The sequence below is a fragment of the Carex rostrata genome, chromosome 19 (genome assembly GCF_964058835.1).
Source record: "Carex rostrata chromosome 19, lpCarRost1.2, whole genome shotgun sequence".
In the NCBI taxonomy this organism is placed as follows: domain Eukaryota; kingdom Viridiplantae; phylum Streptophyta; class Magnoliopsida; order Poales; family Cyperaceae; genus Carex; species Carex rostrata.
Window position 1 is genome coordinate 4,465,573 of NC_135936.1, and position 144,179 is coordinate 4,609,751.

At 34.5% G+C, this 144,179-nt stretch overlaps 9 protein-coding genes, 1 long non-coding RNA gene and 4 pseudogenes across 17 annotated transcripts; 13 read left to right on the forward strand and 1 right to left on the reverse strand.

Moving 5' to 3' along the window:
- Positions 1-2,272: 2,272 nt before the first annotated feature.
- On the forward strand, positions 2,273-7,133 carry LOC144571309 (BTB/POZ and MATH domain-containing protein 2-like). Of its 3 annotated transcripts, XM_078320555.1 has the most exons (3): positions 2,273-2,649; positions 3,580-4,228; positions 5,898-7,133. In XM_078320555.1, exons 2-3 carry the CDS (start codon positions 4,217-4,219, stop codon positions 6,939-6,941), a joined length of 1,056 nt encoding a protein of 351 aa, XP_078176681.1. In that variant the 5' UTR covers positions 2,273-2,649; positions 3,580-4,216; the 3' UTR covers positions 6,942-7,133. The 3 variants fall into 3 exon arrangements, with proteins under 3 accessions (XP_078176681.1, XP_078176684.1, XP_078176683.1); XM_078320558.1 differs by lacking the exon at positions 3,580-4,228 and having other exon boundaries at positions 2,273-2,532; XM_078320557.1 differs by lacking the exon at positions 3,580-4,228 and having other exon boundaries at positions 2,274-2,649.
- Positions 7,134-21,929: 14,796 nt separating this feature from the next.
- Positions 21,930-24,023, forward strand: LOC144571837 (uncharacterized). Of its 2 annotated transcripts, none has more exons than XR_013517590.1 (4): positions 21,930-22,127; positions 22,919-23,029; positions 23,252-23,327; positions 23,532-24,023. It is a non-coding gene; the product is annotated as an uncharacterized LOC144571837 (long non-coding RNA). The 2 variants fall into 2 exon arrangements; XR_013517591.1 differs by having other exon boundaries at positions 23,709-24,023.
- A 6,277-nt stretch (positions 24,024-30,300) lies between these two features.
- LOC144571991 (uncharacterized) lies at positions 30,301-31,394 on the forward strand. The gene has a single exon (XM_078321383.1). The coding sequence runs from the start codon at positions 30,463-30,465 to the stop codon at positions 31,141-31,143; it is 681 nt and encodes a 226-aa protein (XP_078177509.1). The 5' UTR covers positions 30,301-30,462; the 3' UTR covers positions 31,144-31,394.
- A 12,269-nt stretch (positions 31,395-43,663) lies between these two features.
- LOC144571427 (large ribosomal subunit protein uL5) lies at positions 43,664-45,938 on the forward strand. The gene is made up of 5 exons (XM_078320709.1): positions 43,664-43,795; positions 43,874-43,981; positions 44,922-44,964; positions 45,072-45,267; positions 45,593-45,938. The coding sequence occupies exons 1-5, from the start codon at positions 43,793-43,795 to the stop codon at positions 45,789-45,791; spliced, it is 549 nt and encodes a 182-aa protein (XP_078176835.1). The 5' UTR covers positions 43,664-43,792; the 3' UTR covers positions 45,792-45,938.
- Positions 45,939-46,268: 330 nt separating this feature from the next.
- On the forward strand, positions 46,269-47,869 carry LOC144571897 (berberine bridge enzyme-like Cyn d 4 pseudogene; annotated as a pseudogene). The gene has a single exon (XR_013517608.1). The product of XR_013517608.1 is annotated as a berberine bridge enzyme-like Cyn d 4 pseudogene (transcript).
- Positions 47,870-48,315: 446 nt separating this feature from the next.
- On the forward strand, positions 48,316-49,989 carry LOC144571428 (large ribosomal subunit protein uL5-like). The gene is made up of 3 exons (XM_078320711.1): positions 48,316-48,479; positions 48,587-48,782; positions 49,579-49,989. The coding sequence occupies exons 2-3, from the start codon at positions 48,667-48,669 to the stop codon at positions 49,775-49,777; spliced, it is 315 nt and encodes a 104-aa protein (XP_078176837.1). The 5' UTR covers positions 48,316-48,479; positions 48,587-48,666; the 3' UTR covers positions 49,778-49,989.
- Positions 49,990-51,111: 1,122 nt separating this feature from the next.
- On the forward strand, positions 51,112-52,847 carry LOC144571609 (berberine bridge enzyme-like Cyn d 4 pseudogene; annotated as a pseudogene). Its single transcript, XR_013517540.1, has one exon. The product of XR_013517540.1 is annotated as a berberine bridge enzyme-like Cyn d 4 pseudogene (transcript).
- Positions 52,848-56,970: 4,123 nt separating this feature from the next.
- Positions 56,971-57,984, forward strand: LOC144571768 (tetrahydroberberine oxidase-like). The gene is given in 2 exon segments (XM_078321142.1): positions 56,971-57,266; positions 57,268-57,984. Coding segments are annotated over 2 exon segments (738 nt in total). The 5' UTR covers positions 56,971-57,164; the 3' UTR covers positions 57,904-57,984.
- Positions 57,985-61,273: 3,289 nt separating this feature from the next.
- LOC144571966 (tetrahydroberberine oxidase pseudogene) lies at positions 61,274-62,976 on the forward strand (annotated as a pseudogene). The gene has a single exon (XR_013517617.1). The product of XR_013517617.1 is annotated as a tetrahydroberberine oxidase pseudogene (transcript).
- A 2,327-nt stretch (positions 62,977-65,303) lies between these two features.
- On the reverse strand, positions 65,304-66,921 carry LOC144571941 (berberine bridge enzyme-like Cyn d 4 pseudogene; annotated as a pseudogene).
- A 6,920-nt stretch (positions 66,922-73,841) lies between these two features.
- ASP1 (aspartate aminotransferase 1) lies at positions 73,842-81,403 on the forward strand. Its single transcript, XM_078320714.1, has 10 exons — positions 73,842-74,148; positions 76,661-76,746; positions 77,647-77,853; positions 78,189-78,294; positions 79,151-79,255; positions 79,350-79,522; positions 80,149-80,308; positions 80,555-80,650; positions 80,742-80,836; positions 81,054-81,403. Exons 1-10 carry the CDS (start codon positions 73,963-73,965, stop codon positions 81,118-81,120), a joined length of 1,281 nt encoding a protein of 426 aa, XP_078176840.1. The 5' UTR covers positions 73,842-73,962; the 3' UTR covers positions 81,121-81,403.
- Positions 81,404-107,794: 26,391 nt separating this feature from the next.
- LOC144571431 (shaggy-related protein kinase GSK2) lies at positions 107,795-112,848 on the forward strand. Its single transcript, XM_078320715.1, has 12 exons — positions 107,795-108,001; positions 108,597-108,683; positions 108,797-108,856; positions 109,152-109,424; positions 109,759-109,833; positions 109,921-109,977; positions 110,516-110,656; positions 110,748-110,798; positions 110,887-110,982; positions 111,313-111,396; positions 111,479-111,580; positions 112,456-112,848. Exons 1-12 carry the CDS (start codon positions 107,954-107,956, stop codon positions 112,543-112,545), a joined length of 1,164 nt encoding a protein of 387 aa, XP_078176841.1. The 5' UTR covers positions 107,795-107,953; the 3' UTR covers positions 112,546-112,848.
- Positions 112,849-114,691: 1,843 nt separating this feature from the next.
- LOC144571429 (Leucine-rich repeat protein kinase family protein) lies at positions 114,692-120,436 on the forward strand. Of its 2 annotated transcripts, XM_078320712.1 has the most exons (11): positions 114,692-114,946; positions 115,327-115,459; positions 116,098-116,169; positions 116,464-116,607; positions 116,701-116,772; positions 116,874-116,933; positions 117,396-117,472; positions 117,581-117,748; positions 118,157-118,492; positions 118,996-119,387; positions 119,807-120,436. In XM_078320712.1, exons 1-11 carry the CDS (start codon positions 114,835-114,837, stop codon positions 120,122-120,124), a joined length of 1,884 nt encoding a protein of 627 aa, XP_078176838.1. In that variant the 5' UTR covers positions 114,692-114,834; the 3' UTR covers positions 120,125-120,436. The 2 variants fall into 2 exon arrangements, with proteins under 2 accessions (XP_078176838.1, XP_078176839.1); XM_078320713.1 differs by lacking the exon at positions 114,692-114,946 and having other exon boundaries at positions 115,325-115,448.
- A 5,930-nt stretch (positions 120,437-126,366) lies between these two features.
- Positions 126,367-129,488, forward strand: LOC144571433 (peroxidase P7-like). Its single transcript, XM_078320717.1, has 3 exons — positions 126,367-126,681; positions 127,072-127,263; positions 128,786-129,488. Exons 1-3 carry the CDS (start codon positions 126,475-126,477, stop codon positions 129,335-129,337), a joined length of 951 nt encoding a protein of 316 aa, XP_078176843.1. The 5' UTR covers positions 126,367-126,474; the 3' UTR covers positions 129,338-129,488.
- Positions 129,489-144,179: the final 14,691 nt, after the last annotated feature.

The window sequence follows — 144,179 nt, forward strand, 5'->3', positions numbered from 1 at the left end:
AGTAGACAAAGAGAAGGGTATGGAATAAAAAGAGTATGTTTGTCCATTTAATTTTAAATAATTAAATAAAATGGGATAGAAGAAAAAATATTAAGTTTTTGTGGGGATATTTAATATTATGGTGTTTTCATAGATAAATTTAGCTATTTTGAAAGTTTGTATTGCACACTAAAAAAATCTCTATTTTATAAATCAAGCAAAAAAAAAAACATTTAAAAATATATATATAGAGAGATATTGTTGACATTATATATTGATTGATGTATCAATTTCATGCTATTAAAATACAATTTTAGTGTTATTTGAAATCCATCAATAACAATTACATTTTGGAACGTAGTAAGTTTCAAGTTGCTTGATTAAAATTAAATTCATATAAAATTTTATCATTCTTACTCGATACATACACTATAAATTGTATTTTAAATGTTGTAATTTAATAATTAAAAAATATTTTTAACGATTATTAAGATTGTAGAATCAATCCACTATTATAGATTCGCACTCGTTTCTACAGAGAATTTCTTAGTTGAAGGTCCATGACCTATATCTACAAAAATGTTCGTTTATAGGTCTAATTCCAAAGTAGTCGTTTTCAAAACGAGGAGCTATTTTGAGAACGAGATTTTGGTTATTGAATTTGAGATAATTTTTTAACATTATACCTAATTTGGCCTTAGTCCTTAGACTCTTTTTTATCTTTGCACAATCAATCAATACACGACATACTTGACAAATAAAGAAAGATAATAAGAGAAAATATTGTAATGAAATAAAAGATGCATTTTAAAAGAAAAGTCTAAAAGTTTTTTTTTTTTCTCTTACCCATCCTTCATTAAGAAGGCATATATATATTTTTTGCATTATTTGATCATCTTAGTTAATAAATACTTGGTGATTGTATTTATGTTAATAGGGTAAATATGTGAGTTATTGTCATTTAGAAGGGTAAATACATTATTATTGAATTTGGAAGGGGAAATACGTAATTTAACAGTTTTCGAAAGGTATACATGAAATTTCCCCTAAAAATTAAAAGGAAAAATTGGTTATTTGCCACTTCAAAATCTTCAAATTAGAAAAATGCCACTCCAAAATTAGAATTCATCAAAATGCCATTCAGAGTTTTGCCACTCTAAATTATTTATGATCAAATTACTCTCTCCATCTCTTCTTCTACTCCACCTCCCTGGTGGTTCTTCTCCTCCGCCTCCATTGAACACAGCATCAGCACATAACCAGCACAGCTACACACAACAGGCAAGCAACAAGTCAGAGGGCAACACACCCAGCCAAACAAAACAAGCAAAGCAATAGGTCAAGGCAAACAGAACTAGAACATAACAGAGATAACACAGCCACACGCAACAGACAAGTAACAAATTGGAGAGCAAAGAACACAGCCAAGGCATAGGTCAGAGAGCAGGGCAACACAGCCACGTGCATTGGCTTGTCGGGAAAACCAACAACCCGAGCAAGCCGCAAAAATTCACTCTTTCACAGCACCATTGCAGAAAAAGGTAAGGCGCTAAAGCTTACCCGATTAGAGCAATCACAGAGGGAGGATAGTAAAAACGGCCGGTTCCAAGGATATTGCCTCTCCTCACGGCTGTCAGAAAGGATCAATACACCACCAATTTTAAGTGTCTCCGAGCACCAATTTAGCACCGAGAGACACCAGAACTAATCACAAGCAAGCAAAGAGAACCACCAGGGAGGCGGAGGAGAAGAAGAAAACGGAGAAGAAGAGATGGGGAGGCTAATTTGATTATTAATAATTTAGAGTGGCAAAATTCTAAATTTTCTAAATTTAAAGTGACATTTTGATGAATTCTAATTTTGGAGTGGCATTTTTCTAATTTGAAAGTTTTGAAGTGACAAATAACCAATTTCCCCAAACTAAAATGGAATGCGCAGCAGAGATCTCTTTTCCTTCGCTTTTCTACTAGACTAGACTAGACTTCTCCTTGGAAATTTTTTATTCGTAGAAATTGAAAAAAAGATAGAGAGAGAAATAGAAAGAGTGCAGGTTTTGTAATATTGGTAGAAAGATCGGTACAGATTTTACCGATCCTAACAATCAAAACAGTTAGGATAGGCAGAATCTCTATCCATCCTAATATATTCTGGATTTTCTGTGACACCGTCTTCAAAACAGAAATAGCAACAGATCAATTCTTGATCTTCTCAAGCACCGTCTTCACAGAAGATCTAAAATAAGTTAGGATGGGTAGAAATGATTTTTCTATCAATATCACAAAACTTGCGCTCTTTCTATTTCTCTCTCTATCTTTTTTTTCAATTTCTATGAATAAAAAATTTCCCTTCTCCTCTTGTTTTATATTTTTTTCTTTAATTTTTTTGAATTATTTTTGTTGAAGCTATAAACTCTAATCGATTGTGTGATAAATTAAGAGAAGTAGCCACGAGAAGCGATTTCAGTCGACGGGATTTCAAGGAGGCCAAATCGCGTTAGAAAATCCTCTCCAGATAGATCGGATTTGGCGAGAATCGTACGGAACAAAATCGACGGTACCAAAAACTCCTTTTCGTTCTCTTCTTCTCTGCTAGGTTATTTTACATGTTTAGAGCTGTTCGTTCTTGGTAGAGAAGAACTAAAATGCCGATTGAACACTACTACTCTTCAAGGTGATCTTGATTTTATTTAAAAAAAAATTTCCTGTTATTTCTGCTCAAGGTATAAACCCTAGTTGATGGCATGAATTGTGTGACGACCTCAACTCAATCAATATAGAAGAACACAAATTGAATAGAAGAAAGGAACAAATTTTATTGATCTCTCAGTAGCGATACAAGAACAGCAAGGAAAAACAGTAACGAAGAAAGGAAGTAAAATTACAAATGATTGATAATTGTTTTCATTATATTTTTTTGAACTGTTACAAAACACAGCCTTATATAGGCAAAGTTGTTACAAAAGAATTAAACAGCGGGTCTCCTTGTCAGTACTAACGGATTCAATTAATTCCCTACCCGGGTCTCGCTTTCTTCCTTACCGAACTACCCAAATTCCCTTTCTTCCCCAACATGAGTCTGACTGAATCAAAATAAGAATTAGAACGGGTCACTCCTGACCCGGGACATGACAAATTGTAAATTACAAGAATAAGCTGGCTTTTTTTTAGTTTTACGGTTTTACCAAATGAATTCTTCACGGTGCAAACATTCTTTCCAATCAGAAAAATTCAATTCTAATTCGTTTCTATTGAAGTCATCTCTATTGAATTGAATTGAAATTTTGTGCTTCTTGGTTCCAATCACAGCATTATTATTTTCGGTGAATATATTATTTTCAATCTAAAAATCTAATTTGTTTCTATTGAAGTCATTTTTATTGAATTCAATTAAACTCTTGTACTTTTTGTTCTGATCAGAGCCAAAGTGAATTGCGCAAGCCTTTTTGTTCTGATCATATTCATCAGCGCAATCCATAATTATTTATTTTGAGCAATCCGTAAATAATAGATATTTCAGCGCAACCCATAATTATTTATTTTGAGCAATCCGTAAAGAATAGATATTTTTTATTTATTTTTTTCTGTTTTGCAATTTGTGCAGCCCTGTGCCCAGACTTGTGCCGATTTCTTTCTGGCCCCTCAGCGCGATTTGCGATTTCTTTCTTCGATTTCTCTTTCTTAGATTTGTACTGCTCAGACACAATTTGTGCAGTGCTCTTGTACTTTTTGTTCTGATCAGAGCCAAAGTGAATTGCGCAAGAGGGGATCTTGTAATTTCAATTCTTTTTGTCCTTTTTGTTCTGATCATATTCACCCAGCGCAACCCATAATTATTTATTTTGAGCAATCCGTAAAGAATAGATATTTTTTATTTATTTTTTCTGATTTGCAATTTGTGCAGCCCAGTGCCCAGACTTGTGCTGATTTCTTTCTGGCCCCTCAGCGCGATTTGCGATTTCTTTCTTCGATTTCTCTTTCTTAGATTTGTACAGCTCAGACACAATTTGTGCAGTGCTCTGCTTAGGCGCTCCTCGCCTCCTTCGCTCGAGACACTCAGACGTGCGACTCTCTTTCTTTGATTTGCCAGCCCTCCTCCTTCAATTTCTCTTTCTTTGAGCAGCTATACGTGCTCAGACGCAATTTGCGTAGCCCTCTGCTCAGGCACTCCTTGCCTCATCCGCTCGAGACACTTGTGTGCCTCTCCTCCACATCTTGGCTCAGCTCTCTTCCATTTTGCCATGGCTGGACTGGTAAGAGTTAATAAAGGAGTTATTCTAGAAACAATTACGCCATTGACAGACACCTTGTCAGCAGGAGGATCATCAGTGAGAAAGTGGAAAAGATCATGACCGTGTAGTGCTGGGGTTATCTGAGATTTCCATGCTAGAAAATTGCTTCGGTTGAGTTTTGTAGAAATAGGGATAGTCAGAACCACAATTGGATCAAGGGGAGTAGTGGTGCCCATGGCAGATGAAGAATTAGGAAGAATAGAATTAGAGAGAGACATGGCTCTGATACCATACAACGTGAGAGAGAGAGAATAGAAGAATAGAATCTTTCTTCATTTTCTTGATTGTATCTGTACAATGCTATGTGTTTATATAGACAACACATTCCAATTACATGAGCTATCTAGAATCTTCCTAAATTCTGTTACAACTAACTAATCAGCACTAACTAGCTTAACTGCCTAACTAACAGTAGTTTGAGCTGAGTCAATTGTTTCTAGAATAACTCCTTTAGTTAACCCTTTTTTTTTTATTCTGATCTACGAATTGAGAATTGGAAGTATACTAGATAGTCAGCTCTCTTCATCAACCTGGCTATTTTTGTTTTTAATACGTAAAAGAATACTATGTGTTTTTTTTTATTATGTAAAAAATATACTATTATTATTATTTTTTTATCATGTTGATTATTTTTTATCTAGTATCTAATTAGCTAATGAGTTTGAAGTTTTAATCCGATTAACTATTTTTCTAGCATTGGTACCAGTTGGTACCAGTGTTATTTAGTGTAATGGTGCACCGTACACATTACTATTTCCCTACCTTGACCCTTGACAAAATCCTAAATTCACCCATGTAAGTAGTCTTTAGTGTATTGGTGCACCATACACATTACTATTATCCTACCTTGACAAAAATCCTAAATTCACCCATGTAAGTGGATCGAGAATTTTTGCAAGAATGGAGCAAGATTGGATTAAAATTCATTAACTAATCAGATAATTCATTAATTATCTAGTACTAGATAAAAAATAATAGTCTTATATAATATAAAATAATAAAAATAATCTCTTACATAATAAAAAATAACAAAATAGTAGTCTTTTACATATTATATACAACAAAAATGACATAAATCTAAAATTATTTCCAAGAGGAGGCAAATTGAACCAAGCCTATTAAATAAAAATTACTTGTTAAAATCCAGAAGTAATGCCCCTCTTTAGTATACACTGCATCCGCCCCTACTTTGAGATCTCCTGTGAAAAAAAAGACCTAATGGCGTACCTCCGCATTGTTATTATTAACATCTAAAACCATTTTATCTCTTTTTTAATTTTGCGTACTGAAAATAGTTCAAGATTTCATGCCTTGATTAGTTTTTCATTTGTAATTTTCCGTATGACTAGATTCTACTTAAATTAATTGCAAAATTCACTCCTTGGATTGCTTTGTGCGCAATTTAAATTATGAGATTTATGATAATAGTACCCGCATTAAAATTATTCTTATCTTATATAAATTATTTCTTAAACTAACCTTTGATTATTTGTTTGAATGACATTACACCAGTAATCAACAAGGCCTTTACATGTATAACCTGTCAGTATATTGGTTTCATGCTTGGTTTATCAATGCTTAATAGAAATCTTAATTTACAATTATTTTCGTTTGTTCCTCTATATGAAAGGTTGACAACCAGATTATGGCATCATCCAGTTCCAAGAGTGCTGCTCCCATGAGCATCAGAGCAGGTCCAGCTGGATCTTTCCAAATTGAAATTAAGATCGCAGAATATCCACGCCTTCAAAGTTCACCAATTTTCAGTTTTGGGGGATATAGTTGGTGTTTGAAGTGCAACATCTCCCCAATAAAAGATGTCCTGCTCTCGCTGCAAATATCTGGAGACCATGCAGTAAAGGGCACTATTGGCTTTTGTTTGTTGGGTAAGGACGAAACCCTTTCTACAATGGCATTTCAAAAACTAGCATGCCCCTTCCCATCAGTGGAAAACCATAATGCTATGGTCATGCCCATAAAAAGAAATCACTTGGAGGACCATCTAACCGATGATTGGTTGACTGTCCATTGCTTCATTTTCCTTGCCGGCAAGAAGATAAAACCCTATCAGATCTCCAATAGCTTACAGCCTGATGGCTTGGTCAAGGATATTGGCAATCTGTTAAAAAACCAGGACAACTCAGATGTAACCCTTGAGGTGGATGGGCAATTTTTTCATGCTCACAAGTTGGTACTTGCGGCCAGATCATCGGTTTTTAAGGCCGAACTTTTTGGACCGATGGTAGAGGCAAACAAGGAGTGTATTAAAATTGAGGATATGAATTCTGAAGTTTTCAGAGTTCTACTCCATTATATATACACTGACTGCGTTGAAGCTGCTGACACCAATTTAACTCAGCATTTACTTGAAGCTGCAGATCGGTACGCACTTGATGCATTGAGGATAATTTGCGAAGAGAGATTGTGCGAAAATCTCACTCTAGACACAGTTTTGAGTTCCCTGGCTCTTGCTGATCAGCACAATTGTGAGAAACTACTAGATGCTTGTCTCGATTTTGCTGCTTCCCTAAATAATTTGGTGCAGCTGACAGTGACACAAGAGTATCTGGACTTCATGAAAAACTACCCAGATTTGTTTGCTAAGTTTAGGAAGAAAACAAGTAACTCTAATGCTATCCAAAACTTAATTTCCAAGAGGCAAAGAATAGAGTAGAAACAAGGTGTTAAATAATGATTTAGGTGTTGGTATTTTCGCAGAATAATGAAGTTGATCTTTGATGTCATACAGTCTTTGTTTTGTAGTTGATTTAGTTATTCTTCTAATTTAAGTTTTTGTAAATTAAATGCCTAATTTATATTCCTGCTAGATCGGTTGTAATAAGATATTGTTAAAAAAACTGCAGCATAACAATACAAAAATAATTTGTTCTCTTTCAAAAAAAAAAAAGAATAATTAGTTTGAATTGATAGTCATGTCATTAATTTCTAAACCAGAAGCAGTGGTATTCTTCAGTATAAAAATTCATCATTGGTACCAATAAGCTGAAAACATAAATATGTGGTGCTCAAATTTATTACCACTATAAGCGTAGAAATCAAAGACGTGAAAAACGGAGCAATAATTCAAGGTAAGTACCTGTGTTGAAACGACGCATATATTGTAGCTTCAACTTGGTTTCTAAGCTTTCATAAAAATAAAATACAAGAACTTGGTTTCTAAGCGACTAATCATTCGTATAATAAAATTTGCACATGCTTAGAAACCAAATCATTTGAAGCCACGTTTTGGTTTTGGATGATGCTTTGTTGCTTCTAATGAAACAGATTGTTGATGCTTTGCGGATTGAAAATGGCATGGATTTAATGAAATGTTTAAACTACTGTGGACCTTGCTCCAATACCTGTGTTCTGACAAATTAATTTGGAGATTAGTACGTTTCTTGGAGCTGTATTTCCCTGAAACTGAACGCAAAGATCAGATTTGAGATCAGATCCAGTACGGTACACTACTGTGTAGAATGAGATGTGCATGATCCTTTTAAACCTGACACAAATTTCAAAATTAATCTTCGTATAATTTAACTAGACACAAATATTATTTTGATTCGATTGAATGAAAGTTATTTTACACAGTAGAGTACTGCATAAGATGCACCCTTTCTAATGATGGTAACGCCCTGCAGACATGCTTTAGAAATAACACAACAACACAGAACAAGAGGTCAGTAGAGTACTAACCCAGTTTTTTCCAGAGTAGAGTACTGCATAAGATGCGCGTTGTTGTGTTATTTCTGCTAACGTCCTGCGGACATGCTTTGGAAATAACACAACAACACAGAACAACACAGCGGTTTCAAACGGTAAATCTAAGCGGTTGAAATTGATGTACTTCACAACTGATAAATTTACATACAAAGATTTTAAGCTTTTAAATTATTTTAGTATAAAGTAAAGCAATCAAAATAGAAAGTTTATAAATTAATTTTAGTGCATTCATTTTTTTAACGTTTTTTGACTACTTGACTTTATACAAAATTAATTAGAAATTCTAAAAACTTTGTATGTAGGATTAATTTTCTATATGCTCTCCAAGACTACTTCAATTTCTTATTTGTCCTCCAACTCTTTGATATATTGTATTTGCCTTTCAACTCTTCGTTCTCTTTTATATTTATCCTTACAACCAACAAATAAAAAATTAATATTAATTGAAATGCTCAAATTTACTGTTATTTCTGTAAATTGACAATAATATCCCTTGTTAACGATCTACATCTGTCGTCTGTTTCTTTTTTTTTTTGAAGTTTAGTGGGAAAGTCCCACTAAAAGATATATTTATAAAAAAGTCATTTACATATGACCGAACTACCCACAGTAGTCGCTTGTCCACTCTAAAATTAAATGTTATTTACACAGTAATCTCTCTAGCCTAACTCCCTACCCGATTCTCTTTTTTTCCAGTTCTAGAGAATGATGCCCTAACTAAATAGAAACTAGTTGTGTACATCGATAGCCGCTGCATTAATCAGAACGTGCTCCGATCTGTGTTGAGCCGTGAAGGTTCGGCGGTTCCTTTCTTTCCACAGCGCCCATGTTCCCGCCGCCCATGCCACGTCCCATCTCGACCTCTGCTCCTTTTCCATTGTCCGTCTCTGGTTCCACCAGATATCAATAGAATTTGTACCCGCGGCCCGCCTGATGTTTTATTGGGCCGTCAGGCCTCTCCAGAATCTTGTTGCGTACGGGCATTCCAGAAAATGTGGTCCCTGGTCTCCAGATCAGAGCTATTGCACAGCTTGCACCCACTCTGCACCTGACACCCTCTGATCGTGAGCACCTCCTAAGTGAGAATTTTATTGTCCATCATTAGCCATAGAAAAATTCTCACCTTTGGTGGGGTTTTTAGTTTCCACAGCACATTGTAGTATGTGGATCGTTCTCCTGTGTCATGCATCATTCTGTGTATGCTGAGGCACACGAGAATATACCTGGGGTCGTCCATCTCCAGTTTGCTCCTGTATCCGGTTGTCCCCAACTGATTGAGGAGTTATAGAAGGGCAGCAATTCTGAAATTTGTTTAATGAAAGGGGAGAGCGTATCCTGGTGTAGTTGTGATACATCCGAGATGTTGTACAATAGGCGCAGTGTAGATGCCCAAATACCCTCTCTTTCATGGCTTATCTTCCATATCCATTTCAGTAGTAATGCTTGGTTCTGTTGGTCCAGATCTATGATCCCCATACCACCATTATCCTTCAATGTGCATACCCGTTCCCAATTCACTAGGCAGTGAATGCCTTTACACGGGTTATTTCCTCTCCACAGGAAACTCCTCCTCATTCTATCTATGTGATTTGTGACCCCCTTCGGTAATCTAGTTGCCTCAAGCTATAGAATGTGTCAAAGGGCCAATAAAAATGAATGAGAAGAGGAATCCAAGTCAACCTACAGGGTTCCAATTCAGAGCAAATATCGTAATTAACCAATCGGACGATACTTATATCAATTCAAATAAAATCACGTCTTGATACTATGCATTAACCGGATTTTTTTATTTTTATCCAAAAATATAACTAAATTTCAAAAACTATCCGGCTTGTGTACGGTTCTCGAATTTTACCCAAACCGGTTAATGGTTAACCGGACCAAATTTCCGGTTAACCATTAATCGGACCCTAGGTTCGGTTAACCAATTAGCGAACCAATGGTTCGGTTAACCATTAACCGGACCAAGGGTGTTGGTTCGGTTAACAGTGTACCGGACCAATGGGTTCGGTTAGTGGTGCAGCGGAAAGTTTTGTTCGGTTAGTGGTGCAGCGGACATCTAATTTGGTTCGGTTTGTGGTATACCGGAAATATTTTATCACAGACTCTATAAGTATCAATCCGACGGAAAAATTTTTGCATCGGCCATTTTGAGAGACGAACGGAAGAAAAGAAGAGGAAAAAAGGTAAATTTTTTTTATAGTTAATTTGTAAATTATATAAGTTATTTTGTTAACTATCGATTTTTGAAATTTTTTTGTTGGAGAAGAAGAAATTAAAATATGATTTCTAACCAAAATACAACATATTATAACCGTAATATTTGTATATATTGCTGTTTTTCAATATGTACCATAATTTTTTTTTTTACCAACTTGTTATAAATAAAATAAATTGACAAATTGTTCATTATTGTTATAAAAAATATAAATCAAAAGTAATGGAGAAAGAATGTTACTTATTATTTAGTTTATTAGAAAAGAGTAGTTTAGAGTATTTTTTATTTTTATTTATTTTAATTGATAATATAATTAATTAGTTCATTTTAAACGGTTCAGAATATTGTCGAAATAATTTAGAATTTTTTAGAACATTCCAAAATGGTGTAGAATAATTTAGGAATATCCAAAATGGTCTAGAATAATTTAGAAAAATATAAAATGATATAGAATAATTTTTAGAGGTCCAGACAAGTTTTAATTACTTACATGTTGTTATTGTTTAAATTGTCAGACCAATCGAAACTAAAAATGACAACCATTTGTGCGAAAATTTTTATTGGAGGGGAAATCAAATACAATGATGACGGGGTCTTTTACAGTACCCGAGCTAAATACTCAATACTGCTAACCGTGAACCACAATTTTGATTATCTTCAGAATGAGATTTATAAATTTGTTGGGTACAATGCTAGTCAAGCAAATCTGGAAATTCAAGCCAGGTTTAATATGTCCACCGATGGACAACGTGACTATCAATTAGTTCCGGTAATGGACCAACCATCGTTCGAATTCATGTTAGGAGTTGTGTCGTCTTTTTCACAAAGGTTACCGATTCTTGAGTTATATGTAGAATTGGAACCGAACTGTACCAGTCAGATTCCTGAACCTCGATCCCGACCCAGTACAAGTCGAAATCCTGTGGATCCCGACCCAATACCAGTTAGATCCCGACCCAGTACCGGTCGGCACTCTGTGGATGTACCAATGAGACACCGACCCAGTATCGGTAGCAACTATGTGGATCAACCAGTTATACCCCGACTCAGTACCAGTCGAAACTCTGTGGATTTACCGGTTAGACCCCGACCCAGTACCAGTCGGGTCCGTAGACAGGTACGTGATTATTCGCATGTACCTGTGGATGCAATTGATTCTGACAGTTTGGAAAGTGGAGATGAGATGCTCTCAGATGAGTCATTGGGTTCCGACGATGATATTGAACCGCTTAGCCAGTCGCAATCAAAGTCTCGTCAAACACAATCCCGTCAATCACAGTACCCGATAACCGGTCGAGAAAATATGACACACCCGGTTGATAGTTTCAATGACATATCCGGTTTTCGGCCTGCGGATGTCGATTTTTTCGGCAGCTCAAAAAAAACATTCGATAATCCGTTGGCTAAGGGTGTTGTTTATGAGTCAAAAACGGCTCTAAGGATAGCAATCAATGAGTTCCATCTCGATAAGAACTGTGAGTGCAAGATTCTTAGAAGCGAACCCAAACGTTACGAGGTGGCGTGCAGAGATGTTTTTTGTAAATTTAAGTTATGCGCCAAGCAAAACGGTCTTTCAGAATCTTGGATTATTACCAAACAAGTGTATCCTCATACGTGCAGAGTATCAGCAACGCGTACTGATCATTGTCAGCTAACAGCAGAGATGGTTGCCCTTGCAATTGATAAGACTATTAGAAGGGATGTGTGCTCTCCTATAAATCATATCCGAGATATCGTCATGCAGAAGCATCACCGGACCATACATAGATCCTCTCCCGGGCTCGGTAGCGAGACATAGATGCCGATACAGATATGCAAGAACTGCTCCACCCCAATTGTACTGTACCGGCGTGTCCAAATCCACAATTAGATCGAGATACCACAATGGTATCCCATCCCCGCCACTGTCTGGGTACAAATTGGACGACATCAGGTCTAAGATATATGCACGGACATACCTAGCAAAATTCAAGACAAGGTGAGTACATTATTGATAGGCTAAAGAACGAATAAATTGATATATATATATATATATATACTTACCACTTCAGGATCTGCTCGTCGCGATCTTCCGGTAGCTTTCCAAATCGTTCACGAAACTTAGATTTCAGGAATGTCAACTCCATGCTTCTTTCATTTCTCTCAGACCCCCGTTTTTTGAAAAGTTCACTCTGCTCATGCTCTTTGATTCCTAACAATTCGAAGAGCCTGCCTTTTGCATTCCTCCCGTCTGTACTCCCCGTCACTGGGACTCCCGTAATGGGCAAACCCCATAAACAGCTCACATCCTCCAAAGTAACTGTAATTTATCAAATAAAAAAAATATAAATTTCTTCATTTGAATTGTCAGTAAATTAACACAAAGAACAGATTTATTTGAAATAGTTTCGAAGTTAATACCGGTCATCTCTCCGAAGGGAAGATGAAAGGTGTGTGTCTCAGGACGCCACCGCTCCACAAGTCCATGTATCAGCCCCGCATCGATTTTTCCTCCCGGCATGACTGCGATCTGGTATAAACCCAATCGAATCAAGAATGGCGCGTATGCAGCGTGGTACGCGGTCATGCAATGGTAGTTCTTCACGTTTATAACCTCCTTTTTCTACATTACCGAAAATAAAAATGAGAAATTAAAACAAGATGATATTTCTGAAAAAGTCAGAAAAAAAGAAATAAGTAATTGCTTACCTCCTCAGAAGCCTGACACACCCTGTGACTGCTATGCGGTATCCACAACAGATCACTAAAAGTATCCCGCGCCATAGGTACTTCATCATTGATTTCGTCTGCCATGCTACAAAATTAATTCAAAGTTAATCCATTGTTTTTGAAATTTATAAACTAATCTAAACCGTTTTGAATGTTTCAAATTATTTCCAAACCAATTTAGATTACCTAAATTTTGTAAACTATTTTATACTATTTTAAAATTTTCTGAATTATTCTAGATCATTTTTGAACTTTTCTAAATTATTATCGACTATTTTCGAACAAAAATAATTATTCGGGCACCATTTTAAAATTTTCTAAATTATTCTACACTATTTTAGAACTTCCTAATTTATTTTTCACTATTTTGGTATTTTACAAATTACTCTAAACTATTTTGGAACTTTTTTAAATTATTCTACACTATTTTGGAAGTTTCTAAATTATTTTTCACCATTTTGGAATTTTACAAATTACTCTAAACCATTTTGGAACTTTACTAAATTACACTATTTTGGAAGTTTCTAAATTATTTTTCACCATTTTGGAATTTTACAAATTACTCAAAACCATTTTGGAACTTTTCTAAATTATTCTAAACTATTTTGAACTTTCTAAATTATTTTTCACCATTTTGGAATTTTGCAAATTACTCTATTTTGGAACTTTCTCAAATATTTTTCACCATTTTGGTATTTTACATACTCTAAACTATTTTGGAACTTTTCTAAATTATTCTATACTATTTTCGAAGTTTCTAAATTATTTGGGCACCACTTTAAAATTTTCTAAATTAACCTCAACAATTTCAAAATAATCAAAACAATATTCCAAACAAATTGTAAACAATCTTTCAATATTCCAAATAATATTTCAAATAAATATTTGAAATATATTTCCAAATAATTTTCCAAACAATCTTAAACAATATCCGAAATAATTTTATGAATCTAAACAATCTAAACAATCCAAACAATATTCCATAATTCTAAACAATTTAATCAATATTCCATGATTCTAAACAATCTAATCAATATTCTAAACTATTCTAATTAATAGCAGAAACTATTTTAATATTTAAAAAAAAAAAAAAACCTGATTAATCTCTGATGCAAATCTTCTTCCCTGATGCAAATTCTTCTTCCCGCACTGATGCAAGTGAGAATGGCACACTCAATTTCGGATTAAATGCAGCAGCTCCACGGGTGTACAGTAACCGGTTAGCCACGTGTCGTCACCTCAGTATGCATGACCCCCACGTTTAAAAAAAAAAAAAAAAAAAAAAAGTGGGTTCGGTTAACCAATAACCGGACCAAGGCCACGTGTCAGAACCCCTGCATGACCCCCAGCCCCACGCGTCTAAAAAACAGCCCCACGCGTCTAAAAAAAAAAAAAAAAAAAAAAGGGCTGGGTTCGGTTAACCACTAACCGGACCATTCTTTCCGGTTGATAGCTCACCGAACCAAGCCGGTCCGCTTCACAGTTAACCGAACCTGTCTCCATCTTTCCGCTAAACAGATAACCGGGTTTTTTGCATTGATCCGGTTAACCGTTAACCGGAAATTTGGTCCGGTTAACGGTTAACCGGTTTGGGTAGAATTTGAAAATCACAGCCAAACCGGTTAATATTTGAAATTTAATTAAATTTTTGGATAAAAATAAAAAAATCGGCATTAACTCCCTTATATAACAATAAAAAGATCCCCAATAAAGCCTCACAATTGTTCGCTAGCTGTTTTTTTGTTTACACATTCCTGTCAGATAAAAAAAATGTCACATTATTTGTGATAACTACAAGAAAAGAATGGAGAGATATTTTGAAAAAAAGAAGACAAGAATTGAGAGGGAGGTATAAGTTCGTATGGAAGACGAAGAGCCTTTTGTTTGTAAACTGGTCCATAGAGGATGCACACAAGGCGTTTAATGAAATGTACGTATGATAAAGATTAGTGTGCATTTCGTATGGAAGACAGAACGGATAGGATTAGATTAGTGTGTATTTTGAAGGAAATACTTGCTGAAAAAAATGGAAAGAGGATTTGAAACGAAGACAAAGAGTCTTTTGTTTCTACCTTTGGACAAGATGAAAAAGAATATACGAACTGGGGAGGAGAGGGAGGGGTAAAATAGGTATTGCAAATTTTTTATGAATAAATTTTAAGACCGGAGAGTTATATGGGCAAATAAGAAACGTTTAAAAGATTTGAGAGATATATTTAATATTTTTAAAACTAGAAGGAGAAATAAGAAACTTCCAATGGTACATAAGAAATTAAGTCTTATATGTAAATTTATCACTTTTGAATTTATTATTTGAAGCTAATTTAATAGGTTTTGGAGTTAAGTGTTGGGTTTCGGGGTAACCAAAATCCGTTTAGGCTTAACCTGCGGAATGACCGTAGAACAAAAATTTCTACGGCCAACTTAAGCTCAGGATTAAACGGGGTATGTCAGGAAACTTTCAAAGGCGGTCCACCTTCAGTATTCCTTTGACATCAAAACCAAATTTAATCATTTTTACAGATCTACTCCATGATTGATTTCTAAAACTTTAATCTACTTACCAATTAAATAGATTAATATAACATATTTATACCTTGTTTCCAAATCACAGTTGGAATGCAGACTGAGCGAGTAGAGCTACATCACGGGAATGATTTTCCTCGGAGCATCAAACGTCTGATGCCTCTATCGGTTATTCACCAGGACTAACCAAAGAGCGGTTTATTTCTTTTGCCAGAAATACCGTAAACTGCGATTTTCTGTAGAAACACTATTCACCGATCTCGTGAATATTAAACAACAAACCGTAAACCGAGAAAGAGAGAAAATATAATTAAAGAACTGATCTGACAATCCGATAACACGTGAATTAGTAATTTTTCTCTTTCATCTCACCCCTCTATTTATAGGCATTTGAGGAGGTTCGTCAATGACCAAAATACCGCTCAAGTTCGGCCTATTTACCAAAATGTCATGCCACCTTTCATGCCACCTTTCATTCCATGGCACCTTGCATGACACCTTAGGGTGTAGAAGCATGTAGAAGAGTGTGGAAGGTGGTGTGTCATGATTAGTAAAAGACTTTATAAATTGGGCTTTACTTTGGGCTTTTAATTTTAATTAAGGCTTTGATTATTTTTGACTTTAAACCCATAATTCAAATCCATAATTAACAATTAAAATCCAAATCAAATATATATATAATTGTCATGTACAATTATATTTCTTTTCGGTTGTTGATCGGTAACTTTTATACAACGTAACGTGTACGTTTATAAATTAACATTTGTTTATGCTTGTCATCTTATATGACATTTATAATTTAATTATAACACGTATAATTAATTATAACCATCTTACTATTGATCACAACCAATTTATAATCAATCACAATAAGATTCTCCGATTAACTCCTATATGGTGTGACCCAATAGGATTTGTGTTATGTTGGTAAATAGAGTTAAAACTGTTTTAACTTCTATAATCATGAGCGGTATCTGGCAGTATACATCATGACCATCCAATTACACAGATGATGCTGTACTGTACAATATCACGATCCAGTAAACTATTTACTTGTGTCTGTTCTTCTGTCTCATAGCTATCAGATTAGTTTCAAGGTAGATGTGTGTCATCCTTTGTAACGCCACGCTATTTTAGGTATGATATTTAATAAAAACCTTATTTAAAAATTTCATGAACTAATTCTTTTGACAACCTTCCGAAATTAACTTCAATTGAAATTTTCAAATGAACAACCGTTAGTGTTATAATCACAGATCACTCATAATTATTAGGATTTGAATGAAATTTAATACCTAAAAAGATAACTTCATGATCTCCAACTTTCATGTAGAAGTCTACCAAAAATTCCGAACATAGGATTCTCAATAAAATTGTAAAGTCAGTAAACATTTCTGTCCGGAAACTGCAGACCTTCATCGACCATTTTTATCTTTTCTCATCACTGGAAATTTCGATTAAGGTGAAACTAATTGCGTTAGAACCATAACAAAAAAATCTACAACTCTTATGTGGAAACTAATTCCATATTCCGAATCCATAATTCCAGTATTGTCAATCTGTGAAGATGCAAATTTAAAGCAGCAGAAACAGATTTATGTTCTTAGTTCAAATTGACAAAATTAAATTGACTATGGCCCATAAAGGCCCATTTCAGCCAAACCCAAAAGTGGAAGGCAGCCCCAATCTCACATGTATATAAACCCCCCCCCCCCCCCCCCCCCCCCCCCACCCCTCAAACTCTCAAACCCTAGCCTCCACTGCCCCCTCCCCTCTCCCCCAAATCAGATCCGAATCCCTGGTGGATCCAAACCGTCCAGTCAGCTTCCGTGAAGAACTACCATCCGTACGTTCAGAATATGAGCTAGACTTCAACACGGGAATTGTACTGATCGAAGATACGGACGATTGAGCGCTAGATTCACCTCGATCCGAGCTTCCACCACCGAGATATGGCCAAAACCGTGGCTGCTGTTCATACTCAAACCAGAAAACGGAGCTGAACCAGTCAGCCGAGTTCCGCAGGGACCTGCACTCCATACGTCCGGAATCTCAAGGATCCTGCAAGACGGAAGTTGTAGTGCTCGCAGATACGGATCCGTTAGCGCTGGTCTCACCCCGATCGGAGTTTCCAACACCGAGAACCATCCAAAACAGTCACTGCTGCGCATATCTTCTCTAAACCGCAAACTCCAAGTAACAAAGTTTTGATTAAAAATCTGAATTTCTTTCTTACGGATAAATACCTAATTATTAAGTTGTTATCTTTCTATAATAGGCTAAAAAGATTATAGATACTCATTATCCTCTTAATAAATATTTAGTAGGTGTCGGATCCATGATACATTAAGAAAATAAAATATTGTATATATTTCTTTGATAAAGGATTTTGGATTTCTAACTAAACAAGTTTCAGATTCTCATTTAGTTTATTTATTTCTAATTATATTTATATATATATATATATATAATAAGTGAATCAAATAATATGTGACTTGATAATACCATGATATCAAGGATTAAATAGTTAAAGTTTAGAAATTAGAATTAATAAACTAGGGTTATAATGATAAATAGAAAACTTAGAAAATAAGAACACGTGAACTCAAACCTTATTAATTAGAGGTATGTTCATTTCTTAGGTTCGATTCTTGAGGAACTAAGAGACGTAGATAACGGTCAAGAAATTACTACGCAAACAGGTGCGGGCTTCCTAGACTTTATAAAACTATCTTACTTGTCTGTTGTCATTCAATTGTTTATTATTATGGTATTAGTTGGATTTATGCATACTGTTTTCGAACATTCGTATGATATGAGTAGAATATGAATTGCATGAAAGGATAGGATTCATACATTGAATTGCGTAAGTAGGATGTGTTGAGCATAGCATGAATTGCGTAAGTAGGATGTGTTGAGCATAACATGAATTGTATAAGTAGGATGTGTTGAGCATAGCATGAATTGTGTGATTAAATGATTGCGTGTGAAATGAACGGATAATGAAAGTGAACAGGGGCCAATATGCTTGCATATTGGGATGTATACATTGGGTCTGGTATTCGACTGGACCCCTCGTTAACGTGGCGTTGGATGGATTTCCCGTCACGGGTCAAGACCTAGCGTAGGGTGGATTCCCCGTCTAGTGAGACAACCTCCCACTGTTGGTTGGATTTCCCAGTGGATTGGCGACCTCCCACTGTTGGTTGGATTTCCCAGTGGTTTGGCGTTCCCGTCACAGGTCAAGACCTAGCGTAGGGTGGATTCCCCGTCTAGTGAGACAACCTCCCACTGTTGGTTGGATTTCCCAGTGGATTGGCGACCTCCCACTGTTGGTTGGATTTCCCAGTGGTTTGGCGGTCTCCCAATGTTGGACGGATTTCCCATTGGTTTGGCGGCCTCCCAATGTTGGATGGATTTCCCATTGGATAGGCAAGTTTGAATGTGAAAATATATGAAAGTAAAAGTAATGATAAATGATGCATTGCATTTAGAAAAGACATACGCATTATATTTCTTTTCATGTTTGTGAGAATAAAGTAAAAGTTTTATAAACTCTGGGCTGGAACTAAATCCCGCACTGAGAGAAAGTTCGATCTCTCACCCGTTCCATTTTATATGGGCTCCATGTAATGAAGAGGAGGCCTACGGACAAGTTCGTGAGTAAAAGAAAGCGGAAGGATCCATGTTTAGGATAAATGCGACTTAAGTTTATCTTGTTTTCGTTTGTTTATTTTCCAGTAAATTGGTACACTTCAACATGCATGGTTGTTATCGTATTTGTAACCATGTATGTCGTGACCACCATTGAACTATCTTAGCTATTGTTGTAAGACTTTTATTTGTGAGATTGATGTGACATTTATGAATTTTATTGATAATGTATGTGATGTGTGTACGCCTTACGTATAAATACGTGGCGGGTTGTCTCGGGGTGTGACATCCTTGCTAACTGAATCTTTTCTTGATCTTGAGCAGATTATCAAATATAATTAATCTTGTAATTATACCGCTAGCAGATAATCTTACTCTATCAAGGGGCCCAGTGATGATATAGCTCGTATAAAATACGAGGGACAAATAATATTCTTGGTAAACTATCACTTCCTCAGCTAAGCTATACATATGAAAAAACTACCGTTATGACTGCTTTTTACGGACAGCGTTAGATAACAATCACACATACATATTTCTCAGTGGGAACGATAAATACCTCATACTGTAGAACCTGACACTGAATGAAAACATAAATGACACGAACACAATTCTATTTAATGTTTCATTCGGGGTCTGTCAAATACCATGTTCCTAGAACATGTATCTATGTGATTAAAATGACATCTCGTGTCAGGTGGTTTGTAAAACTTAACCATCTTTTAATCCACATACTAACCTTATCGCGGTAATTAGTGTTTCTGCTAATTACCTTGGTCAGTGACTTTTTAAGAGTATATGTCATCTATATTATGGAGTTTCACAATTTCAGTCATGAACTCGAAATGATCCATAAATTCAATAATACTCAAGGCAACAAAATGATATATAAATAAACATTCAATTCATGAACAAAGTTTTATGATAATTTATCGTATTATTGACTTCTAAATTATTACAAACTAACATTAAGCTCATCAAACACCTTGTCCTTGATAAGTTTAAGAACACCCTAGTTCTACTCGAATATGGATATTATTTATATTTTAATGTGTTCGATTTCAAACTTTTATCCATATGTTTTTTTTAATTTTAAACTGAACTAGATTCAGAATATTTAAATTTAAACATTATTTCGCCGAGGTAACATATACATAGAACAAATGAATTAGAATTAGAGATTGAGTGTTCTTTTTAGAAAAAAAAATCTTATTGAGGATGCGAAAATGAAGAAATAATAAATACAAAATATCAAGGTTCTAAATAGCGATTATAGCGGCATAGCGGGGAGACAAAAAAAAAAGCTATTGCGAATAGCGTAGCTATAGCGGAAGCTATCACACATAGCGATTTTCCCTTTTCAAACTTTATATTCTATATTTATACTAATTATCAACATAATCAATATTAGAGAATTGATGAAACAACTAAATGACAACTAATCTATGTCTATACTTTTTATCAATTACACAAATAAGAATGAAAAAAAATCTAAAAAGTAACATTATTTAATAGTTTATACTTCATGGTATTACATATTATAATAGACAAAGAGCAATTAATTTTATAAGGTAAATGAAGTCAATATACATATTTAGACATTTTATAATTATAATAATAATCAAAAGCAGCTTTCAATTTAAACGAACGATAATAATTTTACAAATGAATACTATAAAAAGAGTAATCAAAATGAATAATTAGTATTTGAATATTTCTCGATATAGAATGATAGAATAAATCACAAATAAAAATAGAAGCATATAGTTTGGTTTAGTATACTTATCGTAGAAGACCATGTAGCATTAGAAATAAAAATAGAAGTACAGAAGTCCATATAAATTGCAAAAAAAAAAACCATGTAGCATAGCGGTAGCTATAGCGGGTCTCATATAGCGGTAATAGCGGTCAGCTATTATAGCTATAGCGGGCGTAGCTGAGTTAGCGCAATTTTATCTCATAGCTTAGCGTTTATGGTCCGGAAAAGCTATAGCGTAGCTATAGCGTAGCTATAGCGCCGCTATAGCTAGCTATTTAGAAGCCTGCAAAATATTGACAATTTTTTTTTAAATCATTCTAAGGTTGGAGGACGGAGCATTATTTATCATAACAAAGCTAGCATATGCCATGTCTATAAAGAGGACTTTGGTGAACATAATTTAAAAATATATCAGGCTTCAACCAACGAATTCAAATCGTTAAAATTAATATACTTCATAAGTGATGTGTATAGATGCAAAATTTTAAAATTTTCGAATTTATTTAGTATAAGTTATTCTAATGCATTCATTTTTCATAATCTTTTTACAACTTAATTTTTCTTCTAAATGAATTTCAAAATTTTAAAATTTTGCATGTACACATCACCTGTGAATAGATCGATTTCAACTGTTTGAATTTGTCGTTTGAAATCAATCCATTAAATTTTGAAAGTTATACTCACTGAACTTTCTTAATAAGCATGACACGCGCTAGCTTTACTCTACTTATCATATAAATAAATGTTCATTTCCTATCAAAATGATTAATAAATTAACATTGCATTGGGAACTTATATTGATATCTCAGATTGAGTCCGAATTTGGATCGGATAGGTAGATAAAACTATACCCTATCTACTATATTGTCGGATCCGGATATAATTCGGATCAAATATATAAATTTTGAGTGAGTCTATGGTAATACGCATATTACGGTCTTAGGTGTAATACGAAATCTGAGCTCTTGGATTTTCGTCAAAATTCGTGCTATGAACTTCGCTGGATTAAGCACTAACGGAGCGACTCCGTTGAATTTTGAAATTGTCCGTTTCTTATTTGTCTCTCCAGCACAAAAACCCTTCCTCTACCTTTCTCCCTCAGAAAGTCAGAATGAATCGCGTCATCACGCTCTCTCGTGCACGTTTCGCCGACGCTCCCTCACCGAATCTGTTCTGACAGCCGAGGTCCGCGATGGCTCCCTTTCTTTCCCACTCCCTCTGTCGAAAGGCTGCTCGACCCGCTACAGCCTCCTCATCTTTCCGATCTGGTAATTGCCATCGATCCCTCTTCACCTTTCTCTCTCTCACTCTATCTCTGAAAGCTATTAATTTTGGGGGAAAGTTTGATTTTTTCACAAAAATCTCAAATATGTAGAGATATAGCCCTAGATTCTATCGTTATTTCGTTTCAGTTTTTAACCATCCCTTTCTATAATTTATGTAAATATTTTCTATAATTTCATAACCAGTTGATTTATGAAGATACCCGGAGAATAATGTAATTAAGCATTTTATATCTTTCCACTAATTCTCTTGAAGTTTAGTGTTAATGTAGAATCTGGAATCTGAAATTGAGTAGTCATGGTGGGTACATCTAGGGTTAGTATAATTTAGAGTATGGTGTCATTTAATTTTTTTAAGGTTTAAGTCTTGAATTGTTGACGATGGTACTAGGAGGTAGTACAAGGCTACATTAATCAAATTGACGAGACATACAGGATTGAGCCTATACTCAAATTGACGAGGCATACACAGCTATATTCAAACATTGAGGTTGTTTCCGTCACATATGTATGATTGAGCCTAAATTGACAAGAATTAATGTTGGGAACTTGGCTTTTTGCAGTTATTTTGTTTAAAATAAAGAGAACAATAATTTCATGAAAACTTAATATAGTTTGATGGTTAGTTGAGAGAGAGTTTAGTCCAGTGTGATTTTACTTGTACAGTTAAGGGAGAATTGAACAAAAATGAGACATGCTAGATTACTGGCACAAATGAGTTATAGTAACCATTAATTTGTTTGGTTTTGTGCTTTGATTCTACAAACTACAAATAGCTGGTGCTTTTATCGTTACGAATGGAGTATGACAATGTAAGACATGAGTGCAATGTAGCTGATGGAAGGGCCAAGATACTGGCTTCAGAAGTCATTAGTTTAGAAGAGAAGGTACTAGTTTGAGCTTGGTTAACAGTTTAACTATAGATTTTTAAATTATCAATGGTTTGGGAATTCATAGTTTTTGTTCAGATGAAACCGAAACAAAATAACAATACCGACAAAGTGAAAGTTGAAACAAACTCAAAATTGCTGCACAGCTATATTACTTATTTACTTTTTTGATAATAAATTCTTGAATTTACTTAGTTTCCTTTTGTATTTCTTTTGAAGCTCTCAGATTAAGATCCAATGAGCTCCGGTTGGGTAAACAAGTTGAATATCTAAACTCAGAAGTTTCTTCTTTCAAGTACGTGTATTCACTTTCTTATTATTTCATATTGTTCTACAAGTAATTTTATGATCTAGATGATACTCCATACTTTCTACTGTCAATTTCTTTGACTTGCTAGTTAAATGCATTGCTGGCATAAATTGGCTAATAAGTGACACAACTGCAAAATTGAATTATACTGTTATTTTAATTAATTGTGCAAAATTTTATATTTTTCAGATATATTCAAAGATCAATCCAGTATTTGAGTTGGTGTACTTGACAATGCATTACTGGGGACATTTTGGTTAATGATTAGTGCACACTTAGATATAGTGTCATTTGGAATTTTTGTATTTTGTTTTTTATTTGCAACTTAATGTTAAAAGAATATCATTGTAAAGGCTTCCATCTTAGATTTTTATATGCAGTTCTATGGAGATGCCACGGGAAGGGCGATATCAAGACCGGCAGCTCAAGTTTCATTAGCTAGCAGTTTGCATAGGCGTTATTGTGATTTGTGAATGTGACACTGGATCAAACATTTTCTTCTTTTCTTATATGATAGGATATTGCTAGAGGTGTGATTAGTGTGGAAAAGCAACAGACTTAGCAGTCTTTCTCTTATTAACTTTTTAATTGTTAATTATGTAACATAATTTAAGAAGATTGTTCACATAGCCTTTATTTTTAATTTTTCTTTGTGTTCTTTTATATGTATGGAGAGAGAAAGAGAGAGCATTTTCAAAAAGAGAGGGAGATGGGGGTTTGTGTTGTTCATCATGGAGAGAAGTGAGAGATCTCACTGAATTGAAATTTCATGTATGTAGAGTCGGTGAAATTAAAATGAATTGAAATTGCAATTCATTGGTTTGCAATTGCAAAGCCTTTCACCAATAGAGAATATTAGAGATGCTCTTATACACTTACAGTGAATCAAACTACATGTGTTGAATCAAAACTATACATCAGACCAAACTATAGGATTCAATGTAAAATTTGATTCAAAACTATGAGTCTATGGTAATCAAATTGAGACAAGTGCCATTTGTAATCAAATAAAATTTGATTCCAATTAAATTATTTTTTGAATCTATTAACCAAGTAAAGTGCCATCTGTAATCAATTTAATCAAAAAAGCATGAGTGGGAACAATACTAAATCCAACCTCGTTGGGTGCCTTCATCAATCAAATAATCTAACAAAAAAAAATTAATCAAGCACTCAATCATAAACACAGAGAGAGAGAGAGAGAGAGAGAGTGGAGAAAATGGAGTTACGGAGGGGGAACTGGAGGAGGAAGCCGAATCGAAGAGGGTTCGAGTGAGAGAGGCGGAGGGGGTTGAGAGAGACGGAAGCGCCTAACTACAATGGAGATGTAGGAGAGGAAAGAAAACCTAGATGGTGCGATGACTGAAGTTGCGAAGGAGATGGTGCGATGACTGAAGTCGCGAGGGAGAGATTATTTTCAGTTTTCGCGCTGGTTGAGAGAGAGATGGTGCGACGATTGAAGCACGCGATTCATTCTGAGGGAGAAAGGTAGAGGAAGGATTTTTGTGCTGGAGAGAAGAAGACGGAACATTTCAAACTTCAACGGAGTCGCTCCGTTATTGCTTTATTCAGCGAAGTTTATAGCACGAATTTTGATGAAAATCCAAAAGCTCAGATTTCGTATTACATCTGAGACCGTAATATGCATATTACCATAGACTCACTCTATAAATTTTAGTTCGATGACCGTATCCATATTCCATATGTTATTGATCATTTTTTCTAAAATCATGTCCTGATCCGAGTAATCGGGTAAAGTAACACATATATGCTGAAAGTGGGACGCGGCTTTCTTGGTTTCGGCCTTTAATTTTCAACAATATGGACCAAATTGATCCATGATGCTGATGGCCCAAATCAGAAAAATTGGGCCCTATTTTTATGGTAATAGAATTGAAGAAACAAAGTGCTTCAGAACAATATATGTTTTTATGTTGTGGTTTACAAAAATTATTGAAGATAAATTTTTAAAGTAAATGAATAGATAAAATCAATCCCAATTTTAATTACAAATGATTTTGTAAGATTCATTGACGAAGAGAGTGCACAAGTAATAAGAATGCTAAAGGCTTGTGGAAAAGCTAAATGAAAAGTAAAAAACAGCAAAAAATCTCACTCTAGACACAATTATGAGTTCTTTTGCTCTTGCTGATCAGCACAGTTGTAATAAAAACTAGATGATTGTCTCAATTTTGTTGATTTTCCAAAAAAATTGTTGCAGCTGATATTGAGAAAAAAGTATTTGGACTTCATGAAAAACAACAAGAATGTATTTGAAAAGCATAGTAGAAGGTGAGTGACTCTTATGTTTTTCAAAATCTAAATTTCAAGAAGCAAAGAATAGTGTAGCAAAAATGTATTCTTTTTTGTTTCGGGCGTAAATATATATAATAAGAAGAACAATTTTTTTCTTATGTAATACTAAAGTTGAATGTTGATTTATATATTGGTATTTTTAATCGCTAATAAGTGCTAGATTAAGAAAAAATCAAATTGAAAAGTTGTTGATTTATTTGTTTTTTTAATTTATTTATTTTTGTAAATTAAATGTCCAATGTATATTTTTGACAGATCAGTTGTAATAAGATGTTAACAACCTATATTATTATAAATTAGTTTCCTCCAATAACTTATATTATAATTGATTTAGTCAAAGATGTAATAAAATATAAGATGTGCTCATTTTTTTGTTTGTTGATGAGATAAGAATAAGATGTAATAAAATATAATTTATTTAATCAAATAGCGCAATCTAACATTCTTATAGGAGGCTAAACGAAAATTACATAAAGCATTCATGCATGTTGTTTGGTCTCTCCATTTCTTTTGCATTTTTTTGTGAATATTATCATGTGAGATGAGTGAGGCCATGGCACTTTGCAATATACATATAGATTTGTGTTATGGATCAATATTTTTATTCTTTAAGTTCAAATAGTCGATATGAATCATTCAACATAATATTTATTAAAAAAAAATATTTGAAGATCAAATTTTATATTTGTTTAGAATTTCTTTTACTATTTTTATAGATACATACAAAATCACATGATCTATAAGGAAACAAGAAAGATCAGCAAAACAGAGCACCAATCGGAATCCAGGGATTATTTCCTATTCAGTTCACTCTTAGTCACTCCAAGCATGTTGCATTTGTGTTTATGATACTAATTCCGTTGGTTTTGGAAATTGATCTTGTTTATTAAAATAAAAGTAAATTGTACAAATGGCCTTAAAGTTATGTTGTATCGATACATCAATATGGTAATTTTCAAAGCAAAAATATGGTGATATGTGTATCGATGCGTCAATACAATATGTATCACATGGTGATATGTGTACAAATGGCCTTAAAATTATCATTTTGTTTCTTAATAATTATTAGTTATTTACCATTTAGGTCCTAAAAAATTCCAAATTATCATTTTTGTGCTTTGTGTTTCTAATTTGTATAAAATTAGTTATACGTTTAATATTCATTACAAAAATAATAATATTTTCATATATTTTAGAGTCATTTTAGCATTGAAAATAATAATAAATGATTTTGTAAGATTTACTGACGAAGAGAGTTCACAAGTAGTAAGAAAGCTAGCTAGAGAACTTGAGCCAAAGCTAAATATATGAAAAGTAAACAGCAGCACAATGCAATGATAATTTCAACTTAAGGGAGTAAATGGCATCTCCTACTATAATGAATTTGTGCAATATCTTAATAATGTATTTCCTCAAGCATACATAAAATCGATCTCTACTTGTAATCGATCTGTACGTACTAGTAGACCACCATTACCATAAGTTCAATTATTAATTACAGAAGGTTTGAGAAGAAAATTTCCTGAAGACTTATCATCAGTCCAGCGACTCTTTATGTACTGGAAAAATGAATATATTTTTGACACTATCTCCAAACACAGCAATATTAGCCAGTAGAACTTAATCCTTTTTTTCTTCTGAATACTGGTTTCTTAAATTTAATTTTTTTTATTATTATTGTTTGTTACATTAAGAACAATTAAATACTTTTAAACATTTAAAACGACAGGAAGTACTGATTTTAAAATTAAACAGTCAATTTTTTGTAAATAAATTATTTCAGCTTTTCCTTTCTCAAAAGATCAAAAAGTTGACAGCAGAGACCCCTGGACGACTCGAATGGCCACATATAGAGAGAAATCTACTTTTGTGACGTGCTTTACTGCTTTTATTATTCCTTCTCAAAAGAGCACAAATTAGCAAGTAAAACATTGTTCCTTAGCATTAGGGCCTGTTCGGATGTAATTCCGAAAATACTGTTCACGTGGGAAAAAAAAATTCACTCAGACTGAATTTTTTTTTTCCCACGTGAACAGTAAATTTTAGTTCAAACTTTTTCTATTCCCGTTCCTATTCTCATTCTCACTGTGCAGCCGAACAGGGCCGGATCAAAAGCACATGCTTGTATACTTGTAGTACCTTAAAAAGAAATTTTTTCTGTCAAATGCTATCAGGTTTGACCATGAAATAAAAGGAGCCTACTTATGCTTCTTTTCTGATTGTGGTAATGGCCCATAACACCAAAAAGGAATAACAAGAATAAGGCACAATTAATAATTCCATAGATATCCATGGAATATGTATGCTTGAAAGAGAATGTGCTTCTGGATATACCACTTCAAAATTGAGACCCGCTGATCTCTGCACTTATAAATTGTTGATTCCATCGTCTTTAGTTCTTCGTGTAGAAAACAATTTCCTTGAATGAAAATGAATCGATCAGAGATGAGATATCATTTATCATATGTACAGAAGCAATGTGCAGAAGCATTGCTGGGCAATTACTTCCTTGGCAGTCATTCACTCTGATATTTGGTGTGGCATCAATAGTTACAGTGACTTACTGCCAAAGGAGATTTGCCCTGCAATACATCTTTGTTGCACATCTTTTCAATTCTACTTCAGCTAATGAAAATAGGTTTGCATCAGACAAACCATCCTGGCGCATTCTGGATTCATCGTTTCCCACACTAGGTGTATTATTTATTTTGTACTTTAATTATATATTTTCTTAAAGAAAAGCTCAGTTAGGCTATATTGTACCATCACGGCCATGATGGTATAATTAAGTGTTGATCCACACGCTTACACTAATTCTATGTATGCTTACCAAGTTGTTTGTTTTACGAGTTTTATACTTGACACTAATTCTAGTATATATCTAATTTTTATGTACATCGAATTAATATTTTGAAAAGAAATTTGTGCTAGTTTAAAAACTAAAACGATAGACGCGAAATCATTTTAAATACTTAACAATAGAATTTTAATATTTTGATGATGAATGACTATTTAAATTCCTAATTAATTTGAATCTGATGCATTCTCTATCAAAATAATTAAGAACACGTCAATAATTTTAATTTTTTTTATATAAATTATATTTATAAAGTATCAAATAAGAGTGAGGCTATGGTACTTATGCATAGCGTGGATTGGTCCATACTATGGATCAATATTTTTGATTTCAAAATTCTAACGGCCGATTCGAACCATTCAACATGTTCGAATAGAAAATCATTGTTTTTAGATGGTCCAGAATTTTCACAAGAGTACAAAAACATAGTAAAAAAAGGTAAAATTTAGTTTACAAATACATATTCATATGAAGACCATGATGAACAGTTCGGATCAACCGTTAGAACTTTTAAACAGAAGATTTGAGTCTATAGCAGGGACCAATATGCAGTATGCATAGTAACATAGCCTCACTCATAAATAAATATACCTTAATATTATACATATTATCCTATACTTAATAGTTAATACTATAGAATTTTAGAGTCACTATAATTACGATATTACTAATAAGGAATATGATAACAATCACAACTCACAAGAGTACTTATTAGAGTTGCTAGCTGGATTAATGCATAATTGAATAAATTACTTGGTGCACAGAAGGGCTTCAATCCAAGAAAACACCTACTTGAAGGCCCATTATGAACACAATAAGCACCGAAATGCAATGATCAACATGAATTACTGATAACTCCCCGATAATCCACACCACACACGGAGGAACCCTATAAATGTAAATTTAGATCGGGCCACAATATATGTGACATTGAATGACCAATAAAAAGAGTATAACACAGAGACAAATTCTTTGTCACAATTTCTTCTTATTATTATTAGAGGGTTCAAATGCCTCCATGTTTTTGTGCCTCCATCATGCCTCCATCTCTCTCTATCATTTTCAAAGTTCAAACAGTCGATCCGAACCGCTCAACCTAACATCCATACTAAAATATGTTTGGAGACCAAATTTTATATTTTTAGGAATTTTTTTACTATTTTTAGAAATTTTTTTACTATTTTTTAGATAGGTACAAAAATACTGTTTTTAGATGGTTCAGATTTACTGATTTTGTACCTATCTAAAAAAATATTAAAAAATTTCTAAAAATATAAAATTTGGTCTCCAAACATATTTTAGTATGGAGATTAGGTTGAGCGGTTCGAATCGACTGTTTGAACTTTGAAAATAATAAAGAGAGATGGAGGCATGATAGAGACACAAAAACATGGAGGCATTTGAACCCTCCTCTTATTATTATGAACATTCGAAATGTAAATTTAAAAGACGAATTCGTTTATGCCTCAACAAGTCGCTACACGATGGGCCTTGTCAGTACTTGTTTCAGAGAATCTGAGTGCTAAAACATCTAAACAAGCAACGGAATTTTTACGAGTGCGTATCCTCTGAGATATCTCAACTTTTGCGTGACCGACGTGTCCGGTGCCTATTCGGAGGTGGTGTAGGGGTCAGTGTTATGTGTGCATTGAGATTCGTGCAGAACGTATTTAAACGGTTGAGATTTTCCATAAAGTCACGCAAAGTTTGAGATATCGATCTCAGAGTGTGTAATACTGAGGAGTGAAGAGTGACGAGTGTGTTGACTAGGCGAAGACTACTGCCTAGTGGGAACTCTCCTGGCGAATCTGGCACTTTCTCATTCCCCACCAATGAAGTAACCTCTTCTTTCCCGTCTTCCCAACTCAATCCACCAAATATAAAAACGATGTAGGCACCAATTCTACGAATTCCCTCTCTCTTGCATATTCCCTTTACATCCTTCCCATGGAAGAAGGAGAAGAAAATGCAGCACCAGCAATAACACGCAACAGATTTGACGAAATCCTGACCCTTCTTGATCTCTACTGGTTCCACCACCTAATTCTCTCGTACTCCCCTCCTCCCCCAATTCCACCACCACCGACTTTGTCGGGGCCACATGCAGAACCACCTTCACTGTCGTCAACACCAATCCGCCACCGTCGCACCCGGAGCAACGAATCCATCTCCACCTTCTTTCCCCGTCCAGTCAAACCGCCACGCCTCCAGACAATCCCATCTGGAAAGATATCACTAAATCCAATCCAATCAAGCCAATTACATGAAGCTGACATGGATGCCATGGAGAAAAAGAGACCGCCAAAAAATCGATTGAGCAGGAGCATGTCAGAGCTGGAGTTGGAGGAGTTGAAGGGACTAATGGACCTGGGGTTCAATTTCTCTGACACTGAAGTGGAGAGAGATCCAAAAATAGCAGATATTGTGCCAGGGCTGAGAAAGAGAAGAAGCGAGGGGGAGGTGAAGGTGGCGAGGCGGCCCTACTTGTCAGAGGCGTGGCGTTTCATAGACGAAGAGGAGAGGAGGAGGGTCCTGAGAGACTGGAGCGTTTTGACAAATGGAGATGAAAGACACGTCAAGGAACAGCTTCGGCGGTGGGCCCATGTGGTCGCATCGACCGTTCGGTGAAGGATAGATATTAGCTTAGGTGCGCCAAAAAAAAACTAAAATATTATTTTGTACTCGCGGGGAATTCTTGGAAATTTGTAGTTTAAGACTTAAGACTACTTTTATTCCTGTGAAGGTGTGGAAGGAGTTGAGATTTTTTTTTTTTCTTTATTGGTTATACTTTGTGTGTTTTTTTTTTTCCAAATTCCAATGGAAGCATAGCTCAAAGCATGGTCCACTTGGAACAGAGTTTTGTTTAGATTTATTATTGAGTAAAAGTTGGTAGATTTGCTGAAGTGTATGAAAAATGATATAAGCAAACATGTAAATAATGCGTATTAGTTGAGTATATATTAGCTACCAAGTAATGTTTTGTGCATGGTCCACTTGGAACAGAGTTTTGTTTAGATTTATTATTGAGTAAAAGTTGGTAGATTTGCTGAAGTGTATGAAAAATGATATAAGCAAACATGTAAATAATGCGTATTAGTTGAGTATATATTAGCTACCAAGTAATGTTTTGTTTTTTTTAACTTTGACAGTGGCTGTGAAGTGTAACGTTACCAAGTAATGATATGTATATATTTGAAAAAAAGGAGGCATCAAATGCCTCTATTTTTTCTCTTTATCATGCCTTCATATTTTAAAATTTAAATAATTCAAAATTTAAAACTTAAATATTAAAATAAAATCTTTAAATGTGATATATATTATTTTCTCTGTGCGCTTATGAAAAAAATATCACATTTTAATTTTTTTTTATGTGAATCAATAAGTTAAAAAATCAATATCTAAAAATTATCCATATTAGTGTACATTTTTACAAGCTCAAGATGACAATCAAAACAAAGTTAAAATGTCATGATTTTTTACATGTGCATAGATAAAATGATGTAGTTCATATCCAACGGTTTTATTTTGAATTTTAAGATATAAATTTTGAGTTATTAAAGGTTTTTTAAAAATAGAGGCATGATGGAGGCACAAAAAATGGAGGCATTTGAATCCTCCTCATTTGGAAATTGGTGCCATCTTGGGGTGTTCATCGGAACTGAACTAGGCAAACCGAAGTTATAATTCTGTTTTAAAAATAGAACCGAACCGAACCAAATTAGCATTGCAATCGAACCGAACCAAAGTTTTATTTCAGTTTGTTCGGTTCAAACCGAAATATATTAATTTGTTTATTTAAAATAATTGATTTATAATAAACCGAAGTATATTAAGAAATAAATCAGAGTATTAAGAAATACATGAAGATATTAAGAAATAAACCGAAGTATTTGAAGCAATTGATTAAGAAATAAACCGAGGTGGTCCGGATCAAATTCATAATATATGAAAGTTCGGTCGGTTCGGTTATTTAAGTTTTGAAAATTTTCAAACCGAACCGAACTGAAGTTATAATTCAGTTTTAAAAAGAAAACCGAACCGAACCATTAAACCAAAAAAACCGAACCGTTTGATCCGAACTAATTCAGTTTGGTTCAAAACCGAATAAACTGGACCCAATGAACATCCCTAGTGCCATCCAAACCCTATACTTTTAAAAATATCCTCAATCAAAAAATAATAAACTAAAAAACCACGTATTTATGAGAATTCGAGATTTACCCCAGACCACAATGTAAAATAGTGGCCCCATTTACGTTGCGATCCAACAAAAATCAAAATTTTCAACTGTTTTGGGTGAAAATTTATTGATTTGTTTAATAATTTTCAAAAATAGAAAGAACAATTAATAATTTGAATATGTTAGGAAGAACATCAAACAAAATAGATAAAATATTTTGTAATTTTTAGATATACTAGAAGAATTCCGAAACATTTTCAAACATGTTTTTTTTCAGCTATAAAAAAATTAAACTATTTATTAATGTGTTACTAGAAAAAAAATGTTTTGGATATGAATTTTGATCTCGGTTCAAAATCATATTTAGTAAATAATGAATTATCATGGTACTTCTAGTACATTCAAATTCTAAGGTACTCCATTTATTTTGAAAACTTTTTTTGCCATCATTATGAAATGCCAAATCAATTTTTTTTTTCAAATAGGTAGAATATCTTAAAATTTGATTGCACTACAAGGATCACGATAATTTATTTATTTACCTAGATGTGACTTTTGAACCTAGATCAATAATTCAAATCCAAAGCTTTTTTTATTTTTTTTCCAGTAACACATCAAGAAACAGTTAAATTTTTTTTTTTTACATCTGGGAAAATGATGCTTAAAAATATTTCGGAGTCCTTCTAGTACATCTAAATTATAAGATGTATTATCTATTTTGTTTGATGTTCTTTCTAACATATTTAAATTATTAGTTGTTGTTTCTATTTTTGAAAATTATTAAACAAATTAATATAATTGACTGAAACAATTGAATTTTTTGGTTTTTTAAGGGGCCGCAAGGGTAAATGTGAAGACTCGAATAAATCTGGAATTCCTTAAAAACAGTAATATTTTGGTTTATGTTTTGTTGTTGTTGAAGTATATTTAAAATTTCGGCATTCAAACTAAAAGATTATTAAAGTTGAATCATGCATTCATATACGAAATACCTTGAGCCATGGTCCATGGACATTATCTTGTTTTCAACCATGACTTGTTGGATTGCAGTTTGAATTGAAATTGCGCTTAGTTAAAGTTCAGATCGAATCCAGCAACGAGCCTAAAAACATATTGGAGTAATAAGAAAGCGTATTTTAATTTTAAAATGGAGGATAATATTATAATTTATTTTATATTACAACTATACTTTTGTTCTTACTGCAAAATATCATTAGCGAAATTAAAGGAATTAATTATTTCTTAACCCGTTCCGACACAACAAAACACTTTCCAGTTAGCGACCACCGACCACCTTAGCAGCTTAAGCGGTGAGAGGAAAAGGGATTCGCCCATGGGCGATTTTCTTATACCCGGAATTATCTCCCACCAACACCACCTCTCACATTTAAAGAACTTGATTTGGTCACCACTTTTCAGCAGGTGTCGGGCTTAAATCATCTCTAATTACCGCTATAAAAAATGAAATGGTTCCACCGTTTTTCTCAGCGGCAACAACTATGGCAACTTTCATGCGAAGAAAAAGAAAACGAAAAAAAAAACTCAGGGTTTGTAGGTCGTTCTGATCAATCGGCTCTCTCCTCTCCATCAACTAGTGATGGTAGAGCGAGGCACTTCCGTTTAGCGGATCTTGCTACCATTTTTCGGTGCTTCCGCCTAGTGGATCTGGTCACTGCGCTTTTCTTCGGCCTCCTGAAGTTTCTATTTAACAAGCAGTTCATTTTTTCTTCTCTTCTCTCAAACTCTTTTTGCCCTCTTTGACAATGGAAGAGTGGGTGGAACGAGCTTTACATATAGATATTTATTTTTTATGTTGTTATATGTTTTGGTTTGTGTTGGTGTTGTTGTGCGCTCTCTTTCTTCTACCCCTCTTCTTTTTAGCTCTCTTACTGGCAGCTTTTCATTGGGATCATTGTTCACTCCTATTTCGGTCCATTGCCTACCTCTGTCGCGATTTTCTTCTAGGTGTAGCTTGATTCGGTCTTTTTGTATCAATTTTGAATTTAACAAAAAGAAATTTTGTTGATTTGAAAAGAAAGTGAATGGAGACTCTTAGGAGAAGAAAGATTATTGGATACTTCTTTCTAAATAAACTTGATATATTAGTCCATTAAATATAAAAATAGAAATAATTATTGGTTCACATAGTACCAAAACTCCAAAAGCATTTAGAAATTATTTGAGCCTTTACATTCAATCTAGACCATTATGCCTTACTATTTGACGATTTTAACATACAATGAAAAATTATCACAAAGTATAGTAAAGAATTTCTTTTATTTTTAAACTATCACAAAAAAATTTCTTAATCACAAAGTATAGTAAAGAAAAATTAATTTTTAACCTGATTTCTTCTACCAAACTGTTTAGAAATTAAAAAAAAAAAACATTTTTAAGAAAGGGTGTGCTCACAATTTTATTTTTTTATTAAAAAATAATAGCTATTTTTTAGTAACTTATTTTTTGCCTACCCGTGATACAAATCTTGGCTACGCCACTGGTGATGACTGTTCCTGTCCGGTTGATTCGGTTCCTAGCCAGGTTTGATTCAGTGCCTCCATTAGGACTTTTTAGTGGTGATTGTCGCAGTCTGATTAATTCAGTTCCCAGTCTGGTTTGATTTAGTGTTTTTTACGATTAAAGTCTGCCAACCGGACAAACTCTGCACACACAGAAAACAATCAGTAGCTCCTATCATTTTCATCAAGCAAGGATAGTCAAATTTATGTCACAAGATGCATATACCTTTGTGCGTTCTTAGTTTGTTTACAGACGTATGATTTTTAAGACACTTGTTATCTCATCTTATATAACAGTTACTTTGTAACTCTTTATATAAATGAAATTACCTACAAGCTTTACACCCAAAAAAAAAAAAACACTTTCCAGTTTCCTCCCGTTTGATTGGGGCCCTTTGTGCCGAAATTTTTAAATATACCATGGTTCAAAAAAAGATAAACCCAAACACCCTTTTTTTGAAAAATTTCGAATTTTGACACGGCCGCATCCCGAGGGAGCGGCCACCTTATTTCGGGCCGCTTCTAGGCGATGTGGCCAGGGCCGCATCCCGAGGGAGCGGCCACCCTGTTTTCAGTTCAAAGTCACATGAGAAAAAGGCAAAAAAAAAAGCAAAGAAAAAAAAAAAAAAAAGGGGCCGCTGCCCCTAGATGCGGCCGACAGAAAAGTGGCTGCATCTAGGCGATGCGGTCATGTCAAAATTCGAAAATTTTTAAAACCGGGGTGTTTGGGTTTATCTTTTTTTGGATGATGGTATATTTAAAAATTTCGGCCCTTTGTGTTCGGCCTCATTGATTTATTTTTTTTGCTTTATTATTTTGATGAAGAGGAATGATAAGGATTAGCACTACATATGCACTTCTAGTTTATTAGCAAATCAACTAATAATAACATTAAACCATTTCTAATTAAGATACAACTTGCAAATAAAAAATTATATTGGTCAATCATTCACGCACCTTTAATTGGTGCTTAGTACCTGTCGTGATGTATTGCAGCGTTAATACTTATCTTAAGTTGAGTACTGATGGATTAAAACATATGATGTCCTTAGATATTAATATATCTGAGTATAATATTGAGGTGGGCAGGTGGGGTGGTGATTTTAACACCACTTTTTTTTTTTATTAAAACAATATTTTTAAATATTTAAGTTAATTGGACAATTTTGTTTCCTTATAAATATCACATATCTGTCGTATCTTTTTCTTTTCTAATGTAGTTATATGCTATGATTATTTATTACTTGATTGATTTCCAACATGTGGATGACACAGGAATAGCGCTAACTCAGGAATAGCTACTATTTTTAGCGAGCTATTCTCAACACGTTTGGGTGAAAAAAATGAAGGTGAAAATGTTATTCTAATACGTTTGGGTGTCAACACGTTTGGGGTGAAAAAAATGCTATTCTCAACACAAGGAATAGCTCGAGTTAGCTACTATTCCGCTATTCCTATGAAATGTTGGGTTAGCGGCTATTTCGAATTTGAAATTAGCGAGCTATTCTGAGCTATTCCTTGATTCATCCAAACGCACCGGAATTCTTATTTTCTAAACCTTTCAAAAGAGAAGAACAAATCTAAAAGACAATGAAGGTTAAAAAAATGGTTGGGATTACAAACAAAATAAAATTGTTTCATATTATAAATCAATCTATTATCTTGGTCTTTAATTTTTTTTTATATAAGTTCAATAAATAATATGGTATATGTATTTTATTGATCCAGAACATCACAATTATATTGCTTGAAGTTTTTTAAATTATTTTTTAGTTATGTATTTTTAAATCTATATGTGTATTTAAATATTGAAAGAAACATTATAATTTCTGTTTTGCAATAATTTGAATTAAACAGATGAAGAAGAAGATAATATGATCGATTGGATGGGATTGAAGTTCAGTAATTTATGAAGAACCAGAACAATTGCTTTTGAGAAAAGGAAATAAAATAGTCATATATGAAACATGAAATACTTATATTATTATTTTATTGTTTATTTTTTTTTCACTTTTGCTATAAGACCCTGTCATATATTATATGGTAATGTATCTATGATTTTGATTTTCGCAAAAGAAAAATAAACAGAGAAAGAAATCATGGTGGACATTAATACAAGAGAAAAATTTAGTTCTAGAAGAAAATAATTAATAAAGGGTAGATTTGTCTAAACAATTAAAATATTTAAACATGTTGTGTTAATAAAAGAATTGGTACTATTAATATCACTATCCGGCAGGTGGCAACCGGACAAGCTAAGGGCCGGTACTGAAGATTTTGGGGCCCGGGGCGGATGAAAATTTTGGACTCTTTATATATACCAGTGTTGTAAAAAATGGTCTTAACAGCCGATTATACGCATGTTTAATCCTTAACGACGGTTAAACTGCTATGAATACACTTATCGAAGGTCTATTAGTGAATTTTTCTGATTAATCGGCCAATTATTCTCGATTATTCTCAATTATTCTGTTTATTCTCGTTTGATCGCCCATTTATTTTCATTTATTCCAGTGATTATTTATTTTTACATTTTTTTCTGTTATTATGTGATAATAAATTTCATAAACATATATTGCAGTTTTATTTGTGCTTGGCTATACATCTAATTTTTTTATATATGTTTTTTCTTCTTACCTATTTTGAATTAATTGATTAATTCCTCTATTATTTATATACCATATATTTTTCTTACTTACTGATGTAATTTTTTCTTGTACATGTTCATATATTTAATTAAGTTGTTATTACAAACTAAATTTAGTGATTTTATGTGTGAATGTTTCATGTCTTTCAAATACTATATTATTAGTATTTGAAAACGCTTAATTCTCAAATTTATTTTTTCATTAAATAAATGTGTTACTTACACATGCAAAGTGCGCGTGTATTATTAAGCGTAGTGTCATGTTATAATAATAGAACTAAGTTAAATTAAGTTTATTTGATAAGTTTGATGAGTTAAATAAATTATTTTTAAAAAAATTAAGAATATATAAACATAATATGAAAATACAAAATTATCTGCATAATTATGGTTAATCGGCCGCATACCGATTAATCGCTTGACGATATCTCGTTCGTTCGACAAGCGCATACCATTATTTACAATACTTATAAGTATTGTTATTGATATGCCAATAAATCATAACAATTTATAAAAAAGTTTGAACCCTTTTATATATTCAAAGTTTGGGTTCTAATATTTTATTCATTTTTAATATATATAGATTAATTTTTTTTTTATATATACAAATTTTTTTTTTTCTTTTGGGGCCCTTGAATCTTGAAGCCCGGGGCAGTCGCCCTGGCTGCCCAGCCCCAGGGCCGGCCCTGAGGCTAATTAGACAGTTTCTTATTTGTAATAGTTTGATTTTGAATGATTATTGGATATCAAATTTAGTGGTCAGGCCGGATCAGATTTTGAATGTCTAATTTGAAATATTTTCTGGTTATACAACTTCATGTCATTTTTTGTGTCATGAAGAATGCTAATTCTGGTTGTGCCTTAATTATCTTACTCAAATCACATAACTGCACTAAGTTGGTTTTTGGGTTCGCTCCGAAAATGAAAATTCTACCAAGTAAAAAAGTTAAACGTATTAAATAAGACAATATCTAATTTTTTATTGTTTTTTGCACACTGGCAAAAGTTTGGAGACGTTCGGTGTTGATAGAGTTGTCAGTGTATTTTATTATATTTGAATTTATATCGAATTAGAATTTGACAATATAAATGTAAAAATTTGTCTCCGTCATCTTAGTGGATGTCGGTTTTGATTCGAAATAATTTTTGTATTCAATGTTTAAAATAACAAAATGCTTGTTTGACATGAATAAATGTGTCATGCATAATGAAACTCCGAAATAAATGAACCTGCATGACATAGAAAAATGAACGTTTGTAAAACTATAGCGACTTCATGATTATATAAAAGTATTTAGTATTCAGATATCATTCTAAAAATGATAGAATAAGGTAAACAAAATGGGAATGATTACAAGACTATATATCTATCGAGTAGAACTAGGGTGTTCCTAAGTTCACCAAGTCCTTTTGTGAACTCAACTCTAAATCTACTGAATTGGTTTTAAACGACGAATTCAAACCGTTGAAATTCTTCTACATGCAAAAAAAATTAAAATTTTAAAATAATTTTGTATAGAGTCAAGTGGTCAAAAGATATCAAAAAAATGAATGCATTAAAATTAATTTATAAACCTTCTATTTTGACAACTTTATTTTATACTAAATTAATTCAAAATTTTAAAATTTTCACATGTAAACGCAACACTCATAAGGTAGAAGGATTTCAACGGTTTAGATTCGTCGTTTGAAACTAATTTAATAAATTTTTTAGTTGAATTCACAAAAAGACTTGGTGAACTTAAAAACACCCTAGTTCTACTCATATCTATCAATGAAATGAGGACTAGACTCTTTTATTCTTTCTTTAAAGAAAAATTTCTAGATCTAACTAGATCACAATCAGAATTACTTATCACTACTATCTAATAAAAAAAAATGTATCATTACTATAATTATGTAAAACACTTTATTTTTATTTAAAATGCTAGAGGGTATTCATAATGAATAATAATCACAAATACATTTTTTACTATTGGAAGGGTTTAATTTTTTAATTGAATTCATAATGAATTGAGACCGAATAGATCGAAATGTTAATCCAATAAATTAGACAAATCGTCTTCCAACATCTCCATACATATTCCATAAATACGTTATCAGATATAATTTTGGGATCCACATGCAGATTTTGTAAGTTATTCATTCATTGACATTATGTGTTGGACATGTGTCATGTTGTGTCAAAAATTTATATGACGCATCACAACACGTTTTTTTTACATTGCACGTGGCACATCATATTTTACATGTATCAAGGAACTTGTTGTGTCCACAGTGACAAATGAATTATTCGGGTTCGGTTCGGCGAGATCAAAAATTCGTGATTCGGGAATAATTCGGATATAATTCGGGAATGATTCGGAATTATCCGAAGCAGAAATTTCAGTCTTGCAAGGGAGCAAAAAAATAATAATAATAATTGTTCTTGGAAACATTCGGAAAATTTGTAAAATTCGGGAAAAGTTCGTAAAATTCGGGAATTATTTGGGTTTAATTCGGTCAAAGTTCGATTAACTGAATAATTCAGCGTTCGGTTCGACATCACCAAAAAAAGAATTAAACGGGTATAATTCGGGTATCTTGTCACTATGGTTGTGTCATGACAAACACCGGTGACTGATGTCACGCTGTGTCCTCTTGTCTTTTACAAACTTTACATTGGATTTCAATGACTTCAGTGTGTTTTTGAGAGAGTTTTTCAGGTAGAACTATATTTTTTAGATTTTATCTCAGGGCGTGTTTGGATGGTTTATTTTCTTGGAAATTTGTGAGAATTTTGATGGAAAGAAATTTATATCAAGAAGGGTGTTAAGTGGTGTTTTGATAATGAAAAAAATTACCTACGGGAATATGTCTTAGAATCAAACCTGTATACAAATTCATGGGAAAAAAACACAAGGTGGAACTTAAATTTTTTTGCTCACATGCTATCGCTTGTTCATTCTCCCTTTGCATCTTATCGAGTTTATTTTTTATTTTCATGACAAGTGCATTATATGATTTCTTTATTTAGTTAATTATAAATTATTTTTTTACCATCACTTATATTTTTAGTTTTTACTATTGTTTTACGACAATTAACTTTTAGTTTTTATAATATTTTTCTCAATATTATTAAAAACTGTCAGAAATTTATCAATAATTATTAACAAAAAAAATATAATTGACAACAAGTCTTTAAAAAAAAAACATATATTTTTTCATGAATATCTTTTTCAAATTAGAATTTTCTGTAACTGTTTCAACAGACCGAACATTCATTTTAATATATTTCTATAATCACTTCCGAACATACCTAAACATATAGGTTTTGTACTAAAAATATTTCAACCCGCCCAATTACGTGAGAACCGAACTTGTTCCTCGTAGTGAGTTCTTTCCTGCGGAGAAAAATGAAGGAGTGGACCATGATGAAACCAAACTCGTCTATTATTATCAGTGTTTTAAAATGCGGCCGCATGGACCGCATATGCGTATATGGTCGGCAGCCGTATTCAGAATGTCCATTCGGTTTTGACCATGCGGCCGCATATGCTGTCCGAATATGCGGTCATACGGAATAAAAAAATGCATATGCGGATTAAAAATGCGGCCATGCAGTCCTTCCATGCGGTTTTGATAATTTGATTGTATTTTAATTAAAATTTATATGAAAAAAGTCAAAAAAACTATTGTTGGTTATGTCATTATGTGAAAATAAATTCAAATATATGAATATGAATATATATATAGAGAGAGAGAGATGGGCTATGGTGCATTGCAATGCATGAACCCCCTTATGCATTGCACTATAATCACGGATTTAAAGTCCAAACGACCGATCCGAACCGTTAGATGTTTAATCCATATTGAAATGTGCTTGGAGACAAAATTTTACATTTTTTGGAATTTTTTTACTATTTATTAAGTATTTTTGAAAATTGCTGTTTTGCTGTGAACAGTAAAAAACAGTAAAATTTTATGGACCATCAGATCAGCGACTTTCAAAATTGCTTAATAAATAGTAAAAAAATTCCAAAAAATGTAAAATTTGGTCCCCAAGCACATATTAATATGAAGAACAAGATGAACGGTTCGGATTGGTCGTTTGGACTTTAAATCCATGATTTAGAGTGCAATGCATAAAATGGTTCATGCATTGCAATGCACCATAGCCCATCTCTCTCTCTCTCTCTGTATATATATATATATACGTGAATTTTTATTTTAAAATCCGCATGAAAATTCGCATATGCGTCCGCATACTGCATATTCGGTATGCAGTGGCCTTCCGCATACATGAACAAAACCGCATTTTAAAACACTGATTATTATGGACTTTGATCCGAAAATAGAGAGATTTTATTATGTGCTCAATATCCAACAACATACCGAAATTTGTGTTCATATTTTGAAAAAAAATGAAATTTCCAATATAATCTCTGAATTTCAAAAAATCGAAATGTTTTGCTATTGTTGGCATTGCCAGCGGTATCCCTAGTACCTGCTTCTTCTTTTTTTAACTTCCACAAATAGTATATAGATGGAGAATTAATTGAGATATAAAATTATAATTTAATTAATTTTTTCGATAAACACAATATTAATTACAAGTTTTGTTATGTGAATATCAGTCCCACAATATAACCCTGAATAAATAACAGACAAAACAAAAAACACCGTATTAGTTCAAGTAAAAAAGAGAGTAAATAATGCTCTTCATTTTTTTTTGTCGACTTTGTAATTTTTTGTAACAATGATACTTAATTTTAGAATGTGTTAGTGTAAAATAAAAATTTCTAATGAATAATTAACATACAGTAGAATTAGAAGTTTTAACTTAAGTTTTGAGGCCCTAAATAATGTGTTTTTCTTTTTTGCAATCTAAATTGTGTTAGCTTGGTGGGTGTTGGGGTTTGAAGTTTTGATTCGATCACTAAGTTCTCTGTCTCTTCACGAGCTTTGTGAATTATGGTTAACACTCAAATGAGAGTTTTCTACAAAAAAATATGACCGTTTAAATTTGAAAACAATATATCGTTATTTTATTACAAAAATATAAATAACAAGCTGATTTTTTATAACTGATTAATTAGTTTCAATAAATATTTTATGAGTGAGTCTATGGTACTATGCATATTACGATTTGGCACCGTGTTACGGCTCTATATTCGAGTTTTCAAATCCTAACGGTCGATCCGAACCATTCATCTTGTTCTCCATATTAATATGTGTTTGGAGACCAAATTTTACATTTTTTGAATTTTTTTTACTATTTTTTTAGATTTATTGAAAATCACTTTTTTTGGATGGTCCAGAATTTTCAGATCAAGTGATTTTCAATAAATCTAAAAAAATAGTAAAAAAAATTTCAAAAAATGTAAAATTTGGTCTCCAAACACATATTAATATGGAGAACAAGATGAATGGTTCGGATCGACCGTTAGAATTTGAAAACTAGAATATAGAACCGTAGCACGGTAACAACCCGTGATATACATAGTACCATAGACTCACTCATATTTTATTACAAAACATCAATAAAGCATCTATGCAAAAAAAAAAAAAAAAAATTACTCGGTATGTAAGCGGTAGTGGACATGCTACCGCGGGCACGCTTCGAATTTCCGAAATTCCGAGGTAATGTCTGAAATTTCGTTTTTCTAGAATATAAATAAAATTTTCGGAACAACACAGTATATTCTAGCGTGTATCAACATTGGGTTGAGGCTATTACAAACGATCGTGACTGGGCCGGAAGAATAATTACTGGTTTAGTAATCCCAATTAAAATACGGGCCAATGGGCCTTGCGATCTGTAAGTCAGCCTACATAGTTGATTGCGTATAAAGTGGAGTCTGGAGCTAGGTTTTAGGTTTTACGCATATATATTTTCTGCTCGCTCCTCCGCCGCCGCCTCCTCAGAATCGCTCTTCTAACATCTCTACAATGGTACCTCTCTCCCTTTCTCTCTATCTTTGTGGCCACGCAAATCTCCATGTTCTTAACATTTTTCTCTTGGATTTATAGGCGTCGGAGAAGAAGCTGTCGAATCCCATGAGGGAGATAAAAGTGCAAAAGCTCGTGCTTAACATCTCCGTCGGAGAGAGCGGTGATCGTCTTACCAGGGCCGCCAAGGTAACGAAAGACTCTGTTCTTTACGTAATGTCTTTGAATATTTGATCTTGGATGAGTAATTTTTATCATGGCTTGTTTAGGTAGCTCCCTGTCGTTACATCGTCTCGTTATGGATAGTCAGTCAGTCATTGAATCGTATAGTTATTGATAATGGAGTGGAAATTTGTTTGATATGTTGGTATAGTTAAGTAACCATCCTGTAAGAGATTACTATCTCGTGAAATAGTTCCATGATGTTCAGTATTATTTTTCCAAATGGAGACCTGAAATGTTAGGATTTGTTGTTATATTATTGCCTTATTGCTTATATTTTCACAACCTTATTGATTTTCACCTGCTTATAGATGCTAAACCATATTTGTAGCAGGTTCTGATTAGTACTAAATCTTACTTCATTTCCATTGATTATAAATTGTTCCAGTTTATTACCGAGTAAATAGCTCATGGCTTGTGCTACTTGCCTAATTAAAGTGCTTTAGCTTTTGATATACCTCATAAAATCTGTTTAATGTACCTGCATTGGTTTTCATTGAGGGTTTTTTTCGCTCTCTACTGGTTGGTTGTATATGCAAGTGAGAATATGGCATTGGTGATAATTAATTTCACATGACTGTCTGCACATATGCTGAATGTTCTTTAAGGGTCTTAAACTAGTATAAATAGATGCTTAATTATTGTTAGTAGACATTCTGATTGGTTAAATGTATGGAGGCCTTTTTCATCCAGTGTAAAATCTACAAATTTTCTTTTCAAAAGTTTCTTGTTATTGTTATTGGTGCTTGTAGAATATCACACCTGATCTTTGTTTACATTATTGTAAAACTTCTTTGGATCTGTTTTACTGCACTGCAGAATTTATCTCACTTGTACATATATTCCATGTTTATATTTGAAATTAACTTACTCTTGCTTTAACACATGCAATTTGTTACCTATCAAGGTCTTGGAGCAATTGAGTGGACAGAGCCCTGTCTTCTCCAAGGGTAAGTCCATTTTGAATTTATCATTTTCTTCCATTTTATATTTGGCATCAGCAGCTTTTGACGTCATCCTGTTATCTGATGCTAATTCAATATCTTTAATATTGCAGCTAGGTACACTGTGCGTTCTTTTGGTATTAGGCGTAATGAGAAGATTGCCTGCTACGTGACAGTGAGGGGAGAGAAGGCCATGCAACTGTTGGAGAGCGGGTTGAAGGTCAAGGAGTACGAGTTGCTCAGGAGGAATTTCAGTGACACTGGATGCTTTGGATTTGGTATCCAAGAGCACATCGATCTCGGCATCAAGTAGGTTTTTTATTTTTATACTTTTTCAATCTGTTCCTTGTGGTGTATGCAGATTTATGATTGTAATTTTGGATTGTTATTAGCTGCTCTGTCATTGGCCGTTCTATTTTTTAGGTTTTGCCAGCATTATTTAAGTGTATTATAGTGGTGTTATGGAAGTGTACTAAATATCCCTCGATAATAATTCTATCTGATATGATTATTTGTGAATAATAAAAAACCTTGTTGCATTTTGGTATTGATGCTGTTTATTTTCATTCTTTTAATTGTACCTTCTAGGTTAACAACACATCAGTTGACAATAATGTAAATTTGTACGTTTCAGGTACGATCCATCAACTGGTATCTATGGTATGGATTTCTTCGTAGTGTTGGAGCGTGCGGGGTACCGTGTGGCACGCAGGCGTAGGTGCAAGGCACGTGTTGGGATCCAGCACAGAGTTACCAAGGATGATGCCATGAAGTGGTTCCAGGTCAAGTATGAAGGTGTCATCCTTAACAAGGCACAGGCGAACACCTCTTAAAAAAATTATTACTCGTTCTGTTTTGCTGTATTACTTGTTAGTAGTAATATTGAACTTTCTAGTACTGTTGTTAGCTGGCATTTCTGTTTTAAGAATGAGATGGTTTTGTTGAATACTTGTTATATTTAGTCAATTTTGCCTTGTGTTAAGATTTTGAACGGTTGTATTTTGACTAGTGAGGATGGCGATTGAGCAATGCTGCATTTTTTTATATAATTTTATAAAGTTTTACCAAATCTTGCAAATGGGTGGTTGATACAGTTCACAAAATAAGCTTTTGCTGAGGCAGATTCTACAAGGTTAGAAGAAACATATTTCTCTTCATTTGTTTTGCGGAGGGCTATTTGAGCATGAGTTGAACTTTTTAGTGATGAGAGAATTCTTTTGTTTTTAATCCAGTTTTGCGTCTTGTTTGATGCTTTTTTTTATTATTGTGCTTGTAATTTTTTTTTTGTATAAATTAATAAAGGGGAATTCATGCCCCCTCAAGATTGGAGGGCTCCTTTTCTTAAGAAAAGAAGCAGATTTGAATCCTCAAAATGGTACTCCCCAATTTTAATTCTCATACTGACTGATGAACAGCAAATTCAAGCCTCAGTATCATGTTGCAGAAACCAGAGCCTCTTGCTTCGTGTCCGAAGCCGTGGCCATGATTACGAAGGTCTTTCCTACCGCTCGGTCAACCAGAGTACGTTTGTTATGCTTGATCTAACCAAACTCAGATCCATACGTGTCAATTCAAATCAAGGTATTGCTTGGGTCCAATCTGATGCCCCGTGCCACTGTTGGTGAACTTTACTACAAGATTTCTAAAACGAGTAGTACACTTGCTTTTCCAGCCGGTACATGTTCAACTGTTGGTGTAGGTGGTCAGTTTAGTGGAGGTGGTATTGGCACATTAATACGAAAATACGGATTGTCCGCAGATAACATTTTGGATGCAAAAATAATAGTTTCAAATGGAAGGATTTTGGATAGAGCAGCTATGGGAGATCTCTTTTGGGCATTTAGAGGAGGTGGCGGGGGTAGCGTTGGTATTGTATCCTCCTGGAAGGTGAGGTTAGTACAAGTGCCAGAAATTGTCTCTATATTCACCATCAACAGAACTTTGGATCAAGGTGCTATAGATTTAAATTACAAATGGCAATACATTGCATTTCAAATGGATCCCGATATGTATCTAGAAGCTGACATTATGCCCAACATCAATGGGACTGAGCCAGGAGCTGTATTCCAATCCCTGTATCTTGGTCAGTGTACTGAGATGTTGAATTACATGCAAGTGCACTTCCCTGATCTAGGAGTGGGGAAAAGTGACTGTAGAGAAATGAGCTGGGTCCAATCAGCTGTGTATTTTGCCAGATTGGGAGATGCCAACCCTAAGATTTTGCTTGATAGAGGATTGCAACCTAAGATCTACAACAAAGGAACCTCGGATTATGTTACTGATCCAATTCCTTTGAGTGCATGGCAAGGCACATTTGATTGGTTTAGGTACAAAGGTGTGGGTTCAATGTATATGATTTCGCATGGTGGCATAATGAGTGCGATACTCGAGTCTGATATACCGTATCCACATAGAGAGAGGGTGCTGTACAATATCCAGTACCTCGTAACATGGAGAAGCGGGGACACGGAGACGTATTTGGAATGGATACGGGAGTTTCGGAGCAATATGACCTGTCTTGTAAGCAATAACCCAAGGCGTGCATATGGTAATTTCAGGGATTTGGATTTGGGGAGGAACGATGTGGGACAAAATGCAAATTATGAGAATGTTAGGGTTTTTGGTGAGATGTATTTTACGGACAATTTTAGGAGGTTAGCTTTGGTGAAAGGCGAGGTTGATCCGGAGAATTTTTTCTGGCACGAGCAAAGCGTACCTCCAATTGTTGTTAATAAAGGAAGAACATACAAAAACTTTGACACAAGATATCCATTGTAGGTCGTCTGTTGTTGTCATTTGTCGGTATTATAAATTTATAATCAGTACCACTATTGTTGCTTTTATTAGTAGTTATCAATCTTCTTAAGAGTAGTGTTGCGATTGTTAAACCTTCTTTTTGAAAAAGATTGAGATAATTTCCTTTGTACCTAAGATAAAAAAAAAGTTTGTATAGTCATCGAACTTATTTTTTTAAGATAAAGATAAGAGAAATGTCATGTCCTATAATTTTCACAAGTGCATAAAAAAAAAAAAAATTCACAAGTAATTTTTATTCAGATTTTGAATTAAAGTAATATTTTATTCATCAAAACTATAAGCTTATTGATATTTCAATTTCATTCCTAAACTAGTTAGTGTAGTTTTCAAAAGAAAGTTAGACTATGATCATGTGATATTTTATTTAGCGAAAATGGTAATGATCATTTGATCTTTACCTTAGTGTCACCGCTAAAAAAGGTGTCCAGATCCGCTTTTCATTTTTCTCTGGCCTTATTCAGTGTAAAATGTTGAAATTTTCTTGTTAATTGTTATTGGTGCTTGTAGAATATCACACCTGATCTTTGTTTACATATAGTAAAACTTCTATGGATTTGTTTTACTGCACTGCAGAATTGATCTCACTTGTACATATATTCCATGCTTATATTTGAAATGAGCTTATTCTTGCTTTAACACATCCAATTTGTTGCCTACCCAGGTCTTGGAGCAATTGAGTGGACAGAGCCCTGTCTTCTCCAAGGGTAAGTCCATTATGAATTTATCATTTGCTTCCATTTTAAATTTGGCATCACCAGCTTTCTACTACATCCTGTTATCTGATGCTAATTCAATATCTTCAATATTGTAGCTAGGTACACTGTGCGTTCTTCTGGTATCAGGCGTAATGAGAAGATCGCCTGCTACGTGACAGTGAGGGGCGAGAAGGCCATGCAACTGTTGGAGAGCGGGTTGAAGGTCAAGGAGTACGAGTTGCTAAGGAGGAATTTCAGTGACACTGGATGCTTTGGATTTGGCATCCAACAGCACATCGATCTCGGCATCAAGTTTTTTTTATTTTTATACCTTTTCAATCTGTTCCTTGTGGTGTATGCAGATTTATGATTGTAATTTTGGAATATTATAAGCTGCTCTGTCATTGCCCATTCTGTCTTCAAGGTTTTGCCAGCATTATTTAAGTGTATTATAGTGGTGTTATGGAAGTGTACTAAATATCCCTCGATAATAATTCTATCTAATATCTCTCCTCCTTATTAAGGAGCTTAATGTCTAGATCTTGTAAGGATCTTGATTTTTATTTTTTTTTTTCGGAATGATACTCAGCCGTTTAATTTTCAGATCGCACATAGTTGAATTTTTCAAATTATGAGCTTCAACACTTAAGTATGCATTGGTTGCGATGCATATGATCCCAGTGCCCGTAGACCACGCGCTGCATCCGTGGACCGCGCCTCTGAACCACGCACAACACCTGCGGACCGAGCCTTTTTCTTTTTCTGCTGAAGGCGGGATTCGAACCCAGTTGGGTTCTGTTGGTGCCAAAATTCTTACCACTACACTAGAGTTCACATGTGTTATCTTGTAGATAAATATAATATTTAACTATTTTTCTCTACAAATTTGATTTAAATTATCTCTCCTTCTTATTAAGGAGCTTAATGTTTTATACTATATAATTTGCTCCCGTTGCTGTGCACGGGCACGATTACTAGTGATTATTTGTGAATAATAAAAAACCTTGTTGCGTTTTGGTATTGATGCTGTTTATTTTCATTCTTTTAAATTGTACCTTCTAGGTTAACAACAAATCAGTTGACAATAATGTAAATTGGTACGTTTCAGGTACAATCCATCAACTGGTATCTATGGTATGGATTTCTTCATGGTGTTGGAGCGTGCGGGATACCGTGTGGCACGCAGGTGTAGGTGCAAGGCACGTGTTGGGATCCAGCACAGAGTCACCAAGGATGATGACATGAAGTGGTTCCAGGTCAAGTATGAAGGTGTCATCCTTAACAAGGCACAGGCGAACACCTCTTAAACAATATTACTCATTGTTCTGCTTTGCTGTATTGCTTGTTAGTAGTAATATTGAACTTTCTAGTACTGTTGTTAGCTGGCATTTATGTTTTAAGAATGAGATGGTTTTGTTGAATACTTGTTATATTTAGTCAATTTTGCCTTGTGTTAAGATTTTGGACGGTTGTATTTTGACTAGTGAGGATGGCGAATGAGCAATGCTGCTGTTTTTATATATTTTTGAAATTTTTTACCAAAGCTTTGCATATGGGTGGTTGATATAGTTCACAAAACAACGTGCATCACCTTTGCTGAAGCAGATTCTTTAATGTTCGAAGTAACAGATTTCTATTCATTATGGGGACTGGGGAGCGCTATTTGAGCCTGAATTCCACTTTTTAGCGACGAGAAAATTATTTTTTTTTTAATCCGGTTCTGCGTGCTTTAATTATTTTTCTATTTTTGCTTGTAATTATTTTTTCTATAAATTAATAAAGGGGAACTCATGCCTACGTGGTTATGAAGCGTTTTGTTTAAATGATTTCAGACTAACAGAGTTACTTAATTGAGATAATTTTTTTAGAAAATGGAATTAGAAATAAAATTTATGCATGTACAAGCCGTATTGATTTACACTTAGAACAATCCGAAAGAATCTTTCGAGTTATCGAAATTCTGTATAAATGTCTTCTTACATTAAAATTCTTCTCCGATTGATCCAACGAAAATTTATTTAGATAGCGACAAAGATGGATATTTTGTAAATTCAAATACGGGCAATTAAAATTATAAAAAAAAAATTAGATTTTCGTACCTTTTCATTTGAGTCATTCACTATAAATTTAGAGGTTCATAAACGTTTTGTAAATTTCTAAGTAATTTATTTGTGAACAATAATAGATAATTCCATTTTTGTAGAGATTGTTTATTGTCCTTTAATACTAATTTTTTTTTTCCCTAAGATAAAATAACTTGATTTATATTGTAATCATGATTATACGGGTAAAAGTCAACATAATTGCATTTCTTATTTATGATTTTTATAAATATACTAGATTTGTCATTTGCATTGTTAAGCCTAAAATATTTCCTTTATTAATAGTTGCTTAATTTAAAATAAAGATTTAAAGAAGAATTTATTGAGATCAAACTTGGTATAAAAGAAAAAAAAAGTTCTCTCATATCTGAATAATGTAATCCTTGCGTAACTGACAAGCACATCAACTAGCAGACAATGATTCAAGGTTTGAAGTAGAAGCTTTCACGATCATGATTTGCCGTACCAACCATGTCCATATCTGCCAAATATTATAAGTGGTCCCATTCCTGCATTATGACTTGCGACACTTGCTTCCTTCCATAAAAATCCACTCTTCCATAGCGAAAAAGAAATAAAAGAAGTTTCATGGTAGAAATGGGAGCAACAGAGAAAATGACACTCCTGTGGCTTCTCCTCTTCTACATCTCTCCAGCCTTGTCAATCAACACTTATGAAACATTCCTCAATTGCCTTTCTCTTTATTCTCCCAACTCAAACATATCCCAAATTCTGTATAACCAAACCAGTATTAACTACAATGATATGCTCAATTCCACAATCCAAAATCTAAGATTCACATCTCCAACCACCACAAAACCAATTTTAATTCTCATTCCGACCTGTGAACAGCAAATTCAAGCCTCAGTATCATGTTGCAGAAACCAGAGCCTCTCGCTTCGTGTCCGAAGCGGTGGCCATGATTACGAAGGTCTTTCCTACCGCTCGGTCAACCAAAGTACGTTTGTTATGCTTGATCTAACCAAACTCAGATCCATACGTGTCAATTCAAATCAAGGTACTGCTTGGGTCCAGACTGGTGCCACTGTTGGTGAACTTTACTACAAGATTTCTAAAAAGAGCAGTACACTTGCTTTTCCAGCGGGTACATGTCCAACTGTTGGTGTAGGCGGTCAGTTTAGTGGAGGTGGTATCGGCACATTAATGCGAAAATTCGGATTGTCGGCAGATAACATTTTGGATGCAAAAATAATAGATTCAAATGGAAGGATTTTGGATAGAGCAGCTATGGGAGAAGATCTCTTTTGGGCAATTAGAGGAGGTGGCGGGGGTAGCTTTGGTATTGTATCCTCCTGGAAGGTGAGGTTAGTAAAAGTGCCAGAAATTGTCTCTGTATTCAACATCAACAGAACTCTGGATCAAGGTGCTATAGATTTAATTTACAAATGGCAATACATTGCATTTCAAATGGATCCCAATATGTTTCTAGAAGCTGACATTATGCCCAACATAAATGGGACTGAGCCAGGAGCTATATTCCAATCCCTGTATCTTGGTCGGTGTACAGATATGTTGAATTACATGCAAGTGCACTTCCCTGATCTAGGAGTGGGAAAAACTGACTGTAGAGAAATGAGCTGGGTCCAATCAGCTGTGTATTTTGCCAGATTTGGAGATGCCGACCCTAAGATTTTACTTGATAGAGGAATGCAACCTAAGATCTACAACAAAGGAACCTCGGATTATGTTACTGATCCAATTCCTTTGAGTGCATGGCAAGGCATATTTGATTGGTTTAGGTACAAAGGTGCGGGTTCAATGTATATGATTTCGCATGGTGGCATAATGAGTGCGATCCTCGAGTCTGATATACCGTATCCACATAGAGAGAGGGTGCTGTACAATATCCAGTACCTCGTAACATGGGGAAGCGGGGACACGGAGACGTATTTGGAATGGATACGGGAGTTTCGTAGCAATATGACCTGTCTTGTAAGCAATAACCCAAGGCGTGCATATGTTAATTTCAGGGATTTGGATTTGGGGAGGAATGATGTGGGTCAAAATGCAAATTATGAGAATGTTAGGGTTTTTGGTGAGATGTATTTTACGGACAATTTTAGAAGGTTAGCTTTGGTCAAAGGCGAGGTTGATCCGGAGAATTTTTTCTGGCACGAGCAAAGCATACCTCCAATTGTTGTTAACAAAGGAAGAACATACAAAAACTTTGACACAAGATATCCATTATAGGTCGTCTGTTGTTGTCATTTGTCGGTATTATAAATATATAATCAGTACCACTACTGTTGCTTTTATGTATTGCGCTTGTTAAACCTTCTTTTTGAAAAAGTTTGAGATAAATTTCTTTGTACCTAAGATAAAAAAAAAAGTTTGTATAGTCATCAAACTTCTTTTTTAAGATAAAGATAAGAGAAAGCTCATGTCCTATAATTTTCACAAGTGCATCAAAACAAAACAAATATTCACAAGTAATTTTTATTCAGATTTTGATTCTGCGTGAAATGAAACTATCACGAGTAATAATATTTAAAGAGCAATATAAATCACGTACCCACAACAACAATTAAATTTTTAGTATCTCAAATAAGTTGGATAGGCTAGAAATGAAATCCAATCACAATCATATAATCGCGTACCCACAAATTTAATAAAATTAGACACGTTCCATCAATTGTTCCCAAATAATATATTTGTTTATTCAAACATTAAGGTTATATTTTATTCATCAAAACTATAAGCTTATTGATATTTCAATTTCATTCCTAAACTAGTTAGTGTAGTTTTCAAAAGAAAGTTAGACTATGATCATGTGATATTTTATTTAGCGAAAATGGTAATGATCATTTGATCTTTACCTTAGTGTCACCGCTAAAAAAAGGTGTCCAGATCCGCTTTTCATTTTTCTCTGGCCTTGTTCAGGTTCAGAAATCAGAAGTTTAGAATCCCTTACAAGTTACAAATCTTTCTCTAGTGAGCTGAACTGCTCTTCCCAGCATGAAAAGAAGGCAATTTTTTTATTGGTAGTAATTAATAGAAAAGAAAAGAGAAAAATACAAGTAAGATCAGTACGAATTGTATTAATTTTAAAAATGTCAAACTTTAGAACAGTATTAAATGCACCGATTTTAACTCAGATTTCTGACTCAATTGTTTTGATCAGTGTAATTGAGACCGATACAAACAACATGGAATATTTTAATTAAATATTATATGGATGCTCTGTGTGAACACGACGTCTGAGGATGCCTTGTGTTTTACTTGTACACTCAATTCTCATGAAACGACAAGGTTTCATCAAAATTAAAAAAAATGTTTCAGAGTTTAGGACGGTAAGAAAATTACCCATCCAAACTAAAAAAAAAAAAGATTTAGGACAAACTTAAAAAAAATAAAAGAAGATTTAAGACTGGTGTAATATATACCGTTCTAAATTTGTACCAACCTTGCTATCAATAAAAATATAACTATACTCTTTCTGTTTCTCTTATTTCTTTTCTATTAATTACTACCAAAGAAAAATAAGGGAGGTAAGATAAAAGAAAAAATGTCTTTTTTTTTTTATTACTCATGGTATGATAAGCATCACATGCACTTGATTCTCTTTATTCCATCACATGCACTTGATTCATGACATGCAAGGGGTGGATCATATCTCTCCATGATATATTTAAGGAACCGGATTTCCTGCCTCCGGGGGTGCAGGAAATTCCTGCTTCCAGAGTCACTGCGGGGTGGAACCGGTTACTGTTAAAGGGTTTAACTACTGTTACTGTTTTTAAATGAGGTCCCACCCACAGTGACTCTGGGGGCAGTAATTTCCTGCCCCCCGGGGGCAGACAATTCGGTCTCTATATTTAATTTGACGAACACTCGACAGTGCATTAGGAAAAACTGAGCGTATAATATAAAAAAAATAAGGTTATTTAGCTTGAGAAAAAATAACTAATTAAGTATGTTAATTAATATTAACGTCTCAAGCCAACCCAACTAAAAGATATAATTCCCTATAAAATAATAAGGTCATATAGTACAGTAAAATTATTTTGGCTATAGTACAGTAATCAGTTTTAATTTCTTTCTTCAACTTTTAAGTTGTTTAGAGTAGAACTGTCTTTTTTCTGTTTTCCTTTGACTCTGTTATCTCTTTCCCACGGAAATAAAACACCGCGGAGAAGAGAGCAGAGAAATCGCGGCGGTTTGATTTGAACGGAGAACAAAAAAAAAAATTGCACCAGGGCTTGCACGGAATTACGCCCTCTAGCCATGTCGCCACTGAAAAATAAATGGCATTCAATCTCAATGCTTTATATTCTAACCCAACCTGATGTTAACTCGAGTCAACCTATTTGGCAGCAAACACATTCTAACTGGAATAATTTGTACTAGGGGAGCGGCCACCTTTCCCTGTATTTTGAGTTTTAGTGGTGATCTATTGATATATATCGGTCGACTTTACTCCTTTCTGGAAAAATTTTTATCCTCCTCTGAGTATTTGATTTGTAATTTGGATTAAATTTAGTGTTAAAATCAAAATAAATTTATTGAATTATAAGTTAAAGCATCAGAAATTATAAGTCGGAGCATTGAAAAATATAAGTCAAAACATTATTTTTTGATCGAGTACCAAATTAGTTAATGAGTTTAAATCCGATAAGATATTTAAACCTGATTCAAATTTTTTGCTCTCCCGATGAAAATTCTAGGTCCGTCCCTGCATGTACTGACTTGAATCTAAAAGACAAAGTACCCAACTTGAAAGAAATGCAAACTCTGAATTAAGAGAAGCAAGTGATTGTACCCCTCATTTGTCAGTACTCCCGATCTCTCGCACTATTAGAGTACAAACAGTTGTTTTCCAAATGATGCAAAGATGTATTGCTGGGCAAATCTTCTTTGGCAGTAGGCTGGTTTACTGAGCAATCAGTAATTTAGTTCTCTCCAGCAAATGCTCATGAATTGTACCCCTGCCCAAAAAGATCAGGCTCAGTAATTCGCCGGCACTCTGCTCTTGTTTTATCAGGATCTAATGGTGCTTCTAGTTTGCTCCAATTCCAGATTTCTTTCCTTGTATTTATACATGCTAAAAGTTTGTTACATTGGCATATACCAAGATAGGAGGTGCTACCTGAAAAAGAATACTTGTCATTGCATTCTTCATTCTCTTTTTTTTCCCCGTCTTTTTTGAAGGAAGGAGTCGTCAAAGGAGGATTTTAGAACACCTTCTAAGAAGATTTCTGAGCACTTGTCAAAACAAGATATGTGGTTCATTGAATTGATTGAATAATTTATCAACCTTGAAAAGAAAAAGAAAACATTAAAACCAGGACTCATTTCCCTAATTCATGAAAAAGTAAATTTCCATAGACAAGAGGTTGCAAAATTAAACATAATTGAGTTTGCCGGAAGTCAAATCTATAATAAAGAATACCTTCATGAGATTATTTACTTGATAGAAGAATAGAAGATTACAACCTAAATTTTTTATACTATAGAGAAACTATTGTATTTGATTCAATTGAGCCCTTCAATTTTTTTTTTCTGGGTTCAATCACCCTCTCGAATTATTGAACCTATAAAGCCTTATATCTATGGATGCGATTTGACTATTTAGTTTTTACATTAAATATAGTGCGAAATTACAATATTTTGCAATGAAGTCAGAATTTAAAATAAGCTTCTTTGCGTTGCGTTAGTACCTGGTTGGTTTTCCCTAATCCTGGGGCAATTTCACATATGCCCTTCAAAAATCTCGAAATTATGCATTTCTCCTTCTAAAATACAATATCATATTTATCCTTCTAAATTTTAAAAACTAAAAAAATTGTTCAATCAATTGTCTTTTCAATTAAAACTCATTTTAAATCTATAAAGTTTCCAATTGAGCATTTATTAAAAGATAAAAAAAATATGTAGTTAGCGTTAGAGAAATGTTTAGTCTTCTAATTTATCTGCTAATTAGAACAAATAGTTTATTTATTTACTTGTGATGCACATACAAATATATGCCAATATGCTACTTTGTATGCATCACAAGAAAGAAATTAATGAGTTGTCCTCACAAGTAAGTCAATTAGAAGACTGAATATTTTTGTGACACAAACTACAATATTTGTTTTTATTAAATGATAAAATATAAAATGAGTTCTAATAAAAATAAATAATAAATTGGATATATTTGTGAGTTTTTGAAATTTTGAAGGATAAATGTGATTTTTTTTTTTTTAGTTTGGCCGTTGCTGCCAAGGTTCATAAATTTGAAATTATGAATTTTAGATGAAATTATAAGAAATGCTAATAGCGAAGCTTGTCGTTTTCGAGAGATTGAATTATTGAGTTGATAGGATTTACAGAACTATCGCTTTCTTAGGTCCAATGATTGGGTGACGTTGCAATTAAAGCTAACCAAAAATGGAAACCATAAAAAAATATAAAGCCAAAGCCTCTCGCTAACAAAGAATAGTTTTCTACAGTGCACTGTGTCGTCATCTTAAATGGCATTGAAATCATGGTTTATCCATAAAAGAAGACATCATAGGGGAAGAGGGGGAAACAAGAAGAAAATGGAATCCATCTCAATTTGCAAAATACTTCTCTAGTTCTCTGCTTCTCTATGTCTTTAGCATTTCCAATCCAATCTACTGAAACCTTTGTTGACTGTCTGTTGTATCAGTGTCCCAATTCAAACATTTCTCAGTGGGTGTACACTCAAAACAACCCCCTCATACACCTCCATACTAGACTCCTCTATCCAAAACCTCAGATTCATGTCCCCTAATACCACAAAACCATTTTTAGTTCTTACACCATTCAATGTGCAGGAAGTACAGGCCTCTATTGTCTGTTGCAAAAACCATAGCCTATCTATAAGAGTACGAAGTGGCGGTCATGACTACGAAGGTCTCTCATACTGGTTGATTTCGTGCGCCCGATTTGTCATGATTGATTTAGCCAATCTACGAGACATACATTTTGATACACACCACAGAGTTGCTTGGGTTCAATCTGGTGCCTCACTTGGGGAATTATACCATAAATTTTCTCAAAAGAGTGGTACTTTGGCTTTTCCGTCAGGTACGTGCCCCACTGTATGTGTAGGTGGTATATTTAGTGGGGGAGGTTTCGGGATCCTGTCGAGAAAATACGGTCTTTGGGTAGATAATATTTTGGATGCTAAATTAGTAGATGCTGCTGGAACGGTACTAAACAAAAATTCTATGGGGGAAGATCTCTTTTGGGCTATTAGAGGAGGTTGTGGCGGTAGCTTTGGCATTGTAGTTCAATGGAAAATTAGTCTAGTTCAAGTGCCTGAAACTGTATCAGTTGCCACACTAAACAGGACTACAAAATAGGGGGCAATTAGTCTTGTTGAAAAATAGCAATATATTGCACCTAACTTTAGTGAAGATGTACTACTAAAATTTGCTATTCAATCTGACATTAGTGAAGATGTACTACTTTGTTATTTTTCGCTTTCTTTACTCTTTTTTCCTTTTTCTTGTTTGTTTTCTCTATTTTTGTTTTTTTCATCCATCTGAAAATCCACACTAGGGTTCCTTCTCAAAACCCTTTAAATGATTGTAACCAATTGCGGTTAATAAAATAGGAGCTTGACTCCTATTTCTTACTCAAAAAAAAAAATCTGACATGAGTGGGGCGATGCCAGTGGCTATCTTTACATCATTTTATCTGAGTAGATGCTCTGATATGCTCACTTACATGCAAGTGAACTTCCCGGAACTCGGTCTCCTAAGAGATGATTGTCGGTTATGGACTGGATACACCAGAAACAGTTTTACTAGAAAGGAAATCACAAATAAAACAATTTAACAAAGGCACAACAGATTTTGTAACAGATCTGATCCCGCTTAAAACATGGGAAGAAATATTTAATAGATTTTTCTACAAAGGGGTTGGAATTATGTATATATATAGAAACACAAGGTGGTCACATAAATGCAGTATCTGAGTCTGATAGCCCATTTCCGTACAGGGAGGGAGTTCTGTACAAAATACGCTATCTGGTTTACTGGCAAGATGATGATGACGAAATGGTAGATAAGTGTCTAGGATGGGTTCGAGAGGTGCGCAGCTATATGACACCATATGTGAGCAAGAATCCAAGGGGTGCATATGTAAATTTCAGGGATTTGGATTTTGGTACCAATGAGGAAGGAAAAACAAATTAACTCGCTAGGATTTGGGGAGAGAAGTGTTTCAAGCACAATTTTAAGAAATTAGCTCAAGTTAAGGGAAAAGTTGATCCAGGGAATTTCTTTTGGCATGAACAAAGCATACCCCCTCTATTTTTAGGATTGGTTTCAGACAGTGGTCAGGAGAATATGGACTTTTATTCTTAATTTAAGACTAGTCAGCTTTCTTGAATGGTTTATCAATCGATCAAATATTTATCTCTTTCAACTTAGGATACGCATCTGCTGTTATTCTTGTGTATGAACAGTGTTCCTGTTATTCCTGCTTTTCTAAATCTAGTTATTGAATTGTTTCGAGATACGTGCACATAAAAGTTCTGAAAAAAGATTGCTTTGAGATTCGTTTCCGAAAAAATTGAACAGTTAGATTCGGAAAAGCAGGGATAGCAGGGTTACTGTTCACGGAAAGAGTATAGCTGCGGATTTGATTCCTTCAACTTCTATCTAATTGTTCTTTAAAGCTGAACTAATTCAATCAAAAGATTAAATTTCTATTTTTGAGATACATTTGTAGTACCACACAAATTTACTTTTCTATTGTTACTTAGGGACGCTTCATTTTTCAATTATAGTTATTTAGTTGAGTTACTTAGGAAATGAATTTTAGGTTGAGTCTCGCTTTTAATACCAACATCAAATTGCAATGTGATAATGAAGGATTGATCAAACATGATATTGAGGTGGCTCATTATGGTTTCGCTTACAAGAGGCAACATACAAATTGTGCTAGATGCATACGCTTACTTGACATTTTTGGCTTGTTGAGGTATTTTCTAGTTTCTGGTAAGCCATTGCTTCCTCTCAAGAAATCTGACAAACACTTGATGGGGCATTAAGATGCTTCAGATTTAATCTAAGCCGGTGCCTGCCCGGGATGGCACAGGAGGCAGTATTATTTGTGCTTTGAGATTCGTGCCAAGTTAAAAATTCCAATTTCAAAACGATGATAACATGTCAGTACTGTTCAAAGTCAAGTTGTCGAATTTTAATTCTTTCAAACAAAAATACTAAACCATGAAAATCCAACAATCTCTTATTTAGGCACAGGTATTAAAGCAGAAAATTAACCAAAAGTTCTAGTTTAGTACATGGATTGAACAGATCTTAGATAATAAGTGGAACCCTCGCTCTAGTCCGTTTTAGATTGCAGAGTCTAGATTCTAACAACGGTAACCCTCCGATCGGAATAATATGGATCCGTTTTCAGAGTTCAGGCCCAGGGATTAGAGCGTGAAATGTCTCATATTTGTTTTATTTTGAGCCCAATATATATGTGGATCCTTTTTCCAGTGACTCCAAAATGCTGTCCAGGTCTTTGTTTGGTAGAGAGCATTATAGTATCAAAGTTCAGAATAGCAAACTTTATGAAGAAAAATATTGAGATAATATTCAAATTGTTTGCACACTAACCGGAAATGATAGTATATTTGCATGCAATCTAGGGAAATTTTTTAAATTATGAAAACTAGAACTCTGTATATCATCCAAGATAATTTGAATACTTTAAATCTTCATTTCATTCTTTAGAAAAATGAGCTTTACTTTATTTCAAAAGATTAAAAGATATAAATATCTACTGTTTATAGATGAATTTGTCTTCTTTCAGTTATCTTATCAAGTAATGATATGGGGAAAACTCAATAACATGTAACCAATCAAGGTTAATGAAATAGGGGCTAGACCCTTATTGTTTTCTCAAAAAAAAAAAAAAAAAAATGTTAGGTCATAAATTAATTAAACAATTTCATATATGCTGCAAATATGTTAGGTCATAAATTAATTAAATAATTTCATTTCTGCTGCAAATATGTTAGGTCCGTGTTCGTTCGTCTTCTTTCAGTTATCCACAGTTTATTTTTGCTTTTTTTAATTCATTCTGGAAGCTCATCGTCGTGAGCTTACACCCTGTTTTGCTTTACCTACTATGTTACAAGCCCTATGTAATGCTTTACCTACTGATGAGATTTGGAAATTTGTCAACCCTCATAAATAAATGTGTACAACCGAGTCATTTCTTATCCGCTTCAAAAAAAAAAGAAATGATATGATGTGGATGCGGCTGCTTGAGGAGCGGACACGTGGCGTTTAGAAAAAGTGAACTTGGACGAATTTGAAAACAAACAAAAACAAGTGAACTTAAACGAATTTTGAGCAATTAAAATCATTGCCCTTTTCTTTTTGTTCTGTGCTGTGTCCAGTCCGATTGTGGGGCGGGTTGACTGTGAGACTGTTCATTGTGCTTTACATGGCTTGTTTCACGGACTAATGCTACTCTTGTGCGAGGTTTAATTTGTACAACTTCCGTGAGTAATCAACCATCCTTTAAATTTTAAAAATAAATTAAAATAGTAATTTTCTCACCAAATCTTGTTTTCACCTGGACCAATAATTGGGTAGGTAAATAGCATTGAAAAAAGCTAAACCCACTCAAACATAACAACGACATAAAATAGAAAAAAAAATCCTGTACGAAACAAATAATTAAATAGTCGGAACTGCCACTCTATTAATCTTGAATCAAGCTTTCACAACTAAAGAAACTCTGACAGCAAAGAAGGAAACAAATGGAATCTCTCTGTAAAACCCTTCTCCTACTCTTGTGCTTCTTCTTATATCTCGCTAATCCAATTCAATGTTATCAAACTTTTCTTGATTGCCCGTTACACCAAGCCCCCAATTCAAATCTATCTCAATTGGTATACACCCAAAATAACCCCTCGTTCACTTCCTTACTTGACACCTCTATACAAAATCTGAGGTTCATGTCCCCTGATACTACTAAACCGCTCCTAATTCTCAAACCAACAAATGTACGAGAAGTGCAAGCATCGATTATCTGTTGCAAGAACCATAGCCTACCTATAAGAGTGCGTAGTGGCGGTCATGACTATGAAGGCCTCTCGTACCGGTCGATTTCAGCAACCCAATTTGTCATGATTGATTTAGCAAGCCTACGGGACATACACGTTGACCCGTACCAGCGGATTGCTTGGGTGCAATCTGGTGCAACACTAGGGGAACTGTACTATGCAATATCTCAGAAGAATGGTACGTTGGCATTTCCAGCAGGTACATGTCCCACAGTATGTGCTGGTGGTTTATTTAGTGGGGGTGGTGTTGGGATTATGTCAAGAAAATTCGGGCTTTCAGTGGATAATATTATCGATGCTAAATTTATTGATGCTAATGGGAGGGTGCTAAACAGAGAATATATGGGGGAAGATCTCTTTTGGGCAATAAGAGGCGGTGGTGGGGGCAGTTTTGGTATTGTAATTTCATGGAAAATTAGGTTAGTTCAAGTTCCCAAGGTCGTGTCAGTTTTTACACTTACCAAAACCTTAAAGCAGGGTGCAATTAGTCTTGTAGAAAAATGGCAACGTATTGCACCTAATTTTAGTGAAGATGTGCTCCTCAAATTTGCTATTGAGCCTGAGATGAATGGAGGAGAGCCAGTAGCTGTTTTCGAGTCATTTTATGTTGGTAGGTGTTCTGGCTTGCTCACTTACATGCAATTTCACTTCCCGGAACTTGGTCCAGAGAAAGATGATTGTGAAGAAATGAGTTGGATTCAATCGGTTGTGTATTTTGCTGGTTATGGCCATGCCAAGCCAGAAACAGTTTTGTTAGATAGGAGATCTGAACCTAAAGAATATAACAAAGGTACATCAGATTTTGTAACAGATCTGATCCCTTATAAAATATGGGAAGACATATTTGACAAATTTCGATATGAAGGAGCAGGTATTATGTACTTTGAAACACAAGGTGGACGTGTGAGTGCAGTATCAGATTCTGATACGCCATTTCCTCATAGGAAAGGGGTTCTGTACAAGATACAGTATCTTGTGTTTTGGCCAGAAAATGCTGATGTGGCAGGGGAGAAGTATCTTGGATGGGTTCAGGAGATGCGTGGCTTTATGACCCCATATGTGAGCAAGAATCCAAGGGGTGCATATGTAAATTTTAGGGATTTGGATTTAGGTATGAATGAGGAGGGAAATACAAATTATGAAAATGCTAGAGTTTGGGGGGAGAAATATTTTAAAGGAAATTTCAAGAGATTGGCTTTGGTCAAGGGAAAAGTTGATCCAGAGAATTTCTTTTGGCATGAACAAAGCATACCCCCTCTTGTTTCAGGACTGTTTGCTGAGAGTTGATTGGAAAATTCATGTTTCAATGCATATATTCAATGACTAGACATAAATTTTGAGAACGGTCGAGCCTATTTCCTATTTCATAATTTTATTTGAAATTAGTGTATACTAAGAAATTACCTATACTCTTATTGTCTATATTATAGCTTAGCTTGAAATGTTGTGCTCTAATCTCGGTGCTAACTCGTGTCAGATCACCATCATTGAATTAACCTAGGTTTTGTAAGATATAATATTTCGTTTGATATATAAAAAAAAGATGGGATTCAAGTCTTCTAACTTTAAATATCTATAAAAAAAACTTTTAATCAAAATTTGAACATGTGATCTTTCATACACAAACATTACTTCTACCACTAAATCAAAAGCTAATTCTCTTATGAGATATAATTAATTTGCCACTGTATCTTGTATCAACATAATGCAGGAAATTGAAAACAGAGACAATCAAATCCTTCTCTCTAGTCCTCAAAGTTGATGTCATGTCGATTGTCGTATCATTTTTCCAGCTATTGTTGACCCAACAGTGGCTGCTGATTTTACTGTTTTGTTAAGCCACCGTTGGATCAATAATTTTGTAAAATACTTAATAAATAGTAAAAAAATTCAGAAAAATGTAAAATTTAGTCTCAAAGCATATATTAATATGGAGAACAAGATGAACGTTCGGATCAACCGTTTGAATTTTGAAAAGTCGAATTTGGACCGTATGTATTTCGGTCCATATACATTCGAATGCACATTAGTCACTCTCTCTATATAGAGAGAGAGAGATGGGCTATGGTGCATTGCAATGCATGGGCACCCTTGTACATTGGACTATAAATCACGGATTCAAAGTCCAAATGACCGATCCAAACTGTTTATCTTGTTCTCCATATTAATATGTGCTTGGAGACCAAATTTTACATTTTTGAAATTTTTTTACTATTTAGTAAGCCACTTTGAAAATCTGGATAAACAGTAAAAACCAGTAAAAATTTCTGGACCACCGGATCAGCAATTTTCAAAGTGGCTTAATAAATAGTAAACAAATTCCAAAAAATGTAAAATTTGGTCCCCAAGCACATATTAATATGAAGAACAAGATGAGCGGTTTGGATTAGTCATTTGGACTTTGAATCCATTATTTATAGTCCAATGCACAAGGGTGCCCATGCATTGCAATGCATCATAGCCCATCTCCCTCTCTCTCTCTATATATATATAGAGTAAGGCTTGGGTGCTATGGATAGTATAGAGGGCTACTGTGCTACGGCTCAATATTCGAGTTTTCAAAATTCTAACGGTCAATCCGAACCGTTCATCTTGTTCTTCATATTAATATGTGTTTGGAGACCAAATTTTACATTTTTTGAAAATTTTTTACTATTTTTTTAGCTAGGTAGAAAATCACTTGATCTAAAAAATTCTGCACCATTCAGATATTTGATTTTCTACCTATCTAAAAAAATAGTAAAAAATTTCCAAAAAATGTAAAATTTGGTCTCCAAACACATATTAATATGAAGAACAAGATGAACGGTTCGGGTCGACTGTTAAGATTTTAAAAAATCGAATATTGAGCCGTAGCACTGTAGCCCTCTATGTTATCCATAGCACCCAAGCCTTACTCTATATATATATATATATTAAGAGGAGGGATCAAGTTACAACAAGTTACAACAAGCATTTTCTACATTTTCAAAGTTCAAATCGTTGATACAAACCGTTAGATGTGATATCTACAATAAAATGTTCTTGGAGACCAAATTTTACATTTTTTGGAATTGTTTTACTATTATTAAGATGGGTACAAAATTCAATGGTCTGAATTTGACTAGTTTTTGTACCCATCTTAATAAATAGTAAAAAAATTCCAAAAAATATAAAATTTGGTCTCCAAGCACATTTTATTGTAGAGATCACATCTAACGGTTTGGATCGACGATTTGGACTTTGAAAATGTAAAAAATGCTTGTTGTAACTCCTTTTTTTTTTTTTTTTTTACTTTTTTTAATGGAAATGCAGGTAATGGATGATCCAGTACTGACTAAACTAGAGAATATGAAAAAAAAAAAAGGTGAGGTTCGAGGTCAATAAGAATTAGGTAGACACATCTTCTTTTTGTGTTTACTGTTAACTTACAGCAATCCTCATATTTAAAAAAAAAACATTTTTTGTCTAAAAACGGTCGATCCGTGTTGTCATGTGACATGACGATCAATTGAAGATTGGATCATCTTTGATATGATATCGAGTCGGATCACACCAGATTTGTTTAAAAAAAATTATTGAACTAAAAATAATCCAATTCGAGTCCAATCTGATACAAAAACTACATGTAATCAACGACAATTTTGCAAGAAAATATAGTTGTAGTGAAAATTCTAGTACAAGTATGATTCATTTCTCTGCTATTACAGTATTATTTAATTTAATTTTTCTTATAGCTCGCATAACAGATTGAAGAGGTGGTATACTTTGTTCATGTAGAAAGAAATTCTCTCCACCAACTTCACCTTTAATCAAAGCCAATCTATGAAAATTCCGCTTGAAATCTCACCCCAAATCTTAGCTTTCTTATAACTTGTATTTTGACCCTCCTCATTCTGGCCCAAATTCAAATCTCTAAAATTCACATATGCTCTCCTCGGATTCAAACTGACATAAGAGGTCAAGCTGTTACGCAACTCCTGAATCCAACGCTGATATTTGTCACCCGTCAAGTCATCATTCCCATTCCATACCACAAGATATTGTATGTTGAACAATACCCCCATTCTGTGCGGGTATGGTACGCTCGACTCTGGTATCTCACTCATCAGACCGCCATGTGGATCCAAATTCATCAGACCAGTACCGTTAAATCTAAACTTGTCAAATACACCTTTCCATGCACCTAATGGAATGGGATCTATGACATAGTCTGATGTGCCTTTGTTATAGCCCTTAAGTTGTAAACTCCTATCCAGCAAAATCTGTTTTGGATCAGCATTTTCAAAACCCGCAAAATACACAACAGATTGAATATAACTCATTTCTTTGCAATCATTTCTCTCCAGTTGCAACCCAGGGAAGTGCATTTGCATGTAACTCAACATGCCAGTGCATCTACCAAGAAACAAGGATGTGAACACAGCCCCTGGTTCAGTTCCATTGATGTTAGATTTTATATCAACTTCAAGATATAAATCTTTTGTCATATTAGGTGCAACGAATTGCCATTTATAAGTTAACTCAATTGCACCCTGATCCACAGTTCTGTTTATAGTGAACACACTAACAATTTTTGGCACCTGTACCAACCTAACTTTCCACGAAATTACAACACCGAAACTACCCCCGCCACCTCCCCTGATAGCCCAAAAGAGATCTTCACCCATAGACTCTCTATCCAAAATCCTTCCATCAGAAACCACTACTTTAGCATCTATAATATTATCTGCTGCTAATCCATATTTGCGCAACAATGTACCAAAGCCACCTCCACTAAAGTGACCACCTACACCAACTGTAGGACAGGTACCAGCTGGAAAGACCAATGTACCTTTTCCTTGTGATATCTCATAGTAGAGCTCACCAAGAGTGGCACCTGATTGCACCCAAGCGATACCTTGGCTTTTGAATCGACATAAACCGACCGGAGCTGGGTTAAGTCAATCATGATGAACCGACTTGGCAACACTGAGCGGTACGAGAGGCCTTCATAATTGTGACCGCCACTTCGTACTCGAATTGAGAGGCCTTGATTCTTGGCACACATTATTGCAGCTTGGATTTGTTTCTCATGATTTGGAGTGAGAATTAAAATTGGTTTCGGAGTGGTTATAGATGAGAATTTTAGATTTTGGATTGTGGAATTCAGCAAATAGAGGTAGGACGAATTATTTTGGGAGTATAAAATTTGAGATAGGTTTGAGTTGGGGCAATAAAAAGAAAGGCAATTGAGAAATGTATAGTAGGATTGAATTGAGAAAACTGGAGCTACAAACAAAATGATAAGTAACAGAGGGAACTCCATTGTTTTGTATCAGTTTTATTTTGGAATTTCATTGTGCACTTTTCTCAACATATATAGGTGTATTTAAATTTTAAACAGAGCACATTCAGTAGCACATATATAGGTGTATTTAAATTTCGATCTAAGTAGCTCAATAAATTGGTTATATAATAAACTTGTAGAATACTAATTTTTAAAAATAATTTATGAAAAATGACAACAATGACCTAAAATATTGACAATTTTCTTTTATTTTTATATCATTTTTGACCATCTTTCATAAATCATAAAAAAAATTCCAAAAATAGTACAAATTAGTATTCTACAAATTTATTGAGCATTTGAGCTACTTAAATCGAAGTTTGAAGTTTATACGATAGATTTTTGAGACCATAGTACGGATGACCTTATGCTATCCATAACACCCAAGCCTTACTCATGAAAGAATATAAAACATAGATAAGAACACTCAAAAACACTTTGCAAACATATAAATATGAAATCATTATTATTCAGCTCTAGAATATTTAAAATTCACGAATAACTTCGGATTCACTTTGATTGTATAAAAGTATTTTGGTAGAGTTTTATCCCATAAAGAATTAAATCGTCAAAAAGAAAAAAGAAAAAAAAGTTTACAAGAATCCAATCAGCTAGCAAACCTATCATTACTCTCATAAATCATAATTTATTTTATCATCATCATCAATGTTTACTCAACAGGGGAAAATGGAAAGTGCCCTCAGATAAATGTTTATATATAAAATGTCAAAAAGTTAGCCATAAAATATGGGCACCAGAATGTAAACATTTTTAGCAGTATCTGGCCTGAGCTTTACATTTCTGGCCGAAATTTTTAAAAATACCATTTTTTTTAAATTATTAAACCAAAACACCAATTTCGGCTGAAAATTATATTTTTCGCATGGCCGCTTCCCGGGGAAGCGGGCACTTGGAACCGGGCCGCTTCGGGGGGAAGCAGGCACTTATTTGGGCGGCTTCTGGGCCCAGCGGGCTGGGCCGCTTTGGGGGCAAGCGGCCACATTGATTTTGCTTCTTCTTTTTTCTTTTTTGGAAAACAGAAATTTTTTTTTTGTATTAAAATATTAGAAATGTTGAATATATTTCTTTGAAAATAGATGAAATACAATATAATTTGATTTATTAGAAAGACTGCAACAAATAACCCGGATCAATATTTTTCAGATCGGATTTTTCGCGGCTGTAAGAAAAATTAATATATTTCTTTATGTGTTATTGGAAAAAAATAAAAATAATTAGATTCTGAGTTATTGATCCCGGTTCAAAAGTCACTTCTAGGTAATCCAGAAAATATTGTGATCCTTCTAGTACATTTAATTTATAAAAAGTTGTATCTATTTTTGAAAAAAATCAAAATCTTTAATTTATTTAATTATTTTTTTTCAAAAAGAATTATCAAAATAGATACAACTTTTTATAAATTAAATGTACTAGAAAGGTAACAATATTTTCCGGATTACCTAGAAGTGACTTTTGAACCGGGATCAATAACTCAGAATCTAATTATTTTTATTTTTTTCCAATAACACATAAAGAAATATATTAATTTTTCTTATAGCCGCGAAAAATTCGATCTGAAAAATATTGATCCGGGTTATTTGTTGCAATATTTCTAATAAATCAAATTATATTGTATTTCATCTATTTTCAAAGAAATATATTCAACATTTCTAATATTTTAATACAAAAAAAAATTCTGTTTTCCAAAAAAAAAATCAAAATCAATGTGGCCGCTGGCCCCCAAAGCGGCCCAAATAAGTGCCCGCTTCCCCTTGCAGCAGCCCGGTTCTAGCTGGCCGCTTCCCCTCGCAGCGGCCATGCGAAATTTAATAATTCCAGTCCAATTTGGTGTTTTGGTTTATTAATTTTAATAAAATGGTATTTTTAAAAATTTCAGCATTTCTGGCGTTGAACTCCCCAAACTGCGTTGATCGATATAAAAATTGGGCAAAATGATGTTAAGGTCAATATATAATAAGCTGAAAATTGCAGAATAAAGAATTACATAATTAGTACAATCTAACTTCTTTTTCTTTCTCAATGTGAATACAATAAAGAAGCACCTTGCAAGTAAAAAACCAACCAAGTTTAACCATGCAAGTATGTAACATTTAAACATACTCTGCCAGAACATTTTTTTTCTCTTACCAGACTTTGCCAAATGAGGAACCTAGAATTTATTTGCTAGGGATATAGCAACGAGTAATTTAAATTTTAGGTCAAAGCCTATCTCATCTATTCTACCAATGCAACCAAGTGTAGGGCGGCAGAAGAAACAGCTTATCATCTATTCTACTAATGAGGGATCACTCAGGATATCTGTCAGCAAATCTCAATCTCTCTACAGGTAAACACAGGAGGCTTCAATTAAAAAACCATGCTCACTGATGGAAACATTGAGGCAAGGACAAGAGAAATAGCACTCACAACACTCTTCATTATTTGGAGAAAGATGCAACAGGATTTTCAGCAACAAAGTGAAACCAATCAGTTCAATAGTGCAGGAAGTGCTGTGCGGCAGTGGGCTCTAAAGCCAAGGAAGAACACAGCGCAACGAATAAAAATTAAACACAAGGCACACGGTGCTGGGATAGCTCTAGTCTTCTAGTTTTCAGCTTTTAAAACTTTTCTTTTCATGTTATTTTATCTTTGCAACTTTTGCAAATTGTTTTTCATATTTATTTTCGCATACAGGGTCTCTACTCAGAAACCCACAGACATGTAACCATCCATGTTTAATACAAAACGAGAGCTAGACTCGCATTCTATTTCTCAAAAAAAAAAAAAAATTGGGTCAACATTTATTTTATACATACTAAACGTTCATTATTATTAGTGTTTATATATAAAACATTCATTCTATGCATACTAAACAATCTCTAAAAAAAAAAAAATGCTACAGTAACGGCCACACTGTGTGGCAGTCCACTTCACAAGACAACCACCACACAGTGTGGCAGTTGGGGCATTTTTCAATTTTTTTAAAAAACCGACCATACTAGTATAAAAAAAAATCAGAAACATATAATATTTGAATTTATTTATTTATTTGAGGGTATCAAAAAAAAATGGCGTTCATTATGCTAAATTTCAAAATTGAAACATATAATATCTAATCTAAACTTTTAGGTCTTTATCTAAAACCAGACCATACTAGTATCCCACAATTTCCGCGCTGCAGAGAGGATCCGAACCCATTCGCATCCAACTGAAAACCCACTTTCTTATAAAAAGAGCTCTCAAGTTGGTTTTCTGAATTCAAAGGCAACAACTAAATGCCAATGCCCACGGGCTTTTCCCTCAAAAAAAAAAAAAACAACTAAATGCCAAGGATCAGTGATGGTTGAGCACTTGGCTTTCCCTTTGCGCATGTCACTCTCGTACACGGTACATCCCAATACCGCACAAAATATTGGTTGCTCCAGGAGTACTTTAAATAAAATGCTCATTTTTGTTCAATACAAATTTATTATATTTTTCATAAAAAGTTAGTTCTGAATATTTAAAAAATGAATTATTCGCAAATTTTAATAAAGAGTGAGTTATGTAATAGACCAAAAAAAAAGAATTTCTCTAGTAATGATTAGCATCATTTTTGTTAACATATCACTGAGTAATATGTATGTTATTCGCTAGCTACTTTCTAAAAAAAAAAATACACACAGAGACGTGCACACTGATCTGACAAAGTATCGATAAATAAAAATAAGATTTATTATAAAATTAATTTTAAATAAAATCTTAAATCTTAATTAAAGTATATTTTTGTATCAACTACACTCACAAAAAAATTAGGATCTAAACACCGTATTCCATGATTATATTGCATGCTACAATCTTCAAATAAATAAATAAATTCAAATATGCCTTCGGTTTAAATTACTAAATAAATAAACTCAATATTGCATGATTATATTGCATGCTAATTTTAAATTACTTTATTAAATCAAACACGTAGGTATTGAGTCTATTTCATTTTTCTCCCAAAAAAAAAGGAAAAAGGAAACACCATCATTTCAATTTCTGTGGCATAAGTTCATTGGCCACTTTCTCAAAAAAATAAAAATAAAAAATAACATATCTGTCCTTAAAGATGATTCCAATATCCCATATTTCCATACCTCATTATATTTTACATCTTTGTTTTCATAATTAAAATTATCAATATGAACCGTTCAACATGATATCCATATTTTTAAAATATGCTTAGAAACTAAATTTTATAATTTTCAAAAAAAAAATTAAGATAGGTTCAAAATCATTGTTTCTGAACAGTACAAAAACAGTGATTTTGTACATTCAAAATCAGTGATTTTGTACCTATCTTAAAAAATAGTAAAATATTTCAAAAAAAATTATAAAATTTCATCTCCAAGCATATTTTAGTATGAATATCATATTGAGTAGTTCGGATCAACAGTTTAAACTTTGAAAGCAAAAATATCATATGAAGTATGATGAGATATGGAAGACATGAGGTATTGGAACCCTTCTCTTTATTCTTTTAGAATTGTTGATTGTTGGCGGGTATTATAATTATTTGAGATTAAAATTGCATTGATTTTGTGTGTATTGTGTTCTTCTAATGATTTCTTTTAAATATTAGCAATAAATTATCTCCATTAAAATTGCAACTGGAGGATTGGACCCCGCCAAAGCACAAGATTTTGGAGGAATTAACTCCTATCATCCTTTTATGTGCTGAAGTTGGAAACAATTTCAACTATCGAATTAAATTGATTCAAGGTTTTTTTTTTTTTTTTTGACAAAAGTGGGGTAAAACCCACCGATTTCATAAAGAAATCAACATTATTGTTTTTAAATTTTATTTAAGATATTATCTGATAAACAAATTTGTATGATGATCAACTTTATCTTCAATATGATTTACATTCCATATGTTCTTATTATTTGATCTGTTAATAGCGGTGATTGTTTGCAATAAAAATAGCATAACTACCATATTTAGTTCATAGGAAAAAAAAATATTTTCAACAAGTAGATAAACTATAAATAGGATACACACACTTGTTTGCAGAAATTTATTTTACATTTCAAAGATTTGTAAGCAAGTGGTCATGACAATGGTCTATCTATCTATCTATCTATCTATCTATCTATCTATCTATATATATATATTTTCCTCAATGAAAAAATCCATAATAAAATAATAGCATTTCCTTTCATTTTTATTCTCATAAAGTTTTCTTTCCAAAATCCATTTTTTAATGAAGATTTCAAATATAATGAGGGGACAACCCATATAGAAAAACCAAATTTTGAATGAGTATATATGCCGAAAAAAAGTCTAAGCAATAAATATGAAATAAAACTGTGTATTTAATTATTTACAGAACTTCATTAATTTTTTTAGGGCAGAAATAAAAGTCGATATTATGTTCTTCCAATTTCAGTATATAATTGATAAAATGTTCTTTGAATTACAATTCATATACTTAATACTTGTAATTTCGTAATTTTGTATGTTGACCTCAATCCAAATAATTAATATATGTCCAAGAAAACAACTATTAGGATATTAAATGCCTCTTTGTCACATTTATAGTTATGATAGCACGTCCTCTGATAGAATAGTATAATTTCATTATCTCTATTATTTTATTTCTGTGTCATATTTTATTTTATTTTAATTAAAAAAAAACATAAATGCCATCTAAATCCTTGATTCGTGAAAATAAAATAAATTACTCCGTTTTTTCCTTCCACATAAATATGATAATCATATTAACAATGTTTTATTTAATTTTGAGTTTTTTTACAATTAAACTTGTGAGACAAAGTGGAAATAAAATAAAACTATTTAATCTCAAACACCAGTAAAAATGAATTTCTTTTCTGTATTTTTTGTTGAGCCATGCATATTAAAAGCTTATGTGCATTGTGGAGTACTTATATGTGGTTTGCAGCTAGAGAAGAAAATTACTTTATTACCAGTTCTGTCATGTTATATTATGTCACGTTACATTTGTCGATTACGTAACACAATATGTGTGTCGCGTGATATGACTATTTTTTACATCTTAATCACGTCATGTAAATTAATCCGGTCACATCACGTTACGTCACACTATATCAAGTACACACGTTACATTACGTGACTAATTTGTTCAACATTATTTCTTAACTGTGATTTATTTTGTAATAACTTCTTAATTTTTGGTACTATTTTTTTAACTAACTTATAATTAAAATTTGAAAACAATAATTAAATATGATAAGTCAAATTCTTGTTTGATCGTGTGTGACATGACTGTCCTCAATCATTTAGACATGTTACGATTATTTTGATCACATACCGTAACGTGACACGACCAAGTTACAGTATTAGTCACATCACATTTTTTTTCTTCACTATTTGTAGCAGATAATTTACAAAGCCCAATACATTTTACATATAATACCACTTTATTAATCAAAACATAGTAATTCATCCAAATTATTCAAAATGATCGCATCTAGAAAATTATAGAATAAACTCATAATCTAATTGTGGTTGCCTTTTGAATATTCGAAATTAATTAAAGATTAGATCATTAGATAATTAAAGCTAATATTTTGGTAACTTTTCTCATGCAACTCACTCGGCTTAACCCGGTCAAATTTGCACCAGGACCAAGCAATAATTTCTCCCCACCACTTGCTCGGTGCGCTAGCCTCGTGCGGTCCCAACCTCTAACGATAAACCGGAGGCGGTTTGATGGGCATCAGAGAAAATCGGTCCGGTGCAAATTAAATCCGTCCGATTGGTCTCAAGATCGCGTAGGCAACTTCAGGATTGTTCTGATAAGTTTCACATGATCCCGATTCGGATCGGACGGTTTCGAGCGGATTTCGGACCGATTTGGTCCAATTCCCATTGGACTACCCTTAACTTCTCTCTAACGCAACCATTTAATTGTTCTCTCTCATACTTGGTAGCTGAACCTCGCTTTCTTCTCCAATCTCCAGTACACAAACAGAGCGAAACAGAGAGCGAGGCGGAGAACGAGAGGATTGAGAATGGCATTCAGGGCTGTGATCTCCTCCCGCGCGATCTCTCAGAGCAAGTGGATCCCCTCCGGAGGGCTTGCGAGACAGATGTCCTCTTGGTTCGGCCACGTGGAGCCCGCCGCAAAAGATCCAATTCTCGGTGTGACCGAGGCTTTCCTTGCCGATCCCAGCCCAGATAAAGTTAATGTCGGCGTGGTAAGTATTTGATTGTTTGATAATTGATAGTATAGAAACAGGGTCGTTACTGTTTGATCGGTAATGTTTATGCTCAGTTCATCTCATTTGAATTATTGAATATGATACTGCAACTTTGATTACTAGAAGAAGGGGAAAGGGGAGGATCAGTGCAAATTTTGTCCTATATTCTTATAATCAGCTCAAATTTATTTATGTACTTCTTTGTCAATTCATTTTGATTAAAGTTATCTCCCCGCATAGCAAGATCTTCATCGATCATGGTCTTAGTTATGCGCGTGTTTATTTTTTATTTTTTATTAAATACTTTAAAAAAAGAAAGAATAAACCCTTATAGTTGATGGTGTTCTACACCTGAGTGATGCATGCACATATAATATGAAGAGCAGAGAAACACAATCATCAACTTGATTGCATTTAACAATTTTTTTATTGTTATCTTTTTTACCGCTTGGTCTTGTACAGAACAGTTTCAACAATTTACAATTTTTATACCTTTTATTGATTGCCAGTGGTATAGTACAAAATTGATGTTGTGGATTTTTTTTGTTTGAATTTGGGATTTTGAACATATTAATATAGGTAGTTTTAGTAACATGCGGCATCAGGGGCGGAGGTATGTTCAAGGAATGGGGGTCAATTTCGGCCGATTCCGAGTCAACTTGGTATCGGTCGGGTCCGGTCCAAGTTTCACCCGAGTCTCGCGCCCATGCGAGTTTTTCAGCAAAACTCGGTTGAACAGTATTTGACTCGGCTGAGTTATCCGATTTTCAGGCCGAATCAGGTCGAGTTAGTCCGAGTTTCACCCGAGTCAGGCCGAGTCAATACCATGGGCAGTGAATACTGTTTGCTGGTAAAAAGATGTTGGCTGTCAAAGGTTGTTAGGGGTGTCAATGGGTACGGTACGGGTCGGGTGGAGACATTTTCATACCCATACCCATTAAAATTGACCTTACCCATACCCTACCCATACCCATTAAAAATTGATCTTACCCTACCCTACCCTTACCCGTTAATATTTTCGGGTAACGAAACGGTAGCAGGTGAATAACGGATAATACTAGTATAATAATTAGTTTTATTATATTTTACAAATTAAACATCAAAAACTCATTCATTTTAACACATATATAATTGCATTTCTAATAAAAAAATAAAATAAATGTGCAATCAATTCCAACTAAATTATTTTTTATAAAGAATAAAAATTCAAAAACACGAATATACATTTAAGTGGGTTGGAAATTGAATTAAATATACATTTAAGTGGGTTGGAAATTGAATTGAATATATATTTGGATTTTATAATTACCCTATAGGGTAACGGGTACGAAATAGTCATTACCCATACCCTTATCCATTTATTTAACGAAAAAAAATTCTTATCCATACCCATACCCAATAAACTAATGAAAAAAAAATCTTACCCATACTCGCCTTATCGAATACGATACGGGTCGGGTAAACGGCTAAAAAGGTACCATTGACACCCCTAAAGGTTGTCTGCCACTTCTATGGCTTTAGCACTTTGTGTCCTTGTGTTATTGACATGGCATTTGAGCTGAGACTAGATTTTAGCACGCCTTTTAGCATGGTATACTTTCTAATTTAGTTATCAGTCACTACACCAATAACAAGTATAACAATTTAGTTCAACATCATTTAGGACACATGATTTCCTTGCAATTCCTGTTATGAAACAAAATAGACAGAATAGAGAGTTCACATACAGGCACATAAAAGTCGAAATATCACATATACCCACCAGCCTTTTTTTATTCTTTTCATTTTAACAAGTCTACTGAAAACAAATGAGAAATATCACAAATACCCTTCAGCCAGCTCAGCATAGCTTCTGGCAATAAAAAGTGTGTTCTATTTGTAATGCTTGTATTATATTATATAATTAGTAGATTATTTGAGTGTTATATTTTGTCTTAACATAGTTTTTTTGCAAATTATTTTTTTACCAATTTTTTGCTACTTTTTGGTTACAAACAAAGCTTTTGCCAAAAAAAACCGAGTTTTCGATCCGATTCTTCCGATTCCGGCCGATTCATCGATTCCGATTCCACGGTCAAGAACCCAATTCCGATTCTGAGTTTTAGAACCATGAATTTACCCCCATTTATATTCAAAATTTCTGTACTTATACACGATTTCTATATATATAGTTTAGAGTAAAATGCAATGGATAACGTAAAATTGACCCCATTTGCAGCATGAAAATTTTATATGATAAGCCCCATAGTTTGAAAGTTTGGCTCCGCCCCTGCGGCATAATAGACATTTGGAGCGGGTCTCCTACTCACAAGTTAATATTAGCCAATATTACCATCATCTACCATGGTAAAGCAGATAAAATTTATATTCCAAGATGAATGAAAATTTCTGTTGTGGAAGCGCTAACATGGTGATCAGAAAGAAAAAGAAAAAAAAAAAAAATACAAGAACGCCACTGCTCCAACTTTCTGATGGTGTTTTTTCTGATTTTTTATTTTTTATTTTTAAGGGAGCATATCGTGATGATAATGGAAAGCCAGTGGTCCTCGAATGTGTCAGAGAAGCTGAAAGGCGAATTGTGGGAGACCTCTATATGTAAAGTCCTCTCTCTCTCTATCTCTTATCGCTCATATGCACACACTATACTGATCTACATCTCATGTCATGCCTTATTCTGTGAGAAAGCATAATTTATGGTCCAGTGGGATCAATCCCTTTTCCTTCTTCTATTTATGTTGCTTGAGCATGTGGTACCACTTGCTGTTGAGCTTTCTTTTCATGTGGATGGAACCACTTGAAAATCTGTCAATTAGTAGATGTATTAGTGCTGGCATTTTCCAAAAGTTCTTTGCTTTATAACTACATATTTACTGAAGCACATTGTTTTAATTTATTGAATACGTACTCCTAAGATGCAAGTGATGTACAATTGAACTGGGCATTTGTCTATTGAATGACGTAGAGTAAGTGTGCTCTTTGTTGTAGAACAATATTCTGGGTACAATCTCATGCATATGTTTTCTATTGACAATCTGTAGAAAGGTCCTTTGGTCACATTAAAGCTGTCTTTTATCAATTTGTAAGAAAGGCTTATGAACCTTATATGTTTTTTTTTTCATGGTACTAATAAAACAGAGTTTTACAAGACTTTTTCTGTTTCACACGCCCCCTTTCATAGGCTTGACTTTTCCATGTTGGCTGTTTTGTAATTGTACATTATTTTTCGTCCTTATGGTTTCATAAATCTTTATTCTTCGATTGGATCTGAGCGTTACAAAATAATTCTTTGACCGTGGCATACTTTAAACTTCTATACCTTGAACTGGATCCAATGACAAGAACTTTATCAAGATGGTCAAATATGTAGTAGTATTTGTATATTTTTTATTATATATTTTAGTCAAGTCTTATGTCGAGAAGCCACATATTCTTTCCCATGTGGTTACCTCAGTTTACTAATTGTTCTGTTTGTTAATTGACTTTTGTTTATTATAGGGAGTATCTACCAATGGGAGGTAGTTCTCAGATGATAGAAGAATCACTAAAGCTGGCTTATGGGGAAGATTCTGATTTCATAAAGGATAAGAAAATTGCAGCTGTTCAAGCTCTTTCTGGTACTGGTGCTTGCCGGGTTTTTGCTGACTTTCAGAAGCGATTCCTGCCTGATTCCCAGATATACATTCCAATTCCTACTTGGTCCAAGTAAAGATCATTTCCTTCTATCACTTAGCATATCTGGAACTGGTGGCCCTGGTGTGGGTTATATATATATATATATGAAATTGGAATCTCTCACGTTTCTAAAATGACAGTGTTTCTTAGTAATATCTACGAAACAAATTTTAAATATTAATTGTTAAAAGTAAAAGCAACAAAAGGATACCAAAGTGAAAAGAATAATCAGCATTGTGGCAAGAGAGCAACAGGGTGCAATACAAACAAGATTACTGTCCCTATGCATGTGAAAGCTATAAATTGAACAATTTTAGCGATATCAATCTGGACTAATTGTGAACTTACTGTACTTTGGTAAACAGCCATCATAATATCTGGAGAGATGCTCGAGTTCCACAGAACACCTTCCGTTACTATCATGCTGGAACAAAGGGGCTTGATTTTTCTTCTTTGATGGAGGATATTAAGGTAAAAACAACACTCACAACAAACTGATACGTTTTTCCTTTTTTATTTGGAATTACATGTATGCCCCTAAAAAATCTCGAAATTACATATTTCCCCTTCTAAAGTCCATAATATGATATTTACCCCTCTAAATAAAAATAACTCACAAATTTACCCAATTTATTGCCTTTTCTATTAGAACTCATTTTAATCTTATAAAGTTCTCATTTACCGTTTATTAAATAATAAAATATGTAGTATGCGTAAGAAAAATGTTCATGACTCCTAATGGGTCAGTTCACAACGGCAAATTGTTCATTTCTCTACTTGTGATGTATACATAGTGACATTTAGACATACACTTATGTGCATGTCAACAAGTAAGAAAATGAACCATTTGCCCTCACACACCGGCCAATTAGAAGACTGAATTTCTCTTAAACATGCTACATCTTTTTTTATTTTTTAATAAAGGGTAAAATGGGTTTTTTATAAATTTAAAATGAGTTCTAATAGAAAAGACAATAATTGGGTAAATTTGTGAGTTTTTTAAATTTAGAGGGGTAAATATGATATTATGATTTTTAGAGGGGGAAATATGTAATTTCGAGGTTTTCAGGGGCACACATGAAATTTACCCTTGTTTATTTGAATATAAATTGTCAGAATTTCCTCCTTGTTGTGTGAAACTTTACAGACTATGCTCCTCTGTATTGCTATTCCTCAGCTTTCGGAAGGGGAAAATTTGCATAAATGCTATCTCTTATTATTATTAACAATTTATAATTCCTGTATTCGGTTGGTAAATTGGATTATGTTTCCTTTTGTTTGGCTTATGCTTGGTAGCTTACCTGATATACTTGAAATTTGTTTCTAGAATGCTCCGAATGGATCCTTTTTCTTGCTTCATGCATGTGCACATAATCCAACTGGAGTTGATCCTTCTGAGGAGCAATGGAGAGAAATATCCCGCCTATTCAAGGTAGTGTTCACCACATGATTCAGACCTGAATTCTGTATATTCTATCTCCCTCTCTTCATTTTTGCAACTTAAATGGTCTTTTGTTTGCATGTAGTCAAAAAACCATTTCCCATTTTTTGATATGGCATACCAAGGTTTTGCTAGCGGTGACCCAGAGAGAGATGCAAAGGCAATCAGAATATTCCTTGAAGATGGCCATTTAATTGGTTGTGCCCAGTCATTTGCAAAAAATATGGGTCTATATGGCCAGAGAGTTGGCTGTCTTAGGTAATCACTAGTGTTCACTTTATAATGCAAAAAAAAGGAACTAAATAATTCAATAAGATGGCATCTAGATGATGCATGATACATTATCTGTCAGCTTCACTTGTCCTGGAAATGTAAACATTTTTTTTTATTGCATAAAACTCTGTATTCCTTTTATTTTTACATGAACTTACAAGTAGATATGATTTTCATATGCCAAATATTATCAATAAACAAAATCAGCCTCTGCTGAGAGCTGGAAATCTCTGTTTTGTACAAGGATGTAGAATGAACCTATGACCCGAGGGTTGTGCTTCCATGGCCTTTTGGTTCTGTTAGCTGCCACTACTTTGAATTATAACCTGTTGCTGACTATGCATCATGTTTGATGAGTACAAATACAAAATTTGTTAATTTATTTTGTTCATTTTGAACAAGTTCAGGAGGCACAAAAATTAATGTACCAACTTGATTGTCATGAAGTAAAATAGTAGCCTCTTGATCTTGTAGAAAAAGAACTAACGATTTTATACTTTGGATTTGTAAATCATGTTTGACATGGAAATAGTGTTTTTGTTTTTTTTTTATTTTTATTTGCATTTGACTTTCTTTCTGAACTAATGGGGGCTATATGCAATTTGATGCAGCATTTTGTGCGACAATGAAATGGAAGCTGTGGCAGTGAAGAGCCAGTTGCAACAGATAGGCCGGCCAATGTACAGCAACCCTCCTGTTCACGGTGCATTGATTGTTACAACTATTCTTGGTGACCCTGAATTGAAAAAATTGTGGCTGCAAGAGGTCAAAGTATGTGATTATGTTTTTTTTTTTTTTCTTGTAATTCTTGCACAACGTTTATGTAATTGTACTGAGCGTCATTTGTTAATCAGGGTTCTAAATGGAGTTTCAAAGTCTCCTTTGAACCTCTAATCTTGCTCATTTATCCCATTTGAATAATTGCAGGAAAAAAAAGATTAGTAATCAGGAATGTGTGATCTATTAATGATGATAGCTGCACACTTTCTTACTTCTAGTTCTTATTCTTGTTTTTAGGGCATGGCTGATCGTATAATTGGAATGAGAACAGCACTAAGAGAGAACCTTGAAAAGTTGGGCTCACCTCTTTCCTGGGAGCATGTCACCAATCAGGTCAGTAAAGCAAATTGATTATACTAAATGTTGTAGTGGATAAATATCATAATTGGTTTCTTAATAGATATTTCGTTATTTCTCTCCACAGATTGGGATGTTCTGTTACAGTGGCATGACCCCTGAACAAGTTGATAGATTGACGAATGAGTACCGTATTTACATGACTCGCAATGGCAGGATAAGGTAACAGTTCTCTGCTTCATTCACAATTGTTCAACTTTGTTCAATTTAATTTAAACCAGCATTATTTTTCTTTTAACTATTGTAATACTTGTATTTAATCTGACTTGCATAACATAGTATTCTACTGTGAAGTCTTTGCCTGATTTGACCGGTACAATTGTTAATAGTGAATTGTAATGTAAGCTATCCGGTGCTGATTCCTTTCTCTCTTTTATAGTATGGCAGGTGTAACTACAGGAAATGTAGGTTATTTGGCTAATGCTATCCATGAGGTGACCAAATGAGGTCGGTGGTCATTCAAACTTTATATCTAAAGTCAACCAACGAGAATTGTGATTTCTTGGGAAGAGAAACAATAACCTGGCTTTGTCTAACATGATAGAAAAAGTGAGATTTTGTTAGAAAGCAATAAATTGTCATTACCTTTCTGGCCAAAGAAATAAGGAGTGACAAAATCATTTTTTTCGTATGCAATTTTTGCTGCCAATGTGTTCTTGGCTGTATTTGCAAGTAATTGTAATGATTGAAAATTGGAAAATAAGGAAAAGAAAGAAAACTGTTTCCAGCAATCGATTTTGTCATAATTTTGGAAAATAACGGAATATCTATTAAAGTTACTATGAAAGTTTATATATTTTTGTCATAGTAATACTTTTGGAAAATAATGGAATATATATCTGTCATTAGTATTATGAAAGCCAATATATGTACTCTTAAATTAATCCAGCCACGTATGAAAATACAAACCAACCAATTTAGACAGGATGATAGTAAGATACTGGTGTGATCACGGATTTGAACGGGCGGTAGGGGTGAAAACGGATCGGATAGTGTGGTGAGATCATATTTGTATTTTTTTTTCCGGATATAAATTATATATTAAACAGATATATTAGATATTAAATAAAGATAAATATAAGTCGGGTTGTAAACGGATACAAATACATATATAATTTATAATTTGAGTACCTATAATTACTGTGATAAAATTGTTCGCACAGAATATATGCTACAAAGTTTCAGTATAGCAAGCTATACCTTTTAAACCTTTGTTACACTCTGTCAAATCAGATAGCAAGTGCACTATCCTATCGATGAGTATGCTCAGGTATCGATCCACAGGGACGGAAGAAAATGACCGGACTCGTCTTAAAATTACTTGAGATTCTAGAAGTGAGAAAAATTGGTTTGATTTAATCCTAACAATTCTACTGATTTATGACAAGTTTAAAAGACAATAAAAAGAATTAAAGTTGTTTTCAAATGATAAAAAGGCGTTTCCAGGGTTCAGATTTCATTTCTGTTCAGCCCCGAGGCATACGGCCCGTATGGGAATCCATACGGCCCGTAGGGGACCCCGAGTTAATGCTGCAGCTACTGTTTTCTGTGTTGATACTAATGTTTAGGGTTTCTATCGACCAGATCTAGATACCTAACCTCAACTTTCGCATTTTGGCCTAGTACCCGATTACCGGACTCAAATACTTCCCTCTTAGATGCGTTAAACCTCAACTTTCGCATTTTGGCCTAATTTATCTAAGTTACTTGTTGGTTTACTAAAAGTATCCAAGGACTTTCGCCTCAAGGAAAGTTTCACCTTTCGGGTACTCCTTGGTTTCACCCTACTTCATATACTTTATTCGGTTGGATTAAATGTCATAGACTTGGCTCCTAACACTTAGATGTGCGCATTCATCTAACGGGATGACTAATCAATTCAAGCAAGCACAAATAAAGCAATCAAAATACTACTCAACAAAGTAAAAACAAAGCATTCAACACAAAATCCAAGTAGCATGCAAACAAAACCAAACTAGAAACTACATCTTAACCCTAGAAACAAAGTAAATTAGCTACTCATGTTCATAAGATAACACAAATAACAGAAAGTAAAAGAGTTCATGACAAAACAGTGGAAAATCTGAAGATCCGTTGCAAACTCGCGTTTTTCACTTCTCTCCCTCTTCTCCTCTCTTGTCTTTTGCTCCAAGAAAGCTTGTCCCAGTTCCAGTTGTGAATCCCCCTCTTTTTGGTGAGGAAATATCTCATTTAATGCCCTGGATCGCGTGTGCAGAGGCTTCCTTTTCGGCCTCCTTGATTTCAGCTGATTTCAGATCCTGCTGGATTTTTCCGATTTAGCACCCTACGGCCCGTAGGTTACCCCATACGGCCCGTAGGGCTGTGTTTTGTCTTGGAGACTATGTGCCTCTGTTGTGGAATCTTCTGTGTGGTTGGGCAGATCCTGTACGGCCCGTAGGGTATGTCATACAGGCCGTATGAAAAATTGTCAGATCCAGTTTTTCGCCCTTTTTCCTGCAAAATACCAAACAAAACATAGCAGTACCACATTTCTTCGAAATATAAGTAAAAAGTCCACATTTATAGGCTTTAAAACACAGGTTTAAGTATAAATTAGGGCTATAAATTAGACATAATATGGAGATATCAAATTCCCCCAAGCTTGAACTTTGCTTGTCCTCAAGCAAAAATTCTAACTTAGGTGTGATTCTGGTTGTTGGACTTACCTAAATGCAAGTTAATCTACTAAGAGGAAAATTTGCATGGTCTTGCGTTCGTTAGAAACCTATTAGAGTCATTTTGGATAGTGATTTGGTTTCTTTTGGTCCATTTTGATTCACCCCACAATTCAATCAATCAAAACCCCATATTCAAGAATGTATTGCTATTTGTAAGCACCAAGTAATCAAACGCATCAATAGTTCATTTTCTACCAAGTTTATGCCCTCATTTGTAGTGATTTGTTTTTCTTTGATACCCCCCCCAAGCTTGGAACAAGCTTAGGTCAGAAAGTCGCGGACTACATGTGTTGACATGTGCAAAGATTTTTTATTTTTTGGGAGACGAGCTCAAAGGCGCCCTTAATGGACTTATTGCCAGTACTCTTATTTTCTCCATCTTTTTCTCTTTTTTTTTTTATATATATATATATTAATTTGTTTGCACATATCATGAATACACATATCCAATGGTATTCTCTCATACCAATGGATATCCCAACCTTTCTATTGTATTCAAATCTCATTTCTCTATTTTTACAAGGCACAGTTCGGTTTTAAATGCTTTCTTGGTACAATTCAATTCTCAGCTCTACAAAGTCCCAAAACAAACTATCATATACAGTTCTTTCAACCAAATGTGTGGTTACTTCCAATTTCACAAATTCAACCATCTCTCAATCAAAATTTCTCAATTTGGTCCCTAATTCACGCAATTCACACAAATTAATCCTCGAAACATGCAAACACAAAAACAAAAAGAACAAAACTACATGCAACTAAACAAATCAACTAATCACCCCCCCAAGCTTAGTCTGAGCATTGTCCTCAATGCTTCAAGACATGCAAGCAAGTAAACTAAGATAAAAAGATAAAAGCTGGGGTAGTGAAAACAAACCTGATCAGTAGTCATAGGAGGGGTCGAAGCGCCAGTCACGAAACTGGTCCTCAATGTCACCAAGGCGCTGAGCATAATCAAACATGTGGCCACTGATCTCATCCAAGCGCTCGCCGTGAATGTCCGTCTGCTGCTGGATAGCTGTGATGTGACGGCCCTGCTCCAGCTGAGTATCCCTGATGTCCCTCATGATGGAGTAGATATCCCTAAGAGTAGGGTCAGCCAGGTGTGGGGGTGCAGACTGTGATGGTGGTGGTTGGGTAGAAGAGCTGGGTGCATCAGAGGGCGGTGGTGGAGGAGCTGTGATCAACCAGGTGGATGGGTCATGTGGTGAGATGGAGGGGCCAAATGGTAACCTGCGTGAGGCACCATTCTCAAAGCGCCAATCATAGAGGTCCTGGTGACCCGCTGGGCCACGGGAGATAGAGATGAATAGGCCCTGGCGGTAGCTGTCAGCATCCATAATGGTGGGACCGGTGCATGGCTCTCTACCCGGTATTGCTCCTAATCCAAGCTTTCGCTTAATGAGCTCAACATAGGCCCCTATTTTGATCTTGCCACCACTCTTCTTGTTTTCGCGCTGCTGGATCCAGTGCTGGACCATGAGAAGGGCTAGGTCCGGAGACTCGGTGTCTGGACGGAGCATAGTGTCCATAAGCATGAGATCACAAGTGTTGGCGCGGTTCAGAGTCTCTCCTCGCGCAAAGATGGTAGAAGCGAGGGCGCGCTGGATGATACGGAGAACGGGGTGAGGGATGAAGCGGGCTCGGTATTCTGAACTGGCCGATCTAGGGCAGCCAGTGATCATGCCCCAGAAGGTATCCCTATCCCATCCCTCACGGAAACTGAGGGTGTCAGAAGTGGGCTCTCGTCGGAAACTGAACCACTCTCGAAGAGTAGGAAAATAGACTCGGTGAGTGCTATTGCACAGCCGGAATTTGATGAAGGGGACATCTTGATTGTCCCTCTTAAGCTCGAGAGAAGAGAGAAATTCCTTGGTGTCCATTGCGTAGGCTGGGAGGCGAAGGTTTCAAAAATCCATGCCAAATCCAACTCCAGCAGTTAGGAGGACGAAATCATCCTCCACTCCAAAACTGTGGAGTGTGCCTAGGTCGACCATTGCTGTGTTCTCAAACTTCTTCTTTTGGAGATTGATGAAGTTTTCGTACATCCGACGAGTGGGCATCTCAAAATACCGTTCCGCAAAGCGATTGGATCGGTCGGTGTATTCACCAGAGTGGGTTTGGTCAGAGCCAGAGTCATATGGCTCAGGGACTGGATGGGGTGGTGGTTGTGGTGTGCGGTCTTGGCGGCTCTTTCTGCGGTGTTCACTAGACATGGCTGTCAGGTACCTCTGGTACGGCCTGTAAGGTTGTGGGTACGGCCTGTAAGGTTATGGCAGAGTTGGTTGTGGTTCTCGGTAGGGATTGTCTACGGGTTGTAAGGGTTGGTGTACAGGCCGTAGGGTCTTGGTGGTTTTTGTTGGGGTTTGGGCTTCGACTGGTGGATTGACAGTGGTGGCCGAGAGATCGGAGGAGAAGGTGGAAAAACAAAGAAAAATGGTAGAAAATGAGTAAAAATAGAAAATGAGAAAGGTAAGGGTGCTTACCTTGGAGAAGAAGGAGGGGAGGCGGCCGGCGGGTGAGTGTGGTGGAAAAAAAAAAATGGCGAGAGAGAGACGGCGGCGGTCGGGTCAGCGTGGAGAACAGCGCGGGTCCTTTCTGCAGTGGCGAGAACGGGCGGCTAGTGGCGGAAGCGATCGGAGGAGAAGGTGGCGGCGGCTAGGGTTTAGGGGTACGGCTTCTCGTGCGGCCCGTAGGAGGAAGACGACAAGGTGGGGTTTGGTGGGTCAGGGTTTGTCGGGTACTGTCAGGAGGGGGGTATAAAAAGGTAGACAGGTGAGTTGAAGGGACGCGAAGAGAGAGAGTCGCGACTCTTGGGTGTCCGCGCCGAATGGGTGCCCTACGGCCTGTAAGGAAACTGGTACGGGCCGTATGAACGCCCAGAATTGTATTTTTCTCCTATCTGATCTGGTTTGAAAGATAACTAAAAATCGAAGAATCAGAATTAAACTAATACGAAATTAAACATGCAAAAACTGAAGCTAAAATAAAAGAAATGACTAAACAAAATAAAAATAAATTAAAAAGTGCTTGGGTTGCCTCCCAAGAAGCGCTTGTTTTAGGTCCTTAGCTAGACCACCTTGCAAATTAAGTTTCAATCGGAGCGGGGTCAGAAAGAAACTGAACGCTCCGCTCATTCATCAGGTGGTCAGCAACGTAATGCTTGAGACGCTGACCATTCACCTTGAAGGTACCACTTTCCGTGCTCCAGATATCGACTGCTCCAAAAGGATACACTTTCTTCACTTGAAATGGGCCGGACCACCTTGACTTTAGTTTACCTGGAAAAATTCTCAATCTAGAATTAAACAAAAGTACAAGATCTCCCTCTTTGAATTGGCGAGGCGAAATGCGTTGGTCATGCAATCGCTTCGTCTTTTCCTTGTAAAACCTAGCATTCTCATACGCATGCAGCCTCATTTCCTCCAACTCATGTAAGTCGAGGACACGTTTTTCTCCAGCTGCAAGTAGGTCCATGTTGATTGCTCTTGTGGCCCAGAATGCCTTGTGCTCAATTTCAACAGGGAGGTGGCACGACTTTCCATACACCAGCTTGTAAGGACTCATGCCAATTGGTGTCTTGAATGCAGTGCGGTAGGCCCAAAGTGCATCATGCAGCTTGAAAGCCCAATCCTTCCTTGTCCTTGCCACCGTTTTCTCTAAAATCGACTTGATTTCCCTGTTAGAAATCTCGGCTTGGCCATTAGTTTGAGGATGGTAAGAAGTGGATACCTTATGAGTCACCCCATGTCGGCTCAAGAGACTGTTGAATTGTCGATTGACGAAGTGCTTGCCTCCGTCACTGATAACAGCTCGAGGTACCCCGAAACGAGGGAAAATGATCTCATTGAAAAGCCTTTTCACAGAATTCGAGTCAGCCTTGCGGCATGCCATTGCCTCTACCCACTTCGACACATAGTCTACTGCCACCAAAATATACTCATTCCCTCGAGAGGAAGGGAATGGACCCATGAAATCAATGCCCCAAACATCAAAAATCTCTACCTCTAGGATAAAGTTGAGAGGCATTTCACTTCGTCTAGTCATGTTTCCGGTTCTTTGGCACCTGTCACAAGCTAGAACAAAAGATCTTGCATCTTTGAAAAGAGAGGGCCAAAAGAAACCAGATTGTAATACCTTGGCAGTAGTCTTGGAGTATGAAGAGTGTCCTCCATAAGCGGATGAGTGGCAATGTGCAAGAATAGAACTTGTTTCCTCGTGTGGAACACAGCGTCGGTATATGCCATCAATTCCAATCTTGAAGAGGTAGGGCTCATCCCAAAAGTAGTACTTGGCATCAGACTTGAGTTTCTTCTTCTGCTGGTGGGACATTGTGCCAGGCAAATCTCCAGAGACCAGGTAATTCGCGATGTCGGCATACCAGGGAGCTTGCTGTTTGCTCTGGTTGGTCTGCGTACGGCCTGTATGGAAGTGCGTACGGGCCGTATGCTGAATCATACAGACCATATGAACTTCTGTACGGCCTGTATGGATGTCCTCCAGGTCAGAACTGAATGCGAGGAGCTGTTCATCGGGGAATGAGTCATTGATCGGGAGTTCGATTGTGGTGTCCTCTTCCCAACGAAGCCGGGACAGATGATCCGCCACAGAGTTCTCGACTCCTTTCTTATCTCTTACCTCAAGATCAAACTCCTGCAAAAGAAGAATCCATCTTATTAGCCTTGGTTTTGCATCTTTTTTAGTCAAAAGGTACCTTAGTGCAGCATGATCGGTGTAGACCACTATCTTCGAGCCCACCAAATATGATCTGAATTTGTCAAGGGCGAAAACAATGGCGAGAAGCTCCTTCTCGGTTGTGGTGTAGTTCATTTGGGCCGGATCTAACACCTTGCTAGCATAATAGATAGCACATGGCTTCTTGTCCTTCCGCTGCCCCAGAACTGCCCCAACTGCATAGTCACTTGCATCGCACATCAACTCAAACGGTAGTGACCAATCGGGTGGCTGTAAGATAGGTGCAGAGATAAGGGCTTCCTTTAAACTGCAAAAAGACTTGACACAATCATCATTAAAAATAAAATCAGAATCTTTAATAAGTAGATTGGTTAATGGTTTCGCAATTTTTGAGAAATCCTTTATGAAACGGCGATAAAAACCTGCATGTCCGAGAAAACTTCGAACCCCCTTGACATTTGTTGGGATTTCGAGTTTCTCAATTACCTCAATTTTTGCTTTGTCAACCTCAATCCCCCTTGAGGTGACAACATGTCCCAAGACTACTCCTTCTTGAACCATGAAATGACATTTTTCCCAATTGAGGATTAAATTCACTTCTTCACATCTCTGCAAAATCTTACACAAATTAGCCAAACAAGAATCAAAATAAGTACCATATACAGAAAAATCATCCATAAAAATTTCAACTTCCTTCTCAATAAAATTAGAAAAAATAGCCATCATGGCTCTCTGAAAAGTCGCAGGTGCATTGCAAAGACCAAAGGGCATTCTACGGTATGCATAGGTACCGTATGGGCATGTGAATGTGGTCTTCTCTTGGTCCTGCGGATGAATGGGAATCTGAAAGAAACCTGAATAACCATCAAGATAACAGAAATATGAGTGATTAGCAAGCCTTTCAAGGAGTTGATCAACAAATGGCAAGGGAAAGTGATCTTTGCGTGTAGCCGCGTTGAGCTTCCGGTAGTCAATGCACATCCTCCAACCGGTTGCAACGCGTGTTTGGATCATCTCATCTTTTTCATTCTTCACCACTGTTGCTCCTCCTTTCTTGGGAACCACATGGACGGGGCTCACCCATTTGCTGTCAGAAATCGGGTAGATAATACCTGCTTCATAAAGTTTTAAAATTTCTTTCTTTACTACCTCTTTCAGATTTGGGTTGAGCCGTCTTTGGTGTTCAACTGAAGGCTTGTGGTCATCCTCTAGCAAGATCCTGTGTGTGCAAATGGTTGGATCGATCCCCTTCAAGTCCTTGATAGAATATCCAATCGCGCCTTTGTGGGTTCTCAACTTCTCCATGAGCTTGGCGGTTTGGTCAGGGGTTGATAAGCCGAAATTGTATCTATTGAAACCTAGGATTTGTTATGTAAATTAAGCCAAGTTTTGATTAAATTAGGTTTGATTAGGTTAGAAATGTCTAAAAGTTCAAGTTACTGCTCTAGTTATGTTTATTTTGCAGGTAATCAAGTGCTTGGAGCTTAACGGAGCAAAACGGGTGATCTGTAGCAAGTCAACACGAAATTTGGAGCATCTTTCACATTTATTGCGGACCGAAATGAAGTTATTGCGGGCCGCAACATTATCAGACAGAGCAAGCTTCCAGACAGCATTTTCCGAACCTTTATTGCGGACCGCAAGGACCTTTATTACGGCCCGTAAGGACCTTTATTGCGGCCCGCAACCAAACAAGTCAGAGCTTTAATTTCTGCACTTTTACTGCGGCCCGCAAGAACCTTTATTGCGGCCCGCAAGGACCTTTATTGCGGCCCGCAATTAGGTCGGTTCAGAGCCCGAATTTGCTATTTTTGGTTGGTTATTTCTAGGTTTTAGATGAGGGTATAAATGGAAACTTGTAGAACAGATTAAGGACGTTTTTTAGGCAGAATTTTTAGGGTTTCAACAAGGAAGAGCAAGGAAAAGCTAGAAGAGAGAAGAAGGAATAAGAGATCATTGATCAACCGGTTTTATTGTTTTCTTTCCTTTGGAACTCTTTTATTCTTTTGATTTCATTTGTGCTTTAGCCATGACTGGCTAAAGGCTTTTCTAGGGTTGATTAGGGTTGTACTTGAAACTTTTGTTATGATTTAGTTGGTTTTATTTTATATATTCTTGTTCTTTGTTATGATTTATTCTTTATTTTAATTGATTGTGAGGACTTAATCGAAATCACATGAAACCCTAGGATTTGGTATTTGCAATTGAGAAATTGAATATTAGGTCCAGGCCATAAGGAATAGGGTATTTGATAGGCTAAGTACCGAGAGGTGACGCGTGTCTTATACGGGCTTTACCTAATAGTTTAGAGAATTGTGCCAAGTACCGAGAGGTGAAAGATAGTTTTCTAGATTTATTGGGACAGTAAGAACTTAATGACTTTAGATTAGAGTAGCCAAGTACCGAGAGGTGACGTTTATTCTAATCGAAAGATGGTATTAATATAGAGATATCCCTTTGTACCTACAACACCCAACTGTGCCTTCATAAATAAAAGAACAAATTTAATAAACCAATTAGTCGTAACACTAGTGAATAGGAACCCTAAGAAACCCTAATTTCTCATACTTGTTAAAAACTCAGATTTTGCTTTAAGACTTTAGTTTAATTCAATTTAATCACAACCAAACCATCCTAAAAACAAACAAATTCCTTTTATTTTCTTTTACTAAATTAAATTGATTAGGTTAGACTTGAAATTCCGACTTGTCCCTGTGGAGACGATCCCTAAGTACTCCTCGATAAGGTTGTACACTTGCAACCAAATTGAGTGCAATTTAGGATTTATTACTTGTGTAGTAAAAATCACATCAAGTTTTTGGCGCCGTTGCCGGGGACAACGGTGAATTTTAGATCAAACCTAAGTAATTTAGTTAGTAATTGTTTAATTCCCTTTTGCTTTCTTTCTCTCTCATTTTTTTTTTTTTTTTTTTAGGTTGAAATCTGCAGACGGATACAAGTTGGTGGATGACATGGCTCTTAACCAAAGCCAATGGCACAACCCTAGGGAGACACCGATCATCCTGCAGCGGGGAATGAAGGAGGTGAATTCGAACCCAAACTTGGCTGCAGAAATAGCCACTTTAAATCGAAAAATTGATCAACTGAGCGTAAATGCGGTAAACAATTCATTTCCTCTTCCTTGTTCAATTTGTGGTGGTACCGACCATCTAGCAATTAATTGTGGTGTAGGTAATTGGGGTAGTTTTGAGGAAGTTAATGCAATTAACCAAGGTAATTTTACACCAAATAACAATCCTTACTCCAATACTTATAACCCCGGTTGGCGAAATCATCCAAACTTTGCGTGGAGACAAAATGACCAAAATACCCAAGGTAACTCAAACTTTAATAGACCAAATCAAGGTTATGGTAACCAATGGTATAGTTCTAATGCACAACCAAAATCCAATCTTGAATTGATGATGGAAGCATTCATGACAAGTCAAAACCAAAAGTTTGATGAATTGACCAAAAAGGTAGACATGTTGGCAACCCAAAATAAAATGCTTGAAAACCAAGTTGCACAACAAGCTACACAATTCTCCCGCCAACTAGGCACCCTTCCACCAAAACCTGAGAACAATCCCAGGGATGTCAAGGCAGTTAGGCACGTGCTTCGCAGCGGTATGCAATATGAGGATCCACCCATGCCAACGGATGACTATGTGCAGCCGCAAGGTGAAGAGACACGAAGCAATGATGAGCACATCTCCACACATGAGGATTCCGCCTCAAAGGAAGCTACACCAATTGTACCAAGCGACCCTGCCAAGCAAGCAAAACCATCTCAAGATGAGCCGCCAAAGGTAAGTGCACAGGTACCTCTCTACATTCCTCCTCACAAATTTGCACCTTTTCCTGGTAGGCTTAAGAATGAGAAAACCGACAAGGCACGAGAATCCAACAAGATGAACCCATCTTGGTACTCGAAGAAAAAATACATTAATTTGATAAGAAATTACAAGAAAAGGAGAAAGAAGAAGAAGGTCAAGCCCCGACCTAAAACCAAGCGCTTCTTGGGAGGCAACCCAAGTCCTTCTCGTTCCTTCCCTCTACTTGAACCGCCATCTCTCCGCCTCTATGACGGTTCTTCACACAACTTAATCTTTCATATTTCTTTCTATTTACTTTTTAGTTTTAGATTAAAGCATTGGGGACAATGCTTAATTTAAGCTTGGGGGTATGAGAAGAAACTGTATCTTGCATGCATGTTTATTTTTGCAGTTTTTTTTTCACCAAATTTTAGGATTTATAACCCTGTTTTTACTTGACCATGAATAGGATTTGTGATTTTAAACTTAATTGCTTGAAATTGCAAATTTGTCAAGATGTTTTACGAGGTTATGAAAAATAGAGTCTTGAATAATTGGACTTAATTGTTTGAAAATGCATAAAGTATAAAATCATGTTTAATTTTTTTTTTTTTGTGTCAAAAATTGGCAAAAATAAACCCTTGAAATTTTAACGAGTTTTTAGTAATACCCTTGGAATAATTTGAAATAACCACATACTTTGGCGAAAAACTTTGTGGAAATAAAGGTTTAAGAAATTTGGAAATTTAGGGATTTAGATTTATTTTTTTGAAAATGCAACTTGTTTGGGAAAAACGAATTTAGAAAGATCGGGATATCCATAGGTATGATTTAATACCTAAGGATGTGTGTATTCATGATATTTTGTAAAAATGTTGAAAAATTGTGTAAAATTGAAAATTTTTAGAAAAGAAAGACTTCGTTTGCTTATGTTACGGCGACATGACGTACTTATAGCAATGAGTCATCGACACTTTGCTCCGCTAGTTTGCCCGATAAAGTGACCGGGTTTGCACTAACCATGTAGGTTCGTGTCATGGAAGGGTCGAACCAAGAGCATGCGAATGCACTTTTGAATTAAAACGGTTGGGTATGGATTAGCTACCTATAACTAGCCGGTTTTGTTCTAAGGATAAAGATTTATAGTGTCAACAAAAGAAAAATAAAATTTTGCATATATCAACACACGAAGTCCGCGACTTTCTAACCTAAGTTTGATTCAAGCTTGGGGATTTTTAAAAATAATTTTCGCAAATAAGAATGCATTTTTTGTAACAAATTTAGATATCCGAAGTTTACAAATTCTAAAACTTTAGGGAAATAAAAGTTAGAGTAATTGAATTGTGGGGTGAAGCATGATTAGCCAAGGGTTGCACTTTAAACTTGTACAAAATTTACGTTGAGATTTTTAAGTTTTGGCAAGATCATAGTCCAAGTTTAGATATTGCTTGGGACAAGCAATGTTCAAGCTTGGGGGAATTTGATAAGCCGAAATTGTATCTATTGAAACCTAGGATTTGTTATGTAAATTAAGCCAAGTTTTGATTAAATTAGGTTTGATTAGGTTAGAAATGTCTAAAAGTTCAAGTTACTGCTCTAGTTATGTTTATTTTGCAGGTAATCAAGTGCTTGGAGCTTAACGGAGCAAAACGGGTGATCTGTAGCAAGTCAACATGAAATTTGGAGCATCTTTCACATTTATTGCGGACCGAAATGAAGTTATTGCGGGCCGCAACATTATCAGACAGAGCAAGCTTCCAGACAGCATTTTCCGAACCTTTATTGCGGACCGCAAGGACCTTTATTACGGCCCGTAAGGACCTTTATTGCGGCCCGCAACCAAACAAGTCAGAGCTTTAATTTCTGCACTTTTACTGCGGCCCGCAAGAACCTTTATTGCGGCCCGCAAGGACCTTTATTGCGGCCCGCAATTAGGTCGGTTCAGAGCCCGAATTTGCTATTTTTGGTTGGTTATTTCTAGGTTTTAGATGAGGGTATAAATGGAAACTTGTAGAACAGATTAAGGACGTTTTTTAGGCAGAATTTTTAGGGTTTCAACAAGGAAGAGCAAGGAAAAGCTAGAAGAGAGAAGAAGGAATAAGAGATCATTGATCAACCGGTTTTATTGTTTTCTTTCCTTTGGAACTCTTTTATTCTTTTGATTTCATTTGTGCTTTAGCCATGACTGGCTAAAGGCTTTTCTAGGGTTGATTAGGGTTGTACTTGAAACTTTTGTTATGATTTAGTTGGTTTTATTTTATATATTCTTGTTCTTTGTTATGATTTATTCTTTATTTTAATTGATTGTGAGGACTTAATCGAAATCACATGAAACCCTAGGATTTGGTATTTGCAATTGAGAAATTGAATATTAGGTCCAGGCCATAAGGAATAGGGTATTTGATAGGCTAAGTACCGAGAGGTGACGCGTGTCTTATACGGGCTTTACCTAATAGTTTAGAGAATTGTGCCAAGTACCGAGAGGTGAAAGATAGTTTTCTAGATTTATTGGGACAGTAAGAACTTAATGACTTTAGATTAGAGTAGCCAAGTACCGAGAGGTGACGTTTATTCTAATCGAAAGATGGTATTAATATAGAGATATCCCTTTGTACCTACAACACCCAACTGTGCCTTCATAAATAAAAGAACAAATTTAATAAACCAATTAGTCGTAACACTAGTGAATAGGAACCCTAAGAAACCCTAATTTCTCATACTTGTTAAAAACTCAGATTTTGCTTTAAGACTTTAGTTTAATTCAATTTAATCACAACCAAACCATCCTAAAAACAAACAAATTCCTTTTATTTTCTTTTACTAAATTAAATTGATTAGGTTAGACTTGAAATTCCGACTTGTCCCTGTGGAGACGATCCCTAAGTACTCCTCGATAAGGTTGTACACTTGCAACCAAATTGAGTGCAATTTAGGATTTATTACTTGTGTAGTAAAAATCACATCAGGGGTCAATCCTGCATTTACAATAACAGGACATTTCTTTTCTGAATCAAGGAATTCATACCTGAGAGAGGCTGGGAGAGGTTTTAATTCGGGAGTGATCTGCTCTGTCTGGCTGGTCGTACGGTCCGTATGATCTGGGTACGGGCCGTATGCTTCAGCTTCAGGTTGAGCCTTCGTTTCCTTCTCAATCTCTAGCTTCTCTGTTTGAAATTCCTCTGGTCTACGGCCCGTATGATCTGGGTACGGCCCGTATGGATATCCTTCCAGACAGACAGGTGCTGCGTCTGCCGTGTAAATCGTCTCAAGCTCGCTTGTTTTATCCTGCAAATCAGATAAAAAATCGAAATGATACCTTAGCGAGTTGTCGACTTGCTCCAGAAAATTCTCTTCAACCAATTCATCAACCACATCGATCATATAACACGATTCGGGTTGAGCGGGGTACTTCATTGCTCGGTCGATTTGAAAGTGAACTTTCTCATCTCCGATGTTCAAGGTTAAAGTCCCATTTTTCACATCAATCAGCGCCCCAGCGGTCCTCAAAAATGGTCGTCCCAAAATGATAGGGACCTCCTTGTCTTCCTCCATTTCCATCACAACAAAATCACCGGGCACATAGAACTTACCGACTTGCACCGATACGTCTTCCACTATGCCAAGTGGTAGTCTCACCGAAGAATCCGCAAGTTGTAAGGTCATTCGTGTGGGTCTAAGCTCGCCCATACCCAGTCGTTCGAAGATAGTTCGCGGCATGAGACTCACACTAGCCCCCAAATCACACAAAGCTCGTCGGATGGTGGCCTTGCCAATCGTGCATGGAATAGAGAACTTACCCGGATCTTCCAATTTCGGTGGAAGTTCACTCCTCAGTATAGCACTGCACTGTTCAGTCAATTTCACCGTCTCACGCCCCCCCAAGCTTCGTTTATTGGATAGGATGTCCTTGAGAAACTTAGCGTAGGTGGGCATTTGGGTCAATGCCTCGGTGAATGGAATTGTAATGTGCAATTGCTTCATAACTTCAATAAACTTGAAGAACTGTTCATTGAGTCGGGTTTCTGCTAATCTCTGTGGGAATGGAACTGGTGGCCGGTAGGGCGGTGGCTTCTCGGTCACCTTCTTTTTCTGCTTGTCAGCTTCATCTGGTACGGGCCGTACGGGTCTGGTACGGGCCGTATGGTCTGTCTCTTCATTCACAATTTCAATCGGATCAGATACTGGCTGCTCAGAAATCTCAGGGGTTGTCTCTACGGGCCGTACTGGATTCATACGGGCCGTAGGTTCGGCTTCTGGCTCGACAGGCATGGTTGGTCCTTGGTACTGTGTCCCACTTCGCAATGTCACTGCCTTAGCCTCTTCCCTGGGGTTAATCTCTGGTTGGCCTGGTAGCATTCCAGGTTGTGGTGGTGCGGTTTGGCTCCCATTTTGAGGTTTGTTTTGGGCGGCCAAACTAGCCAACTGAGCGTTGATTGCTTGCATCTGTTCGAAGAGCATTTGATTCATCTTCCCTTGCTCATGCATAAAGTTCTCCACAGCAGGGGTAACATAGGGTTTAGATGGTCCTGAGTATGGTGCACGGTTGTTCGAGTTATTGAATGCAGCATTGTTGTAGAAGTTGCGGTTGTTATTGTTGCTGCCAGAAGGGTTGTTATTGAAGTGTGGGGGGTTGCTTTGCTTCCACCTCCAGTTCTGTTGTTCAATCGGGTCCTTAGAATAGGTTCGGGTGAAAGGAGGTTTTGGGAAGTAAGATGGCTCATTGTTGAGAGAATTCACTTGCTCGGGCTCTTCATCTCTTTGAGCAAGCGGACAATTCTCATACTCGTGTCTATCATCCCCACACATAACACAAGGTTGTGGTTGCTGATTACCAAGCGCTTTGACACTCATCTTGTCAAAAGCCTTCTGCATGGCATCCATCTTGGCGGTGAGAGCGGTGATCTGATCGACCTCAATTCGGCCTCCTCCAGTTCCTCGAGTGCTCCCTCGACCGGACCATTGTTGGTTAGTTGCCATATTGTCAATTAAATTCATTGCCTCGGTAGCCTCTCGATCCATGAGAGCTCCACCTGCAACTGCATCAACAGAAGTACGAGTGGTATCAGTTAAACCAGAATAAAAAGACTGAACAAGTAACCATTCGGGAATACCGTGATGTGGACAAGAGTATTGTAATTCCCTAAACCTTTCCCAGGCCTCATTCAGTGGTTCATCAAACCTTTGTCTGAAACTGGTCAGTTGGGTCCTAATCTCGGCAGTTCTTTTATGGGGGAAAAATCTGGTCAAAAACAGTTTGGACAGTTCCCTCCAAGTTGTAATTGAATCCCTTGGTAGTGACCCTAACCATTTCTTGGCTTTATCCCTAAGAGTGAAAGGAAATAAAGCAAGCCTAATGTAATCAGCTGTTGCGCCATTAATTTTAATGGTGGCACAACACTCAAGAAAAGTTTGAACATGGGCATGTGGATCCTCATGATCCATGCCATGGAATGTGTTTTGCTGGACGATGTTGACAACACCCGGATTGAAGTTAGGCTGGTTGCCAGCAATCCTTGGCAATCGGATTGCTCCTCTAACATCTTCAGCTCTCGGGACATTAAACTCTCGCAATGTCCTGGGCGCATAGTTTGCTCCTTCATCATCAGAGAACTGGTCCTGGACGGGAGGGTCCTGGATGGGTGGATCCTGAACAGGTGGATCAGTGATGGGTGGATTAACTCCGCCGTTATTCATTGTGTCCTGTTCTAGGTCTGTCTGGCCTCTGTTGTCGGCTGGTACGGGCCGTATGAATCTCCTACGGGCCGTACGGAGAGGTGACAGATGTGGTGGTGCTGGAACGAATGAGTTGGAAGTCTGCCCTTTGCTTCTGAGTTGATAGTGGTTCTCGGGCAGTGACCCTTCCAGTATGTTCCTGCAAAGATAGAAAAAGAAAAATTAAAATTAAAATCTAGAATCAAGCAAAAATAAGAAAAAGTCCAAAATTTTCGTTGCCTTCCCCGGCAACGGCGCCAAAAACTTGTTCGCACAGAATATATGCTACAAAGTTTCAGTATAGCAAGCTATACCTTTTAAACCTTTGTTACACTCTGTCAAATCAGATAGCAAGTGCACTATCCTATCGATGAGTATGCTCAGGTATCGATCCACAGGGACGGAAGAAAATGACCGGACTCGTCTTAAAATTACTTGAGATTCTAGAAGTGAGAAAAATTGGTTTGATTTAATCCTAACAATTCTACTGATTTATGACAAGTTTAAAAGACAATAAAAAGAATTAAAGTTGTTTTCAAATGATAAAAAGGCGTTTCCAGGGTTCAGATTTCATTTCTGTTCAGCCCCGAGGCATACGGCCCGTATGGGAATCCATACGGCCCGTAGGGGACCCCGAGTTAATGCTGCAGCTACTGTTTTCTGTGTTGATACTAATGTTTAGGGTTTCTATCGACCAGATCTAGATACCTAACCTCAACTTTCGCATTTTGGCCTAGTACCCGATTACCGGACTCAAATACTTCCCTCTTAGATGCGTTAAACCTCAACTTTCGCATTTTGGCCTAATTTATCTAAGTTACTTGTTGGTTTACTAAAAGTATCCAAGGACTTTCGCCTCAAGGAAAGTTTCACCTTTCGGGTACTCCTTGGTTTCACCCTACTTCATATACTTTATTCGGTTGGATTAAATGTCATAGACTTGGCTCCTAACACTTAGATGTGCGCATTCATCTAACGGGATGACTAATCAATTCAAGCAAGCACAAATAAAGCAATCAAAATACTACTCAACAAAGTAAAAACAAAGCATTCAACACAAAATCCAAGTAGCATGCAAACAAAACCAAACTAGAAACTACATCTTAACCCTAGAAACAAAGTAAATTAGCTACTCATGTTCATAAGATAACACAAATAACAGAAAGTAAAAGAGTTCATGACAAAACAGTGGAAAATCTGAAGATCCGTTGCAAACTCGCGTTTTTCACTTCTCTCCCTCTTCTCCTCTCTTGTCTTTTGCTCCAAGAAAGCTTGTCCCAGTTCCAGTTGTGAATCCCCCTCTTTTTGGTGAGGAAATATCTCATTTAATGCCCTGGATCGCGTGTGCAGAGGCTTCCTTTTCGGCCTCCTTGATTTCAGCTGATTTCAGATTCTGCTGGATTTTTTCGATTTAGCACCCTACGGCCCGTAGGGGACCCCATACGGCCCGTAGGGCTGTGTTTTGTCTTAGAGACTATGTGCCTCTGTTGTGGAATCTTCTGTGTGGTTGGGCAGATCCTGTACGGCCCGTAGGGTATGTCATACAGGCCGTATGAAAAATTGTCAGATCCAGTTTTTCGCCCTTTTTCCTGCAAAATACCAAACAAAACATAGCAGTACCACATTTCTTCGAAATATAAGTAAAAAGTCCACATTTATAGGCTTTAAAACACAGGTTTAAGTATAAATTAGGGCTATAAATTAGACATAATATGGAGATATCAAAAATTTATGTATTATTCAATAAATTATTTTTCATTAGAAAATAAAAATAATATAAAATCTAGATATTATTGGACATTTAATTGTTATGGCAAAAAATTAATTTTCTCATATTAAATTTGTCATGACATTACAAAATATATACATTATAAAAAAAATTAAACACAGATATAATTATACTTTAATCAAAAGATGCCAATAAAAAAAATTCATCTCTAAAAATTTAAAACATATATGATTTTAAAGCAAATGGATAAAAAAAAAATGGTATTCATATCCATATTCTTATCCACACAAATCGATATTTAAAAAATTAAAAAATTACAGATACAGATATCCATATTCATATCTGTAACTGTATCAGCATAAACTGATATCCGAAAATATTTTTTTGAAAAAAGTTCATCTCTAAAAATTTAAAACATATATGATTTTAATGCAAATAGATAAAAAAAAAATATGGTATTCATATCCATATTCTTATCCACACAAACAGATATTCAAAAAATTAAAAAATTACGGATACATATAATTTAATTTTCCATATCCGCATCTGTAATTGTATCAGCATAAACAGATATTCGAAAATTTTAAAAAATATATATATAAATAATTATTTATATTCATATTTGTATCCCTTTTTGAATTTTTTTTAAAGTTAATGACTAATGTCTGTTTCTGAAATTTAAAAACATATATATCCATATCTACATAAATCATATTCTTATATGTATCCGTAAACTACCTATTTTCGAATACTCTAATTCCCAAAAATTTAAATTTGAATTCAGATATCGGCGGACGGATCAATATCTGATCCGTTTCCACCCCTAACAGACTGTCGATTCTTCCAAACAAACCCGTCCGCCGATATCTGAATTCAAATTTAAATTTTTGGGAATTAAAATATTTGGAAATAGGTAGTTTACGGATACATATAAGAATATGATTTATGTAGATATGGATATATATATATATATATATATATATGTTTTTAAATTTCAGAAACAGACATTAGTCATTAACTTTAAAAAAAAAATCAAAAAGGGTTACAAATATGAATATAAATAATTATTTGGATACGAGCCGAGTAATGATCCGCACCGTAAACAAAAACACAGCGCATATCACATGCTACTTCCCAAGTCCTGCAACTATAGTGGCGATGTTATTGTTATTTTAATTGAACCTAAGTTTGACAATTTCAAAATTATATCAAATAAATCTAACAAATGCAAAAGTTGTGATTTTAGAAATGAAATAATGTGAATTGCCCAATATGCAAAAGGAAATGAAAGTTCAGTGAAATACCAAGTCTTTTAAAAAAAAAAAAAAAACAAATCAAAGTGAAACGTACATGATATTTTAATGCCCGTCTCTGTGTGTACATGTGTTGTTAGATTAAATGTTAAAAATTCAAACACCAAATCAAAGAGCTAAAAAATTAGTTAAAAAAACAATTTTCAACATAAACCGTTACTAATTGTTTCTCTTATAGAGATAAACTATAAGTAACGACCCCGTATTAATGAGTCTGACTAGTATAACATCAGTGTCATTTCAGTCTGTATAACATCAGCTTCAAAACCTATCGAATCGATTTCAAACGTGAATCCAAACCGTTCAAACCGATCTAATTCATTAGTTGTGCATTTACATCAAAATTTATATATTTTTTTTAATTTATTTAGTATCAAACTAAGCGGTCAAATGTGTGAGTTTTTAAGTTAATTTTAATACATTCATTTTTTAACATTTTTACTACTTGATTTGATACTAAAGTAACTTGAAAATATAAAAAAATTACATGTAAACGCATCACTCGTAAAGTAAATCTGTTTGAACGGTTTGAATTAGTCATTTGAAGTCTATTCAATTAATTTTGAAGTTAGTGTCCTATGACACCGATGTTATACTAGACAAACTCCGTATTAATATGCTCAGTACAGTATATTAAACGGTCAACATTTTTTAATAGCCAACGGTTCTGTTATTTCTTTAGCAATAGTTTATTCAAGATGGTGACTACAACGCGAGTGACAAGTAAACGGTTTTTTAGTGACAAGTAAACGGTTATACTATGGGATTTGCATAAGCAGTTGGAGCATTTAATCTTTTATTAAAGAGTATGGCTAATATAACATCAGTGTCATTTCAGTCTATATAACATTAACTCCAAAACCTATCAAATCAAGTTTAAATGGTGAATCCAAACCGTTCAAACCAATTTACTTTATGAGTGATGCGTTTACATGCAAACATTTTATATTTTCAAGTTATTTTAGTATCAAATCAAGTGGCAAAAAAAATTAAAAAATGAATGTATAAAAATTAACTTAAAAACTCAAATATTTGACCGCTTGACTTGATATAAAATAAACTCAAAAACTTATAAATTTTACATGTAAATGCACAACTAATGAAGTAGATCGGTTTGAACGGTTTGGATTCACCATTTAAACTCGATTTGATAGATTTTGGAGTTAGTGTTATATAGACTTAAATGACACTAATGTTATATTAGTCATACTCTTTATTAAATCGTTGACGTCTTTTTTAAATCCTCGAGTGTTAAAAACTTAAAATGAATAATTGTTTCTACAACGAATGTTTTTAAAAAAAATAAATAAATAAACAATAACAATGACGAGAATTACTGAGGTATATGGGTATTCATAGCTCTATTTTTTTTGGGTCTTATTAAAAGAGTAACTGGATTATTGAGTTATAGAAGTATCTACTGGCTTAAGAAATTCAAATAAAATTTCGTTGATATTGACTTAATTTACAGAAATGGGAGCTTGCTGTTAATTCACAAGAATTCAGCATAATTCGTTTCTTATCTCTTGAATCCAAATTTGGACTTGATGTTTAACTCTTATTTCCTTTTAAACATCAGTAACTGTTAAACTCGATCACTTTTCATTCTTTACATGCAAAATATAAGAGAAATAGTTGCATTTTTCTAATTAAAAACAGAGCCCATCAAATAAAATACAACACGAAAAATATTAAGTTTCAACAAATGACCGTACAAATATTTTGTGTTTCCATTATACTCGAGGAGGGTTCAAATGCCTCCATCTCCCTTCATTATTTTCAAAGTTCAAATAGTCGATCCGAACCGCTCAACCTAAACTCCATACTAAAATATGTTTGGAGACCAAATTTTATATTTTTAAGAATTTTTTTAGATAGGTAGAAAAATACTGTTTTTAGATGGTTCAGATTTACTGATTTTGTACCTATCTAAAAAAATAGTAAAAAAATTCCTAAAAATATAAAATTTGGTCTCCAAACATATTTTAGTATGGAGGTTAGGTTGAGCGGTTCGGATCGACTGTTTGAACTTTGAAAATAATGGAGGGAGATGGAGGTATGATGGAGGCACAAAAACATGGAGGCATTTGAACCCTCCTCATTATACTTTCACTTTTTAATTTTCGAATGACATTTTTTTTCTAAAACTCATATGTTAGAAGACGAGGGTTTAAATGCCTCTATCATGCCTCTATTTTAAAACTCAAAATTTAAATTTTAAAATTCAAAATAAAATCATTGGATATGAACTACATTTTATCTATGCACGTGTAAAAAATTATGGCATTTTAACTTTATTTTGGTTGTCATCTTGAGCTTGTAAAAATATATATTAATGTGGATAATTTCTAGATGTTGATTTTTCAACTTATTGATTCATATAAAAGCAAAATCAAAATGTGGCAATTTTTTATGGGCACATAGAGAAAATAACATATATCACATCTAACGGTTTTATTTTGACGTTTAAGTTTTAAACTTTGAGTTATTTAATTTTTTAAAAATGAAGACATGATGGAGGCACAAAAAATGGAGGCATTTGAACCCTCCTCATGTTAGAATAAAGCCGATAGTCGATGGATATGATTAATGAGGAGGGTTCAAATGCCTCCATTTTTTGTGTCTCGACCATGCCTCCATTTTTAAAAACTTTAATTATTCAAAATTTAAAACTTAAAAGTAAAAAAAAAACGTTGGATATGTATATTATTTTATTTATGCACGTGTAAAAAAAATTATGGCATTTCAGTTTTATTTTGATTGTTATCAATAGCTTGTAAAAAACGCACTAATGTGGATGATTTCTAGACATTGATTTTTGAACTTATTGATTTGCATAAAAATAAAATTGAAATGTGATAATTTTTTATCAGCACATAGATAAAATAACATAGATCACATTTAACGGTTTTATTTTGACTTTTAAGTTTTAAATTTTGAGTTATTAAAGTTTTAAAAAATGGAGGCATGGTGGAGGCATTTGAACCCTCGTGATTAATATCATTTTCTATGTATAAAAATGCATAAAAAATTATCACTTTTTTATTTTGTTTTTATATGAATCATTATGTTGAAAAATCAACGTTCATAATTTGTCTACATCGATGTATTTTTGCAAGCTCATGATACCGATGAAAACAAAATATAAATATCATAATTTTTTATATATGCACAGAGAAATAATGTAAATTAAATCTAATATTTTTATTTTGATATTTGAGTTTTAAATTTTTGAGTTATTAACGAAAATAATATAAAAAAAAAACCAAAAAGAGACGCATTTGAATCTTCTTTCTTTATGAAAATGGAAATAAATCCGCTGTTATTGTTTGAGAATAACACAAACTTGTTATTCTGATTTCAACAGTTCAAATTTTTCAAGTACAAATTTCAACGAAGTACGGTTGGGATAGGATTATCGGAATAACAGAAAAAAAAAAAGTTGGTCAAAGGTAGGAGCGGATTGGGCGGGACGAGTACTAGACAATGAATGAGAAAAAAGTACGATGATCTGGATGTGAATCGTTGGAATTTCATGACCAGATATAGATTTTTTCGAATTCGAACAATTTATTTTAGTTCTTACGACTAATTATCTGTTTATGCGTGCTTGTCTTCTTAGTTTTAGCATGGAAAAATCAGCTCGACCTGAACTGTCTGGTATTAATTAGGCGGTCCAAATCTTTAATGAACGTTCTCATAAATTCGCTACTTGCAGAGAGGACCAGCAGGTCCGGCACCATTCCTTCAGTCCTCCAATTCGAATTCAAGTAAAAATTGTACGAACGACAAAGCCGAATTTGTTCAAGACTTCGTGGCACTTTTGTACAACTGTCAACTGCATGCCAGAGTAATCAACTGCTAATTATCCCGCTCAATTATTGAGTCATATATTGAGTCCATCTCATCCGTCCATTTGAGATGCATCTCCGGGATTGAGGAGTCAAAGTGCGGCTGGATTTGACTGGGTCCCGCACAAACAAGACCACATGATTGGTCCCTGGCATTGTCCCAGCCGTAAAACCCGCAAAACTTTAGCAATGAGAAATGAATATTTAAATCAACAATTAAAAAGAGTACTACAGCCCAATCCTTTCATTACTTTGGTCTGCGTGTTTGACTGCCTTACCCACTCTCATCTACTTTTGTTCTCTTGCGTCATTTGTCGTCGTAATCCTTTCCGTATAACGGGTCATTTTCACTATGAAAAAACAAATGCAGTAACTCGGTACACTAATGAAAGGGATTCAAGAGATGTAGAAATTTGGGAGCCAATTACTGCCCGCACCTACTCTCTGCTTTAAATAAAACCACCCGGCTCTTTATTGGAAATCCCAAAATCATCCAACCTAAGAATAGTGTCGAGTATAATTTAGTCCCTAAAATGACCACTAAATTCTTAGTCTCCTACATTAACTAATGGACTAATGTAATTATTTGATTAACAAATTGTTGGTCTCCAACTCTCCATGTGTTCTTTTTTATTGTTACCGGCTTATAGATTAGTAAATTTAATAATTTATTTCTTACATCGCTATAACGTAAAATTTGTGGTAACATGCAATTCAAATGTTCTGCATCACAGGCTAATAAATGTGATGTCCTGCAAACAAAGTTAAATGCAAGTAGAAAAATTTGAAAATATTTATATATATAATAAATAAATGGAAGCTGATAATTGTACCCCAAACAAAGTATTCGTTCGCGTCCCCCAACCTTCTAGAATGTCGGCGACAAAAAGACTAGGTTTTACTTCATACAGCGCAATAACAGTACCAATCTTTCTTTATTGTATAGAATTTCGTTGCCTGAAGAGAAAAACACTCTGTTAAAAAAAATTAACAAAAGCACAGCCAAATGCAGCGAAACAACCGTATAATTTAAACATATAAAGGAAGGCGTTTAATCAACTGCATTCAAGTGTTTAATTTTCATTGTAAATAAGTTAAATTTTCATTTTTTAAAACAAAAACGAATCCCCAAATTCGTCCCCGAGCAAAAATTTACAGCTCTAAATTTGAACCAATCCCCAAGCGCGTCCCCGAGCACGAAATTTACAACTCTAAATTTGTACCAATCCCCGAGGGCGTCCCCCAGCACATTTTTTTTCATTTGTGTAAAATGTGCCAGGAACAGTACATGTGAATAAGTAAAGCATGTAAACCAATATGTACTGGCAAGCAAACAACATAAACAATATTGAAAATTTGTGCATATAAACATGTGTTTACAAACACATTTTAAAGCATATAAACATGTGTTTACAAACATTGAAAAATATGTATTTCCAAATATATAAACCTGTGTTTACAAACACATTTTAAAGCTTATTCTTCAAACACATTTTAAAACATATAAACCTGTGTTTACAAACATTGAAAAATCTTCATTTAATAGATTAATTGTTCAAAATGAAGACTATTTTTTTAGTTATTAAATATCAAAAGCTGTTAATTTGCATAATTAAAATTAACATGTTCATATAAACATGTGTTTACAAACACATTTTAAAGCATATAAACCTGTGTTTACAAACATTGAAAAATCTGTGTTTACAAACATATAAATCTGTGTTTACAAACACATTTTAAAGCATATAAACATGTGTTTACAAACATTGAAAATCTTCATTTAATAGATTAATTGTTCAAAATGAAGACTATTTTTTTAGTTATTAAATATCAAAAGCTGTTAATTTGCATAATTAAAATTAGAACAAATCCCCCACCGCGTCCCCGAGCTAACTGGGTTTAAATTGTACCTTAAAGTACACTAAAGTACTTTAAAGTACTTATAACTAGTTTAACTAGTTAAAGTACTTAATTAGTTAGAAAATGATTAGAGGACCGTTAACAATCTGGGGGACTAATTCGGGGATTGGTGATTACAATTGTTCCTAACAAACTGTCCACGAAATTAAAACACAATACAAAAGCATGCAAAGCTAACGTTTAAAACAATCAAATTAAAACTGCAATGCGTTAAAACAACAATTCGTTAATTAATGGCAAATTAATAAATTACCGTTATTAGCGGACAGTTAAACCCAGTTAAACCAGTTCGAGGACGGGCTCGGGTTTGGTGGCTCGGGTACAAGAACATTTCTCTAAATAAATTGATCCTTGGATAAGTGTTGTAAAAAATGTCTGTTTAGACCGATTAATCGACCAATTAGTTATTAACAATTACAGAGTTTTCGACTAATCAGCTGATTACTTTCGATTATGACCGATTATTTTTAATTAATCGTTTGACAGTAATACAGTATTATATTCATCCGATATGCAACACTGCTGTTTTGAATGGCACCAAATAATGTTTTGCATTTATCTAATTTTGTTTAATTAAGTTTATATATTTCCAAATCCGATCTTAATTTCCGAAAATGCCCCTATGATCCGGCCCAAAATAACGGTCAGTGATACAGGTTGGATGCATCATGCATGTGACAAACCCCGATTATTTTTTATCTTCTGGTCTCCCTGTCGGAAACCTAAAACTTGTGATCAAGGGCATTTGGGGTATTTGGCCGGTCAGAAACCAGCCTGTCATGTCTTACAGATCCCTGGTTTTCTAGTAATATTAAGCAACTCTCAGTGGCATTTTGAGTGACTCATTTGTCGTTAGGGAGTGGTGCAACAGACAGTTGGGAGTTCCTCTCTGAAGGGCCTTGCGTGTCCCACTAACAGAAGAACAATTTTGGTTCGGTGTTTCGCTCCATGCGTTTTCAAATTTATCAGGGTATCATTAATTCGAGGGATCATAATGAGGACAATCCCAGATGCACCAGGTCTTTATTGTGACATATACTCCGGAAAGGATACCCATACGAAGAAGAGACGCAAGGAAATATTGTTTCAGGCTTTTCGAAAGTTTAAAAGATAAAATTAAAATTAGTGTTACCTAAAATTATGATTCAAATTCATAAAATAAATTGAACCGATATAACTTAATTCTCAGACTTTATTGTTGTTCGGTCTAAAACTACGGTCGACGACGAGTACCCAAAAGCGAACTCTTGTTGGTCTTCAAATCTGGTGCTTTCGGTTTCGTACTTTATTAAAAGCTAAGACCAATCTTATATTAACCTTCCTTTTCCGTTAATTACTCGATCTTTCCATTAATGTTTATTTAATGTCTTAACCCAGTGGCATTTTGGGAATCCAGCGCAACAAAAGCACAGGAGTGAGAGAAAGAGAAACTGTGCCAATCTTTAATCAGAGAGGGAGAGAGAGTTGAGAGAGAGAGAGAGAGAGAGATCCGTGGGAGAGGAGGGATAAAGAAAGAGAGACTGAGCTGCTTATCTCGTCCACCAAATGGCGCAGGCGGAACCGATGAGCATTGACCCTCGTCCAGCGGAGAAGGTATTTCTCGGAGATTTAAACTCTCTCTTTGTAATCGCTCTCGTTTTTGGATCACTAGGTTTCTAGTGTATATTTGATTCTTAGATTCGATCTAGAATGCAGGTGTGGCTTTTTTTTTTCTTTCGGTCGAAGTTAAAGTACAGCATTTTTTCGTGTTTGTTTTTCAAATTTGTAGCATATTTGAGTAGATTGGTTTTTGTTGTTAGTTCAGATTTGGTCCTCTTGTTTGCTTGGTAAAGCTAGTTGAAGTTCTTTTCTTTTCTCATAGTCTCTCCCTCTCCCTCTGATCCCTTTCTTCTCTAGTGAGTATTTCGATTACTCTCTTTTCCTTTTTAAAGAAGCATACCTTTGCCACCTTTTTAGCTTAATTTTTGTAAATTTGTATCTTCGGTTGGAATTGTATGTATATATGGCATTTGATTAAGTTCTGCTTTTGTCTATTAGTTAGTTAGGTTTTCTACCGTTTCCACTCAACTTCTAAGTTTGAGGACCAAATCGAAACTTGATATACTCCTTTCATTCCTTTTAAGCTTTTTCTAAATAAAGATGTGATTTGCTAAAATTTCTTACCATCGTTTGTTTGCTTTTTTTGCAGGAAAAGAAACTTATAGAAGGTAACGATCCAGTCACTGGCCATATAATCTCAACAACCATTGGGGGCAAGAATGGGGAACCCAAAAGGGTAATTTTTTATATTAAAAATAAGATTCCGTTTTTCTACGGAGTTGCTTTGACTTGGACTTCAATTATTTATATATTTATAGTTAATATGTTTGCCATTTTATGTTCTTGCAGACAATTAGTTACATGGCAGAGCGTGTGGTTGGTACTGGCTCGTTTGGCATTGTCTTTCAGGTGCGAAAATAAGTTAATTGTTAGCCAAAATCCATGACCAGTGGCCTTATGCATTGCAGCATTGGGCAAGTTTTGTTGCAAATAGGATGTAAAATGGTTAATTTTTCAGATTCAATGAAAACTTTACCTTTCCTACCTGAAGTATCATTAAAATTTATACCCAGAATTTCCAAAATAAAGTCATGTTTGGCAGCAACCAAAACCGTTATAGATAACATCATTGCATTCTTTTTGCTAAACTATGATTGCTTCAATTATTTGTAAATTTCATTGACTTTCTTTTTGTTGTTTCTAGGCTAAATGCTTGGAGACAGGGGACACCGTGGCTATAAAGAAAGTCTTACAAGACAAACGGTACAAAAATAGAGAGCTCCAAATAATGCGTGCTATGGATCACGCGAACGTCATCTCCTTGAAGCATTGCTTCTTCTCCACCACAAGCCGAGATGAGTTATTTCTCAATCTGGTAATGGAGTTTGTTCCAGAGACCCTTTATCGGGTGTTGAAACACTATAGCAATGTCAATCAGAGGATGCCGTTGATTTATGTCAAACTTTATATGTATCAGGTTCGTATTTGTTTTGCAATGTGCTAAGTAATTTTCATTTGTTTCTACTGGATATTTTTAAATGAATTGAATATGTAATACATATGCTGGTGCATACTTTTTTGAGGTTGTTGTCAACTGGTTTTTCTTTTCTTTTCTTATAAATCTGATCTATCGAAGGTGCATCAATAAACTTCAATTCTTATACTTGAATGATTGGTAAAGTTCCAATTACGAAAATGAATGAAGTAGCTTTACTTGGCTTCTAATAAGGAACAAGACATTTTTGTACTACAGTACTTGAGTTACAGCTTTGTAATAATGGCAACATCTCATCCTTGTGTTTGTAATGCAGATATTTAGAGGGTTAGCTTATATCCATACGGTACCTAAAGTGTGCCATAGAGATGTGAAGCCTCAAAATCTGCTGGTATTATTTTCCTTCACATATTATGCTTAATAAATTAATTAATTATTTTGTTTAAAAGAATGCACTAATTCATATGCTACAATATAGGTTGACCCGCTCACACACCAAGTCAAGCTTTGTGATTTTGGAAGTGCTAAAGTCCTGGTATGTGAATAGAATGCAGTTGGATTTGTTGGGTTTCATTGAGATTGAGATCGCCAATCCAATTTACTGTAGTCGTGTTATAAAATTTTCTATCGTAACTATCCAATAAAAATAAAAGCCATTTAATCCCAGCTAGTTTCATTTAAAAACATTTAAAAAAAAGGCATGAACAACAATAAGTTTTTTATAAATAAAATACAAGTAAAATATAACATACTCTAACTAACAATAACGTAGATAAATTTTTAAATAAAAGAATTAAAATTAACACTATCCACATTATTTCTATAATGATTTACTATTATACATATACAGAATTTTTTTTAGGAAAGATAATGTTCAACGGTCGGTGGGTTTTATCTTTGTACAAAAACCCGTATCCAAAACTTATCCAATAATTATTAGTGTGATTAATCAAAATCTAGTCCCTACATAATCAATCAAATTCCAAATCTAAAATATTTCGGGTCGGGCTAGTCTGGTAAGACCAAGTTTGCTCTTTTTAGTAACAAAATTTTTAATTTCACCTGAAAATTAGGTTGAGGGCGAAGCAAACATATCATACATCTGCTCAAGATACTACCGAGCACCAGAGCTCATTTTTGGTGCAACAGAATACACAACATCTATAGATATTTGGTCAGCTGGATGTGTTCTGGCGGAACTACTCCTTGGTCAGGTTAGACATCTTTGCAAATTGAAAAAATTAAAGATGTAATGAGAGATTCTACATCTCTAACCTCCATTTTTTACCTATATTAATTTTTCAGCCACTCTTTCCTGGGGAAAGTGCTGTTGATCAGCTAGTTGAGATCATCAAGGTAGTTCATCTAACACAACTAATGAAAATACTTGATTTTTTATTTCTGTTGAGAAAGTTTGTATTGACTGTTTGTTGAACATTTTCAGGTTCTTGGCACACCGACAAGAGAGGAGATACGGTGCATGAACCCCAACTACACTGAGTTCAGATTTCCCCAGATAAAGGCTCATCCATGGCACAAGGTGATTTTCCTCTATAAACCTTGTTTTCTAGCAAATGCCATAATATAAAAAAGATAAAAGATGATCAGATGTTGGTTTGTAAATTAAATTTTCAGGGATCTGAACATAGAATTTTGGCGATGACTGTTAGACACTAGAAAATCCCAACTAGTTATGCTTAATAATTTGTGCATGTATTTTGCTTTATGCTTCTAATATTTTGTATAAGTGACAAAAGTCCACAACCCATAACACAATATTTCTATTAATTTTCTGCTATAATTCATCTAGAAAAAATTGCCGTTATAACTATATTAATTATCTGCATCCTTTTGTTATAATCCATACCAGATCTTTCACAAGAGAATGCCGCCTGAAGCAATTGATCTTGCCTCCCGCCTTCTTCAATACTCTCCAAGTTTGCGATGCACAGCTGTATGTTCTCGTTCACTTTTAATTAGCTAATGATAGCTTCCACCGGTTGCTCTTTTCGTTTAATGATGTATAAATAATGCAGTTAGAAGCATGTGCACATCCTTTCTTTGACGAGCTAAGAGAACCGAATGCACGTCTACCAAATGGCCGTTCCTTCCCTCCACTTTTCAATTTCAAACAGGAGGTACCTTAGTTACCTTATATTTGTTGGGTTTCTGTGTCCATCACATTTCCCAACAGCATACCAATAGCATACCCAATATTGGCTGGTTTGTATGCTTTCAAATCTCTTGAGTAACTTGCAAGTGTTTTAAGCAAGACTTTTGAGGACTTGTTATTTGCAACAGCTAGTTTATCATCTGCTACCACTTGAAAGTTGCACCTACTCCCAATTAACATTGGTCAATTCATTTTAAACTTTTTGGATAAAAAATGATTCTGTCATTAATTTCTTTTTAGCTCAAAGGTATGGTCATTTTTATGACAAACCATGATATCTTTGAGGAGGGTTCAAATGCACCCATATTTTTGTGCACCCAAATGCACCCTATCATTTTTCTTCGTTTTCAAAGTCCGAATAGTCAATCCGAACCGTTAGATGCGATCTATATATTAAGATGTGCTTGGAGACCAAATTTTACATTTTTTGGAATTTTTTACTATTTATTAAGCCACTTTGAAAAATCGCTGATCCAATGGTCCAGAAAATGTAAAATCAGCGATTTTCAAAGTGGCTTAATAAATAATAAAAAAATTCCAAAAAATGTAAAATTTGGTCTCCAAGCACATCTTAATATATAGATCGCATCTAACGGTTCGGATTGACTATTCGGACTTTGAAAACGGAGAAAAAGGATTTGAAAGATAGGGTGCATTTGGGTGCACAAAAAATTGGGTGCATTTGAACCCTCGATATCTTTTACATTCCATTTGGTACCTGCGGAACTTAATTGGTATAGTAATCTTTGTAACAAATGAAATATCTTATCCTGTACCTGTCCATGTTTGGTCCTCACGATGCTGTCATGAAGTCTCATAATTTGATATTTTCTTTTTCAGATAACAGGTGCGTCGCCAGAGCTAATCAACAAATTGATACCAGAGCATGCAAAGCGACAATTCAATATCCCCATGCAAACCACTGGGTGATATATAATTAAGAGATATCACTATTATTGTAAGCATCTAGGATCTGACCACTGCCTACTCGACTAGTGTTCGAAGGAGGGTTTTGGACTGTTCAAATTGGAGGGAGGATTGACAATCTGTTTTGTAGTTCTTGTTTATTAGTTGTAATTTGTAAATTAACTGCTATCGGTGGTCCCTTAGTTGTAAGAATTCCAAATGGGGTTTTGGGTTGGTGGTTTGCATTTTGTACTAATGCTTCTAACATGTAATAGCTATGGTTGAAAATTCAAAATCCGATGCACATTATATCTAAATTTATTTTTGTTCCTTTTTTGTTTGCTCAGAACCTTGGTAATATTACAGTCCACTACGGTTATTATCTACAGTTAATTCTGAAATTCTGCATTGAATCTATACGTTAGACGTACGCATTGGTCAGCACCGTCAATAAGTGAATTGAAAACGGGTCGGTCCGGTCTGGATCCGGCCTAGTCCACGGTTCCCATGGTGGGTGGGTTGCAAGGGCCAAGGGGTAGCATGGGTCGGGTCTAACGGGTTTAATTTGGAGGAGTTGGTTTAAATCCGTGCTAGATCTATGATCCAAATTCACATGGGTCGGTTTGGTTCAGTTCATGGTTCGAGTCGGGTCCGGGTCGGGATCTATTTTTTTTTTTTTTTTACAAAAACAGTGGATTGTTTTCGGCTGAAACAAGTCTGTTTATGTTTAGTTTGGTCCGGGTCTAGACGGATTTCGGGTTAGTGTGGAACGGAATTGGACGGGTCTGGTGGAAAAATCCGATCCAAACCCTTGCTAGACCCGTCACTTGGGTTAGTCTAGTCCAGTCTGAGGGTGTAACAAGGATCGGGTCGGTCTGGGCCTGGATTCAGTTCACGGTTCAGCCGGTTCGGATCTGGACCCCCGGTTTTTTTCAATACACTACCGTCAATGCATGTCAATATACCTTAGCTTTTCATAAGGGAACTTTGTTGCCAAATGCCAATCTCAGGTACCGTGAATCCATGCAAATTTAGGTCGTTGAAGGCTCTTACCAAATTTCTGCACTATGGAATGATTAAGAATTTGACGTAAACTGGCATCTGTATTTTTAAATGGATTAATTGCTGGGAGGTCGCTCATTTCGCCGCATGTTAGAAATCAGTATTCAATTTTAATCTACACAAGTCATTAAAAGATTCGTTTAGGTCAAAAAAATATGAGGACGTCTACATTGCCATAAATACCACCAGGCAGGTCCGTGCTACAGATTAAAATAACCAATCTATAGTTTTTGAGATTCAAATAATTAATTTATGCCATTCAATTTTTTTTAACACTTTGTGTTTTTTACTATTTTTTCTAGATACTTGATTTTGAAAATTTTAGACCATTCAATGGATAATGTTTTTTTTTATATAAGAAACAAAAAAAATTGCAAGCAATAAAACTTGACCTACAATTTTTTTATATTTAGATCGAATTTAGTGATAACTTGAAAAATCAAAGAGTTGAAGTCATAGCACTTGACATAATATCCTAAACTAACTCATAAAATATCGCCAACATAATCAATAAGGTGTCAATACTATTTTATTTTTCTTTTATACCTAATTGGAACCAATTAGAAGTTTAATAGTTTAGAAGGTACATATCAAAAGTCACACTTGATTGTGCTACGGGACAAAGACAGGCGTTCATTAAATAAATTTACCCTTTAGAAAAATTAATAGATCGCTGTGCACAGCATAGTGGAGGCTTTAGCCTGCCTACGGCTAATTTTTTTCTTACAAAAATCGTGCAAATATATCGTATCAATAATAATTCACAAAAGTATATTTAAAATTATATATTTTTTTCTCCCTTTTATCTGCGTCTACGATTAATCTGTGCAGCTTGCAACTAGAAAAAAGTTTTGGTGGCCATACAATTTGAACATATTCGATCAAACTTTCAAATGTACTCTTATGTAAATTATTTAGATCTTATATACAATTGTAATTAAATTCATAGCTAATCAATTTTTTAGTTGAGGCCTTGTTTTCAAATTCGAAGCACAAAACTAAGAAAAAATTTATTACGAAATATATAATTGCCATTGGTCTTCCTCGTAAACAACCCGCCTACTTCATCGAGGCAGGTGAGATTCCGAGGTAGAGTTCACACAGGCTCTTCTAGTCTCCTCTCCTCACTCCAACCTCTCTAATTTCTTAATTCCCAAATCCCTAAACCCCATAATCTCTGATCTCTAGACTAATATAACATGACCCAAAAATCACAATCGGACCACCAAACAAACCCACCTTTCACTCACCATGTCTGTCTCCTTGCTTCGCTTCTCTCTCTTTCTCGTTTCTTTCTCTTCCCTTTTTCCTCTCCTCCTTTCCTCCGACCCCCCTCTGTCTCCCAAAGGCCTCAACTATGAAGGTACATCTACAGTTTGTGTTTCATTCAGACTAATTCTTTTGCATTTGTGCTCCAAAATGTTCAAAAGTTTTGTTACTGAAATTGGGCGCGGCTTACCTTATTTATTTTTTATTTTTCTCTCTCTAGGGGAATAGACGGCCGATTAAAACCATTTCTTACCTTTTCAATCTAAAATAAGATGCACTATGAAAAAGGAAAAAATAATTTTCCTGACCAAATGGATTTTTCCCAATAGGCAATAGAGCTGGGCAAATGTAGTAAATTAGAGTTGTTATCGTGGAAAAAAGAACTTTGAAGGAGGATATGTGAATTTGACGGGCTTTATGCAAAATTTAGAATTTTTTCCAAGGTATGTGACTAATGGAGTGTGTTTTGAGCAGTGGCTGCGCTGATGTCAGTTAAAAGCAAGATGGTTGATGAAGAGAGAGCCATGGATGGGTGGGATATATTTTCTGTGGACCCGTGCACCTGGTCCATGGTTAGCTGCTCCTCTGATGGCTTCGTAAAATCCTTGTATCGTCTCTTTTTCGTTTTATTGTTTCATCTACGTATATTATCTAATTCAGTATTAAGCCAAGGAGGTGTGGTGGAACTGTTGATCTGTTGCTAGGTTAGGTTTGTTGTGCTTTATTTTGCTTGGTGAGGTTTAGTGTTCCTTATCCTGGGGCATTGATGCATTTTTTTTTTTTTAATAGAATGGCAAGAAAGGTTGTTTCTGTATGAACGAAACAGGTTTTATTATGTACCACCTTTCTAAGAACAAAAAGAAATGATATAATTCAGTACTGCTGCTTGCTTATTGATCAATAAGACCCATAAAAGGAGTCCTGATAAGTACATAATCACAGGTATCAGAGTCAAAACATTATATTAATATTAGAAAAAAATGTGCCACAAAGGTCTACTAGATAAAAATCAGGTTTACTGGATGAAAGAAATGTTACATTTGATGTCTGCAGTGCTTTTAGTGCTCTGTCTATTTGTAGTTTAAGGGCCATCATCATTTTTTAATTTACAAACACGTAATATTTAAGTAAATGAACAAACAAACAATTATACATAAATATAATAAAAGCTGAAGAAATAAACAAATCAGTCAATCAATAAAGAAAGATGTGCAAGATTTTAACTGGTGATGCTTTTATTTGTAGGGACATGGCAAATAAGGGCCTGTCGGGAACGCTTTCACCAAGTATTGGCAATCTCAGCCACTTACAGACCTTGTGAGCACTTGTTAATTCTTATTTTTCCTATTTCCTTCCATTTTTCCCTGCACAAGAAACATTTAACTGATGAAACAAAAATAAAACAAACAAATGAACCAGCAGAATCTACTCAAAGATTGATGTTTCATGAAAATGGAATTGATGGTATAAGTATCACTATCTTTGATAAAGAAAGAAAGGGAGAAGATGATTTTGGATTCTCTTGATTTTGTACTACTTTTTGTCAGTACAGTTGTTTGTGGCCATGACCCATGGCTTAAAAACTATAATTTTTGCCCTTCTCTTTTCCAGGTTGGTACATAACAACAAAATATCAGGACCTATTCCTTCTGAAATTGGACAGCTTTTAGGACTTATAACTCTTGATCTCTCAACCAATCAGTTCACCGGAGAAATCCCTGATTCTTTGGGGCAACTGACTCAGCTTGGTTATTTGTAAGTTCATTTCAAAATATTATATAGCAATTCATTTAAATTAGAATATTGTGATGAAATTTAGTTCTGATAGGTTACCCAATTGATTGTTAGGCGGCTAAACAGGAACAACTTATCAGGTCACATTCCTGAATCAGTTGCAAATCTCTCAGGTCTTTCATTCCTGTATGTAAATCCTCTGTTGCTCTCTTGCTGCCTCCTTTTATTAATTTATTGCTGTTTACAGTTTTTTTTGGGAAGCTTACTTGAATATCATTTGTTTTCAGGGATTTATCATACAATAATCTTAGTGGACCTGTTCCAAAAATTCTTGCTATTGATTACAGGTATGCCTCTGGAACGGTTATCAGACTTCTTGTGCTGATTTTAGTTTCATCTTGTTCCTATTTTCTGTTTCTCGGCCATTTATGTAATTGTCACTGTTGCCAATTTTTTGTGGTTATTGTCTTTGGTGTCTGGTACAACCGTATAAATTCAGGCATCTCCGTTAGCAGTAAAAATGGTGGTAATAGTTTGGACTTGTAATTCTCTAGTTAAAATTTGCTCTTCTTTTGCCTTACAGCAGTGGTACTGAATCACTACAAGTTCAGTCGTGCACTCATGTCCATTACCATTAACATGCTGTTAATACTTGTGTACTAATTAATTTATCTTGCTGTTGAATTTTTCTGAAAGGATTCAAAGTTTCTGGCCAAGAAAGTATTTCCCTTGCAAAACCAGGATGAGGTTTATTGTAATTATAAGTTGTTTTCAATGTTTGTCGTTAAGATAGTTCAAGTGTTTACCAGTGTTGCAGGAAATGTATTTCTCTGCAATTCTTCTACTTTACGTGGTTGTAAGGATATCCATGCATCAGTCACTAATGGTGAAATCTCTTACATTTTGTGAACACTTTATAGAAACAGATAGTTCAATACATAACAACAGGAAACCGTAATTCTTTACTCATGTTAATTATTTGTTCTTCTTTCAGATACAAACACAAACAGAAACACAACTGTAATTGCAAAATCCAGCCATCACAAACAGCTAGAAATTGGCCTTTCTGCGAGCATAGGCTGTTCCTTGGCACTTGCTGCGGTGTTGTTGCTTATGTATTGGCTATGCTATTGTAGATGGCGTTTTCCTTTTGCTTCAGTTGGTAGGTTTATGCGGACAATTACTCTACTCTCAAATTGGACCCTTGAGGCCTTGACTATTATAGACCTTCAAATCATTGATATTTTCATGTTAGCATGAAAAACTAGAAATCTTGCATGCCGTTAAAAGTGAAAATAAATCATGCATAACCCTGCACAGTGTACACAATATTATTTGTAGTGTTCAACATCTAAAAAAATTGCCTTCTACTTCTTTATGCAAATGGTTGGATACTTCTTCATAATATGTCACTTGTGTACCCTGAAAGTTACTTTATGTGTGCAAACTGAGAGTCATGAACTCTTTTTACCTCTTCATATCTTTAACAACTCTTGCCAACCAAATACCTATTTTTCATGAGGTGTTAGGTGCCAATATTAACTCATAGCATTTATATTTCACATTTCAGATCAATATTATGAATTTGAGATGGGTCACCTGACTCGTTTCACCTTGCGGGAACTCCAACTGGCCACTGATAATTTCAATTCAAAAAATATTTTGGGGCAAGGTGGATTTGGTGTGGTCTACAAGGGATCCCTCAGAAATGGTACTGTGGTTGCAGTTAAGCGGCTCAAGAATCCAGATGTCACTGGAGAGGTCCAGTTTCAGACTGAAGTGGAGATGATTGGCTTGGCTATGCACCGAAATTTGTTGCGTCTTTATGGTTTTTGCATGACCTCGAATGAGAGGTTGTTGGTGTACCCGTTTATGCCCAACGGCAGTGTTGCTGATCGTTTAAGAGGTATCAGAAGTGAAACCGTAACAGTTAGTCGTACTGTTGTAGTGTGCCAGCTGGTACTTGACATGGCAGTGGTTCGAAAGGTTTCTCATTTTATGGGATTGTGCAGTGTTTTTATTATTTTCTGGCACATAAAGTACCAGAAAGGTGGTAGCAGTGCCAGTACTACTACACTAGCATGTACCAATTGGCATACCATCTGGTATGGGATTAATACTGGCTTGGGTATTGGTAACTTGTTTTGGCGAACGCATCAAGGATTGCAGATACATGAGATGTATTGGACCATTTTTTCTGGGAATAGGAAAATTTTGTATAAATTTAATTCAATTAGGTTCAGGCCTAGTACCAGGAAAATTTTAGTTAGTATCCCCTTGTATTGAATCATTCCAGCTTGTAGACGCTGCTTGCTGCTCTTTTCTGCATCACAGAAATGTGGTATTTTGAATTTTTTAGGGGTGTGTACTAAATTGTTCCTTTACTAATAAATCCAGTAATTTACTCAGATTATCATAGTGGTAGGCCTTCACTTGACTGGGCCAAGCGGATGCAGATTGCACTGGGATCTGCCCGGGGATTGCTATACCTCCACGAACAGTGCAACCCCAAAATAATTCACAGGGATGTTAAAGCGGCAAACATACTACTTGATGAATTTTTTGAAGCTGTGGTTGGAGATTTCGGTCTTGCAAAACTTTTAGACAGGCAAGAATCCCATGTTACCACAGCGGTACGTGGTACAATAGGTCACATAGCACCTGAGTACCTGTCAACCGGCCAGTCGTCAGAGAAGACTGATGTGTACGGTTTTGGGATCCTTTTGTTGGAGCTCATCATGGGTCCAAAGATCCTGAGCGCTGGAAATGGGCAAGTTCAGAAGGGAATGCTCCTTGACTGGGTAAATAATAGATCATTTTGTTAAGTTGAAATATGATGTTTAGCTTTATGTTTTCTGTTTATTTGTGCAGTTGACCCTCATTAAGCCCTTAATTATGCAGCATCATTAAACACTCAAAGGCGCATGCTTCCTTTAGCATGCTATTGGGTTGCCAAACTTTCCTCAGTTACTAAAGATTGGCAGTAATTCCTCAGATATTTAATTTATTTTCATCTTTAAATAACTGAGGTATTTGAATGGTACCTAAGTGGTGCAGTGATGGATTTATGCCAACTTGCTGGGTTAATGGCCGGCTCAGTGACTATGATGTCAAATTATGCAAACTCGCTTCAATTTTAGTTCAACCAACTATACTGTGCAATTTGTAATAAATTGTGTAATTTTGTCTCGAGCAACCCTCATTTCCAATTATGATGCAGGTCAGAGGGCTTCATGAAGCAAAAAACTACGAAATGCTAGTTGATAGAGACCTCAAAGATACCTTCAATCAAGCTGAGTTGGAGTGTGTAATTAGTGTGGTTCTACTCTGCACCAAATCTAACCCTAGCCTTAGACCCATGATGTCAGACGTAGTTAAAACCCTGGAAATTGTGATCAAATTGCCAGAGCAACATGTTGATGAACTAGATCGGCATGATATGCATCTTGATAACTCTTGGAGTTCTAGAAGGCATGGTGATGCAAATGATTCTTCGTCTTTTATTATTGAACCAATACAGCTTTCAGGGCCCAGATGAATTGTCATTAGTTGCTGAAAAAACCCAATAATTAGTCGAAATTGCAAAAAGGCTACATATTACTTAGAGTCGAAGGGTTTCAGTTTAGACTTAATGAAGGGGTTTTGCAATTTGTCCAAAATATACCACGGGTTGTACATACTGTTTGCATTAGTTTTGTTTGGACATCCCAACTTGTCCCCTAACTTGTACTTGCTTTATCAGAGTTAGAACACAAGTTGGGTTTGTTGCATGATTTCTTTTCTTTCCCAATGCTGTAACAGTGAAGACAAAACACATGTTGTAATGCTTGAGATCTCTTTTTACTTGGATTACAATACGGGTTGTGGTACTGAGTCAGCCGGGGCTTGCTACAGGTAAGTCCACTAACATATTACTTTGTACAAAAAAGTCTTTTGTACTAAACTTTTATTCTAACTTCATATTTAGTTTGTTGTGTTTACCATCCAAATGGAGAAAATTTTAGTACAGAAAAATATCTAGATGTTTCTAACATCTTAGTTTGTCCAAGCTTTTACAATTTTGATTTCGATGTTGTATTTTAAGCTAAAATTTAGTTAAACTACAATCAACAGTCTGAGTAGCACATGTCAGAAATAATACCTGATACTACAGGATGTTGTTCTTTTAATTCAAAGTTCTGTTAGATGGTCCATTGCTTATTCTCTGCAGGTGGTTCTACATCATCCACAGGGGGTTCCACCTGGCCTTCTTGATCCTAGCTAAGAATAGACAGGACTATTCCTTGACTTGAATGGCCTATTTCTGTACTATGAAAAATTTATGTTCTCGAGTGCGCTGCATGTGAGGTATATTTATTCCATTCCCAGTCTAAAATATTGGATTGAACATGCCCCTTGATGTTGATGAGAAAGTGATAATTATTTACCTCCTGCTAATGCCTTGTTTGCATATAATTAAGGCATATTAGATTACAACTGAAAAAGTGGCTTTCCTAAACATATTTTTTTGCAATCATGGAAAAATGATCAAATCTGAATTCATGTGCACAAGTCTATTTGTTACTTGGTTAGGTCAAGTTTTTTTTGCACCTGAAACTAACTGAACCAACCAAGATCTCTGTTGAAACCGACTGGTCTAGCTAAGCTTGTGTCTCATACAGTTTTAGTGAAAAATCTTGTTAGGCATTCTAGTGTGGCTGAATGTTATAGTATAAGTGGAAAATGAAAAATCTGAGTTTGGTCTATGCCGTGCGCCTGTGCCAATATGGAATTTGAGATGTCAGTGCGCATTTTAATGCACAAAGTAACAAAAATATTGAATCAGCATAATTGACACTTGATGGAAAAAAATATATAGAACCTACAGATAACAAGTGTCCATCTGTCTAAATTCAGTCTTTTACAGTCCACACTTGAAACCTAATATATACAAACTTTCCACACTTTGTTTAGTCATGTATGAATATTATATAAATTTAATATGTATGAAGTTTACAATTCTGGGAATTTTGCTTATCAAATTGACGTGGACATGTTGGCGATATATAAGCAATTGGAGCCGACAGATAGAATTTATTCTCTAAATTCAGTAATTGTCAGTCGAGTTAAGAATTAAATATCCGAATTATTTTATGGTCGGTTTTTGTTTGCATATTACGATTGTTAAATTGCATAAGCAAAACTTGTTTTGGTTTGCTTCGTTGTCTGGACAGCACATGTGCATTGAGTTGTGATAGCGCCAAATGAACCAACCGATGAGCCCGTGATTTGTATTTTGTCACTAATGATGTTGAGATAAGCACTTTATTCGCCACACATGTTCCTTTCCAGCTCCAACTACGTGCATTTGACAGCTACTTATTCATTTTAACTCCATAGTTAGCTCGTAATATACATAGTTACAACAAACAATTAATTTGGATTTTACGCAAACACCAGAAAATGCCTAGCTTAGGCATGCACTAACTGTTTAAATTGAACTAGTCAAGGATCCTCTGTGACCATTATAGCACACCATTCAATGTGTGGTGAACAACTAGCATTAGGGACTCGCACCATTATGGTATTTAAATAACCACACCAGAAAATAAATTGCAGAGGTGTAGTACATAGTAAAATAATATGTTTGTCGACATTCAACACTTGTGGCTTTGTACATACGTGCCCAATAATGAATTAGGATTCTGCTTAAATTCATTGATATGGACAATTGGACATACACGCATGTAGAGACAAATAAATTTGTTGTCTCACAATGCGGGCAAATGTGTAATTGTGTATAGACAATTTAGAATCAGAGCATCATTTCTATTCTTCAATGAAAATTAGTCGTGAAAAATGTTTATGGCATCGAAGCTCATTTAGTCATTTATCAACCAAAACGTGCCAAATAACCCTCTTCTCAAGAATTTTCCTTTGATTTAGTGGGAAAAACACGTAACTTCCATGTAGAAAGTTATAGATTCGAAATCCATAGAGTGATGAAATCTTTTATAATATACATAAGATTAAAAAAAAAACTTCTTGTCGATATCTATTGTTAACAAATGGCAGCTCCTTAAATGTTAGACTGTCCCTCGCATATATCAAAAATTTACATAACTTAAAAGTTGACATCATAAAATTGTTAGACCGACACTTAATCATTTAGAATTTTAGATTAGGACGTGCATTCAATTTAATGCTCAATTAATACATACAGACACTTTTATATCACTACATGATTACTTAATTACTCTTAGTTTGACCCTCAATCATTTCCAGGCTGAAATATAGTTTGATTCTCATTATATCTATACTTATATTTTACCAAGTTAAAATATTTCCAATCCTACAATCTGTTTTTTGACATGTACTTGAATTTAATAAATCCTACAATCTTAAAAGAGGAGGGTTCAAATTCCTCTATTTTTTGTGCCTCCATTTTTTAAAACGGTAATAATTCAAAATTTATAACTTAAAAGTTAAAATAAAACTGTTAGATGTGATCTATGTTATTTTCTCTGTGCTCATAAAAAGTTATCACATTTCAATTTTATTTTGGTTGTCATCAAGAACTTGTAAAAAACGTACTAATGTGAATAATTTCTAGACATTGATTTTTAACTTATTGATTCACATAAAAACAAAATTGAAATGAGATAAATTTTTATAAGCACGTAGAGAGAACAACATATAGGGGTGATTAATGAGCGAGCATGAGCGAGTTAGGGTATGCTCATGCTCGCTCATTAAGTAAATGAGCGAGTTGTTAATGAGCGAGTTTAAATGAGCGGATAAATGAGCGAGTTGTAAATGAGCGAGCTTTTAATGAGCGAGTTATGAGCGGCTCACGAGTTGTGACTTATGACTCAAAACAAAATTATATAGTGTGCCCACGCATAATTATATAGTGTGCCCACGCATAACAAAATTTGTTAAAAGTCATCATAACAAAATTCAACCAATTGTCATAATTCATTTAAATGAATTGTTATGACTATTACTTGTTTTGGACTTTAGGCGGAGGTTTTGGTTCTGTCGATTTACAAAAAAAAATTAATATGAAACTATGAATATTAGTATATTACACAGGATTAAATGTTACATTGTGCTCACTATATTACACAGGATTAAATATGAAATTATGCTCACTATCTATCAATCTTAATGAGTCAAGGTTGATGTTACACATAATTACATAGGATTAAATGTGGCAGGGATTAGATGTGGCAAATTCTTAATGAGCGAGTTATGAGCGAGTTGGGTCATGCTCATGCTCGCTCATTAAGTAAATGAGCGAGTTGTTAATGAGCGAGTTTAAATGAGCGGATAAATGAGCGAGTTTAGGTGAGCTTTTAATGAGCGAGTTATGAGCGGCTCACGAGTTATGAGCGATTTACTCACCCCTAACAACATAGATCACATTTAATATTTTTATTTTTATTTTTAAGCTTTAAATTTTAAATTATTAAAATTTAAAAAAGAGACATGATGAAACCATTTCAACCATCCTCATCTTAAAATATGGTTTCTTCCGCCTTAAAAATATTTCACAATTGTCTCTGAGCTGACTGACGAAGTGACGCGGCAGCTGTAGTCCTACAGATGGAACTCATGGACTATTCACCAGATAGAAGACACCACCTCCACATACCTAACTTTATGATTGTTATTATCCTCTCTTTTAATCTTGTTTGAAGTCTCATTTTCTTTACTGTTTTTGGCTCAACTGTTTTGGGCAAATTAACTTTTTTTTTTCCTCAGTCTGTTACAAAATCCTTATAACCGTCAATTCAATCAGGTAAGAAAATGACCCTTATTCTTCCTAAAAAAGTAACTTGTACAATTGTTCCTAAAACAATATCAAGTAATTTTCTTTCTTCAAACCAAAATTATGTACCAAGTCATTTGTATCTCTGTAATTAATTTTCAATTTTAATCAGTAACTAAAAATCAATATTTAGTCTAGTGACAAAGACACATTTCATTTAATGTGAGAAGGTCATGGATTCGAAATCCGGATGGATGAAAAATGCTTTGTTGTAATGATATGAGTTTGAAAAGAGTGTTGGGTGGCTTAATATCCAACCCTCTCATTCATTTTTTTTTTCTTTTTAAATCTGTATCTTATTCAATAGTTTGATATATTTTGTTTTTACATTATAATTGGCAATTGTAGTGATGATATGATAATTTTAGTCCATTAGTTAAATAAGCAAAGTTATAAAATTAGTGATTAGTTGGAGATGCATGAGCAATCAACATTACCGCATGATATATCATCCGAGTAGAACTAGGGTGTTCTTAAGCTCACCAAAGTGTTTGGTGAGCTTAACTTCAAAATCCATCAAATTGGTTTCAAATGACGAATCCGAACCGTTGAAATCTGCCTACCTTACGAGTGATGCATCTACATGTGAAAATTTTAAACATTCGAATTGATTTAGTATAAAGTCAAGCGGTCAAAAAACGTTCAAAAAATGAATGCACTAAAATTAATTTATTAACCTTCTAATTTTAACCGATTGATTTTATACTAAATTAATTTGAATGTTTAAAATTTTCACATCTAGACGCATCACTCGTAAGGTAGTCGGGTTCCAACGGTTCAGATTTGTCATTTGAAACCGATTTGATGAGTTTTGAAGTTAAGCTCACCAAACACTTTGGTGAGCTTAAGAACACCCTAGTTCTACTCTATATCATCCACATATCATGGCTATTTAAAATGATGAAATTTGATACTTGCTTCATCCTATACCAAGTGATTTCAAATTGAATGGTTCAACATTAACGTTCATTGATTTATCAAACAATACTAAATTGTAGGAAATTTAGTTATTAGTTATTTATATGCCTTTGTTGAAATTGTCCCCTTCTCTCTCTCTGTTTTTTTTTTTTTTTTTTACTTTACTATGTTTTATCTGAACGAATTATGTACGAAAAAATATAGGTCCCCGGATTGCTAACTTTATTTGAATGAACCTGGTCGGGTGATCTTGCGCAATTGATGTTATTGACCGGCTCAAAAAATAAATAAATAGGAACACATTTTATTTGAGGACCAGAAACACAACTAAATAACAAGGAAAAAAAAAATATAAACGCAGATATGATTTAAGTTTTTACCAATGTGGGTCGAGTCATGTTCCAAAGATGGTCCAGAAACTGGAACCTCGTACTGTAGGCTTGATGGGTATGTAATTTCTGACAACCAATAATGAACCAAAATTAATTAGTTAACTATACAATGAAAGTGAACCCTACTGTCCAGTTATTTGATAAGCTATGATTTTAATATTTATTTTTGAAAGTTTCGGTAAGTTAGCATGTCAATATCTCATAATAGGATTTATGTCATGTCATGCAGACAAAGGTCTATTTCAAACGCAATTACTCAAAAGACTTCATTATTAACGGATTTACTCAAAAGTTGATAGTTATCACAAAGTCCAAAGTAATCATCAAAATACTACTAATTAGTAATGATACTTGACACCTTTCCTTTATATATTATTATCATATTTCTGCAGCAAAATTAACTCTGTTCAAATCAGGGTTATAATAATAGAAAAAAACTCAAACCAAACTCTATAACTACAGACATGAAATATAGGTCACATATTTTATTTAAAACATTATACTTGAAGTAAAATCAAAATCAATGAAGCAACTGGCCGCTTGTGAACACGCGTAATTAAAGAGGTAGGGTCCATACGCCATGGAACCAATAGCTTTTATTTAACCACCTAATCTTAGCATGATTTGCAATACATGCAACGGATTCATTTCAAGGACCTTTCATGATTCGTTAATAAACAATGACACATGCCAATATATATACATTTCCTCTCAGTACAATAACCAATCTCCAAACTTAAAAAGCAAACCAAGCAATAGGTAGCAATGGCTTTTGCCAGAGGGCTTCTTCTGCTTTCCCTTGTTTCTCTCTTGGCATACACCTCCAATGCACAACTCTCTGCGATGTTCTATGCCGGCCGTTGCCCGAATTTGCAATCAATCGTAAGATCAGTCATGTCTCGAGCTGTAGCTCAGGACCCGCGCATGGGCGCCTCCATTCTGCGTCTCTTCTTTCACGACTGCTTTGTCAATGTATTATATATATATATCTGTATCTCTCTGGTTTTTCATTTTTTTTCCTTTTCTCTTTTGCTCCAGAAGTTTTCTTTAATTTTAATCTTGTAATTGAATCAACAATTACATTTTTTGTGTGTAGTATAAGTTAGATGGTATTAATAAAATGAATAGTGACATAAAACTAATAACTTTTAGCGTCGTCATCATTATTATTGTAGTCACTCTATTAATAGTATATAGTATACATCATTATTATTACTAATTATTCACTCAAAAAATAAATTCAAAAAGTATAAACTGAGTACTAATAAAAAGGTCAACATAAAGAGAATAATATCAATTTTGAAACCAAGCTACTAATTTGAACTTGTATCATAATATTAATTCCAACAATTAATTTATTAGGGTTGTGATGGCTCGGTACTTTTGGATGACACGGCGACATTCCAAGGTGAAAAAAATGCTGGTCCGAATTCCGGCTCTCTCCGTGGGTTCGAAGTCATAGATTCTATAAAATCACAAGTTGAAGCATCCTGCGGAGGGGTCGTCTCGTGCGCTGATATTCTTGCTCTTGCTGCTAAGGATGGCGTTAACTTGGTTAGTATCATGTCAAATTTAATGCTTGCTTAGAGACAATGGTATAAAACAGTTATTTCAGTATAGCTACCAAAATTTTCGGTTTTTTCAGGTACCTAAATGATATTTGGTTCTCTCTGTTTTATTTTTTTTACCTTTATTATGATTATGTTCCTTTTGATGCTCTCTGTTTTTTTTTTCTTCATTATGATTATGTTCCTTTTGGTCCTCATTTGTGCTCTCTTTGTTTCTTTTCTTCTTCCAGTTTCCCTTTTCATTTTCTGACTTATAGAATTCAATATTAAATAAATAAAAATAATATATAATTGACTTGTGCCTACCTAAATCACGAGTTTCAATTCGGTATTGGAGAGAATCCAAACGTTTTCCTTAAGGGAATTCTTGCATGTGTTTCAAGTAACCTAGCTATAAGCAATTATATCCATACCATGCATGCCGACTATGAAAGCACTTGGTGATGGTAGTTAAGTGAAAGCTAGATACAATTATAGGTACAGTACAGTCCGTAGTGAACTAACAAAAAGTGCATTTTTTTCATGTTAAAGATGAGGTTTTCACTAATCTATGAAAGTACCATGTCGCTCTCCTGAGAGGCTGTATGTTAGGAGAAATGTCTTTTCTTCATACTAATTTGGGCCAATCTAAAATATAAAAAAGGTGGATATTCATTCATGCCTTGTAAAATTTTGAAATATCAGTCGTAGCTTTGCAAAAGTCGGTGGATTCCTATGTAAAACCACCACAAAAATTACTTATTTTTTTATCTAAAATTCATGATATTTACCCGTTTAAATTTCAAAAATTCAAAAATTCACAAATTTAACCAATTTATAGCTTTCTCTATTAAGATTCATTTTGAATTCGTAAATTTCTCATTTTATCATTTATTTTAAAAAAAATGTAGCTTGTGTAAGAAAAATAAGTCTTCTATTTTGTCAGTTTCTGAGGGCAAGTAGTTCATTTCTCAACTTATTACGAATACACAGTTACATTTAGACATATGCTTGTGTGTATATTAGAGGTAAGAAAATTAACCATTTGTTCTCAAACAGTGCCAATTAGAAGACTAAAATTTCTCTTAAACATGCTGCATATTTATTTTTGAATAAATAATAAACTTGGTTCTTTATAATTTTAAAATGAATTTTAATAGAAAACACAAATAAGTTTAGTAAATTTTTGTGTTTTTAAAATTTAGAGGGGTAAACATGATATTATGAAATTTAGAGGGAAAAAATATGTAATTTTAAAATTTTTTGAGAAGCATACATGAAATTTCCCCTAACATTAATTAGTTGGCCTAATTCTGATTATTTAATCCAATTTTAATATTAATATACCTTTACCATATAAACACTTTATCATATATAAATTGTGAGAATATATTCTCACAATTAGTTACTACTTAAATACAATTTCTTTTCCAAAGAAAAAAGAAAGAAAGCAAAATTGGTTGGTAGAAAAAAAGATAAAAAGTAATATGCTCCCGTATTGTCACTATTAATTTATTCATTAAATGCAGCTTGGTGGGCCCAACTGGACAGTCCTCTTGGGGCGTAGGGACGCTCGTACTGCCAGCTTTAGTGCAGCTAACAGCAACCTCCCGGGCCCATCCTCCAGCTTCAGCTCTCTCGTCTCTGCATTCGGCTCCAAAGGCCTTAGCATTCGCGACTTAACCGCTCTATCAGGGGCCCACACCATCGGTCAGGCACGCTGCACAAATTTCCGCACCCACATTTACAACGATGCCAATGTAAACCCTAGTTTTTCCACGACCCGCCAGCAGACATGCCCTCAGACAGGTGGGGACAGCAACATGGCCCCACTCGACTTTCAGAGCCCAAACCGGTTCGATAATGGGTTCTACCAAAACATCATGAACCGGGCCGGATTGTTGCATTCTGATCAAGAGTTGTTCAATAATACCGCTGCTGATGCATTTGTGCGAGTTTATAGCAGAAATTCTGCTATTTTCGCGAATGACTTTGTTTCGGGGATGATTAGGATGGGAAATATTAGCCCCTTGACAGGGACTAATGGAGAGATTAGGGTAAGTTGCAGGAAAACAAACTGAAAGGGAAATTACAAAAATTGTTGCACATCTTTGATCTGTAAGTTGATTAGTATATTTTTGATTGCCATGGTGATAATATAAAGCGATGCTCTTCGATTTGTTCTTGTTCATATCATGTCCTGTAATAAAAAAAATAATTATTCAGTGTAAAGTCATTTCTTGATTTTTTTTTTCTTTTTCTTTTAGCATCATTCGTAGATGAATTTTATAGCAAGATATTAATTATTATTTTTGATAAAAATTATACAGATAGGTTTGGCATAATATGCATGCAATAATTGGTAAAGGGATGCATGAAAATGAGTCCTTTTAGGTTCGTGCTAGTATGGCCCATGCCAGCTATCAAAAACATGATGAGCTTGCTTGTTGGTTAAGTGTTGTTATTATAATCGTTAAGTATACAGCGTAACAGCGGCAGGATTATATTTATTCAAAAGAAGCCATCAATAGTTGGGAATTTGTCGTCTCGAATACGCCGAAAATTTAGGGATGATTGAACCTGATTTTTTAGAACCCACAATCTACGCCTACTGGATTAGAATATACAAGTAACATTTTTTACTGTATACTTCAATTTTTGATTAAATGTTATCGTCTACATGTAAATGAATTATGAGTTCAATTAAAAGGGTACATCACATATTATTAGAAATTTGTTGAAATGATTTTTGTTTATAAAAAATGTATTTGACTCGTGCTATTATTAATTTAGACCACATAATTAGAATTTTTTTAGAAACCATAAATAAAGAAATAAATTTTACTAAACCAACTTGATTGCTTTTTTTTTTTTTTTTTTTACAAAAATCATAAAAATCAAGATGCCATTTCGGTCCCCCCCTTTTTTGGACCGAATTGCTATTTCAGTCTCAACCGTTTTCACAGATTTCGAGAAAAAAAATACGGTGAAAAATTGTGAAAATACTTGGGATTGAATTTTCACTTTAGTCCCCAAAAAAACAATTAAATATTCAAGACCGAAATGACATTTCAGTTCTTATGGTGTTTGTTAAAAAAAAAAAAATGTAATCATGTAGGTTTGATATTTTTTTTAATTATGGTTTATATAAAAAAAATTCACATAATTAAGTTATATGACCTTTCCGGCTTTCCGGATTTCTTGACAAACAAAATTCACTTAACCTTACCTCCTTGTCCGATCAATTTCATGACCAAAATATATATTCTTAATAATTAATTTTTTTTGCATTTTCTTCAATCGCATAACATTTAGTATAAGAAACAAAATAAAGTGGTCCAATAGCAGGCTAGTAAAAACTCTGGCTCAACTCAACCAAGAAATTCTTTAGACGGGAATAATTGTAAAATGTTTAATATTTTCTTTGAAATTTAATATGGGTTGAATGTAACAGAATTTAAAATTTAAGAGCGCAATTGACAATTGTTGCAAATAGAAGGTTCAGGAGCAAATGCTATTATAACCTAATCTAATACATGTTGGATTTTTAGGGCTTTTATATTATCCATAACAATCCAATTCCAACATAGCACCTGCTGCTCCGACATTTTTATTTTTACCCCATTAAAAATTATTTTAATAATAATAACCAAAGTTTAATAAATTTTTTAAAAATACCCCACCCGTGGAATTTTTCCACGGGTTGGAATTGTAATTCAATTTTTTTTTTTTATAAAACAGAAATTTTTTTTTATTTTTTATTTTTTGTATTGAAATATTAGAAATGCTGGATATATTTCTTTGAAAATAGATGAAATACAATATAATTTGATTTATTAGAAATACTGTAACAAATAACCCGGATCAATATTTTTCAGGCCGGAATTTTCGCGGCTGTAAGAAAAATTAATATATTTCTTTATGTGTTATTAGAAAAAAATAAAAATGCTTAGATTCTGAGTTATTGATCCCGGTTCAAAAGTCACTTCTATGTAATCTAGAAAATATTGTGATCCTTCTAGGACATTTAATTTATGTAAAGTTGTATCTATTTTGAAAAAAAGCAAAAACTTTAAGTTATTTAATAATTATTATTCAAAAAGAATTCTCAAAATAGAGACAACTTTTTATAAATTAAATGTCCTAGAAGGATCACAATATTTTCTAGATTACATAGAAGTGACTTTTGAACCGGGATCAATAACTCAGAATCTAAGCATTTTTATTTTTTTCCAATAACACATAAAGAAATATATTAATTTTTCTTACAGCCGCGAAAAATCCGGCCTGAAAAATATTGATTCGGGTTATTTGTTACAGTATTTCTAATAAATCAAATTATATTGTATTCCATCTATTTTCAAAGAAATATATCCAACATTTCTAATATTTCAATACAAAAAATAAAAAATAAAAATAAATTTCTGTTTTATAAAAAAAAAAAAAATTGAATTACAATTCCAGCCAGTGGAAAAATTTCACGGGTGGGGTATTTTTAAAATTTTTATTAAACTTTGGTTATTATTATTAAAATATTTTTTTAATGGAGTAAAAATAAAAATGTCGGCCTGCTCTACATAAGCCCGGTCTGGTTTTCAAGTCCCGATGTGCTAACGGAGAGATTCAGAACGCTAGGATAGGATTTAGTTATGGGCTTTCGAAATTCGGACTACAGTAAGCTCCGACGCTAGGATAAGTCCATTAGGTACGGCGTGAACCACGGTAGGATTTTATCGTACCCCTCAAAACCTTCATTTTTACGTATTTCTCACTCTAAAATTCATAATATCATATTTACCCTTCTCAATTTAAAAACTCACAAATTTACCCAATTAATTAACTTTTCTATTAAAACTCATTTTTAAATTATAAAGTAGGGTTAAAATACACCATTGCTTTTGTACCCAACCCGTATATCTATCACCATTTTCAAAGCTCAAACAATCGATCCAAACTGCTCAATATGATATCCATATTAAAATATGCTTAGAGACCAAATTTTATATTATTTTTTGAGTGAGTCTATGGTACTATGCATAACACGATTTGGTTTGTAATACAAATCAATATTTTTTCTTTTGAAAATTCTAACGGTCGATCCGAACCGTTCAACATGATGTTCATATGAATATGTACTTGTAGACCGAATTTCAAATTATTATTATTATTTTTAAAGATAGGTAGAAAATTGCTGTTTTTGGATGGTCCATAATTTTTAGATCAAGTGATTTTCTATCTATCTTAAAAAATAGTAAAAAAAATTATCAAAAATATAAAATTTGGTATGCACGTACATATTCATATGAGTATCATGTTGAACGGTTCAGATCGACCGTTAAGATTTTAACCCGTGATATGCATAGTATCATAGACCCACTCTTATTTTTTGGAATTTTTTTTACTATTTTTGTAAATAGGTACAAAATCAATTTTTTGGATGGTCCAGAAACAATGATTTTGTACATATCTAAACAAAGAGGAGGGTTCAAATGCACCCAAATGCACCATATCTTTCAAATTCTTTTTCTCCGTTTTCAAAGTCCGAATAGTCAATCCGAACCGTTAGATGCGATCTATATATTAAGAAGTACTTGGAGACCAAATTTTACATTTTTTGGAATTTTTTTACTATTTATTAAGCCACTTTGAAAATCGCTGATTTTATATTTTCTGGACCATTCAAATCAACGATTTTCAAAGTGGCTTAATAAATAGTAAAAAAATTCCAAAAAATGTAAAATTTGGTCTCCAAGCACATCTTAATATGTAGATCACATCTAATGGTTCGGATTGACTATTAGAACTTTGAAAACGGAGAAAAAGGATATGGTGCATTTGGGTGCATTTGAACCCTCCTCCTAAACAAATAGTAAAAAAAAATCCAAAAAATATAAAATATGGTCTCTAAGCACGTTTCAATATGGAGATCATGTTGAACGGTTCGGATCGATTATTTGAACTTTGAGAATAAAGATAAAGATGTGGAGTATAGTTGGAGCACAAAACCAATGATGCATTTTAACCCTACTCATTTATAAAATATTTATTTTACCCTTTATAAAAAATTAAAATATATTGTCAGTGCAAGAAAAATGTTTCGTCTTCTAACTGATAGGTTTCCGACGACAAATGACATATTTCTCTACTTGTGACACATACACAATGATATTCAAGCATATGCTTGTGTGTGCCACAAAAAATGAACCATTTGCTCGCAAAACTGACTAATTAGGAAATTAAATATTTCTCTTAGAAATATTACACATTTTTATTTTTTAATAAATGGTAAATTGTATACTTTATAAATGTAAAATGAGTTTTAATAGATGGTTTAGGGTCTAAAATAAATTAGATAAATTTGTGTATTTTTAAAATTTAGGAGTGTAAATATGTAATTTACAAATTTTAGAGGGGGGAGACATAAGATTTTGGGGGACTTTATAACATCTTATCTGGTTTCGGAGCATAGTTCATCAATATACAGTTTTTTCTGAAGAACAAATTGTTCCAAATGTTATTTATATGGGTAGGTAAAAGATATAATTTCTTGTTGAATTACTTAAATGATTATCAAGACAAAAATGGCCAGAGTGGAAAAAACGTGTTGTGCCGTGATCAAGTTAATTTTTCACGTGATGTGACTAAAATTATAAGGAGTGGTCACAGCACACGAGTCACGCCGTGACTCGTGTGGTGTGACTAAGTCATCCCGTGACCAAGTCGTCCCGTGACCAAGTCGTCCCGTGACCAAGTCGTGCCGTGACCAAATGTGCCATGACCGGGTCACATTTGATCGCATTTAACATTATTTAAATTTGTTTATTGAGAAAGGCAATTATATAATAAGTCCTAGTCTACAAGCATTTCATGGCAAACAAAAAGTAAGCCTAGCTTACAGGCATTTCATGACATTCAAATAAAACAGAAGTCTAAAACATAAATATAAAGGAAGCTAAGTTACTAATTAAAGAGCATGTGTTCAATTTGGTGATGCTAAGCGAGCCTAATCCATCTGCCTGCTTTAATTCCAAAAAGGAATAAGGAATTGTAGTGCTAGTAATCCCAACTCTGATTGTTCATAGGGAACCCGTATTCTTCGTAATTGTCCATATACGGGTTGTATGAAGCAGCACACGAAGTGTTGGCTTCTTCTCTTAATTCTAATAGCATGTGTATCCATGACCTGTCCAGAAGCCTCTTCTCTACATCGTACCAATTCTTTAGTAGTACAAGGGCCTCAAATGTAGATGGTCCCAATCTTGTCCGTTTGTTGGTTAAAACTTTATTGGTCGCGCTGAAACACGATTCAAAAGTTACGGAGTGACAAAAACGTCTTGAGCCATGGATGCCAAAATAAGAAACATGGCCTTGGCTTGGTTCTAGAATTGCAGAATGTCAAAATTTTCATCGGGTCAAGGCAACTTGCAATACTCGTGAGTTTCGGGACATCTTGCCAATACTTGAGAAATTTGTCACGTATCGACTGAAATGCAAACCACAAAAATATTGTTGTCACGCAAAGTCGATATTTGTGTGTTACCAATCAAAAATGGTGACAAGCTTCTCTAATTGAGCGCTTGATGTGGATGTGTAGCTGGCAGGTAGTCGTACCGTTGCTACATAGAAACTTTCTAAGAAGGGAATCATATGCTCTAGCGACCGCCACTCCTCGAATGTGAGTTGAAATTCCTGGCCTGCCACACTTTTACTCTGGTGTTGATCGATAGCTGGTTTCAGGTGCAGTGTTCTCTTTAAAAGTTATCTTTAAAAGTTGATAGGTCGAGTTCCAACGGATATCGACATCCGAAGGAATCTTAACCATATGGACATTCATATGGTTGCAAACCTCTGTAAAAGCTCTGCTTTTTCTTCACACTCGAATTGGGAAACCTAAGCGCCTCCTTATACTTGTGAAGTAGTGTCTCAATTGGTTCAGACTTAGGCCCGCATGGACCATTAAGTTTAGAATGTGGCAGACACATTTTGTGTGAAAAAAATTCCATAACATATCTGTTAGTTTGTAATAATATAGAAGTCAATGATACGATAATTTATCATAAAGCTTTGTTCATGAATTGAATGTTTATTTATATATCATTTTGTTGCCTTGAGTATTATTGAATTTATGGATCATTTCGAGTTCATAACTGAAATTGTGAAACTCCATAATATAGATGATATATACTCTTAAAAAGTCACTGACCAAGGTAATTAGCAGGAACACTAATTATCGCGATAAGGTTAGTATGTGGATTAAAAGATGGTTAAGTTTTACAAACCACCTGACACGAGATGTCATTTTAATCACATAGATACATGTTCTAGGAACATGGTATTTGACAGACCCTGAATGAAACATTAAATAAAATTGTGTTCGTGTCATTAATGTTTTCATTCAGTGTTAAATTCTAAAGTATGAGGTATTCATCTTTCCTACTAATTAATGCATACCGTCGGTAAAATGCAGTTATAACGGTAGCTCTTCGGTATACATGGCTTAGCTGAGGTAGTGATGGTTTACCAAAAGTACTATTGTCCCTCGTATCTCTATACGAGCTATAGCATCACTGGGCCCCTTGATAGAGTAAGATTATCTGCTAGCAGTATAATTACAAGAGTAATTATATTTGATAATCTGCTCAAGATCAAGAAAAGATTAAGTGCAAGGATGACACACATATACCTTGAAACTGATATGATAGCTATGTGACAAAAGAATTGACACAAGTAAATTGTTTACTGGATCGTGATATTGTACAGTACAGCATCATCTGTGTAATTGGATGGTCATAGACTCATAGTGTATACTGCCAGATGTCTCATATGATTATAGAAGTTAAAACAATTTTAATTCTATTTACCAACATAACACAGATCCTATTGGGTCACACCGTATAGGAGTTATTCGGAGAATCTTATTGATTAATTATAAATTGATTATGATTAATAATAAGATGGTTATAATTAATTATACGTGATATAATTAAATTATAAATGTCATATAAGATGACAAGAAAAAACAACGGTTAATTTATAAACATGTGTGACACGTTGTATAAAAGTTAACCGGTTAATTTATAAATGTGCAGGACACGTTGTATAAATTACCGAAATCAACAACCGCAACAGATGTAATTGTTCAGAATAATTATACGAATATTATTTATATTCGGGCCAAGGGCATTCGGGTCTTTTTAGATTCGTCCTTATCCGCATGACATGTCATCGATCCTATCGAGATGACACGTCATCAATCCTATCCACATAACACCTCACCCCCCTAGGTGGCATGCCTTGTCATAGGGGTATTTTGGTCTTTTCACACCATTTTAGAGGCTATAAATAGAGGGATGCATGAAGAGAATAAAATACTAATTCACTCATATCGTTTGGTGTCGAATCGAATCAGTATTTTCTCTCTTTCTCGGTTTCTCTCCCAAATAGTGTTTCGGTTGAGAAAAAAAAGTTATACATAGTTGACGTATAATCTTGCGGGTTGTTGATTAGTAAATTTACAGGATCTGTGAATAGTGTTTTCCCGAATTTTGCGGTATTTCAGTTTTACTTATTTGTGAAACTGAGTAACAAAAAATTCGTGTTTACGAGTTTTCGTCTTTTTCTCGTGAATTCGTGTTTTTGCAGAAAATCGTGATTTATAATATTCTTGGCAAAAGAAATAAATCGCTCTCTGGTTAGTCCTGATGGATAACCTATAGAGGCACCATACGTTTGGTGCTCTGTGGAGAATCATTCCCCTGGTGTAGCTCTTCTCGCTCGGTCTGCATTCCAACTGTGATTTGGAAACAAGGTTTAAATTGTCATATTAATCTATTTAATTGGTAAATAGATTAAAGCTTTAGAAAATCAATTATGGAGTAGATCTGTAAATAGGATGAAACGGATCTTCTTGATTCATTTAATCCGTAGCTTAAGTTAGATGTAAAATTTTTTGTTTTACTCTTTCCGCAGCTTAAGCTAAATTAAGGGGTTTGAACCGACAAAACCCCAACACATCAGTTGGAGAGTATTAGCTAAAGCCTAAGCGTTGCGTTGTTGTTAGCAATGTTATCAAACACCATTGCAAATACCTTGTCACGTATGTTATATTCATCCAGTACACTCAAAATGTATTAAAAATTAATTGTGTATCATGGGAATAATCTAGGACCCAAAAAGTAAGGATTCTTTTGTTTAAAATCCAGAACTAGATATTGGTATCCTCTGAAATCCAATGTGTGGTCACAGAACAATGCGCTAAATTATATTTTCCTGTCGTCCATATGTCAGACGTTACATCTACCTTATGTTTGGCCTCCTTAAATTCATCATAAAGTTCAGCTCGTTTGATCCAGAATTGGTTCATCAAATCATCCCTTATCTTTTTTTTTATAAGATTTCTTGTATTGGAGGTGCAGGCAATCCCTAATGAATTCTTAAAAAAATGGATCAATTGCCATTGACAAAGGTTTTTCTAACCGCACACAGTATTTGATTAAACTCTTTCTAACTTTATCAGGATCATACCTAAAGCACCCTCCGCCAACACAGAGTTGGATTTGCACCATTTGGGTGCTAAATTCATTGGTCACATATTCACCTTTTTTTTATCATGCATGGCCTTATGTTTGATAAATATACCAGTACCGGTTTCACCCTTGTATTCTTTTTTCATATTAAGCAAATACTTTATACAATAACATTTTCTACATCTTTTACCTCTTTAAAGATTGACCAGCATTCAGCTGTGTGCTCTCTAATGATTCTAGGCTTCTTAACATGCTGATTAGGTGTTTCGTTGGTTCCTCCCACTACCTGTGTTGTTGTCGAGGCCATGGATGAAGAACAGAAGAAGAATGAGAAGATCTCGACATTGGTGTGACTGGAACATTTTTTCAAGTGCGGGGCTCACAGTGGAAGACCACTTGATAGGTTCAAGCTAGCACCACCAACAACCGGATCAACATAGTTCAAATCATTCAACCCACGACCAACAATATTGACAAGGTCAATCCAAGTTTGATTTGGATCCATAATTCTGTTATATAGGAAAATATGTGATGGAAATTTTAGAAAACCGCATATAAATATTTACAAAACAATTATAGAACAATTATTTCATTTTTTGAGACTTTCTACTACTATTCTCAATTTTATTTGCAGTTTGAACTCAAAATACCATCAAAATAGCTTAAATGCACAAATAATCACATAAAACTAATATGCTGTCTTCTAAACCTTCAACAAATAGTTGCACAACAATTATTGCATATATAGTTTGGGATGTTCTGCTGTTTTTATTTATTTTATTTGTGGTTTGAACTCAAAATACTATTAAAATAGCTTAAATACACAAACAATCACAAAAAAATTACACAGGTGCTCCTACACTTATAAATTCATACATAACAATTATTTAATTTTTGGAGACTTTCTACTAATGTTTTCCCTATTTTATTTGCGTTTTGAACTCAAAAGTAAAAAAAAAAATTACCACTAAAAATAGCTTAAATGCAAAAGAATCACAAAAAATTACAGAATAATTATTTCAAGGACTTTTTTTTTTCTATTTTTCCATGCCGACATGCATATTGAATTGTTTTTTTTTTGAAACAAAATTGAAATAAAATAAATAAATTTCTGACCTTTAAATTGCCAAAAAAAATCAAAGGGAATTCGAATTACAGCTTTTCCGTGATTGTACTGTTGAACAACAATTTCTGTGAGATTGCGAGAAAGAGATGATTGAGAAGAGTTTTTGAGGAAATGAATATGATGAAGCAAAGTAATAAAGTTCTGCTGTGAAATAACCTTACACCGATGAATGGATAATTAAGTAGTGAAGTTATGTTGTGGTGAATGGAGAATTAATGAGACCAATACGGCTAAGGGTGTTCATCTGTTCGGTTCGGTGAACCGAACCGCACTGAACTAGGCAAACTGAAGTTATAATTTGGTTTCAAAAATAGAATCAAACTGAATTGATTTAGCATTGTAACCGAACAGAACTGAACCGAATCAAAGTTTTATTTCGATCTGTTCGGTTCAAACCAAAATACATTATTTTTTTTTTATTTAAAACAATTGATTTGTAATAAACCAAAGTATATTAAGGAATAAACTGTGGTATTAAGAAATAAATTGGAACATTAAGAAATAAATGAAGTATTTAAAGCAATTGATTAAGAAATAAATAAGGGTATTAAGAAATAAACCAGGACGGTTCGGATCAAATTCATAATATATAAATGTTCGGTTTGTTTGGTTATTTCTATTTTGAAAATTTTCAAACCAAACCGAACCGAGTTATAATTCAGTTTTAAAAAAAAAAAAACTGAACCGAACCATTAAACCAAAAAAACCGAACCATTTAGTCCAAATTAATTCAGTTCGGTTCAAAACCGATTAAACCAGACCCAATGAACACCCCTAAATATGACAGTTGTCAAATCACTTTCTGTAAAAAAAAATAATGAGTTGTCGAATCAACTTTTGCGCTCCTACCTTCTCACGTCGACGCACACCAGTGACATCATTCGACGCACTGTACCAAATGACCACCTTTTTTCGAAATTGGAATCGTGACTGCCATGGCTGGGCGTATTTTCCGTGTCTACCGTGCTGTGTTCCGTGCCATGCTGTGATTAAGGTAATTTACGTGTTATGCCGTACCATGTCTTCTTTGCTAACAATTGGTCACACCACACGAATAATTATCATACGGAACACGCGAGTCACAGCACGTAATCCGTGACGGAGCCGGCTCTGACGTGCCATTTTTCCCACTCTAAAAATGGTGACCAACAATAATTTTCTTGCAGTAATATCTTATAAAGTATTTTTATCAAAAAAAATATCTTATAAAATATTTTCTGTGTACACTGAGATGAGAATTGTAATTTTCGCTGCCTCGAAGGTACCTTTTCTTTTTATACCAGCTGGCAGCTAGTACAAGTAAAATTCTTTGTTTCTTATTTTAAGTTATCATGTATCAATCAGTCGGCTTCCTCCGTTCTGTTGTTTTCGTTTTATGAAATTTATTGCTCTCCCCAATCACCATTGGAATTTATCGTACTAGGAAAATAATATACAAACTTGTGTTAGTATATTATTTTTTTTTCATATATTTCTTTTATAATTTATTCTTTTCTCTTGATGATTTTTAATTATTTTTAATTTTCTTAAATTTTTGTCATACTTTTGCAAAAAAAAAAATAATAATAAAGAAATATAGTTATTTCTTTCAGGTTATAGTTATTAATAAGAAAATTAGTACTAACATCAAGTCTTTCAAAAAAAAAAAAAATTTACACAATAATTTTTAAGATGCCACCAAACATCATTAATTCTGCAAGTTTTCATAACTATTTTCTAACATACTCATAAACTATAAGTTTTTGTAAATTAATTTATGAATTATTTTTTCATGTGAAATTCCAGCACTCATAATAATGTCACAACTTAAGGCCCTGTTCAGCGTGGGAAAAAAAAAATCACTCAGACTGAATTTTTTTTTTTTCCCACTTGAACAATAATTTTCAGTTCCTATTTTCAACAGGGACGCCGAACAGACCCTAAATACTTAACATATCTTGAATGTTTGTTATTCAACTTTTTAGTTTGTTTTCATAACCATGTCGAATCATGTCTACTATATATGGGTGCTTTTATATCAGCTGGTTGTTCGAATAAAAATAGAAGGTAACACTATATCTTGCACCAAAAGTCTTTTCATCAATCGAAGTATTTGCATTTGTCGAAATTTTAAGTCCATTAACTCGAAGTGAGTTTCTTGTTGATCACTGTATGTCGATAAATTACAGTTTGTTGAGTCTATTCCTCTATTCTACAATCTAAGTGTTAAACGCTTTATGTTTCTTAATCATGTAGACTTAATTCGTCAAATTAAAAAATATATATATATGTATACAATACAATAATAAATTTCTAACATATAAAAATCTTTCTAATAACTATTATATAATATAGGACCTCTCTATTTTTAAAATTCCAGCGGTTTAATTTATCGGCAAAATAGATAAACTAGTAGAAAAATAAACAAGAAACATTTAGCGCACATTCTCCAACCCATCCGTTCAGCGCACAAAATGTGGGGGCGTGTGGGAATCCTTTACAATCCAATTATCCAAAATTACGCTCCCCCATCGTCTCAGTTATACCTTTTCGATTCGTTTTAATTTAGAGTCATTTTTAATTTGTTTTTAATTGGATCCAATTTAACTCAATCTCGAACTGTATTGATCTATTTTTTATGTAGAATGAAAGATAAAGAATAAGATCAAAATACATTCAATTACTCGAAAATTTCATTTCTACTAAAATCTTTTCAAGAAGGAAAATAATAATTAATTAATTAACTAAAAAGAATATTGGAAGTGTTAGTGTATTCTAATGCTCAGAATTTTTTTTTGAGTGATGCTTCTATGGACATAAGGGCCTATTTGTAAAATGAATATATTTTTATTTTCAAAGTTCAAACAGCCGATCCGAACCGTTCATCTTGTTCTCCATATTAATATATCTTTGGAGACCAAATTTTACATTTTTCTGAATTTATTTACTATTTATTAAGATGGGTATAAAAAATATCAAATTCAGACCATTGAATTTTGTACCCATCTTAATAAATAGTAAAAAAAATCATAAAATGTAAAATTTGGTCTCCAAGCACATATTAATATGGAGAACAAGATGAACAGTTCGGATCGACTGTTTGAACTTTAAAAATAAAAATATGTTCATTTTACAAATAGGTCCTTATGTCCATAGAAGGCTTTGCCTTTTTTTTTGTCATTAGACTAATTGTTGCAATTAGATAAAGATAAAGGTCAAATTTTCGAACTTTTTAAATATTTATAAATCTAAAGAATTTTTTATTCGAGTTCTAAATATGACCCGAAGAACAATAATACCTAAATCATTAGACAAGAACTAATTTTTTAAATGTTGATTCTTATTTAGTTGCCGGTCATTCCCCCTTATTTTGATCAATTTTTTTTGAAATGATTTTATAGCGGCTATCAATTTTTTAGAACTTTCAGTGTCGCGAATATTGCTCGTATGTCTAGAAATTGTCCCACCAATAATGACAGAGCAATATGATGAATATTCCATTAAGAATGTCCCATTAATTAAACTGTGACAAGATATATACAGATATAATTATCCTCACCTCACTACATAATTATACGAATGTACCGATAACTTTTTGAACTAAATTAATTAACAAAGGAATTCGTATAGAATATGTATTAATTACCTGAGGAGACATTGCGGAAACAAAGACGGGAAATAATCGAACATACAGCACGGGAAACGAAATGATTTTGTTTTATATATAACAAGTCAAATTTAGGCCAACAGAAACTACGCAAAACTAGCTGGTAATTTGATTAAATCTAAACATTTGTCTTTCCATATGCCATGTCACGTTACTCGATGAAAATGAAAAAAAAGAAAGGACTTGGAACCATGTATTGGATTTATTATATTGAAGCCAAGCTTCTCGACGTACTATTACACAAGCTAGCTTCTGTTCATATTGAGCGTGTGGTTGTGCACAAAAATAATTTATGTAAGATTTAAGCTCAAATAATTAAATAGGCTGGATATTTATATAGATGTTGATTAATGTTTTGATTTTTCTTTTCCTTTCTTTTGCAATACATGTTTTTTTTTTTTTAATAAATTAAAAGTAAAGGGATCGACTAACAGTCTCCCTACTTCAGTCCCCTATCTGTCCCCCGCACTAAAAGACAAAAAAAAAATAGTTAAAACGTGCTAACTACCACCAAAGAGCAAGATTAATGCTATTTTATTAATAGTTAAAACGTATAGTATTCATACCTACGAATTTATAGTATTCATACTTATTATCAGAACCATTCGTCATATGTAAACATAAGCTGGAGGGGACCAGTAACGATCAGGGGGACCGCTGACGTCTTGTGACAGCCTGGATTGGGGACCGCAATCGTCTGAAAGCGACATTTGCCAAGATTGGAGACCACTACAGCGAATCTATATATTATTCATATCTAAATAAAGAAATATTCATATCTAAACAAATGAAGTATTTATACTGACAATTACGAAGTATTCATACATGTTTGAAATAATTTATACAATTCAAAGTCAGATTCATGTCTCTCACCCCACCTCTTCCAAGAAGTATTCATACTGACGATTACGAAGTATTCATACATGTTTGAAATAATATATACAATTCAAAATTCATTGTCAAATTCATCTCTCTCACCCACCTCTTCCAAGAAGTATTCATATCTAACATGAAGTATGCATATCTAACAAATGAAGTATTCATATCTAACTAATGAAGTACTCAATATCTAACAAATGAAATATTCTTATATATAACTATTCATATCTAACTAATGAAGTATTCACACATGACACTAGCAATATTCACATCTGACACTAATAATATTCACACCTGTCCAGATTGAGACCAAGAAATATTCTCAACAGACTAGTATGCATATCTAAAACTGTTGGGGTTTACGCGGTGCTAACCGGAAACCCGTTTAGGCTTAAGGTGCGGAATGACCGTAGAACAAAAATTTCTACAGCCAACTTAAGCTCAGGATTAAACGGGGTATGTCAGGAAACTTTCCAAGGCGGTCCACCTTCAGTATTCCTTTGGCATCAAAACCCAATTTAATCCTTTTACAGATCTACTCCATGATTGATTTCTAAAACTTTAATCTACTTACCAATTCAATAGATTAATATAACATATTTATACCTTGTTTCCAAATCACAGTTGGAATGCAGACCGAGCGAGTAGAGCCTCACCAGGGAAGGAATCGACTCGGAGTATCACACGTGTGATACCTCTATCGGTTATCCACCAGGACTAACCAGAGAGCGGTTTGTTTCTTCTGC

Coding starts and splice junctions, on each gene's coding strand:
- LOC144571429 (XM_078320712.1), top strand. CDS start 114,835: ATGTCTGTCTCCTTGCTTCGCTTCTCTCTCTTTCTCGTTTCTTTCTCT. Junction 116,934..117,395: donor ATTCTTGCTATTGATTACAG/GTATGCCTCTGG, acceptor AGTGTTTACCAG/TGTTGCAGGAAATGTATTTC. Junction 117,473..117,580: donor CCATGCATCAGTCACTAATG/GTGAAATCTCTT, acceptor TTCTTCTTTCAG/ATACAAACACAAACAGAAAC.
- LOC144571428 (XM_078320711.1), top strand. CDS start 48,667: ATGCAACTGTTGGAGAGCGGGTTGAAGGTCAAGGAGTACGAGTTGCTA. Junction 48,783..49,578: donor CACATCGATCTCGGCATCAA/GTTTTTTTTATT, acceptor GGTACGTTTCAG/GTACAATCCATCAACTGGTA.
- ASP1 (XM_078320714.1), top strand. CDS start 73,963: ATGGCATTCAGGGCTGTGATCTCCTCCCGCGCGATCTCTCAGAGCAAG. Junction 74,149..76,660: donor ATAAAGTTAATGTCGGCGTG/GTAAGTATTTGA, acceptor TTTATTTTTAAG/GGAGCATATCGTGATGATAA. Junction 80,309..80,554: donor TGTGGCTGCAAGAGGTCAAA/GTATGTGATTAT, acceptor TCTTGTTTTTAG/GGCATGGCTGATCGTATAAT.
- LOC144571991 (XM_078321383.1), top strand. CDS start 30,463: ATGGAAGAAGGAGAAGAAAATGCAGCACCAGCAATAACACGCAACAGA.
- LOC144571427 (XM_078320709.1), top strand. Junction 43,982..44,921: donor GTCTTACCAGGGCCGCCAAG/GTAACGAAAGAC, acceptor TTACCTATCAAG/GTCTTGGAGCAATTGAGTGG. Junction 45,268..45,592: donor CACATCGATCTCGGCATCAA/GTAGGTTTTTTA, acceptor TGTACGTTTCAG/GTACGATCCATCAACTGGTA.
- LOC144571433 (XM_078320717.1), top strand. CDS start 126,475: ATGGCTTTTGCCAGAGGGCTTCTTCTGCTTTCCCTTGTTTCTCTCTTG. Junction 126,682..127,071: donor TTCACGACTGCTTTGTCAAT/GTATTATATATA, acceptor TTAATTTATTAG/GGTTGTGATGGCTCGGTACT. Junction 127,264..128,785: donor CTAAGGATGGCGTTAACTTG/GTTAGTATCATG, acceptor CATTAAATGCAG/CTTGGTGGGCCCAACTGGAC.
- LOC144571431 (XM_078320715.1), top strand. CDS start 107,954: ATGGCGCAGGCGGAACCGATGAGCATTGACCCTCGTCCAGCGGAGAAG. Junction 110,799..110,886: donor AGCTAGTTGAGATCATCAAG/GTAGTTCATCTA, acceptor GAACATTTTCAG/GTTCTTGGCACACCGACAAG. Junction 110,983..111,312: donor AGGCTCATCCATGGCACAAG/GTGATTTTCCTC, acceptor AATCCATACCAG/ATCTTTCACAAGAGAATGCC.